Source organism: Mixophyes fleayi, chromosome 10 (genome assembly GCF_038048845.1).
Source record: "Mixophyes fleayi isolate aMixFle1 chromosome 10, aMixFle1.hap1, whole genome shotgun sequence".
Classification (NCBI taxonomy): domain Eukaryota; kingdom Metazoa; phylum Chordata; class Amphibia; order Anura; family Limnodynastidae; genus Mixophyes; species Mixophyes fleayi.
Window position 1 is genome coordinate 8069854 of NC_134411.1, and position 144179 is coordinate 8214032.

Genomic DNA, 144179 nt, shown 5'->3' on the forward strand with positions numbered 1-144179 from the left:
AACCGAGAAGATCCATTTGCAAATCGGTCACACATTGACAGTCAACTTGGACAGAGACAGAGGAAATCCAGTGCAATCTGGTCAGTCAGCTTTTGGTTTCATGGGAATGTCTGAAAAAGACTTTGTCAAATTGAATCTTTTGTGTCCATGTCGGTAATTCTGTCATGACGATGTGTTATTATTGCGTGTGTGTCCAGCATTACAGACCTGAGATAGGGATTTTCAATGTGCGGCTGCAAAGATAGCGATAGCGACCAAACTGAAATTGGAAAACCTGTCTGTCTCTGTACTGATGTTTCGTAAAATAAAAACGGGCCATTTGTGATAAAAGGTGGAATGAGGAGGTGAAATCCATAAGATCCATTGGGATATTCCATTTTCTAAACTGTCCTGGAAAAATGACCGAAACTCATTGCTTGCTTTGGGTAGCTATTTCCAGGATCTTTTTCTCAGTTCACAAGTTTCCATAAGTCTCCTCCAAAATGTCCACAAGTATTTCCTAAATGTCCCCAAATAGAAGACAGTAAAGAAATCGACATCGCAATAGATACTATTAAGCGGAAGAAATCCAGATACACAAGTGTACATGGAGTAGTACTCAATTTTAGAAAGCAGCAATACACTTATTCCTTTAAGATTGATGAAAAAATGCAATGCTAAGGACCGGCTCACAGATTTTGTTAGGGGGAAAATCCATTAATTATTTAACATTTATGTGTTTTGATTCTTTTGGAGGTGTTGTTTAGCGCTCAGGTAGAGAAGCGCTGGTCGAACTGCAATAGAAACCTTTATATAAAAAGAGACTAGCAGCACCTGAAAACATTCGCTGACTAGTAGCTAAGTGTTTTTCTCAACTCCTCTCTAGTTGCTCTCACGGTGACTCTGCCATTTTGGCAATCAGGCTGAAGGATTTATTCCCCATTGTTACATTGTGGTCTTTTTGCATTGCCATAATATTTATATGGTGGGGGGGTAGACAAAAGCAATGGAAACACTAGACAATAAAGGGATTGAAACTGTTTGTGTTGACTACACTGAAAGGACATTCACCATGCTGGTCTATTGTTGTTGTTTTTGCTTATGTTATGTAAATCTGGTGTCAATGCATTAGAGATTGCTGTGAGTAACAGTTCAGTACCGTAAAATGGAAAACCTGTCAGATTTTCAACAAAGGCAGATTTTTGGTGCGCATTTAACTGGGGCATCTCTGACAAATATTGTTTCTTTAGTTGGTTTCTCCAAAACTGAAGTAAAAGACATCACCGAACAGTGAATAGGATTGTGCCTAAAAATCATAGAACTACTGCAGCAAATGTGAGAGCAAAACTCAATATTTATCTTGAAGACCTTCTTTCTACAAAACCAGTCTGACGAGAGCTTCACCAATCCAACATCCATAGTTCAGCTGCCAACCTCTTATTACTGATATCAAGTCTAAAAGGTGAAGAAAATTGTTTCAGGATTACAAAAACCTGGATGTCTGATGCTTGGAAACATGTAATATGGTCCGATAATTCGTCCTTCACTCTATTCCCTATATTGGATCAGGTTTACTCATGGAATATTCCCAAGAAAGCTATAATTCTGATTGCTAGTTCCAACTGTAGAACATGGCGGTAGGTCTGGGCAGAGATATCTTGGTATTCTTCTGGTCCTACAATTACTCTCAAAGGCCAAAATAATACCAGTGACTATGTGGAAATTTTAGGCAACCAGGTGCATGCCATGGTCCAGACATCCTTTCCCGACAACAATGCAATTTTTCAAGATGACAATGTCCCCATATAAACAGCCAGAAGTGTTCAATCTTGGTTTAAGGAGCATGAAGATGAAAAACGGTATCTTCCCTGGCAAGCAGAATTGGCAGACTTAAATATCATTGAAACACTGTCTTCAGTTTTAGGGGCACGTTTATCATTCATCGGCAAAAATGAGAAATAGTTATCAATCCTTATCGCATGGATAAGGATTGAACTATTTCTCAAATTTATTAAAAACGGATCACAGAAACAGCAGTTCCGAAAAACTGCTGTTTCTGTGATAAAAAAAAATCACACTTACCCCCCTCTTCGGAAGCGCTGTCTCCGGATCTCCTCCAGGTGTTGTCTGTTCTTCTTCATCGTTCAATTGCGCATGTACAGCACAAAGATCCCGGCTCTGTCTCTGCAACTATCGTTGCAGAGAGCGAACGGTGAGTGACAGGGAGGGATCATGTGATCCCTCCACACATGCGCTGTCCAGCTCTGCTCTTCGGAGCAAAACTGACAGCATTGGATTTTTTCAATTTTGATAATGTACGCCAGCTGAAACATGACAAGTTTCCGAAAAAAATGCTTTTTCGGAACTTGTTAGATAGCGGCCAGGACCAGTCACCATACAGTTGAATGGTGACTGGTCCCAAAAACGAAGAGGAGTGCAAAGCAGCAGATTGCACCTTTATTAAATATGCGGAGGACACATCGGGACCTGATTTCCACGGTAAGTGCACGATAGTGCACTACTGTGCTTTCTTAAATATGCCCCTTAGAGTGGAGAGAGAGAAGCAAATTCCCTCCTCCACAGTGGCGGATCCAGGGGAGTGCGATCGGGGCGATCGTCCCCCCTAGCAGGGGCTTGCTGCCGACAGCTGCACACTGTGCAGGTCCGTTCAGCAGTGACAGTGTGCTGCCCGGCTGCTCTGATTGTGTTTTAAACACAATCAGAGCAGCGGGACAGCACACTGTCACTGTCGAGCGGACCTGCACATAGTGTGCAGCCGTCGGCAGCCTTAGAAATCAGAAAGAGGGCGGGGCCTAAATTGCCCCCCCTAAAATCGCCCCGGGTAAAGCAGTTGTCTAGATCCGCCCCTGCTCCTCCATCACCTTTCAAGCAATTTCATTTTCCTGAAGAGTGGTCTAACATTTCTCTAGATACTATACAGAACTTATATATTAAAGAACTGGGTGTCTTTCATAATTGTTTAAATTTTTTTGTCCATGTACTGTATGTTGAAATTCAATATTGTGGTCTTAGTTGTTATTTTTAAATATAGCGTAAACCAGCGTTGGAGAACTTGCAGCCTTCAGGCCGCAGGCAGCCTTTTGTTGCTTCAAATTTGCCCAACATGCCGGAAACCACTCTGTGTGCAGAAAACTGCCTAACAGCTCCCTGAGGAGACAGCGCTCCATATCAGGATCAGCAGGTGGTAATATACATAATATCATCATCACCAACATTTATTTATATAGCACCATAATTGACAGCAAACACAGTAAGAAACCAATATTAACACATACTTGCCGACTTTCTTCAGTCAGCATCCGGGATCTGCCTGGGGGAGGTGGGCTTTTTGGGGCGGGGCTATGCAAATCATGCCATTTTGGCCCCACCCCTGTGATGTAATGATGCAAACGTGTCATTTTACAGTGGGGGCGGGGCTAAAAGCTGCGATTCCCCGAGAATCGCTGCATTTTGGATCTAATACTGCCCACTTCAGCCCATTTCACTATGAAGTGGGCAGATGCGGGAGGCTGCCATACTCTACCTGGAGTCCGGGAGACCTATCTGGAATATTCTATTTTAATAGTTATATCCATGTGTACCCATTTGTGTGCTCCAACTTTTTATTCCGCATATGCAAGTACATATTTTTTTAGGCTTTTAATTCTTAACTAGTAAACTTCTAAACTAGTACAAACCTCTTGACGCCCACTGTTATTTATATTGGACAGGTATTGTGTTGCGCAGAAGTAAATGTACCATACTAGGAACTTGTTTTTGTCCACCACTGTTTCCTCTTAGTTGATATGTTTGTATTGTAAATCATAGTGTTAAACACTCAGCAAATTCCATTACACATGGTTTCCGAGAAAGTCACATTTCACAGTGCATTGCAATACCCATATCGTTGTGAAAGGGTTGATTTGTATTGCTATTTGAACTGGATAATAAGCATAAAATAAAAATATATCAATTTCGATATATAACCAAAGGAAATGGCTATCTGATCCAAACCTCCCAAAACAATGTGAAATGCACGAAAGTTTACAGAGTTGTTAAAGGATAATTTGTGCTTTAATTGATGAAGAGAAAACTGTTATAACATACAACTATAAAAGAATTAAAAAGCAGACAGGCCTGCTGCATTGACGTTATTAGCAGGATACTGTGCAGGAACTTCTAACAACCTGTGCTATTAGGAAACTGTGCCTGTTTCTACAAGGTGTGACCGCAGCATTCTCTCCAATGTCTGGAGTTTGGCCAATATGCAGGAAACTTCAAAGGCTTTTATGAAAAGTCTTTGAAGTGATGAACCAAGCAAACGAAATCGAGTCTTGAGAAAATGCTTTAAATGCGCTTAAAATATATGTTTAAAAGAATTCAGGAACATTCTAAATTGAAGCATTCAAAAGAAATGAATCCGTTTGAATAAAAACTTGCTACTTTAGAGATGTCAGCAGTGCTTTGGGTCTAACCTTTCCTATCAGCGAACGTGCCTACTGCTGCAAGTTGTGCCAGCAAATATTCTCGCTAATACTTTTGTTTAGTTGGACAATAATGCCACCTGCTGTACTAAGCAGCTTCAAGATACTGCATATCGTATAGAGCATTGCATATATTCTGCATAGTTATCTCAATGTTAGAAATGTCTCATGTTAAATCAATATACTAACCCACTATGTGAAACAGGTTCAGGATCTTTGAATGGGAAAATGAAAAATGGGGATGTAGCTCAGTGGTAGAGCGCACGCTTCGCATGTGTGAGGCCCCGGGTTCAATCCCCGGCATCTCCACAATTTTTTTGGGTAGGGGTGAGGCTTGATAGATGCTTCTTGTTAGCAGAACCTACAAATAATGCCCCTTTCACCCTATTTACCAAACTACAACTTAATTTACTACTGCAGTTAAGTGTGCTGAATTAATTAATGTTCTAAAAAATACTCTTCATATCAATAAACAATATAAATTGCAGGACCAGAACATTTTGTACAAAGTGAAAGAGGTTCTGTTGGAGGTTCTTTGTTAAATTAAAAGCTACCACTGTATGTAACAGTTTACAGTTTAGCATTGGTACATTTTACTAAACATAGTTTTGATACATTTCTTTGGATTCTTATATAGAGGTCTGATTGATTCAAACTGAAGTATAGAACTTAAAAATGCCTAAGTATCATATTTTGTATTCTGTTTTTATTTGGTTGATGTCTTTTTTTACTAGCCCAAACGTAGCCCACCTTGGTCTTTTTTGTGTCCATGGCAGATTTTAACTTAACTGGGAATGGGAGCATGTAATGAATGTGGACAAGAGGTGCAGATCTTGGGCAGATTGGAGAAATTGGGTTGGGAGATTTCTTGGGACAAGGTAAAATATGTAAGAAGGTGCTGTTTTGTGAATGCTTTTGTATGTTATTGTATATGTCTAGTGCAGGTTTGTATATGGATTTATTAGTATTTTGTATCTGATTTGGTAAATAAGAAGCAACCACTGTAGTGAATGGGTACAGAGCAGCAGTAAAATAATGTTTTGCACGGAAAATTAGTTATGCATAGGAAAAACATATTTGTGGCATTGAGGCCCCTCCCAGCTGAGGTATGTGGTCCCCATGTACAAAAACATGAGATAACCCCTAAATTAAATGGTATTGTAGTCAACACATTGTAGTCAATTTAAGTGAGAAAATCTGATCCAGATTTTGCAGCGCTGTATGACACTTGCTGAAGGCATGGATTACCTTCTAAGTAAATAACATCACATGTTGTGATGATCTATCATGACAGGGGTTGAATAATTCAATACCTGAGACAGTGAGCTCTGTCTTTAAAGCTGGTGATAGGAGTTACCTTGATTGTTAATCCTGTCTCTGCAGGACTGAAAATCTCAGGTTAAGAAGAGTGGATCTGATTTGCATTTCCAGTATAACAAGTCTCACTGTGCTCTATTCACTCAGGAAAAAATGATTGGCGTATCATGCTGCTTGTGTACAAAATATAGTCACAGGACTATTAGTGCTTTTTTGGCACGCAACTATACATCATATTTCTTTGTACACAAACAGCACTGCTACACTAATTGTTTTATAGGGTAGTAGTCTATAATAGATTTATTATTATTTTCTGATGACGACTTTCCACTTCGTGTAAATTTTACCATAAGGATTGCACACTACTTTGCATGAGAAAGTGGCTGTCTTTCTAAATTTGCATCGATAGTGTTCTAACACCAGATCAGAAGATTCAGCGTTCATATCACATTGGGGATATTCATTTTCTTACTTTTTAATTTTAATACTACGATATTGAATGCACTTACAATTAAGTAGCACTGGCTGTTTAATTAACTGTTAGTGCCCTGAAAACACATTTGATGAATGACATTTATTTAGTGTTTAGAGTTAGTTCCAATGCTCCCTGTCAGGATAAAGCATAAATCTGATATGCTGAAATAGAATATTGGATGTCAGGACCCAAATAAATGTTTGCATGAATACCTAAATTCACCTGATGTTCAATTCAGATAAAGGTGTGACTAAATGAGCCCAGGAACAGGTAATTGAGTTAGGTAAACCCTTTGTGCAGAGACCAGCTTTAGATATGCAGATCAGACATCCATTGTATTTGATCATGTATTTCCCTAGCTAATTTACTTCCCTTCAATAGGTAGTATAAACACAAACTAACCCCTAGGTGTAAATTAGAGAGCTTGCAGTTATTTACAAGGGATAATTCATAACTGCAGGGTAAATAGGTTGTATCAAATGAATCCATTGATAAGCTAGTGTAACAGTAAAAGACGCAGAGTCTGATGTAATGGTGTTTGGAGGTTTTTACATCCCAGTGTGAGGAGATAAGCCTGCCACTTTTAGCAGCTTCCAGGACATAGCACTGTTTGCTTGTGACACTTGAATAGACTTGTAGGTACCGCTCAGCATGTAGCCTGGCTCAATGAGGCCAGGGGATAACATAGCCTATATGTAATACTGTATAGACAGAAAGAATTCAGTTTTAAAATATGCCACTTAAAATCAATAAAAGCAGAGATCAACCACCTATTCCTCAATAGCATGAGGAAGGGCAGCTCATATGGTAAATTAAGAATTCTGACCCACAGAGAAATGGAGAAAAGGAGTGGAAGCTCTGCGAATGCCCTGTACTTAGGCATGTTTGATATGACAAGATGAACCAAGTCATAAGGGATTTGTTAATGATAAGATTGGATCGATGTAACGCTGTCCAGGACAAATATATCACATTGTAGAATTGGTTAATAAATCAGGCAACAGGTAAATTTGGTTTGAAAAGGTGTCCCAGGACACAACCCCGATTAGCATTAACCCTGCCCCTGTGAATGCCGCACCCATTTGAGGTTGCTTAAAAATCTGTGTTCTGAGGGAACAAATTGTCAGACTTTTGGGGATCAATCTAATTTGAAGGACTGTCCATCATTTCTGCCTGCCCCAGGCATACAGATTATTATATGTAAGTAATGCTCTGTACGTTATCTCTTTTATTTTAAACTGTTTTGCTTGTTATGTCAAATTTATTATTTGTTTATTCATTATTTTTCTTTATATCTGTATGCCCTGTACCTTTTGTATATTAAATCTAAAATTTAATAAGTTGCGTCCTTGATACTCTAAAGAATCCATAGCCTGTGTAGAAGAGAGATTGCTTATCCAGGTTACCCTGTGTGTGACTGGTTGATACATTTGATTAACAAGCTGTGTGTGCTTGTATGTACATTTGTGTAACAGTCTGGAGGTGTGAAGAGTTAACCCTGTGGGTGCTGGTGTGAGTCTTGCTAGTTTGTGGAACTAGGAGCCTGTGTGCCAGCGTGGGACAGTATATTGGGGTCCTATTGCCCATAACCAATAGGTGGTGGCTGTACCTGAAGTGTCTGGGGGGTGTGAGAGCGCTGTGTTTGGGGGCGATTCCGTAGGTCTAAGAACCTGTGTGATAGGTGAGAGAGACTGCGGGCTGAAATCGTGTGTGACCTCATACAGCAAACACCCCAACGTCACGGCAGCTGGGAGCGCGTTCGTGACACTCCCCATTCAAAATCTCAAGCTGAACTTTCATGACAGTAACATCTTCTTGTAACCTGACACCTTCTACTTGTAAAGAAAAGCCTGTCCAAAATGCTAAAGAGAATGGATAATAAATTGTTACCAGGGAACATCGTGTAAAACGTTTGTACAAAACCATCTGAGTAAAAACAGAAGAGCAGAAAGTAAAGGCGTGTTCTCTTCTTTAAATAACCCATTCTAAAGACCATTATATGTACAGCTAATTAAAATTAGGTTATTTAGGGTGATTATTCAACTGACATTTTAAGTTAGCTGAAAACAATCCATTTTATGTGGTTCCATGGTGTAATGGTTAGCACTCTGGACTTTGAATCCAGCGATCCGAGTTCAAATCTCGGTGGGACCTTAATTCTATTTTCCTTTGTTAATTTATTTAAAGAAAGCCACACACCCAATGCATTGTAAGCCTTAACAAATGTGTACTTAAAAGCATACTAGCCATATTATTTAAGGGATAACTCTACCTTTGTGGAGATTTATTTGTTAAATATGCAAAATGGCCTTAATGTAAGTCCTACCTACCATTTGATAGATACTCTCTCTACCACAGTGGCCCTGATTCATCAAGTCATGCGCGTATTTAGGCTTAGCACACGCCCAAATATATCAAGGCACCACTCTCAACATATGTGTGCTGTTGAAATTGGGTGTATGGATTATAAAAGCACAGAAGAAAAAAATATTGAAGGAATATGACCGGTAAATAATATAGACATTAATGATATAACAGTTATTAAAAAATTGTTTTTTTTTCCAGTTTATTTTCCCTATAAAATACATTAGGATGTTCTGAATGTCTATTGAGCATAAAATATTTGTTTACGGTTGCTCGTGATTGCAAACACATGTTATAGCATGCCTATGAGACTGTCATCACTACTGATCAGGACTTAGCCTAGCCTTGTAGCTGGAGCAAGAGAGCAAGTAACTTTGAGATAGACAGAGCTGTGATCGACCAGGGGTGGCTTCTATTTGCTAATACTTCCTCCAGCAGCGACATCCTTACGGGCATGCATATCTGAATCTATGATGTTATCTGCTTCGTGCTGTGTTGTGTAAAAGTACAACGTAAGAACATGGAAATACAGCAGTGGCGGATCCAGGGGGGGGGGGGGGGGGGCGATCGGGGCGATCGGGGCGATCGCCCCCCCCTAGCAGAGACTTGCTGCCGACAGCTGCACACTGTGCAGGTCCGTTCGGCAGTGACAATGTGCTGCCCGGCTGCTCTGATTGTGTTTTAAACACAATCAGCGCAGCCGGGCAGCACATTGTCACTGCCTAACGGACCTGCACATACTGTGCAGCCGCCGGCAGCCTTGGAAAGCAGAAAGGGGGCGGGGCCTAAAACGCCCCCCCTAAGATCGCCACGGGTAGGGCAAATGTCTAGATCCGCCCCTGAAATACAGTGATCTTTTCATAGCAAATCAATAATAAACGTTCTTTGCATGCTCTATATGTCATCTATTTGTTCCTGTATCCAAGACCATACAACATGAATTATAAACACACGTACACATACGAAGATTCAATTATTTACTGATGTGCTATGTGTAAGTTTCTGTAATGTTGTTTTATCTACCTGTATGTCTTGTTAATTTTCCAGGTATCTTTAGATTCTCAAAGGGGTTTGTGACCCAATCTGATATAGAGCAGCATTGTTTAGATGCTGTTTTAATTTGGTTCTGGCATAATATAAACATTTGCCACCTTCAATTTCCTTCTCTACCCTTCCCCTCTCCCTTCTTTTCTTAGTGCCCCTGACTTAGCCACCCTTTTCCCATCCAAGATTGACATGCACCTCTAGACACCAAACTTTGTGTTCTTTCCCCCTCATTTCAACGTATAAGGCCCATTCTCCCTTGTCGGCATCTTTCCCCTCTACTACTCGAGTGACTTGTCTAAAACTATCTCAAAAGATTCCTCTCCTCTCACTCTTCCCTTGACCCACAGCACTCTGGTTTCTGTTCCCTCCATTCCATAGATACTGTCCTCACTTAGTCATCAATGATCTTCTCTCTGCCAAGTGGAAGGCACAATTCTACCTGCTCATGCTTAGACCACTCTACCATTTTCAACACTGTATATCACAATTTCCCCCTACACACACTGCACTCCATTGGTCTTTGTTATAATGTCCTGTCATTATTCACTTCCTAACTTTTCAACTGTTCCTTCTCAGTTTCTACCTCTGACTCATCCTCCTCACCCCTCACTCTACCAGTAGGGGTCCCATAAAGGTCCATCCGTGGCCCTCTTCTCTTCTATTTGCACACATTCTCCCTTGGTGAACTAATCAACTCTTTCGGTCTCCAGTTACATCTCTATGCCAAATCTAACTTTCCTCCCCGGTTTCTCCCCTTCCCTCCTCTCTCTCACATCTCCAACTGTTTCAGTGCCATCTCAACATGGATGTCCCAAAGAGAACTAAAACTTATCATGTCTAAAACCATGCACCCAGTTAATATGTGATAATAATAATAATTGAAATCAGAGTTTTCTTGATATACCTGTAACTCAGTTTATTCTAACCATCACTTTTGAAGTTGCCAGGAAGTAAATCTCTGGGGGTGCCTGCTGTTCTCTGTGTGGGGACATTGAATGCACATTGAGCTGCTTAGTCCTTGTAGTGATGGTTGGCAGGGGCATTGAGTGTTGGAGTGGTTTGGGGTGGAAATTGTGTAGAAACCATGGCGTGGTATTTGCACTAAGCGCAAAGTTCTCCACAATACCCCTTCTGGGGCTCAGGCTCATCCCAGTTGATGTTGATTTAAAAGGCCTATTGGTTGACATTGCATAAAAACAGGTGTGAACTTCACAGGAAACACAAGATTTTCAGCAATGTTCTCCACTTGCCAAATGGTGGCAGGGATTACCTTCAAAGTTATTAACAACTCCTGTTGTATGAGTAGGGTCTGTCATGGCAAATTTGCTATCCATTTGCATATCATTTTATTTACAACTTAGTGCCAAATATTTTAATATCCAGTCTTGTGGATATTTGCATGAAGAATTAACTATTACCCTCACACTAGAGTGGATCAGCATCACTTCTGACTCCTGAGTGGTCAACAGTGTTGAATGCAGCAGAGAGATCCAGGAGAGTTAGAAGAGAGTAATCACCTTTAGTTTTAGCCGTGATCAAATCATTGACAACCTTGGTCAGCGCAGTCTCTGTGGAGTGTTGAGACTGAAAGCCTGATTGAAGAGGATCCAATAGGTTGTTTTCAGAAAGTAAATGTGTGAGGCGAGTGTAGACAAATCTCTCGAGATGTTTGGAGGGGCATGAGAGCTGAGAGATGGGGTGGTAATTTGAGAGAGAGTTTGAGTCAGAATTTAGATTTTTCAGAATATGACTAATCTGACTGCGTGTTTGAATATTGATGGAAAGATACCAGTACAGAGAGAAAGATTACAGATTTTAGTTAGAGGTGGAATGAGCACACAAGACAAGGACCTACCAATTTGTGAGGGCATGGGATCAAGAGGACAGGAGGTAGAGTAGGAAGATAAGAAGAGAGTAGAAACCTCCTTTTCATTTGTGGGATCAAAGAGAGGGTGTCAGAGGTTGCTGGGAATGAATTGAGCTGATTCCTAGTCAAACCATTTCAAGTCGGATCTTATCAATCTTGTCCTTGAAATAGGAAGCAAGATCCTGGGCACTGATGGTAGTCGGAGGGTTTGGGGAGGGAGTCTGTGAAGGCTGCACCACAGAGTCTTCTGCAACCAGCTCCACAAAACCAAGGTAAACCATCAACTGCTCCTAATTTGGCTGCTTCTATAGAAAATTTTCAGGAGGTCCAACAAAATGTATTGAAGCTTCATCAGAAAACAATGAGGGGAATGGAAAGGCAATTATCCAAAGGCACTAAAACGCTGCATCACATACATCCCACCCAATTTCAGATGTTTACTACTTTTGAAAGAATAGATGTAAGCCTTATACAAATGAAAACAGCACATGGTCCTGTCGCCAGTTCTGAGTTGCCATCCAGTCTCAGGGTGGCATCCGCTGCCTCCAGTTCTGAGGTGCCATCCTCTGCCTCCAGTTCTGAGGTGCCATCCTCTGCTTCTGGTCTCGAGTCTCCAGCCTCTGCCTCCAATTCCAAGCTGCCAGCCTCTGTCTCCAGTCCCGAGTTTCTGGCTTCTGTCTCCAGTCCTGAGTTGACGGATTATGTCTCAATTCCAGAGACATTATCTACTTATGAGAGGGCACTGCTCTTCCAGGGTGCTTCCGAGAGGGCGCTGCCCTACCAGCCTGCTTCCAAGAGGGCGCTTCCTCTATAGCCACTTCCAGAGTGGGTCCTGTCACCCCACTCCGCTTTAAAAACATTGATAACGGTTAAGACCGGATTGCCGCCTAGTCTGGTTCAGCCCATGTTGCCACTTAATTCGGTTCAGCCCGAGTTGCCACTTGATACGGTTCAGCCTGAGTTGACACCTAGTGCTCTCTGCTCTGAGGCTTCTCACAGTGCTCTAGGTAAATCCGAATGGTTAAATCCATTTATTGAGACGAATCAACCAATCCTATCGGACTTGCAATCCTTTACTGAGACAGTAATCAGCAAGTTTGCAACATTTCCCGCTATGCTATCTTGTGGGGCCTCTGTACATTCAGCAATACCACCTATCTCATCAGACCAAGAGATACCACTGTGCACCACCCAATTGGAACAGGCTGCTGTTCCGAGTAATTCTGGTAAGAAGAAAAGGCATAGGAAGAGAGCAGGGTCTGCGGTGCCTCAATTTCCCTCTGGCATGATCTTCGTATCGCCTTTCCACCCTTGGACAAGGACTTGCATGCCGGGCCCCATACAGTGTACTATGACTCAGACTGTTTTAATCACTTTTGGTAATATGAGCATCTGGAATCTGCCCTAAAGTGGGGAGGGTACTGTCAGGATCTGCCTGCAGCCCTCTGCATTGCATGCTGCTTGCATTGGCAGCTCCTGCCTCCTGGATTTTTATGTATTATCTGCAGTGCATCTGTGCACCAGAGGTGCTGCTATTGTGCCTTTCCTTTCATCACTAGGAGTTAACTTGTTGCACCAATTATCTCTTGCATCTGGGTGTCTCTCTACTTTTACCTGTCACTCCCAGTATACCTTGCTGGTCATTGTTGTTGTTGCTGTTGTATGTTGCTGTGCTGTTACCTGCTATGTCTCTGGTTCAACAGTTCCCTGGGATTTCTTCATATTACCTATTCACCTGCATCAGCCATATTCCTGTTATTTGCTTTCTGCATCTCCCTGCAATCCTCATTCTATATCTACACCATCCGGTTTGTACCATCCTGCAATAATTGTGTGTTTCACCATATTCTGGGCTCCTTAGCTGTGATTTCTGCATTGAAGTGTGACACATAGATTTTGTATAATGATTCCCTTGCTGATTCACTTTAAGTTTCCTTTATTATAAGATGCAGATAAATAGTATCCTCCAAACTTATCTATGTGCTCTTTAATAAACAGTGCTACTGTTGTGATCTGCTTCTGGGACTATTTTGGCTCTGTTGTTAAATTACGCTGCAGTACCTGTGGAACACAAGATGTGCTGCTGTTCTGTCTTTCCCACTATCAGGGATTAACTAGCACAGCAGTTATTTATATACATCTGAGTGTCTCATATATATGACTGCCTATCCCAGCTTTCCTTGCTGGTCATTAATGTTTCTGAGCCTGTTTATGTTTGTACCTTGGATTACTGTCCTGCCTTCTCTGTTCCTGTGAATATCCATACTTATCAAGTTCCTACTTCTTTATACAGCATTAATCAATCACCTGTATCTTCTCCTGGAGGTAACCTGACATCTGCATAACTCCTGCTACTCTGCTATATTGGAAAATCTTTTTAACTCTGACCCGGTCTGTGTTCATTGCATCACCTGGATTGTTGTTTTCTCTGCAATAAATAGTTCATTGTTTTCATCATATGTTTGGCTCCATGGCTATAATTGCAAGGCTTAGTTTGAAAAACAGTTTTTGTAACAGTTATGAGTAATATCTTCCTTGTTAGATTTATTATATTCCTTCTTTTTAGATTGGTTGATATACATGTGTGTTCAGATAGACTCATCAATAAACATTAGTAGGAATAGTATCTTCCTCATTGTTTGTTAAACTCCTTCCAGATTGATTCACATATATGTGTATTCAGATATGAGAGCGAGGGCACAATCAGGGTATCACAGTGGTCTGTCTGCATATGTCGGTATATAACTTTAGTCACACCAGGGTGATCCATTCCAGTGATCCATCTTATAGTAACTGTTCTGCTCCCTTCACAATCCTGTCCCTAGTCTTTGACTATTATCCCACAATCTAATATCTGCTGCAGTGAAGTAAATCTTGCCCTGTTCTCAGAGAAGCGGCTTCACAACGCTTGCCGGGTCCCTACTTCTGGGTCTGTGACATCAGGAGTAACACACAACCTGACGTAACGGCTTAGTCATGGATATTGCCCAAAGTGCATAACACTCTTAAATTCCAAAGATTGTCCATGCAACGTCCACTTCACACTACAATAAGGACTTGGTCGCCGAACTCACTTTTATCAAGAAAGGTTATAAATTATTGTGCTCTACCACAACTACTTAATACATGTAAAGAATTTATAACTGTGGTGTGACCACATTGTGTAAGCAAAAAAAAACAAAAGAAAAACAGTGGTTCACCTGCACTCACCAAAAATATGAGCTGATTCAAGCTGCTCTCATTAACAGGAAATGTTAGGTCCACATATTGCAGTACATATTGAGCTGACCAATTCATGCCAAAGTTTTCCCTTCCAGATCAGTACTAGACTCAATTTAAACATGAAGTCAATCTTCAATCTGAATTATAATATGATTATTGTTATTTTTGTTAACTGGGTTGAGGCTTACTTGCACATACAGTCACACACACATACACACACACACACACACACACACACACACACACATATACACACACGCTGTTTATAAAATTCTACAATAGAAACTAACAGGGTGCACTGTTAGTGGTATTCCATCTGCCCTTTGACCATATTCCCTCCCGCCTCTGCCGTTTTCATTTTTTACGTGACTGATGCTCCCAACAGTTCACAATCGTCTGGCTCCTTTCTCATTAACTGGGTTACAGATTCGTTCATTTTGCAAGTCAGCATGTTTGTTCCTGTCCTGGTCACGTGCCCTTTTCTTTCCTCCCCAGCCACTTTGCTCTCCTTGTTGCTGGGTGGCTTGAACTGTGTCCTGCATAGGTAGTTCTGTGGTTTGCTGTGGGTATAGGTCGTTAATCGTGTGATTGGTCTGATAATCGGGTGAAAAACTTGTAGTATGTACCCAGCCTAAACTAGTTGTAAATTAAATTAATTATATCACTTTTAAATACAGGGTACATTAATTATTCATTAACCCATGTGTTACTTAAAAGACTGAATAACAGTGCCTCCAGCTCCGTTTAACATTTTACAAAAAACGGCCATGTCAGCTCTGTCAATGATTCATATGCAACATTTGTGTATGTATAACCTCTTTCATGGAACAACACTGTTTCAACCTATCATGTATTGCATATATCATTTTATTAAAAACATTACGGCATTTAAATTGCATAAATGAATGTAAGGCACGCTTCTGGCTTCTGAGCATGTAAGCTAATCAGTAGCATACATATTGGATATTACTCTAAATGACTCTGGATCCAGCACTATTTAGTATATTGTACTATTAACTGTGTATATCACTTCTGAAAATACATCCCGATCAGTAGCAGATGCCAAATTAATTGATTTAAACGTATAGTTCAGCGGTTCCCAAACTGTGCACCGTGGCCCCCTGGTACCGCGGTGATCACCAGAGCCGTAACGAGGCAGGTGCGGGCTGTGCCGCCGCCCCGGGCGCAGTCCCAAGGGGGCGCAATGGCCGCCCGCACCGGCCTCTGTGTGAGGAGTGTAAAAAAAATAAATTAAACAGACCTCAGATTCAGACTGCCGGCCGCCCGGCGCATCCAAAATGGCGGCCGGCACCCGGCTCCACCCCCTTCTGAACTCTGCCCTCTGCCTCAGCGTCTGATGTTGCTAGGCAGCAGAGGAGCAGAGAAGCAGAGAGGAGCCAGGCAGCGACGGCTGGTAAGGAATAAAGAAGGTAAGCTTCAAAGCAGGGGAAGGGGGGTTTGTGTTGTTATTATGGAGGGAGGGAGGATGTAAGCTGCCATTATGGAAGGAGGGAGAGGGGGGATGTAAGCTGCCATTATGGAAGGAGGGAGGAGGAGGGGGGGGATGTAAGCTGCCATTATGGAAGGAGGGAGGAGGGGGTGGGATGTAAGCTGCCATTATGGAAGGAGGGAGGAGGGGGGGGGGGGAATGTAAGCTGCCATTATGGAAGGAGGGAGGGGGTTGGGATGTAAGCTGCCATTGAGGAAGGAGGGAGGGGGGGATGTAAGCTGCCATTATGGAAGTAGGGAGGGGGGGATGTAAGCTGCCATTATGGAAGTAGGGAGGGGGGGGATGTAAGCTGCCATTATGGAAGGAGGGAGGGAGGGATGTAAGCTGCCATTATGGAAGGAGGAAGGGAGGGGGGATGTAAGCTGCCATTATGGAAGGCGGGAGGGGATGTAAGCTGCCATTATGGAAGGAGGGAGGGAGGGGGGGGGGTGTAAGCTGCCATTATGGAAGGAGGGAGGGAGGGGGGGGGTGTAAGCTGCCATTATGGAAGGAGGGAGGGAGGGAGGGGGGGATGTAAGCTGCCATTATGGAAGGAGGGAGGGGGGGATGTAAGCTGCTATTATGGAGGGGGGGATGCTGCTATGCTTTATGAGGGAAGGGGGGTATGCTGCCATAATGTGTGAGGGAAGGGGGGATGTATTAATATAATGTGTGATATGAGGGTAGCGAGGTTGGGTGTCTTAGTACATGGGTGGGAGGTAGGCTATTAATTTAATGGTGACGTTTAGGTGGGGGCTAATTATTTAATGGGTACTTTTTTATTTGTGGGGTGCTGGTGGGTCAATTTAATTTATTGATGGGGCTTTTTAATTTAATAGTGGGGTCTATTAATTTCAGGTGAGGTATTTATCTGTATCCAAGTCACAAGAATGCTCTCTGTATTGTGTGGCGGTCATAGGAATGCTCTCTGTATAGTATGGAGTTCACAGGAATGCTCTCTGTATAGTATGGCGGTCACAGGAATGCTCTCTGTATAGTATGGAGGTCACAGGAATGCTCTCTGTATTGTATGGCAGTCACAGGAATGCTCTCTGTATAGTATGGAGGTCACAGGAATGCTCTCTGTATAGTATGGAGGTCACAGGAATGCTCTCTGTATTGTATGGTGATCACAGGAATGCTCTCTGTATAGTATGGCGGTCACAGGAATGCTCTCTGTATAGTCTGGAGGTCACAGGAATGCTCTCTGTATAGTATGGAGTTCACAGGAATTCTCTCTGTATAGTATGGCGGTCACAGGAATGCTCTCTCTATAGTATGGAGGTCACAGGAATGCTCTCTGTATAGTATGGCGGTCACAGGAATGCTCTCTGTATAGTATGGCGGTCACAGGAATGCTCTCTGTATAGTATGGCGGTCACAGGAATGCTCTCTGTATAGTATGGTGGTCACAGGAATGCTCTCTGTATAGTATGGCGGTCACAGGAATGCTCTCTGTATTGTATGGCAGACACTAGGAGGCTCTTTATATTGTGTGTGTGTGTGTATATATATATATATATATATATATATATATATATATATATATATATATATATATATATATATATATATATATATATATATATATATATATATATAAATAAAATATATAACTATTAATTTTGTGTGATGGTGATAAGGGTGCACAATGTGATAAAGATGGCTCCATGGCACGGTGTGATAAAGGAGAAACTGTGAAGGAGGGCACAGTGGGATGAAGGGGCAGTGTGATACAGATGGTACCGTTACATTTATGTTTTAATTTGTTTCAGTGAGTTTTATTTCAATAACCAATTCATTTTTTTATACAGCTAGCATGTGATAGCTGCATTTAAAGTACTTTGATTCTATGGAGGCTTATTACATAAAGATCCTTACAAAGCCAGACCGAGAAGAATGGGGAGGGAGGGGGTTTCAGTGCGGTCTAGAACTTGTAAAGCGCTAGCCACGCCCCCACAGTAGGTTGACCACGCCCACTTGCCAATTGACACTCCCACTTAGATGGGGGCGCCAGTTCCCTGTCTCGCCCAGGGCACTAAAATGGCTAGTTACGGCACTGGTGATCACACAGAGGTGCCGCAGCTAGGGCCGGCGGTGAGTGGGCACTCGGCACTCTGCTCCACTCGCACTGAATGCCGGAGGTGACATCATCATGTCCAACAGGAGCCAGAAGAAAAGAAAACCGAGGAGAACACAGAAGAAAACAGTAGAAAACAGAAAACAGAAGAAAGTAGGGCAAATAAAAGGTAAGATGGTGACATTGTGAAGGGGCACATTGTGAAATTATGAAGAGGCACAGTGTGATTGTGAAGGGGCACAGTGTGATTGTGAAGGGGCACATGTGATTATAAAGTATCACAGTGTTATCATGAAGGGGCCCAGTGTAATGGTGAAGGGGCCCAGTGTTATGATGAAGGGTCACAGTGTGGTGTTGAAGGGTCACAGTGTGATGGTGAATTCGTGCAGAGTGGTGAAGGGGCGCAATGTTATGATTTTTGTACATATGGTTGTTTTATATTGTTTGATCTTATTCCTGAGTGCTGTATATTGTTCTTTGACAGAAATAAAATTGAAAAAATATGTATTCTTTTTCCTGGGATTTTTTTTTATTTCTGTCCTGGCCTACAAACTTATTACGTTATTTTGACAAAACTGGATTGCTCAGTAATTATTGTGGATTAGGGGTGGCTTGAAAAAATTATGGAGAGTGTAAGGATGTCTCAAACTGAGAAAGTTTGGGAACCACTGGTATAGTTCAATCATTTACAGGCACACAGGCTTTACACATATGTGTATAGCATTTCCAATCTTCTAAGCGCTAATACTGTTTAGAAACAGGTATGTAGCCTTACTCTATCGTATATAATTCAAAATTGTATGATCTACCCTTCTAGTGCCCTCAAAATGCACCATCGTGACGATACCCTAATGTATGTTTCACTATAATTATATGCTTAATTATAGAGGTAACCCGTTTGTATCCCAGGTTGACTGTTTAAAGAAACAATGTCCAATCACCATTGTCAATCCAGATTGACATCTTCATTAGCCAATGATATTAACTTAGCTTTATTTAGTGATTGATGTTTATTTTATAAGGTGAAATTCAGGAATTGAACGAGAAAATATTGGAAAACAAATAAAATACCTTCCGTCAAGAGATAAAATACATTGAAAACCATTGCAGAAAACATGAAAGAACATAAATCAGCATAAATGAGATTTTGGATTAAGAATTAGTGTATATATTCTGAATCAATTATTATATTTAATGTTTTCTTATGTATATTTTATTAATATATTTCTATTATTATTTATCTTCATATCAGTATATTTTTAATATTATTTTTATTTCATATATTGCAGAATCACCAAGAAAACAAAATCACTACAAGGAGGGTACACTCACATCAAATGCCAAACCAGTCCCCCAAGGTAAGTGCATGGTGCGATAAAAGTGAAATAGAGGTAAAAATACAATTGAAAATAATTTAATTTGGTATAAATAACAATACCTTTTGTTGTGACAAATGTTTAAATCACATAATTTATTATTGAGATTGTAATGAGTTTCGATGTTATAATCATTAAGTGATATATATCTCTGTATTATATAGACAAACTGTGAATGAAGGTGAAGGGAAAAACGACACTAAAATCTGTGAAAAAGGAAAGAAAAGTGAACACTTTTTTGTTCCGCAGGACAAAAGCAGTTTTTTTTTCCCAACCTGGGATGAATACTTGGCAAGTTTTAAAATGATAATAAGTTCCATACACCAAAGAGCACATGTGAGAGAAAACAAGTTAGTCACAATCAGTTTAGCCACCGTTTTCAAATCCACGAGAACACTGTGCTCAGTTGCTAAAATGATTGATTCACTATTGACCTCTAGTGACTGACAGTGGAAGTGGCAAGCCACATAGCAACAAGACAACAGTAGTTAAATTGTTTAATAGAGAGAGTCGTAATAAATCCAAGGGAACTATGCTAAGAACAAAGAAACCAATACACATATCCATGGGTATGCTTCATCTGTCTGCAGACTGAAATTATGAACATTAGCAGACATTCTGGACATAAACTCATGAGTGAAGTCTTGTGCAGTCTGAAAGACCTGATAAATCTGTGATATTATTATCATTGTCATTATTGTAAGTGGTATCAGTGATCCACAGCACTGAACAGTGGGAAAAATAGAACATGCATTAAATATACAAGGTAGAGAACATCAATGCAGATGTGAAAGGCGAGGGTCTCGCTCATGAAAGAGCTTACAATCTGCAATCCAAAAAAAAACATAATATATGTGAGTCTCTGGTCCCCTTCCTCCAACTTGTATGTGCGTTTGCTTAAATTCAATATTGCTTGCGCAGTGAGTCTGAACAATATTGAATAATATGTGCTTAAACTGGGTGTGAAAATGCAAAATAATCAAAACAATGCCCTGGTGGTCTAGAGGGTATGTGTAATGCTGGCTTAGTTATGTCACCATGGGGTAAATGTATCAAGCTGAGAGTTTTCTGGCGGGTTTGAAAAACCAATCAGATTCTAGCTATCGTTTATTTAGTACATTCTACAAAATGATAGCAAGAATCTCATTGGTTGCTATAGGCAACTTCTCCACTTTTCAAACCCGCAGGAAAACTCTCAGCTTGATACAATTACCCCCATGTCCTCAGTTCCTGTTTGTGGAAACCAGAGCTTTATGCCACTGAAAGGTCAATGTTCCTAAATGGCCTTGTGGATAGGTCGTGGCATTGGATCTAAGATAACCCAGCAGTGGTTAGCTGCCTCATTGTAGTCCCAATTTGGACCATTTAGTATTTACAGGCCTTCCAGTAGCTCCGAACAGGGTTCATATGAACCCTGCAAAGCACTGGAGAATAACAGTCAGCTGTATTTTGCAGTAGGTTTCACTAATTATTATAGAGATTTATTAAATCCTTCTCTGCCATTATGACTCCCTTTATTGTCTTAACTAAGAAAGGAGCAAATCCTGCAGAATGGTCTTCTGAGGCCCTGTCAGCCTTTACTTCCCTGAAAATAGCTTTCAGTTCAAATATGGTTCTTCTAAATCCCAATATCAACTTACCTTTCATTGTTGAGGTCAAGGCATATAATGTTGGGGCTGGAGCAGCTATCTATTAATGGTGCTGATAATAAACACCATCTCTTTTTTTCTAAAATGTTTCCTGCAACTGAGATCAATTATGATGTGAGCAATTACTTTGTACACATTTTGCAGCTCTTGGCTACAAAGTGTGTCCTTGAGAAGTGGTTACAATGGTTAGAATGGGCTTTTCATCCCACTGTAGTATATGTGGATCATAAGAATATCTGCAACAAGGTTGGATCCTAGACAGGTCCGTTGAGCCTTTTTTATTCAAGATTTAATTCCACAAATTTATTGTGAATTCCATAGACGCAATTAGAAGGTCAACTATCAGTGGAAATAAGAGAGGAGTTAATAAATGCAAATTGTCGCCAGGGAAGAAACAGACTTCAATTTAGAAATACCAAAGCTGATACTTTGTTCTGAAGTTTTTACAAGAATTTCAAAATAACTGAGAAAATTTCTACGATCCTTTCTTCACACATTTGAGCAGCTATTACTCAAGATCTGTCGCGCTAGATTTTACAAGTTCATATGGACATATCCTCTCACTTTCTCCCAAATATGCTCTTTCAAGCAGTCTTGTCTGAAACTCAGAGTTGACATTCTGAGTTGACTGTTGGCCTTGTTTAATATATGATATTAGAGAGCTGAGTTAGAGTTAGAGTTGTTCTTTCTTGCCAAGGTTATGCCAGGAATAGCATTCCAAGGACTTGTCTTATAGACCAGTTGATGCTTTAACAATTCCCAGTAGACCTTGGACAAATCCATCCGTGGATTTACTTTGTTTTAGAATTATCCTCATGTACAGGCTGTAAACCCATTTGGATAGTCGTGGATATAATTTGCAAGATGAACCAGTTTGTGTCCCTCACAGTATCACCTTCTGTCAAAACTCTGGCTTCCCTGGGAAGAATTTGCGTGTAATAACTCCTCTACTATTTCCACTTGTAGTGGCGTCGTCTATGGAATTCACACCAAATCACATTACTTTACTGCACTGCAATCTTCTGATGTTCATGATGTCAGACAACTTTCTTCACTGTTGTAATCAATATGGAAGAATGCACAGTCATCATTGACACACACTGCTTCTCAGTCCAAACACTTTTCTGATTGCCATTGTAAGCATTTTAGATTTAAAGTTGGTCTTTCCTTTTGCAAAGAATATCAAGTTGAAGAAACGCTTGGATAAGTTAAGGCATAGATTTATTAGGAACCTTCAAAATTATTAAGAAAGTGAATCTGTTTTTTTTTCAGTTACAATTACCGTTACCTATGAGAATTCCCAGGACATTTCATTTCAGCGGTGCAGCAGATGCGGAGTGGGGACAGAGGAAGATCAGTCTTGCAGCAGCATTTAGGATGGATTGAAGTGTGGATATATGGGTGTCAGGAATACCAGATAACAGGAGGATGCAGTAGTCAAGATGGAAGATAAGGAGAAAATGCATAAGAGGTTTGGTAGCATGTTGAGTATGAAAAGGGCATAATCTGGCAATGGTTTTAAGTTGGACTCGACAGGACTGGGAGAGAGCCTGGATGTGAGGAATAAAGCACAATGCAGAGTTAAGTGTGATACCAAGGCAGCGGGCTTGGGAGACTAAGGAAATTGTGGTGTTATTGATAATGAATGAGATTTGAGAGCAGGTGGTGACTTTGGCAGGAGGGAAGTTGATAAGCTCTGTTTTAGCTTTAGGTAGCGTTGGGACATCCATGTGGAGATAGCAGAAAAACAGTTGGTTACGCAAGATAGCACAGAAAGAGAGAGGTCAGGGGAAGAGATATAGATTTGGGTGTCATCAGCATAGAGGTGGTATTGGAGGCCAAATGAGCAATTTAGTGCCCCAATAGAAGAGGTGTACATTGAAAAAGTAAAGGGCCAAGAAGAGAGCCTCGTGGGACCCCAACAGATAGTGGGAATGGAGGGGAGGCTGTGCCAGATGTAGAAACACTAAAGGATTTGTTCGATAGGTAGCAAGTGAACCAGGAAAGAACTGTGTCACAGATACGTAAAGACAGCAGAAAAACAGATAAAGGTCTGGCTCTTCATCTAACATTGTGAGAGTGTGCCGCCAGGTGTAGATTGATAACTATTTATGCTCAATTAAGTTTCCAAAATTGTCAGAAGCAAATAGAGACTCTCTAGAACAGCCTTTTACAACTCAAGAATTGAGCTGTAAAAGCTATCTCTTCTTCCTCTTCAGGTAAAAGTCCATGTCCCGATGGCTTTACCATAGCTTATTTTAAGATCTTCAAAACCCTAGTACTCTCTCAGAGGGCTGTCACCTGCGGGGCAGAGGCCACAAAATTGCGGGGGTCCCTGGTGAAGACAACCTGCCTCTTTAGACTCTGCGACTTTGGGCAAAATAATGTTTAGCTAGACAGATCCGGGGATTCTAATCTCAGTTGTGGTTTGTGACACTGGCAATCCACAGCTTTTGCCCCTATCCCCATTATCTAGTGTACCAGACCTGGCTAGACCAGATCTTGACTCCGCCTTCTGATTCTGTACCTTGCTACATCTAGAGGCAGACCAGAGGACCGCGACCTGTGAACTCCCTGCAGCAAAGCCCATCCTACCTTGCAGGAGTTCTTAGTGAACACCGGTGAGCTCGAAGGACTCCACACATCTTTCCCGCCAGTGTCAACCTAGGTTAGCACGAGTTTCCTGAAATCCATCCATTACAGTTTGCTCTGACCATGGATCCAGCGGATAATCCCTCTTCAAGGGATTTACTTCAACACCTAGTAGAAAGGGTAGAGAAACAAGAAGTCTACCTGGAGCATCTCCTGAAAATCCTTCAGCGTCCTACAGTCTGCCTGAACACCCTCCAGAATATGCTTGTGGTCCCAGGTCCATCAGCATCTTCTTCAGAATCTGCTCCTGCTCCAGCGACTGTCTCTCAAATTCGTATCCAAAATCCTCCTCAATCTGATGATTACACTAAATTATGCAGAGTGTTCTTAAATCAATGTGAGATTCAATTTGAGCTTCTTCGTGGGAATTTTCCCTTGTAGAAAGCTAAGTAGGTTTACATTATTTTGCTCCTTTCTGGGCAAGCCTTGACCTGGACATCTCCCCTATGGGAAAGGAACGAGCCTTTACTACATAATTGTTCCAATTTTTTGGCCACCTTCAAGAAGATATTTGATGAGCCTGGTAGGGTGTTTAATGCAGGCACGGGAATCCTATGCCAACAACAGGGCAATCAATGTGTGTGGCAATATGCCATTCACTTTAGAACCATGGCATCATAGCCTTGTTGGAATGATGAGACATTAAGACAAGCTAGCATCATATGAGCTGCCTGCTAACCTTGACGATTTGATCTCTTTATGCGTTTTAAGGAGCGCACTCTGGCATCTAATTTCCATACTCCTTTATCTCCCCCAGAGAAACCCATGCAGATAGGGATAAACCAACTCCGAAGAGAGGGAGAGGAGATTCAGGAATAAACTATGTTTGTACTGCAGAGATGGTGGCCATCTCCTAGGAGCCTGTCCCAAGCGTCAAGGAAATGACAAGGCCTAACAAGGGTTGGAGAGGTCTCATTAGGTTTCCCTTGTCTTATTCTCTCCTCTTCTTATACTAAGGATAGTCTTGTCACTCTTGTTCTCTTTTTCAATGGCTCTAACAATATTTCTCTTCTGGCCCTTCTGGATTCCGGGGCAGCAGGTAATTTTATCTCAGCTGCCACAGTCTCTCAGTTTTCTCTACCCACTCAACCACTGGAACAGCCTAACAGTCTCACCACCATTGATGAAAGCAAAATTATAGGAGGCCTCATCAAATTTCATTCCGTCTCCCTAAACCTCCAGAATGGGGTATTACATCAGGAGTCCATTTTTTCTTAGTGATTCACATGGCCATCAACCCCAGTCATACTAAGGATCCCTTGGCTCTGCCTCCATTAACCTTCTCTAGACTGGCAGACTGCTCAAATTGTGGGGTCCACACTTTCACTTGCATTGTTTGCAGAAGGTAATTCCTTCAGTCCCGGTATTTATCTCAGACTAGCTGCCACTTCATCTGCTTTCTACGGAATACCAGAGGTTTGCAGACATCTTTGCTTACAGAAGGCCACGGCACTTCCCCCTCATAGGATTTTGGATTGTGGCATTGATCTCCTCCCTATAAAACCCATTCCTAGAGGTCGTGTTTATCCTTTGTCCTGAATCCAATGCTATGGGTGAATATATTCAGGAAAACCTTAAGAAGGGCTTCATCTGCAAGTCCTCTTCTCCCATGGGAGTGGAGTTTTTCATCGTAATAGAAAAAAAGATGGTAGCCTCCGCCCCTGTATTGATTATCAGGGTCTTAATGCCATTACAATAAAGAACAGATACCTGCTTCCCTTGATCCCTGAACTCATTTCATTAGAAGTTATTCTTCCCTGATAGCCCCTATAACATCTCTGACCCGGAAGTCAGCCAATGCCAAAGTTTGGTCGTCTGAGGCCGTTGATGCCTTTAAGAAACTAAAATCTGCCTTTTCGTCAGCTCCCATCTTACAACAACCTGACTGCCATTGACCTTTCTTTCTGGAAGTGAATGCCTCATCTTTTGGTACAGGAGCTGTTTTGTCTCAAATGGATTTCTCTGGGAACCTTTACCCCACTGTTTTTTTCTCCCACCGTATCCCCGCCAAGCTTGGTGGTCACGCTGGCATTAGGAAAACCTGGGAGTTACTTTCTCTTAACTATTGGTGGCCCTGGCTGCACAATGATGTCAAGAGATTTGTCTCTGCCTGTTCAGACTGTGCTCAACACAAGGTTTCATGAAGAAAACCTTATGGTCCTATGATCCTCTGACAGGTTCCTGATTACCCATGGTCTCAACTTTCGATGGACTTATTCACTGATCTTCCTTTCTCTAGATATTCTACAGTCATTTGGGTCACCACCGATCATTTTTCCAGAGTCACCCATTTTGTACCTCTCAAAGGTCTATCTTTCTCCTCCACTTTTCATTAAGGAAGTCTTTTGACTCCATGGATGTCCTCTGCATATCGAATCTGACAGTGGTTCTCAATTTGTGTCTAGGTTCTGGACAGCCTTCTGTGGTAAAACTGGGATTAAACTCAACTTTTCATCAGCGTACCATCCTCAGTCTAATGGCTTAGCTGAAAGAACAAATCAAAAATTAGAGAAATTTCAAAGGTTGTACGTTTCTGCCAACCAAAATGATTGGGTGGACTTACTGCTGTGGGCAGAATTTGCCCACAATAATCATTATCACAAGGCTACACTCCCTTTTGGTTTTATACACCTTATCTCCACTTTCTTCCTCCGAGGTGCCAGCGGGGATTCTCTTTTTTACAAACTCTCAGATATATGGGAAGAAGTCAAAAGGAGTCTACAGAAATCTTCTAACCACTTCAAGGAAGTTTATGACAAGAAAAGAAGGGCAGTTCCAAAACTAGCTGCTGGAGATAGGGTGTGGTTTTCACTCCAACATTCAGCTGAAGGTTCCCAGTAGGAAATTAGCACCTAAATTCATTGGACCTTTTGAGCTTTCTGAAGTCATTACTAAAAGTAATAGCCTTTAGATTAAAACTTCCTTCCTCTTTGCACATTCCCAACTTCTTCCATGTCTGTCTTTTGAAACCTGTGGTCACTAACCAATTTTCGACTTCATTGAAACCTCCACCGCCAGTTGTAGTTCAAGATGAATTGGAGTACAAAGTTAAACAAATCTTGGACTCCCAAGTTTCCAGAAGTGTTTCACAATTCCTGGTTGACTGGAAGGGTTATGGGCCTGAGGAGCACTCCTGGGTTAAGGCTTCTGATCTTCATGCTCCCCATCTCCTCAGACAATTTCATAAGGAATTTACCAACAAACCTTTTTAGGGTGTTCGGAGTCCACAGAAATAGCAGTGGGTACTGTCAAGAAACTCACCTCTCCTGGCTCCTGCAACGTCTCTGCTTTCTCCGTCAGAGCTTAATTCCATCTTTATTCCATGCCTAAATTCATAGTCTTCAACATCTTATCCTCTATCCATAGGGTACATCATATTCTATCCTTCTATTGTTTGGGGGAGATTTCAATTGTCAGTGATGTGGCGCGCGGAAATTGTGCCAAACATGTTGCCGGCAGTTACAGTAGAAATCTCCACACATTTTCCTTCGCACCTCTATGGGGTGCGAGGAAAAATGAGTACAGACATCTGTCAAATCTCTGCCGCAAAGTGTCTAGCAGACATTCTGGAGATACTTTGCAGCTAATTGAATCTCCCTCTTGTGTGTTTTTACACTCTCGCTTTAATATGTGTCACTACTGGTGCCAGCGGGGTCTTCTGCCTGAGCATGCTAGCACTGGGACCATTTTATACTATTTAACTTATTAACTAAACCACCAAATGGTATAAGGGAGGTTGGGTAGAGCCCCAGTGATGATGATGACTGGCGTATCTACTATGTGGTGCCACACCAAGGTCTGTTTATACGGTTTTATTAGTATGTTGATGGAAATGCATTGTTATACAGAAAAGAAAATAATGGTCTTTCCACGGAATGGCAATTTAAACTTGAAACTCAAAAATTGTATCGCTAGAACTTTTCACTTCTGCAAAACAGCCTGTTCCACTGCAAAGTTTGAGTCACAAGAGATGTTGACTTGATTATACCAACCAAACTTAAATATTTTGTTTAAATATCACACCGAACTGTCCACAGGATTAAATGCCAGCAAATGGTGCAACTGGTATACCTGAAAAAAAGGTGCCCAATTGAATGAATAGTAACCAATAGTAAGGAAAGTCGGGGGAAGGAGGATTGTGGGAGATAGATCACCATGGCTGTAGAGAGCAAAAGGAACAAAATAGCAGGGTTTGTTTGTGTATCAGATTCATTAGAATAGTAGAAAGTAGCATTAATTTATCACACAAATCAGGTTTAGTGCAGAAGATTTTAAAACTACTCCATAAAAGTCCTTTATTGTGAAAGAGTCTCTATGTGTTCCACAGTAGAATGCAAAAACATCTGTATAGAAAATTAATTTGTTAGCAACTGGTGATAACTAACGCGTTTCAGCCTCAGTCATCAAAGTTAACAAAGCCTTCCTCAGTCCAGGACTACCATTCCAGTGTGAGTATTATTTCTTCCTCAAGTGACCAGTCAACTAGATATTGGGTAATACATGTATCCTTCATTTTTGGGGGATTGTGTTCAGGTAATATACTATTGGATAAAGTGGACAAACTCTTATAAACATCTCCCTATGCTATGTGGACAAGTTGAATCAAACCTTCTACATATTACTATATTTGAACTGTTGGATATTTCTTATATCTATTTATATTATCTAGACGCTGACAACTCTAAGGATTAAACTTTTGACACTATACAATTACTTTTTGAATGTACATTCAGCATTGAGAAAATTCACATACATGTTAGATGCAGCGCTGAATAGCACTTTATAACTTCTTCTCAACCCTGGGTCTGCGGGTGAAAATGTAGAAAAGGGGTTATTTCACATGCAAGTTTGAAACAGGAAGAAAGTTGACAATCAGGATTACATCAATTCATAGTATAGTTGGTATAATTATGGGCACCAGGTCATCTCTTTTATGCGTGTTCCCAGCCGCTAAAGTCCATTCTGCCTTGCGGCGGTTCTTGGTGAAGACCGGGGGATCCATTAGACTCCGCACTTGTGTTCGGCCAGCGCTAAACCAGGCTATCTGGTGTATCCATCAACCCAGGGCTCTCTGCATTCAGACAATGATACAATCGCCACAATATCAAATTCTTCTCTCTTGACTCAAATCCATCACTGGATTGACTGGAATTTCTTTTAATCTTTAGATTCGATGAATACCTCCCATTTTGCTCCCAAAAGGAGGTACTCCTAGTTAACCCCCTAATGGGCACTAGCCCAAGGGGCATTATATGTGAATCTAAATAAGTGTTTAAGATGGTGAGGTCTGCCATTCTCATAAAAATTGTAAGAGATCTGAAACTGTAACGAAGACTTGGTCTAGTACTTTCCTAAACAGTAATGTACTGCTCTACTTTTATTTAGTACCATATGAAGAGATAAGTTTTACACCCAGATACATTATATATATTTATGTCTATGTACAAAACTAAAATTTGAGGTAATCAGAATTTGATTTTGGGAGGGGTGTATTACAATTTTTTTTTTAATGAATGATCTTATGGTCAGATATGTTGCCAAGCCCCTCAAACAGCTAGATTAGGTACTGAAACTATGGGATTTGTTAAGGTTATTGATTTCTAGAGCAAAACAATCTTGTGAAAGGAAACAGCTCTATCTGGTACCTCTCCAGGGGGCCTAGTTATTAAACCTCAGTTCCATGCTAATTCTGTTTTTGGGGAATAGACCCCAATTAAAGTACTTCTCTAATCTATCAACAGTGCATCGCATCAGATTTCATAGATATCTGCTGCTTTGCATTTGTCTTCGTAATACATAGCAGTCCCCATAGATGTCTATGGGGACGGCTATGTACCGTAATTCAAGAATAAATTAAAATCCTTTTACACATACAGTAATGTACTCCCGCTCAGGCTGGCGTACATTACCGTTTCTGCTATTTTTATACACTGTTCAGCTCTGCTCTGAAGAGCAGATCTTTATAGCACATGTGTGGAGGGATCACACGATCCCTCCCTTTCACACTCCGCTCTCTGCATCACTAAAATGCAGAGAAGTTTTCAGACGGAGCATGTCCAGAAGGCTTCTTCGGACCGGACAGCAGCTTCGGGAACGAAGAGGCAGTGAAAAGGTTCCACAGAAACAGCAGTTTTTCGTGACTGCTGTTCCTGTGGAGATTTTTTAATAAATTTGATAAATAGTTCAATCCCTAGCAATGCGATAAGGATTAATAACTATTTTTCATTTTTGACAAATATTGATAAATGTGCCCCTATAGGTGTATAGTATCACGTCTGGAGCTTGACAATTTAAATAGGCCTTGGGATTTAGACCAACACATATTACAGAGAAAAGAGCACTTGAATGCCATAAGAGTTAGGATGGCATAAATATGATACCAAGAGAGGCTATCAAAGGTTGAGGCGGAATGTGAGGTGGTTACAGGCATTAGATTGAGAATTTAATGTTGTTGCTTCTCTATGAATTCGGATCCTTCACAGTTTGCGGAGTCTGGAAACTGTTATAAATGCAAAAAATTTTATATCTATATTTAGGTATATGGCTTTGTTATTTGTGATTAATGGTATTTCTACAGTTTAGAGATCACAGTTATATTAGTTTGTTTTCCAATGTAGAATCACTATATTACCAAACACTTCAAAATATGCAGAGAAGAGAACATATGGACTCAAATTGGTTAAATATAATTTGTTAATTGCTATATAGATTAACGCATCCTCAGTTTCCCATTGAAAAGCTTTTAGTTGTGCTGAATTTATCATTTATAGGGAGAGAGATACATAAGTGCATACTTGCCAACTCTCCCGGAATGTCCAGGAGACTCCCGAAATCCGGCTAGGTCTCCCAGTCTTCCAGGAGAGCAGACAAGTATCCCACATACTGCAATTTACTTGCAAAAATGATGCGATTTGCGTCATTTTGGCCCCGCCCCGTAACAAAATGACGTTTTTGACGCAGGGGTGGTGCCAAAATGACACGATTAACCTCGCCCTGCCCCCTCCCACCCTCCAACCACGCCCCCTGCCCGGGGTCTCCCGGAATTCATTATTCAAAGGTTAGCAAGTATTCATAAGGGTAGTAAAGGAATTTAGAGAGGCTACATTTGGATGGTACTAATATATATATTTTTCTGTCACCCCTCAAAAAAGTATGACATGCTTCAAGTACTATAAACCCTCCAAGCAATATTTGGCCTCTCCTTTTCACCTTGTGTCGTTGACAATATCTGCAATTTCACAGCTTTTTCCTCCACAGTAATCAATGATGCATTTTGTTGATATTCAGAGATGCAAAACAAAGTTTTGCTGCTTTTAAAGCGGCAGCGGCTGGACCCAGCGCCACCAAACCTTATAGAGGCGTGAGGTCCAGCCATTGCTGTTTTAAAAGTGGCAATGGCACTGTCATCAAGGGGACTGACGTGCTTAACACACGCCGACTTGTGTTGCCTCGCAATTCTCACATGCCAGCTACAACAGTTGTCGGAAATGGTGCAGATCTACATTAAGGTATGTAGTTATATACTCACCATCCGAATACTCATCATTGGTATCTTCATGTCGATGACATTCTTGCCGGTCTCACAAGCATCGCACATGCATACCACACTCGCTGGGGAAGGCAGTATTTTATAGACCAGGGACAGGTACTAAGCATCCTGGAGTAACGAGCATATCTCTGGCAGGTAGGAGAGCAGTCCAAGTACCACAGTGGCCCCTTTTGTGGAACAGTGGTACTGCAGGCTGGATACACATAATGGCAAAGTCCAACAAAGTTCATGGCAAACAGGAGCTGCAGGAGGCAAGCAGCATCCACAAGGGAGATGCTGCAGAGCAGCCAGAGGCAGATTGTGACACAGGGACAGGCCAAAGGTCAGGACTGGTTGCAAGCAAGGAAGATCCAAATAAATTAAGCCAAAGGTCAGAGGCAGAGTACAAGCAGGGTCCAGAAACAAGCCAGAGGTCACAACAGGTGTCAGACAGAATTTAGGCAGAGTATCCACAGGAACTCGAGCAGTGCAGCTAATACTATAACTGACAGGGAGGCTAAGCCCTCCCTGCCTTTTAAACAGATGAGGGCCAATCAAATGTGAGCATACTGGCCTATACCACACCTCCCTACAACCACCCACAGGAGGCAACTAATAAATTAATAAGATTTGCTGCAAATGGTCTTGAAGGTAAAGTATGCCTTTTTGCAGATGGTACAAAGATATGCCACAGGGTAGACACACAAGAAGGGGTAAAACAAATGATCTAGGTAGACTTGAGGAATTGTCAAGAGCGTGGCAACTACAGTTTAATGCCAAACATGCAAAATCATGCACTTGGGTATCAAAGACCCAAAAGCTAAATATATTTTTAATGGCACTTTAATGGTAACTACTACGGGTCACTATTTAAATGCAGGAAAACAATGTAGCAAAGACATGAAAAAGTAGGTCAGATGCTTTGTTGTATAGGGGGAGTAATCAGTAGCAGAAAGAAAGATGTAATAATGCCCCTTGTGAGGACACCGGGATTGGTACCAAAGCTCACTAGATACCCTGTCCTCTAGATTCACAGGTCACACAGGTAAGGAGACAGGAAAGAGATGATAATCCCTTTTATTAAACAAAGTGCACACACTTACTAAAATACAACAGTGCTCCCCAAGGAGAGTCTTGTTCCCTCACCAAATATAACAAGTGTCAGAAAATCACCAGTGCAAGTAAAAACTCCCCAACAAAGTCCCCAGCAGGTTACCTCCAAGCATAGTGTCCTAGCAGGCCCAAACTCCTGGTAATCAAATCCACAGCTGACAATTCAAGTGGGCCAGGGTTTCTGATCCGTAAGGTGGGTCGATGAATCTTGCTGATTCCAGCCGCTCGGCCAACTCTTCACCAGCTTGGTGGGACCCTGGGTATTAATCTCCCTACCAATGTAGGCTCACCAATTCCCCAGAATCTACGAGTGTCTCCCAATGGAGTGCTAACAGAATTAGTCCTAGAGGTACACTGTCCGATCTGTGTCAAGAAGCCCCTGCTTCAAGCATTCCTTTCTGGCCCTGAGAGAATACGATTATTCTCAATCAGTCCAAATCCTTGCTCTCTCAAGCTTCTCCACAACAACCTCCCCTCCCCCAGACATCTCCTTTTTGTCCCTTCTCACAAGACACCCGATCCTGGCCACCTCCCCGGGTCAGCACCCCGCTCATTGACCTCTTGTGATTGGTGGTGTGAAGAGTTTAAGTGGTAGCAGGGTTGGAAGTAGAGCATGAAATCAGTGTTTTCCCATCTGCGGTGATGGTGTCATCCAGACTGTATGGAAGAGTTGCTGGAACAATAGTTAGCAAACAGGGAAAGTCCAACTCCTGATTTTAGATAAGGTCCTGACCCTCCTCTTTTTAACCACTTCCACTATTTTTTGAAATCACAGGGTCCACAGCTGTTTCACAATTCCTCTGAGCTGACTCCCCCTCCCTCTCCGGACACCACAGCAATAACAGATCTGGTCACCTGGCAGCATTTAATAACAGAGTGGGCCACTGTTGTTCAATTGGCCTACTGAGGGCAGACCGGGTTGGCACAATATTCCCAATATAAGGCCCAGGTCTGTCACACCCCTGTATAGGTCATTGGTAAGGCCTCATCTAGAATACTGTGTTCAGTTCTGGAGGTCATATCTTCAGAAGGAAATAAATACATTAGAGACTGTACAAAGAAGGGCAACTAAAATACAGCATGGCCTACATCACAAAACTTACTCGAATAGACTAAAAGATCTTAATATGTATAGATTGGAGCAGAGAAGAGAAAGGGGGGACATGGTAGAAACTTTCAAAGATATCAAGGGTTTTAATATGGTACAGGAGGGAAACATTCTTCAAAGGAATAGAAGTATAAGAACATGAGGACATGCACTGAAACTGGAAGGAAGTAGTTTCAGAGGAAATTTGAGGACAAATTACTTCACGGTAAAGGTAGTGGATATGTGGAATAGACTCCAATCAGTTGTGGTAGCAGCTAATACAGTAGAGCAATTTACATACTTGGAATAGACATAAGGATATCCTTAAAAAGAAATAAGGATTAAATATGTTTGGAGGTTACCATAGGTTAAAAAGTGGGCAGACTAGATGGGCTAAGTGATTCTTGTCTGCCATTGAATTCTATGTTTCTATGTAAGACAGAAGAAAAGAAGACCACAGGAAAGCAAGTAAAGATTTGTTTCAAAAGGGGCAGCAGTGTAATAGTAGGGCACATTGTTTAGGAGGGCATTGTGTGAAATGGGCAGCAGTGTGATAGGAGGGCACATTGTTTAGGAGGGCATCATGTGAAAAGGGGCAGCAGTGTGAAAAGAGGGCCTAGTGTGATGAAGGGAGAGCAGTGTGATGAAGGGAGAACTATGTGATGAAGAGGGAACAGTGTGATGATGGGACAGACATGTCTGTTACTCATTGTTCATATTGTTGATATTTTATAGATATATAGTCTTTAACTTAAAATAAAGCAAAGAACAAAGCTGACCGACTTGTATCCTAAAATATATTAATTTGTGTGGTACAATGTTGTAGAGCACGAGTAGGGTCTGGAGAAGGGGGGGGGAGTCAGGCATCTAGATCTGCCCTTAGCTGGATACATGGTATGTGGAAGTCACTTTTTTTTAAAACTGCTTTGCTTTATTTGACCTAAAAGGAAGTATAGGTTGGTCACCATGGGTGAGCTGGTTTGTCTGTTCCAAAAATGCCAGCCAGATTCCTGCAGCGCCTATTGTCAGGAAATTTGATGTACATAGCTTAAGCACGCAAAGCTTAAATTTACATATTTTAAATTCCATTTTTTCATTACTGTTTTGCATAATCACTTTTGAATATTGTTGTATAAAAAGAAACTTGCATTTTAGTCTTTTAAATTGCAAGTGCTATTAAGATTTTACTCCCTTGCCTGAAGTAAGGCACATGACTATCTGCAGGTCTGCTGTGCAGTGAACATAGTTAAGTAGTATCAGGTGTGTGTTAATAAGAAGGGCAGGTTAAACTTGTTGATCTAGTACAGTGTGCCAGAAACTGTTCACATATGCCATATGCAGCTGAAATGAGAACATATTGCTGGCTGTTTATACAATAATACATGGAAAGGTACTGTTTTTGAATATTATATTATCCTTCTAATTGTAATGTTTGTTATGACTTTCTGTTTTTACTATGGCATTTTTAGGTCTAATAAATGACAGTATTTTTTATAGCAGTAATAATGCAGATTATGGTATAGTCATTGTGTGAATACATTGAACAAATTTGGATTAGTAGTTTGTGACTTTTTTGAGTGTCAAGATGAATGTATTAGAATGCAATACGTGTGAATATAAGCTTGAAATGCTGTTTTTTTAAAAAAAAATAGGATCTTTAGGTAATAACAATGTCAAAATATTGTGCTAAACTTGGTTCTGATATTTGGCAGCATGAGAAAAATCTACTTACATTTGTAATTTTAAGATGGCTTCATCTAAAATAATTCAGACAAGCTTGTGGTACTGTACTGTTATTATACAATTCATAGCTAAATGTCTTTGTTTAAATGTAAAGCTGGGGGTGGTCAAATAAACAAAAGTCATGTGACTTATTCAAAGACAGTTCACTTTGTTCTTCCTAGAACAATGTGAATTGTAGGATGTTTAAATAATATGGAACACGTTGGAAGCTAAATTTATTTTTATTTTTTTCTTGTTTTAAGATTAAGGAGAAGGCTGAACTTATGACTTTGTTCACATACTGCTTATTTGCTGACAATATTGTGGTTTTAGCCCTATATTGCCAATTGTGGAGCTAAAATGTGTATTCCTTATACAGAACCAGGTGCTATCATGCGGGTGGTTATTGGGCACCCCTGTCAATGTGAATGGAGGATAACCCTCTGCACACACTTCATTCTTTTGGCCTTTACGGCATCGTGTCTCCTAGTTTACAGCTTACTGTTTTGAATGCACCTTCAAGCACATCTCCCCTCTCGCTATCTGTTCGGGTCCCTCAAGGCTATGTTTTTGGTAAATTTATTCTTGATTTCTCTTGGTGAACTAATAAGCTTAAAATTTCCTGGGGCCTCTCTGTTACGTATTGTGAGTGATTTCTAGACACATGAAAATTATTCTTTCAAAAAGTAATATACATTTATGAAGTGTAGTGTTTTAAATTAGGAATAGACAGGGAATACAGCTGTAAATCCATCTGTTAGGGGTTAAAGAGGCGGACATGTAACTCCACTTTTACAATAGTCATATGTTTAAGAAAATACACAAACATTTTGTGTGTTTTTTAACATTGCAGGTGTAAGACACCCAACATTGCAGGACTGTTGCTAAATTTGCTACAAGTAAAAAAGATAAAAAAACATTTTCACTCCAAAACTAGTAAGATGACATGTTATTGTTTTAATACGGCAGCTGATACAAACAGACTTTAAATCCTGTCATGTGTACGCAGCCTAAGGAAGTCTGAGTGCTGAATATACATTATCAGGGGATAGACTTTTAATAGGGCAACCTGAGAACATTGCTTCCAGCAACAGAATTTCTGTGTGTAGCAATGGCCGTGTCATTGCAAAAAATTACTTGCGCTTTGCACTGGCTCAAACCTGGAGTTCTTTGGGCAACATCTTATACTTTTAATGGCTCACACTTTGCACTTGTGCAGAAAGAAAACATTTCTATGTGCACTCAAGGCAAAGTAATTAAAAATATTAACCTGGATCATGCTTCCCAAAATGATCCTGCATGCTCTTAGACTACCACAAGCTCTTAGATCCCACAAGTACTCCAAAACTCCTCCTTAACCACGTATGCCACTGAAACCTACCCACATGCCCCACTCACTGGCTAATCTAATGAATTCAAAGCTATTGAAGCTAAATGCTCTTTGGTCCACTGGTGGTCCTTGAATGACCTTTCTCCAATCACCGATATAGGCGCAGTGATGCAAAACCCAGGCCATTTGTGGTGTGCAGTAAGTGCACTTAGTAAATGACCTTCTGTATTTGGTACATAGCTGTCTGAGCACTTAAATGGTATTGCTTGATTTGTCCACTTTGTTTGCCTATTCGTTAAAGCCACCTAACGGCCACTAACCATACAACTTCTGCTCCACACAAATGTCAGTGATCGTCCTGGAATAAAAACTGGGCATTAAAAATTGCCAATTTCCTGGTTGAACTTTAAAAATAAAAAAAATAAAACTTTTGAGATTAAATTAAGCTGAATCACAAGAAACCAAATTTAAGCTGTTTCATACATCTTTTTATTATATGTGGACAGGGGAGGGTTGGCAAATTTCAGCCCGGGGGGGAAGACTAGACTGAGCAGCCTATTTTAAAGGAAAAAAAATGCAGGTGACCCAGCCCAAGATAACCCTCTATGGCACTGGCTCGGGAAGCAGACACCTCCCTGCCCCCAGCCCAACCAGCCCCTGCTTGTGGAAAACTTTACCCTACCAAAGGAAAAACAATCTGTATTTCTGATGCCTCCTTCTTTATTACTGGTATTTAGAGAAGTGAAAGCAGGGGAATATGCTCTTGTTGCTGAATACATCATTATTTTGTTTTATACTTAGAAAGTATATTCTCTTTTGTTCCTCCAAAGGCTGAATGGTGACAACACTGCTAATTATATAGTGCGTGGTATTTTTACTGCTTTTTCTTTTCTTCCAACACCCTTCAGTAGCTATAGGTAAGGAAGAAAATAATCTTTTCATTACAGATTTGTGTACTTGAGGGGTGTATTCCTTTTAAGATTAAGCCTTCTTAAATAAACATGACGCCTGGAGATAAAGTCCACAGAGCACATATGGTATGTGGCTCTGCACAATTCGAACATGATTTCCTGTACCTACACAGATCAGCCATAAATTTAAAACCACCTTCATAATATTGTGTATGGCTCCTTTTGTGCTGCCAAAACAGCTCTGACCCATCAAGGCATGGACCCCATAAGACCTCTAAAGGTGTCCTGTGGAATCTTCCGTTAGCAGCAGATCCTTTAAGTTCTGTATTTTGTGAAGTGGGGCTTCCAAGGCTTGGGCTTGTTTTTCCAGCACATTCCACAGATGCCCGGATTGAGATCTGAGGAATTTGGAGGTCAAGTTAACACCTTGAACTCTTTGTCATGTTCCTCAAACCATTACTGAACAATGCTTGCAGTGTGGCAGGGCACATTATCCTGCTGAAAGAGGCCACTGCCATCAGAGAATACTGTTACCATGAAGGGGTGCACTTGGTCTGCAACAATGTTTAGGTAGGTGGTACGTGTCAAAGTAACACCCACATGAATGCCAGGACCCAAGGTTTCCAAGCAGAACATTGCCTAGAGCAATGGCTTTTTATCATAGCCAGCATTAACTTTTTCAACAATTTGTGCTACAGTAGCTCTTCTGTGGGATTGGAGCAGACGGGCTAACCTTTTATCCCCACTGGTAGCAATGACCCTTGGGCTTCCATGACCCTGTCACCGGTTGTCCATCTTTGGACCACTTTTTGTGGGTACTAACCACTGCGTACCAGGAACACCCCACAAAACCTGCCGTTTTGGAGATGCTCGGATCTAGTCGTTTAGCCCTCACAATTTGGCTCTTGTCAAAGTCGCTCATATCCTTACGCTTGCCTATTTTTCTTACTTACAAAACATCAACTTCAATAAATGACTGTTCCCTTGCTGCCTAATATATCCCACCCCTTGATAGTTGCCATTGTAATGAGATAATGTTATTCACTTCATTTGTCACTGGTTTTATTGTTTTGGATGATCGGTGTCTCTTGCTTTAAGAGAATGACATTTACTTCAGTCAGGTTTGACAGGTATTGTGAGAGATTATATAATGCCTAAGGCACTGCTACCACAGTAGGGGTGCATAACTTGAACTGGGTCATTGCAACCTGCCAAAATTTTTACTAAAACCTCATTTTATCGATGTAGAAACTTTCCAAATGCTTCGGTTGAAACCTCCCACTAAATCTTATTTTATTATAGCCTCTTAAATGCTTGATCTATAAATCTAAGGAGATTATATGTGGAGTAATCGGTTTTACTTTTTATTTGTAACAGCAGAGAAATAGAACATGTCGCAAAACATAGTAAACAGTTTGTATAAAAAAAATACAATAACAAGGAATAAACAGAATATATAGTAACGTGAATGGTCCAAGCCCCACGGCCAGCCAATGAGGCTCGATTACAACATGCGACAATCTAATATAGCCTTAAGTAACATAACCAAATAATAAGAGGAAAATAATGCAAGTGACATAGAAACTAAGAATAAAAGATGCCAGATTATTTTTTTTTTATCATTTTCATTTTAATTCAGGGTGGGGAGGGATTAGAGCAGGAGGTGTAAGTTATGGGGGAATGGAGTGGAGAGGTGAAGAGAAGTTGACAGATATAACAACTCTGCGACAGCAAGAGGAACAAATCGCTACAGCACTATAAATATGAACATACAGGTAACAAGAAATTAACCATTTTACCATCTCTGGAAAACAAGGAGGAGCCAAAAGGTACCCAGGAGATTGCAGTTGTTAAAGTGATACCAGGGGCCCCAGACTCTGTTGATAGACTTACCCCCAGAGAGGTGCAGAGTCTAACGATAAAGAGGTATTCACCAGGGATCCCTGCAAGGGAATATAAACTTAGCTGCTTACTAGCCACAGGTCACGGTCCTCTAAGGGGGAATGGAGCAGGGTGAGATTGAACCATGGAGTGGAGAAGGACTGCTGGATAGTAGGCGCAGAGGTTCAGGAGAACGGTAGGTAAGTTTTGAGGATCCGAGAGGACCCGGCATTTGATGAGCATAAATACACAGCAGTGAACCGAAGTTCTGAGGTCCTTGAAAGCGAATAGCTGAGAACGGGACTGATTAGGAGGCGCAAGGTTCCTGCAATATTACCACAGGTCTTGATCGTGGAACAGGTAACACAGGATACCGACTGAGAAGTGGTGAACTGCAGAGAACTGATGTACTGAGATCCCTGGAAAGCGAATAGCTTGGAAACGGGACCGACGATCGGGCATGAGGTTCTTGCAAGAATACCACTGGTCTTGATCATGGGACAGGTAACACAGAATACCGGTGTGCAGATAGGAGTCGGAGAAAACAGCGCCCTCACAGGTAAGGAGGCACATGCTTTAGGAAGACAGGGCTGACAGGCAATTAGCCAATCAAGTGAATGCAGGGAGCCGGAAATCGGCGACTTTGCAGGGAAAATTTAAAGTTGCGATGCCTTGTAAAGGCAAGATTGCCATCGCCACTTTAAGTTTTCCCTGCAAATTTGCCGATTTCCAGCGACTTGCAGAAATCGCTCTTTCATACATTTACCCCCAGGTGTGCGAATGCTCAGTTCAGACTAGCAAGTGAATGCAGGGAGTCAGAATCAAGGAAAACAGGTTAAAACAATAACCAGAAAGATAGGTTAGCTGGTGCAGTTTGTGACAGCTAGTTATGAATTCCATTGAGGTTGTGTGCCAGATCCTATTACGGACTGATTTTCTGTCACTAGCAATTTAGTGTTTGTCTATATTGCAGATGTGGCATATCAGTTTGTCAGATGATTTAATAGCAGATTGGACAGGCTGGCAGAGTAAAATGGTCTTTGGGTAAGTGATTATAGGTGATCTGAGTAATCCGATCTCTTATGGCCATAATGGCTTGTGGAGTTCGCAATTGGTTTGCAAGTATACAGTCATGGCCAAAAGTTTTGATAATGACACAAATATTATTTTTCACAAAGTCTGCTGCTTCAGTTTTTATGATGGCAATTTGTATATACTCCAGAATGTCATGAAGTGATCAGATGAATTGCAATTAATTTCAAAGTTCCTCTTTGCCATGAACTTTATCCCAAAAACAACATTTCCACTGCATTTCAGCCCTACCACAAAAGGACCAGCTGACATAAGGTCAGTGATTCTCTCGTTAACAGAGGTGAGAGTGTTGATGAGGACAAGGCTGGAGATCACTCTGTCATGCTAATTGAGTTAGAATAACAGACTGAAAGCTTTAAAAGGAGGGTGGTGCTTGAAATCATTGTTCTTCCTCTGATAACCATGATTAACTGCAAGGAAGCATGTGCAATGATCATTGCTTTGCACAAAAAGGGTTTCACAGGCAAAGATGTTGCTGCTAGTAAGATTGTACCTAAATTAACCATTTATCGGATCATCAAGAACTTCAAGGTGAGAGGTTCAATAGTTGTGAAGAAGGCTTCAGCGTGCCCAAGAATGTCCAGCAAGTGCCAGGATTGTCTCCTAAAGATGATTCAGTTGCGGGATCTGGGCACCACCAGTGCAGAGCTTGTTCAGGAATAGCAGCAGGCAGGTGTGAGTGCATCTGCATGCACAGTGAGGCAAAGACTTTTGAAGGACGGCCTGTGGTCAAGAAGACAGAAAAGAAGCCACTTCTCTCTAGGAAAAACATCAGGGACAGACTGATATTCTGCAAAAGGTACAGGGATTGGACTGCTGGGGTAAAGTCATTTTCTCTGATGAATGCCTTTTCAGATTGTTTGGGGCATCTGGAAAAATGCTTGTCCAGAGAAGGAAAAGTGAGTGTTGCCATCAGTCCTGTGTCATGCCAACAGTAAAGCATCCTGAGACCATTCATGTGTGGGGTTGCTTCTAAGCCAATAACAATTTTGCCCAAGAACACAGCCATGAATAAAGAATGGTACCAAAATATCCACCAAGTCAACTTCTCCCAACCATCAAAGAACAGTTTGGTGACGAACAATGCCTTCTCTCCAGCATGATGGAGACGATTTCCTTAAGGCAAAATTCATAACTAAATGGCTCATGGATCAAAACATTGAAATTTTCAGTCCATGGCCAGGAAACTCACCAGACCTTAATCCCATTGAGAACTTGTGGTCAATCCTCAAGAGGCGGGTAGACAAACAAAAACTCACAAATTCTGTCAAACTCCAAGCATTGATTAGGCAAGAATGGGCGGCCATCAGTCCATATGTGGCCCAGAAGTTGATTGACAGCATGCCAGGCCGAATTGCAGAGGAGTTCAAAAAGAAGGGTCAACACTGCAAATATTGACTCTTTGCATAAACTTAATGTAATCTTCAATAAAAGCCTTTGACACTAATGAAATGCTTGCAATTTTACTTCAGTGTACCATAGCAACATCTGATAAAAAGGTCTAAACACTGAAGCAGCAAACTTTGAGAAAACCAATACTTGTTCTATTCTTAAAACTTTTGGCCATGACTGTAGTGGGAAGTAAGGGGTCAGGGGTTAAATTTAAATCAAATTATTCTCAGAGTTGTGAAGATATTTGGTCTCCGAATTGAGGGATCTTGAGCAAAGACTCATTTAGCCGCCAAGAAGGACAACTCCTGGTAATGTTCAAAAACTCGAATGTAGCTGAAACCACTGAATGGCCAAAGCAAAGATTAGGGAGTATGTCCATGTTTGTAAGTAATTGGATCGTCTTGCTACAGCCCATAAGCATATCGATTCTGGAGCAAGATTTGTGGATAAAAAGTGTATATTGAGAGTTGGGGTTGCAGACTCTCCATGAATCAAACCGACTAGCCCCAGCTATGTGTTTGAATATGTCACTCACCGGACTGTGAGTGCTTCTTCCCGGACATTTAGGAACCGTGGCCGTCCTCCATCCTGAGGGACTGCGCATGCGCAGCCCTTTCTATACCTCCAGTGTATGTTCCTTTAACTTAATTGGCAGATCAGGCAACCTCCCTATATTAAGCACCTGTGGTCAACACCACGTTGCCTGATCTTGGAGTCTCATTCCCCATGAGTCTCTGAAGGTGTTCCTGTGTTTCCTCGTTATTCAGCCCAGCTGATTCCTGTGGTTTCCAAACCACTTCTACCTCTGTGGTTTCCAAACCACTTCTACTACTGTGGTTCCCATACCACTTCTACCATCTACTGTATCATCGTGACTGTGAGCTGATTCCTATCCGCTGCCTCCGTGCACTACAGTCTTCTAATCACTTCAACTCTACCATGTATCATTGGGACTGTTAGCTGATGCCTATCCGCTGCCTCCGTGCACTACAGTCTTTTCATTCACATCCACTCACCTGTTCATGATTGTGACTGCCAGCTGATTCCTATCCGCTGCCTCCGTGCACTACAGGCTTCAACCTGCAACTCGTCTGTGTTTCATCATCGTGACTGCTAGCTGATTCCTATCCGCTGCCTCCGTGCACTACAGTCTTCAACCTGCAACCCGTCTGTGTTTCATCGTGACTGTTTAGCTGATTCCTATCCGCCGCCTCTGTGCGCTGCAGTCTTCAGCCCTTGTCAACTCTCCCGTGTTTCCTTGAGTCTGCTGCCACTATTGCTACCCGCTACTCTCCGTGATCAACTGTTCCAGTTCAACTCTGCTCTGGTGTCCCATCGTTACTGCACCTGCTGGTTGCTATTGGCTACCTCCGTGTTCCCGCAGAGACCCGCTGCTGTTACTTCTCAGCGCTACGCATCCATCTACTGCTGATCCGCTCTCCACGCCTTCCTGGGTTCCCTGCTGGTCTACCTACCTGTGCGCTGCACCTGCTAGACCACCGCTTCACCCATCCAGGGACTTTGCATCCTGCCGGCCTCCTGCCGTTCAGGTATCTCTGCACTTCTGTCTGACTGCCTTCTCCTGAACCACGGTATGCATACTTCCCATTGACTGTGCTGTGTATTGCATACCTTGCTGGACTGTGTTGGTTCTCCTCTGGAGTGTACTATCCGCTGAGTCTATTGCCATCATTGACTGTGTTATCTCATGCTGGATTACTTCAAGAGACTTTCTATATTGGCAGTGTTGTTCAGTCATTTATACATTTATATTGTGCATATTACTGTGGATCAAAGTCAAGGTGCCCGTGTATATATTGTGTTGCAGTCTCTCCCCGTGCACCTCCTCACATATATATTCAGTGGTACAACTTGCTAGTGGCAGACCACTGACCCCTGTTTCCAGTTTCACCTGCTCCAGTATCCTCTCACATAGCAGTGGTACAACTTGCTAACGCAGACCACTGACTCCCCGGATACCTCCACTTGGATTCCATTCCTTCACTCAGACAGCGGTACAACTTGCTATCCGCAGACCGCTGACTCTCATCACCTCCTCGTTTCTGTTGGACATTCCTCCTCACTATAGCAGTGGTACAACTTGCTACCGCAGACCACTGACTACCTTCACGTGTCCTTTGTCCATACAGTTCCTCGTGTATTACTACCTCCATATTGCCAGTGCTGTTAGTCATAGACTTTCCTGAGCATCTCATCATCTGCTATTTCCTGTTCCGTGATCACCCTGCTACCAGAGTACCATATTACCACCTATACTGCTCTGGTAAGCCTATCACCTGGTGATCCCTGGGTAAAGACTCCTAGTGCCCGTGACAGTAAGATCAGGCCATGACAGACCCAGATACGGAACCTACCGCTAAAGAGATGCTGCAGCATCTGGTCAGCCGTGTGGAGCAACAGGATGCTCGCCAACAGCTGTTACTTCAATGTTACCAATCATTAACCTCCCAAGGAACATCTGGACAGACTGTTACAGCTAATATTGAAGCTCCTGTGCTTTCCTCCGTTTCCCCAGTGCCATCCCAGGTGTCTACAGCTCCTACGCTTCACCTGCCTACTCCGTCAAAATATGACGGGGACCCCAAAACTTGTAGAGGTTTCCTTAACCAATGTTCAGTCCATTTTGAACTCCAACCTCAAAATTTTTCTACCCATCGTTCCAGAGTGGCCTATCTTATCTCATTGTTTTCGGGACAAGCCCTGGCTTGGGCCTCCCCCCTGTGGGAAAGAAACGATCCAATTCTACAAGATAGTGCCAAATTCATTTCCACGTTCCGAAGTGTGTTCGATGAACCAGGTCGTGTGACCTCCGCTGCTTCCAGCATTCTTCGTTTGCGACAAGGCTCCCATACAGTAGGACAGTATGTCATTCAATTTAGGATCTTAGCCTCTGAACTTCAGTGGAACACTGAAGCATTAGTTGCCGCCTTCTGGCAGGGGCTCTCCGATAAAATTAAAGATGCACTGACTACCCAAGAGCTTCCTTCGTCACTAGAAGATTTGATCTCTCTTTGCCATCGTGTAGATATGAGATTTCGTGAAAGAGAGTCTGAGAAAACAACAGCTGTCAAAGCACCTCTTCGTTTAAACCCTCAATTTCGTCCAGCTCCATCCTCTGTGATTCCCATGGAGATAGGACGTTCCAAATTATCTTCAGAGGAAAGGAAACGAAGAGTAAAGAATAGACTCTGTATCTATTGTGCTGATTCCACGCATATGCTCAGCTCTTGCCCTAAGAGATCGGGAAATGCCAGGCCCTAACTAGTTCTGGAGAGGTGAAGTTAGGGTCCCTGGAGTCCTCTCCATTGTCTATGAAATCTAAAGTCTGCGCTTTTGATGTTACGATTTCCTTTGCTACCAAATCCTTTGAGTCACAGGCATTGATTGATTCCGGAGCAGCAGGAAATTTCATTTCTAAATCACTAGTGAATCAATGGTCCCTACCAGTGATCACTTTAAAAACACCCATTACTGTGACGGCTATAGATGGATCACGCCTCATCAATGGTCTCATCACCCAGAGTACGTCTCCAGTAACCCTTCAGATTGGTGTACTACACCATGAAGAAATTTCGTTTTTAATTCTTCCAGTTACGACAAGTCCGATTGTCTTAGGCCTTCCATGGCTTCAGTGTCACTCTCCCCAGATTGACTGGCGCACCCCTCAAGTTACGTCTTGGGGGTCTGAATGTCACCATCGTTGTCTCTCTCAAGTTATTCCTCTTAAAGTACAGCGATCTTCCATCTCATCTTCCTCCCCGGGACTCCCTCCTCAGTATGCTTCATTTGCCGATGTGTTTGATAAAGCTCAGTCTGAACGTCTTCCTCCTCATCGTTCTTGGGATTGTCCGATCGACCTTCTACCTGGCAAGACTCCTCCCAGGGGTCGGGTCTATCCTCTCTCGTTACCTGAAACTCAAGCCACATCTGAGTACATACAGGAGAATCTCCAGCGTGGGTTCATTCGACCTTCCACCTCTCCCGCTGGTGCTGGGTTCTTCTTCGTCAAAAAGAAGGATGGATCATTACGCCCTTGTATAGATTTTCGTGGACTCAACGCCATTACTATCAAGAATCGGTATCCCATTCCGCTGATCACTGAGCTATTTGATCGCATCAAGGGAGCTCGGATATTTACTAAGTTGGATCTTCGTGGTGCCTACAATTTAATTAGAATCCGTTCCGGTGACGAATGGAAGACCGCGTTTAACACCAGAGATGGGCATTACGAATATTTAGTAATGCCCTTCGGGCTGTGTAATGCCCCCGCTGTTTTCCAGGGTTTCATCAATGAGATCTTTCGGGACTTATTATATGTATGTGTCGTTGTCTACCTAGACGACATATTGATCTTCTCACAGGACCTGCCTTCTCATCACCAACATGTGGCAGAGGTCCTCTCCAGACTACGGAAAAACTCGTTGTTCTGTAAATTGGAAAAATGTTCATTCGAGTTACCCCAGATTCCATTCTTGGGGTATATAGTTTCCGGAGTTGGCCTGAGGATGGATCCAGACAAAGTAAATGCTGTACTACATTGGCCTCAGCCAACTACTCTTCGTGCCATCCAGCGTTTTTTAGGTTTTGCCAATTACTATAGACGCTTCATTCAAGACTTTTCATCCATTGCATCTCCCATTGTGGCCCTAACTCGGAAAGGGGCTAATACTAAGCAATGGTCATCTGAGGCTCTCCAAGCCTTTCAAATCCTCAAAGAGGCCTTCTCGTCTGCTCCCATTCTGCGACAGCCTGATGTGACACTCCCCTTCTTCCTAGAAGTAGATGCCTCTAATGTGGGCTTAGGAGCTATTCTCTCCCAACGCTCGGAGCAACAAAAATTACATCCTTGTGCCTTCTACTCTCGGGGTCTTCTGCCCGCAGAGAAAAATTATACTATCGGGGACAAGGAGTTGCTGGCCATCAAAGCTGCATTAGAGGAATGGAGATACTTGTTGGAAGGAGCTCGCCATCCGGTGACGATCTTCACGGATCATAAGAACTTGTCATATTTGCAATCTGCTCAATGCTTGAACCCTCGTCAAGCAAGATGGTCTCTTTTCTTTTCCCGTTTTGAATTAATTATAACCTTCAAACCAGCCGCTAAGAACAAGAAAGCTGACGCTCTATCTCGAGCTTTTGTGACGTCCTCTGATGTAGAAGAGGTTCCCAACCATGCTATTCTAGACCCCAAATGTATTTCTCTGGCTGCTTCATCCACCAAAATGCTACCATTTGGGAAGACCCTTGTGCCTCCTACTCTGAGGAGGAAAATCCTTTCGTGGTTCCATGCCTCTCGTTTTTCTGGACACGCCGGTGAACACAAGACCTTTGAGATTCTCTCTCGTAGTTACTGGTGGCCTTCAATGAGGAGAGACGTCAAAGAGTTTATTGCTTCCTGTGATTTATGTTCTCAGTTCAAATCCTCCCGCAGAACTCCAGCAGGGTTGCTGCGACCACTACCCATTCCGTCCAAGCCTTGGACCCATATTAGTATGGATTTCGTTACTGATTTGCCACCAAGTAAGAATCACAATACTATTTGGGTAGTGGTAGACAGATTTTCGAAGATGGCCCATTTCGTCCCTCTGTCCGGTTTACCTTCCTCGTCTACTCTGGCTGAACATTTCATTAAAGAAATCTTCCGCATCCATGGATGTCCGTCTGAGATTGTGTCGGATAGAGGAGTACAATTCGTTTCCAGATTCTGGCGGGCCCTTTGTAAAACCTTGGGCATACGATTAGCACTCTCATCGTCTTACCATCCGCAATCTAACGGACAAACGGAACGAGTCAATCAAGATCTTGAGACTTTTATTAGGATGTTCTCTTCAGCCAACCAAGACAACTGGGTAGAATTGCTCCCTTGGGCTGAATTCGCCCATAACAACATGTACCATGAGTCATCATCCAAAACTCCATTCTTTGTGGTCTACGGTCACCATCCGTCTTTTCCGGAATTTCCTGCCCTCCCGCCCACCCAAGTTCCTGCTGTGGAGACTGCTTGTCAAACCTTCAAAAATATCTGGTCTCAGGTCAAAACCTGTTTAAAGAAGACATCTAATAAATATAAGTCTTTCGCAGATAAGAAGAGGCGGGCTATTCCACCACTAAAAATTGGAGATCGTGTCTGGTTATCTACCAAAAATATTCGTTTGAAGGTTCCATCTATGAAATTCGCCCCTCGTTTTATTGGTCCATATAGGATCATTCAAGTTATCAATCCAGTATGTGTTAAACTTCTTCTTCCTAAGAATCTTCGGATTTCCAATGCCTTCCATGTGTCCTTGCTCAAACCTCTCATCATCAACCGTTTCTCGACTCCTCCCTCAGCACCGCAGCCAGTTCAAGTTCATCAGGAGGAGGATTTCGAGATTACTGAGGTATTGGATGCAAAAATTTCGCGAGGAGTCCTCCGTTTCCTCGTTCATTGGAAGGGCTTTGGTCCTGAAGAGCGTTCATGGATCAAAGCTGAAGATCTTAATGCTCCTGCCCTTCTGAAGAAGTTTTATTCCAAAAATCCGGACAAGCCCGGTTCCAGGCGTTCTGTGCCCACCTTTAAAAGGGGGGGTACTGTCACTCACCGGACTGTGAGTGCTTCTTCCCGGACATTTAGGAACCGTGGCCGTCCTCCATCCTGAGGGACTGCGCATGCGCAGCCCTTTCTATACCTCCAGTGTATGTTCCTTTAACTTAATTGGCAGATCAGGCAACCTCCCTATATTAAGCACCTGTGGTCAACACCACGTTGCCTGATCTTGGAGTCTCATTCCCCATGAGTCTCTGAAGGTGTTCCTGTGTTTCCTCGTTATTCAGCCCAGCTGATTCCTGTGGTTTCCAAACCACTTCTACCTCTGTGGTTTCCAAACCACTTCTACTACTGTGGTTCCCATACCACTTCTACCATCTACTGTATCATCGTGACTGTGAGCTGATTCCTATCCGCTGCCTCCGTGCACTACAGTCTTCTAATCACTTCAACTCTACCATGTATCATTGGGACTGTTAGCTGATGCCTATCCGCTGCCTCCGTGCACTACAGTCTTTTCATTCACATCCACTCACCTGTTCATGATTGTGACTGCCAGCTGATTCCTATCCGCTGCCTCCGTGCACTACAGGCTTCAACCTGCAACTCGTCTGTGTTTCATCATCGTGACTGTTTGGCTGATTTCTATCCGCTGCCTCCGTGCACTACAGTCTTCAACCTGCAACTCGTCTGTGTTTCATCATCGTGACTGCTAGCTGATTCCTATCCGCTGCCTCCGTGCACTACAGTCTTCAACCTGCAACCCGTCTGTGTTTCATCGTGACTGTTTAGCTGATTCCTATCCGCCGCCTCTGTGCGCTGCAGTCTTCAGCCCTTGTCAACTCTCCCGTGTTTCCTTGAGTCTGCTGCCACTATTGCTACCCGCTACTCTCCGTGATCAACTGTTCCAGTTCAACTCTGCTCTGGTGTCCCATCGTTACTGCACCTGCTGGTTGCTATTGGCTACCTCCGTGTTCCCGCAGAGACCCGCTGCTGTTACTTCTCAGCGCTACGCATCCATCTACTGCTGATCCGCTCTCCACGCCTTCCTGGGTTCCCTGCTGGTCTACCTACCTGTGCGCTGCACCTGCTAGACCACCGCTTCACCCATCCAGGGACTTTGCATCCTGCCGGCCTCCTGCCGTTCAGGTATCTCTGCACTTCTGTCTGACTGCCTTCTCCTGAACCACGGTATGCATACTTCCCATTGACTGTGCTGTGTATTGCATACCTTGCTGGACTGTGTTGGTTCTCCTCTGGAGTGTACTATCCGCTGAGTCTATTGCCATCATTGACTGTGTTATCTCATGCTGGATTACTTCAAGAGACTTTCTATATTGGCAGTGTTGTTCAGTCATTTATACATTTATATTGTGCATATTACTGTGGATCAAAGTCAAGGTGCCCGTGTATATATTGTGTTGCAGTCTCTCCCCGTGCACCTCCTCACATATATATTCAGTGGTACAACTTGCTAGTGGCAGACCACTGACCCCTGTTTCCAGTTTCACCTGCTCCAGTATCCTCTCACATAGCAGTGGTACAACTTGCTAACGCAGACCACTGACTCCCCGGATACCTCCACTTGGATTCCATTCCTTCACTCAGACAGCGGTACAACTTGCTATCCGCAGACCGCTGACTCTCATCACCTCCTCGTTTCTGTTGGACATTCCTCCTCACTATAGCAGTGGTACAACTTGCTACCGCAGACCACTGACTACCTTCACGTGTCCTTTGTCCATACAGTTCCTCGTGTATTACTACCTCCATATTGCCAGTGCTGTTAGTCATAGACTTTCCTGAGCATCTCATCATCTGCTATTTCCTGTTCCGTGATCACCCTGCTACCAGAGTACCATATTACCACCTATACTGCTCTGGTAAGCCTATCACCTGGTGATCCCTGGGTAAAGACTCCTAGTGCCCGTGACAGAATAATGCTCTAGAGATGGCTCTAGGAGGCAAAACGTGCCGAGATCCTGATCAGTCTAAGTCGACAAAAAGTAGTATATTGTTGAAATTGCCGCCTATCAATAGGAGCCCTTTTGCGTATGTTTTGCAGTTCTATGAAGAAAAACAAATGTCAAAAAAGCTACTATAACCCGAGTTAGGAACATTGAGAATAGCCAAGGTAATGGTGTGGTGTCCTACCTGGCCAACCAATATAACAAGGCGACCCTTATGATCCAGGGAGGAGGCGGAAAGCTGAAACGGCACTGTTATGGTCATGATGGCAACCCCGCATTTTTTGACGTGCATGGAGAAATATTCCACTGTCTGAAATCTGTGGGTAGTCAGGTCATAGCGTTTAAAATGCATTTCTTGTAAGAAAAGTCAGCATTGTACCAATGGTCCTATGTAAGAATGATCCTTTCAGATGGGTGTTGAATCCTTTAGCATTTATGGAAACAAATTTGAGTGCCATTAGGCCCCTCATATTGCCTCAATGTGTTGGGAGAGAAAAAGGAGCAGAGAGGGGAAACAAAAAAAGAGAAATCAGATGGTGCCAATATGGAGGGAATTAGTATGTGTGTTGGTGGGGAAGGGGGATAGAAGGAAACCTGACAATTATAGAGGTTGAGCTCACAGAAAGAAGAGGGAACCAGTCCATTTTTAAGTATTACAGATCAATCGGCTCAAAGTGAGGGATGGCTAACTAGTGTAAGTGAAACTGTAAATATAAGGAGAGGTTAGAGACTATCCAGACTCTTCTCTCACAAATCCCAGTGTTTTGGGGGGTGATGGACTGGACAGACAAATAAAGAACCTGCCCAACCAGAAATATACAATAATGTGCAAAAGAAAAATCATGCGACAAACAGTACAAAAGAACAATAATTCAATATAACATGATATTAGCAATGTCAAATAGTTTCTTTCATAATAATTTTATTATTTTAAAACCTTTATAACCCCACCCCCACCGTCCAGGGGTGCGGGAACAGCCCTAATGCTGTCAGCATGGGACTGGGTACCCCTGGGAAGGGGGCCTGCATTTTTTTTGTGGACCCCCCAACTCTCTAGGGAATCCAGGCCTTTTGCTGACCAGCCTGGGGCTGGTTGGCATCATGGCAGAGGGGTCCCCTGCTGTGGGTTACCCTGCTATAGTGCCACCATCCCTGGCTGGCTAAGCCTGGGGCTGGTTGAAGGAGTGGTGGGGGACTCCATGCTGTTTGACCCCACCCCCCTGCTTTTCCTCCAGACAGCACTAGGATAAATATGACTGGTGGGGGCATGCTTTTTTAAAACACGTATTTATACTGCAGTAAACCGTCTTAAAAATAAATATGCATTGTTGATTTAATGTCTGCATTGTGACTGTCAGCAGTCACAATGTCTGTATTTATTTTATCAGTGTCAGGCAAACTGAAATATTAACATTTAGCCTGTCATTTTCATGTCTGCAGGATAAGTGTCGGTATTTCTTCCATTGGGATTTTGCACCCACACCAATCTGCCACCTTGGCCCAGAGCTGGATTAAGGCTCTGGGGGTCCTGGGGCACTTGACCATTTTACATTATAGGAGCACCCCTGTCTTATCATTTTAGACAAATGCACAGGCAAAATTGTGTGCGCTACAGTTAGGTGCGCACAGATCTGCCTTCATAGTCAGTACAGTGTAAAGCGGGACCTACCTCTCAACTGTCCTTGCAGTCAGACCAAATACTGACTAAGTGAGACAGTCACCCAAATTCGGGACTGCTCTCTAATGGGTGCTGTAGGGAAAAGGACAACACTACAGAAAGATCCCTTCCCTTCATCCAGGCATTAACCCAATCCTGAGGGACAACTATGGGAAAAACCGTACACACCTCACTAAGAGCCCCCTGATCCAAACTCATTGAACGGACCCCTCACCACTTCAGCCTAGGGAAGAAACCAGACTGATTACTGAAGGGTAGGAGTAACAGATAGAAGGAGAGTGGTTGTCCAAGGTGGCTGCAAGGAGTAGGGACACTTCACTCTATCCGGATTGCCGACGCGTTGTTTTGTTCTGGGCTTAGGTATGGGAATTTGGATATTCCGACCTTCCAGACTGGTGCTTAGGAGACACAACACAGCCCACCTACAGAGCTATCTACCATTTTTAAGATGTTCCTCCCACACTAGTGCTATCTACAGAAATAACTAAGCAGCGCCTTGATCCTAACAATTAAACTACGTGAACGGACGCTGGACAACTATTACACTACTCACACTTGGTGTGGTGTACTACCCTAGCTCGAATCCTACAGTAACACAGATGCCAATACAATTTGCAGACTGGGAAAGGGATACCAAAAGCCTACCTTTAATTGGGGCTTGACTTGTGCATCCTGGAAGGGAAAATACTTAATCAGTCCAATACATCTAAATACTGTGAAAATGACCACCATACAAATGGCCACTTAAACACACTACAAAGGGGGACAGACAGGCCCTGGTCTTGATATAACTGCCCCAGGCCTAAAGCCCGAACCTACTTGTGCCACAGGCCTAAAGCCTGACTTTGCATGCGGCACAGGCTTAAAGCCTGAATTAAATAATGCGCCCAAAAGGAGAAGAAACAAACTCCTAAATGAACTTAAATGCTTGGGACCTTTAGGGCTTCAGGGCTATGCCCACTGCTGCTGCATGGGCCTAGTGCTCATTTTGTGTCACAAGCCTTTTGCCCGACCTGTCTAGCAGGAGCCATACTTGCCTGCTTCGCGCAGCATACCTGACCTCCTTCCTGACGACTGTCTTTTCCAGACTCTCCAGCCCACAATGCCTCTTCTCTTGTTTGGCGTTCTAACTCCTCTTCTTCTTTCTATTTTCTTCTCATGTCCTCTTTTTTGAGTCACCGGCCTTGTCCCCTTGACTCTGGTCGTCCTACTAATGCTGCACCATGCGGGACGGCTATATAGTATCCAGCGCAGAGTGGTGACACAGCGAACCCTGATTGCCATGACGGTGGACCCTGCAAGCAAGAAGATCAACTTACCAGATCCTAGAACAGGTAAGTTACTACTTCTCTTTGAAAACTCTGAGGCACTCTTACAGCCCCACCAGATTAAGGACCGTTGCAGACTGTCCTACTTTCACCACCTGTGGCTGCTGGTGTCGTTAGATCAGTTGTCTGGATCCTGGAATGTTGGAGCCAATATTTGTAGCTTTTTAAATTTCGTGTGCCCATTTTTCTCCTCCAATCATCCCGGATGTTAAATTAATAGCACCCTTGTTTTTATCTTGCTTCTCAAGCTTGTACTTCACAAACGCTTAACACATCACTGAGCCAGCCGTCTCCTGCTGTGTCTGCTGCTCATCACGCTGCACTACACAGTGAGCATGGTATCATTAGAGTTTTCATAACCTATGAGCAGGTTTCATACAGTGTTGATGGTCACACAGCAGGGAGTGAAATCTCCTGCTGCTAACCTATAACACTGCTGGGCATGCACTCTACCACTGTTGCGAAAGTGGGGTTAATTTGAGAGGTGTGGAGAGAAGGATCAACCTAGGGCTGATCTGTGTGCCACATGTAATAAGGTGACTGGTTCCTGGGGAGGGGCCGGGCATTAGACCGATGCCAGTCCCAGACCCTAATAGGCCAAAATTTGCTCCACCTTGGACAGCAAGTGCTTAAGTAACTGCACTTTATTTAGCCGTAACCTCTGTATACATACATAGAAAAACATTTTATTTGGCTGAACCAATACTCATAAGACAGTCTATTCATTTTGCTGGAACCAGTAATATATGTCATTAATGGTCATAATGGATTTGTCTACTCTGAAAATTATGTGGTCATCTATATAAACTCTGCAATCATCAACTTTTAACCTTGTTAATAACACTGTATGATGCACACTTTTGTTTAAATTTGATAGGTATACAGGTAAAAGTGCAGAATGTTTAGTTTGTGTACAATTTTCTAATTTATCAGGATATAAGGAGAGTTTTAGCAGAATATAATGCCACCACTGCAAACTGTAATCGTGATGTCGGTGACCGGAGGGTCTTAGCTGATGATGGAGCGCTTGTAATTTTTTGGGAAGCACTTTCAGCTTTTCCCAACACTTTGCCATGAACTCTCGTCAAATGGCGTAATATAGACGAGGTTCCAAGATGGTTAAGGTCCCTCCTTCGACTGACTGTGGCTTGACATACACTACAAATGGCTATACAATTGTTGTCTGGATTGGGGTAGAAATTATTCCACACATAAGAAGTGGATTTTTTTGCTTTAGGGCCAGGCATGACAATGGCCTTTTTCTTGTCACGTGCCAGAACTGCTACCACTTGTGCAGGACTTACACAAACAACCTCATCAACATTCTCATTAGCGCCCTCGTCGCTTACACAAATCTCCCCCTCATCCTCTTCTATTTCCAAAGTGGCATCCTCAATTTGTGTATCACCGGCTACACTCGGGCTGTTCAGACACACAGCAGCAGGACTGCTGAAAGGGCCCCCCTTTATGGGTACACTAACAGAATGCTCACGATTAGACATACCACTGTTGGATGGACTCTTCACAGGGATTGGTGTCATTTCTGATTCAGAGAATACATTCTCCTCTAATGCCTTAGTGTTATCTTGCAGCTCGGCTTTGACGCGTAACAGTAGTTGTGCACCACTTGTAGACTCCAAATTACTTGGTCTTGCTTGGTCACGAGTGACCGTACAAGAAGAAGGCTCGGTAACATTTTTGGATCTGCCAATAATAGACAAAGGCAAAGGCCTCATTCTCTCTTTGCCACTGCGTGTGTAGAATGGCATGTTGGCAATTTTTTTTTTATCAGCACTTAACTTTTCCTCAGTTACACTCCTTTTTCGCTTCAACACGGTAAAAAAAATTTTGGTGTGTTTTTTTTTTTTTTTGCCTGATTTCAAAAGACTATGTAGTTTGACATCGCCTTTCCCAGATGACGTACTGGGAACAATACCATCAGGACTGGTGACAGAACCTGGTTGCTGATTCTGCTCATATGTGGACTGCTTTGAATCCATTATAATGAGGCCAAAGCACTTGTAATGCCAAAAATTGTTTTAGATACTGCTGACAAATGACTTTTGACAGCCAGAAAAATTACTGCAAAAGAATGGGGAATAAGGGACACCCCAAAAGCACTTGGAGTGCCAGAAGTTGAAAAAAAAACCCTCCCCTATCCTCCTCTTACTGCTGTAACAATTGGTATTAAGATTAGAATTGTATAGAATAGAAACAATAATGTGTCCAATTATTGCTCTGTCCCTGCGCTGATCTAGCCTGTGACCTAACCCTGCTCTCTCTCCCTCTGTCAAATGGCGATGGATTGCTGTGGAGGCTGGTATTTATGCTTTTCAAATCTCGCAAGAACCGAGCTCAGAAACACGAATACGTCACACTGACGTTTTGCCTCGATTTTGATTCCGAATGGGCGGGAGAGTACCGAGCCTGCTCGGCTCAGTACTCAGGCTAAATTCGGATCTCGGGGAACCAAGCCCGCCCATCTCTAACAAATACTTCTTCCATATTGATCTCTGCATCCACATAGTAAATACAATGACACAGCAAAGATACAAGTTGCTTTTTTTTATATACCCTTAGGAGTTCTTTGATCTACGCCTATATTCTATGCACAGCTTATGTTGTGTGTTCCCTATCCCCACAGGGTGCACCACAGTGTTGCTTGGCCATTTGCTAAAGATGGACTGCAACAACCAATATATCTGTAAGAAAGGAGTAATATCTAAAGCTGGGTACACACGGATGCAATTATTGTGCAGATCACACGATAAACCACCAATTGCAATTAGTCAGATAATGAATTATTGTGTGTGTGTTTGTGCGCTCCCACGATCATGTTTAATTGTCCCAAAACACATCTCATCTGTTTATTGGTTTTATAAACTTCCTAAAATTCACGATTAATGATGGAACAATGTCGGGCAAATGTGAAAGTGTAAGCACTCAAGACCAACCGTGTAGGCAGATCTCTATAGAGTGTACATAGTCACGGTCTTTTCAGCCAGGGCCCTCTTAAGAACATCTTGGGCCCCCGGGCACAGCAGTGCATCGGGGCCCCTATATATATACAAAAAAAAAAAAAGATTATATATATATATATATATATATATATATATATATATATATATATATATATATATATGGGCCCTGCAGCCCAGGGGGGCCCGTCGGAGGCAGGAAAAAAAAACAAAAACCTGAAAAAAGAGAAGAAAATACTTACCGTGCTGTCAGCTGGCGATCCGGCTCCCTCCCTGGTCTCCTCCTCCATCGCGCTCCACAATGGATGTCACGCCCGACATGCACTGCAAGCGCGACGGAGGAGGAGACCAGGGAGGGAGCCGGATCGCCAGCTGACAGCACGGTAAGTATTTTCTTCTCTTTTTTCAGGTTTTTGTTTTTTTTTTGCTTCCTCCGACGGGCCCCCCTGGGCTGCAGGGCCCCAGGGCACCTGCCCATTGTGCCCTATGGGAAAGACGGCCCTGTTTTCAGCAGATGCTTATGACGGATGAAGAGCACAGATCTTTTGGTAAATTGTGTAGGTGTGTACGCATGAATCAGTATGCGCATCATTGGTAAATTCGCTACAGAAACTGCATCTGCAGTAATTTTCTATAGTGTGTATCCAACTTATTTGTGTTTCTCACTGGCTGCACCGGTTACAGATTTAAACTGTCTGCAACGTGTGTGTCACGACTGTTAGTGGGTGTATGACTGGTAGAAGGTACCTGCTGTTGTTGGCGCAACTCAGAGGAAGGCGCGGAGTCTAACGTGCCCCTGGTATTCACCAGGAACCCCCGCAAGGAAGTATGGACTCCGCTGCAGGGACACGCAGGTCGCGGTCCTTCCTAGAGTCCACAGCGAGATACAAGGGGGTGTCAGACAGGCCGGTTCAGCAACGTTCAGGTAGAGGAGGTACAAAAGGGAAATCCAGAAGAATGGTGAGGCAAGCCGAGTCGGTAATCTTCAGGGAGCGCAGTACAAAGGCAGAATCCAGATAGGGGTGGTCAAACGGTCCGGGTCAAAAGGGTCACAGGCAGCACGAGGAAGGTCAGGAACAATATAGCAACTGGTACACAGAAACGCTGGAGGCAGGAAGACCTGATACTCTGGCACTGACTAGAGGACAGGAAGGGGTTTAAATAATGTGAGGATCCAATCAGCTTCAGCGCTGAGCGCTGTCATGCCTGCCGCCGGGAATACATAGCGTCCCGTTGCCTAGCAACGGGGCGCGTCATACTGCGGGGGAAATGGATGGCAGGGGGAATCCGGAAATGACGCGTCTGGTTGCCTAGCAACCAGACGCGCGATCACGCAGTCAGGCGGCCGTGCGGACGGCGCCTGACAGTATACCCTCCTCTTCCTCCTCCTGTTTGAAGGAACTTTTTAAGAATTCTAGGAGCGTGAAGGTCCTGCTTGTCCACCCATGATCTCTCCTCTGGGCCAAATCCTTTCCAATGGACCAGAAATTGCTGTTTGCCACGAAGAATGCGAGAGGCCAAGATCCGACTGACTTCGAATTCAGTTCCATAAGAGGTTTGTATTGGTGGGGGACGACCGGGAGGTCGATAGAATTTATTGAGTACCAGTGGTCGTAGTAATGAGACATGAAAAGTATTATGACATCTCAGAGAAGGAGGAAGTTTCAATTTGAAGCATACAGGATTAATGACTTGCATGATGGTGTACGGGCCAATAAATCGAGGAGCCATCTTCATAGAAGGAACCTTTAGTCTTAGGTCCCGGGTGGATAGCCATACCTGGTCTCCCACCTTTAAGAGAGGAGTGGCCCTCCGATGACGATCTGCAAAGATCTTGTGATGCTGAGTAGCCTTGAGTAAAGCCGTCTTAGTCTTAGCCCAAATGAGAGAAAATTCCCGATAAAGAGTATCTACGGCTGGAACCGGTGAAGAGGATACTGGAAAAGGATCCGGAAACACAGGGTGACTTCCGTATACAATAAAGAACGGAGAGAATCCGGTAGACTCATGAATGTGTTGATTATGGGAGAACTCCGCCCAAGGAAGGAATTGAGACCATTTATTCTGGTTGTCGGAGGTAAAACAGCGGAGGAATGTCTCGAGATCCTGATTGATTCGCTCCGTCTGTCCGTTGGTTTGCGGATGGTATCCCGAAGAGAATTTCAATTCTATGTTTACTCTTTTACAAAAGGTTCTCCAAAACTGGGATGTAAATTGGACTCCGCGGTCCGAAATGATCTCCTTCGGGCACCCATGTAGTCTGAATATCTCCTTGATAAAGATATCTGCCAGACGACTGGCCGTGGGCAGTCCAGTTAGAGGAATAAAATGTGCCATCTTCGAAAATCGATCAATAACCACCCAGATAGTGGTAAACCCTGCACTGAGGGGTAGGTCTGTGATAAAATCCATGGCCACACTTTCCCAAGGAGCATCGGGGATAGGAAGTGGACAAAGAAGGCCTGCCGGGACTCTTCTACAAGTTTTGTGTTGAGCACAAGTAGTGCAGGAAGCAATAAATCTCTCAATATCGGCACGTACATTAGGCCACCAGAAGCGTCGGCAAAGCAGCGATGTTGTCTTCTTTATTCCAGCATGGCCGGCAATGCGGGATGAATGAGCCCACTGCAGGGTCTTGAACCGGAGATGGGGTTCCACAAATGACCGGCCTGGAGGAGGAGAGGACGTTTTGGTCCTAGTAAGGGCTACGATATTAGAAGGATCAATAATATGCTGCGGAACCAATGGTCTTAAACGATCGGAATCGTCAAATGAGCGAGATAATGCATCGGCACGTCCATTCTTGGCTCCCGGGCAGAATGTGAGTTTCATGTCAAATCGAGCAAAGAAGGATGCCCAGCGGGCTTGCCGAGGATTAAGGCAACGAGCCTCTTGAATGAACACTAGATTCCGATGGTCGGTAAACACAGTAACAGGAAATATAGCCCCCTCCAACAGATGTCGCCACTCCTCCAGAGCCGCCTTGATGGCCAGTAATTCCTTGTCCCCTATTCCATAATTACATTCGCTTGGAAGAAATCGTCTGGAGAAAAACCCACACGGGTTGTGTGAGCCAGCCGGAGACTCTTGAAAAAGCACCGCCCCAATGCCTACTGAGGATGCATCTACCTCTAGGAAGAAAGGTCGTTCTTGATCTGGCTGGGACAGAACTGGGGCTGAAGAGAATGCTTTCTTTAACGTTATGAAGGCAGACATGGCCTCCGAAGACCAGACCCTAGGGTTGGCAGTCTTCCTGGTTAACGCTGTAATGGGGGCTATAATGGTGGAGAATCCCTGAATAAATTGGCGATAATAGTTTGCAAAGCCGATGAACCTTTGAATGGCTTTAAGGCCTTGTGGCTGAGGCCAGTCCAGAATAGCTGACACCTTGGTGGGATCCATACAAAGACCTTGACTCGACACGATGAAACCAAGAAAAGATACCTGACTAATCTCAAACACACATTTCTCCAGCTTGCAATAGAGGTGGTGTTTCCGAAGTCTACGTAAGACCTCCTTTACTTGTTCCCGATGAGTCTTCAGATCTTTAGAAAATATTAATATATCGTCTAGATATACTACCACAGAAGTGTATAACAGGTCATGAAAGATATCGTTAACGAAGGTTTGGAAGATGGCTGGGGCGTTGCAGAGGCCGAAGGGCATCACCAGGTACTCGAAATGTCCATCTCTGGTGTTAAAGGCCGTTTTCCATTCGTCTCCTTCCTTGATGCGAATTAAATTATAGGCCCCACGGAGATCTAATTTGGAAAAGATTTGAGATCCACTGAGTTTGTCAAAGAGGTCGGAGATGAGAGGTAGTGGATATCGATTTTTGACAGTGATGCGGTTGAGAGGACGATAATCAATACAAGGCCGAAGAGACCCATCCTTCTTCTTAACAAAAAAAAAACCTGCACCCGCTGGGGAAGTAGATTTGCGGATAAATCCCCGTTTCAGGTTTTCTGAAATATATTGAGACATGGCTGACGTCTCTGGACGAGATAAAGGGTAGGTCCGCCCTTTGGGGATGGGTTGGTCAGGAGATAAAACAATAGCGCAATCCCAGGGACGATGAGGAGGCAAGATCTCCGCTTCCACTTTACTGAATACATCCTGGAATTCCATATAGGCCTCAGGAAGGTGGGTTAGCTCGGACTGAGCCATTACTTGACATTTAGGAGGCAAGACTCTAGACAGACATTCAAAGCGACATCCTTCACCCCATGACATAACTTGAGCGTGGTCCCAATCCATCTGAGGAGAATGTCTTCTCAGCCATGGTAGCCCCAAGATGAGGGGATTAATGGACCTCGGCAACACCAAAAGTTGGATCATTTCGCTGTGAAGTACTCCTACCCTCAACCGAACAGGAGAAGTCACGGAGGAGATGGAGCCGTGAGTGACACGACTTCCGTCGACTGCCGTCAGAGATAACGGTTGGGGCAATGGGTTCAGAGGTATTTGGAGCTGCGAAGCTAGATCCGCCGAAATGAAGTTCCCGGAGGAGCCGGAGTCCACAAAGGCCGTGGTGGAAAAGGTACCCTTGGGGGTGCTCAGGATGACAGCCATCTGAAATTCTGGAGAATTTTCTTTAGCATAGGGAGCAACTGTGGATTCTCCTAAAACGGCCTCCCCGCCACCGTTTAGGAGGAAGAGTTTCCCGGTTTCTTGGGACAAACTCTTAGCAGGTGTCCCGGATCTCCACAATACAGACACAGGCGTTGTTTGAAGCGTCTCTCCCTCTCTTCAAGGGATAATTTAGAGCGTCCTACTTGCATTGGTTCATCCACTGGCAGGATGGGATTTTGGAACTGGGGTGCTAGCCGTGGTATGAACCGTTTGCCAGGAGAGCGTTCCTGCGTGCGCTCTTGGTAACGCAAATCCACCTTGATGCACATGGAGATGAGAGAATCTAACTCAGCCGGGAGTTCTCTGGAAATTAACTCATCCTTAATCCGGTCCACCAGACCTTGCCAAAAGGTTGCCACCAGTGCTTCGTTATTCCATTTTAACTCGGAAGCCAGGGTTCGGAATTGAACTGCGTATTGCCCCACGGACAGGTCACCTTGGCGGAGGTTTAACAAGCTGGTAGCTGCAGAAGCAACTCTTCCGGGATCATCGAAGACTTTCCTGAAAGCTTCAATGAAAGAGTTGGAGTTATGAAGAAGTGGACCCCCTTGTTCCCATAAAGGTGAGGCCCAGGCAAGGGCTTGACCACTGAGGAGGGAGATGAGAAAAGCTACTTTGGTGCGTTCTGAAGAAAAGGCCCCTGGGTTGCACTCAAATTGGATGGCACATTGGTTCAGAAAGCCCCTGCACTTCTTGGGATCACCGTCAAACTTTTCGGGTGTCGGGATGCGTACACCGGAGGCCGCTGTAGAGACCGTAACCACACTGGATGCTGTGGATGCCGCAGAGGTTATGGCTGGTGTAGCGGGTGCAGCATTCTGAAATGTATCGAAGCGGGTAGCAATCCCTTGGACACATTGTAGAAGATGCGCTTGGGCTGCTTCTTGTTGCTCCACTCGTTGGGCCAAATGCAGAAGTAGGTCACGAGCAGACGGTTCACCAGACCCCTCCGTTGTCATGGCCAGAGTATACTGTCACGACTGTTAGTGGGTGTATGACTGGTAGAAGGTACCTGCTGTTGTTGGCGCAACTCAGAGGAAGGCGCGGAGTCTAACGTGCCCCTGGTATTCACCAGGAACCCCCGCAAGGAAGTATGGACTCCGCTGCAGGGACACACAGGTCGCGGTCCTTCCTAGAGTCCACAGCGAGATACAAGGGGGTGTCAGACAGGCCGGTTCAGCAACGTTCAGGTAGAGGAGGTACAAAAGGGAAATCCAGAAGAATGGTGAGGCAAGCCGAGTCGGTAATCTTCAGGGAGCGCAGTACAAAGGCAGAATCCAGATAGGGGTGGTCAAACGGTCCGGGTCAAAAGGGTCACAGGCAGCACGAGGAAGGTCAGGAACAATATAGCAACTGGTACACAGAAACGCTGGAGGCAGGAAGACCTGATACTCTGGCACTGACTAGAGGACAGGAAGGGGTTTAAATAATGTGAGGATCCAATCAGCTTCAGCGCTGAGCGCTGTCATGCCTGCCGCCGGGAATACATAGCGTCCCGTTGCCTAGCAACGGGGCGCGTCATACTGCGGGGGAAATGGATGGCAGGGGGAATCCGGAAATGACGCGTCTGGTTGCCTAGCAACCAGACGCGCGATCACGCAGTCAGGCGGCCGTGCGGACGGCGCCTGACAGTGTGTGTGTGTGTGTGTGTTTGTGTGTGTGTGTGTGCGCGCGCTCATCTATCTCTGGTTGTCACTCAAGGCCTAAAGAGAAAAATATGAGAAAAATGTTCTGTAAATGGGAAGAATGAGCTTCAGGTGACTGCAGAGCTACAATCTGCAATAAGGAGCGCCAGGGCAAATACCACTGTAGAGTCCCTTGTAACAACAGTAGCCTGAATAAAGAGAATGGAAATATACCTTCTAAAAAATAAGTTGTGTATTTTATAAATGTGCATTATAAAAATATGTAAATGATGGTTAGAGCATTGTCGAGCCCTCCTCAACTGTAATTTATAGTGTTAGTGGCAAGAGATGGGATTACAGAGTGTGGTATCATTACACTTTGATCAGGTATAGATCTTTGGCCAGAGAATGGATCTTCCGGAAAGGAAAGCGAGCGGGCATAAAATCATGTAGGCCTAATTCTGGCTTATATATGTGCTGGGGCTAATTATGGACTCTTTGGTCACACTTCTCACCACTCATTGGGAACTGTACTCAAGCACCAGGAAGTTTTGCACTGTGCCTTAGCAGTGAACTGCCTCAAACCCTTACAATAAATTACTACAGCATCCATAAATAAAGCACCTGGAGGAGAAGTGAGAGCTAGAGACCACGGTTCTACTGTACCTTAGCATCAGCAGTTTACAGACATAAGGGCTCATTTACAGTTAAAAGTACCCCAACGTTTTTTGTGTAATAGACACATTTCTGTACTGTGTATGTGCACAAAAATGATATATACATATGTCTGTATCAAGATTTATTCATGTTGCTGACTTCCCCTTACCCCTGTAGAGGGGTAAATGGAGCTGGCAAGCGTAACAGTATACCAGGGCATGTCCATGTACTTGCAACATAAATGGTCATGGACTCCTATCCAGTGGTCAAAGTGGAAATTTAGAGGTGGCAGTATGAAAAATGTAATGGAAGTGATTGGAATGTGATGGTTTGACAATGAAAACAGGAGAAGTGGCGGTATGGCATTACCACCGTATATACCCCACTTTGACCACTGCTCCTATCCAGATACTCCTGTTTAGGAGGTGCATTTATTATAGGTACTAGAAGTTTGGTGTAATTAGTGCTGCTGGTAGTCCTCCTATCTAGCCGCTTATAAGTGGCTGCTTTTGCATTGACTGCTCCATCTGATGGTACTAGCTATATTAAGTACTATCATATAGTCTTAAATCATTAGCATCACAGCTATATTATATCAAGTTGTGCAATAAATTCACATTACTTATTTGTCATTATTTCCATTTGAACTACTGCACGAAAGAAGATTTCCATATGATTTTTGAAGTGGAAAAACACATTTGGAGCTGTTTGCATTTAACTACATTTGTATGAAAAATGCAACCTTCACTTTTACAAATAACCATTAAGACATATTTCTCTCTTGTATATGACTCTTCATTACATTATTATATTGTGTAAAATAGGGTAATGCAACTTTAGCATTTGTTACTAACACTGTCAAGCCTCACATAGTCTCACCCAAATATCACCTTTTTTTGAGCTGATGCATATTGGCTTGTGCCCTACAGTACATATTCAGAAGTACTTCTTATTCCATTAGTATTTTATGTATACTTGGTGTACCAATGTGTTGAAATCTAAATGAAACCCATTGGGAGTAAAAGTAGCACGGGAGAGAGTCTGTTGAAAGCATGATATTCATAGTTGAACTGATTATTCTTTGTAGTACACAGCCATGAGCAATATAAGATATAATTGTGTGTGTATATAAATAATATATATTACCTGTATATGTGTGTGTGTGTATGTGTGTGTGTGTGTATATATATATATATATATTGTGGAAAGAGCCCGCTACTGCAGAAGCACACGCGAACAACTTCTTCCTTTTATGTAGTTTTATTGTCAGGATGGTAAAAGTTTTGACACCGTATACTTTCACAGCAATCATGGAGACCCTAAACGCTAGCTATACATAGACCAGCTCTCTCTCAGGACCAGTCAGCTTTCCCAGCATTGGTCTCAGTGAAAAAATGGCACAAACAAGAAGCTTTTTTACATGATACTCCTCCCCCAACCTTAGCTTGATGGAAAGGTGACACACCCACCTTCTCTTTAAGAGAAAACACCTATCACTGGCTCTGTTTCAACTAACAGACACACCCTGTCTGTTTGCTGAGAGGAGGCAGCTTTTAAATCCTGTAAGTTAACCAACTTTAAACTACACATGAGTCTTTACTTGGTTTAACCTGAATCTAGGGGCATAACTGCGCCAATGTCTTACTCTACTTGTATGTTTTCTTTGCATATTGTCAGATAAATGCCTCCCTTTGTTACAATATATATATATATATATATATATATATATAAATTATAGTTGCGCCAATTGCGCCACACATAGTGCATCACAAGAGGAGTAATCTCCAAATGAAAAGACAAGCGAAATAGCCTCGTACCAAGAATAAGATAATTAGCAGTTTATCTGATGTTGTGACTCCAAGAGCAGCTGTATGATAAGGGTCCTCTTATGTATATTCTTTATGGCATCAGAAAATTAGAACTGGAAACTCAGAAGAAAGGGTATTATGGTGTAGTAAGCCTAAAAAAGGCTAATAGCAAACTGCTATAATACAGTGACTAGGATAAATTATCCAGATAAAGTCATAATCTCCACAATAAAAAATTTAATAACAATAATTAAAAATGCCCGTACAAGATAATAGACATAATGAGGCTTATCTGTAAAACTCCTAGATAACAACTGCAGATTCCACGATTCCACCTGGCCAGGGTAGTACAGGGTGATCCACGGAGAATAACAGAGAGCCTTCTCCCCCTCAACGCGTTTCGTCTTCCGACTTTATCATGAGGTCAGGAATGATGAATATAAATACATATAATTTACACAATAATCTCCTGCATTTCTGTAGTTTGTTTTAAAACCCCAGGGAGATTGTCTGTGTGGGGGGGGGGGAAAAGCTTCCTAAAAAGTGTGCTCGGATATAGGAAGAGCCAGTTTTACGGGTTTTTCAACCAGCTAGCAAGTTGCTAGTGATCAGGAGTTTCATCTGATGAGGTGCTGTTAAAAGGCTGCTAGGCAGTACATTAAATCTCTCAATACCTGGTGAAGACATCAAATGGCTCCTGAGAGATACTACATTTGGTGATTTGTAAGTTCTGTCTTGTATGTGTGTGGGATACTAGGTCTCCTAGAGAGAGTTTTCCCGTGTGTGAAGTTTGAAGCCGGACATGCTAGGACTTTTATTTCTGTTTGTTTTTATGCCTGGAGAATTAAATCAAACTGAGGCGAGTTGAACCAAAAAAGTCGACTGGTGTGATTTTTCTGGCTAAAGTGTGTGGAGTGCAGCCGTCTAACCCCAGGAGACGGTACCCCTTACCCAATCTTATGAAAATATATGTTTGTTATCATCTGAAAAAAAAAAAAACAACAACTTTGCATTATGTGACGTTTCTTGATATGTTACTGTCCTTACATTCTTGGTTTGTATTGGATTATATCCATTTTATAGTTGATGGTCGATCTGCTAGTTTCAGGTTTTTGCCGTATCTCTTTAAACTTTTGCCCTTTTTTTACATTTTATTTTTATTTGTATAGTCAATAAAATGATAACTTACTGATTTCGCTTTGGTTGTTTTTATCTCAGAATCTCTTCTCTAATGTTTGGATACTCCTCCATTGTTTGCACATATTTTTGCACATAACCCCTTTATTCATTTTGACACACCACCTCCAATTCTTTTGTCTGATGTTGCAAGCAGACCATATCCATTACCAAAATTATTATAAGTGGAGATGTTGCCTATAGCAACCAGATTCTTGCTTTCATTTATTTATTGCATTCTACAAAATGACAGCTAGAATCTGTTTGGTTGCTTTAGGCAATATCTCCACTTTTTCAAACCTGCAGTTTAGTAAATATACCCCTCAGACTCCTATGCTGGTATAGAGACTTTATGCAGATATTCAAGTTCAAAGAATAGCTATGGGTTCAAAGCCAGAGGGGGTGGTTGTTCAAAACTAAGGTGTCAAGATCTAGAATAATAGTCATACAGGCTAAAGGTCAAACACAGATAAGCAGGCCATGGAGTTTTCAAGAATTTTAGTTTCAGCTTCTTTGAACCAGATCAAAAACTGGTAATATGTGCTCACCTGAAGCTGTTTTATATATGCTTGAGGTTAAGGCTGGGTACATACTACAGGAAATTTCTCCCGATGTGGTATTCTTAATGATTTTACCAATGATTTAAAACAAAGCAAAAAAAAAATTGGCATGCCGAATCATGTGTACACACTAAACACATTATACACGATTTACCTTCAGATCTGTGCTCTTCATCTGTCATAACCATAGACTGAAAAGATTGTGGCTCTGCACATTCCATAAAGATCTATGGACATTGCTGGTCCTGAATGCATACACACTGCAGAACAAGATTTTTAATCTGGTTTAAAAATCAAATCAAATTATACAATTTGCTTTGAAACGATAATTATTCATTGTTGGAGCGTATCCACTAATGCAATATCGGACCGAATGGTTGTTTATCGTGTGATTGGCCCGATAATCGGCTGAAAACCCTGTCGTGTGCACCCAGCCTAAGATAGCAAGCATCAGGCGTTTACAGATCGTTGCCAGCAGCTGGTTGATAAGAGACTTTCAGATCGAGGTCTGCACTAGTATAACGTGAATAACAAGGCTATTGTTAGGAACCCCCCTAGCCCGTACAGCACAACCCGGAGTCTGCTCTGCCAGTCAGGTGTTCACTGGAGCCCCTAGTGGTGGGACAGACTTGGCCGCAGACTAGCAGAGGGTCGTGAAGTGCGTACCGATGAGGGAGAACCCAGGAAAGCGGAGTGAAGTCCAGGCAAAGGTCGAGGGCCGGCAGCAGACAGGGAATCCAATACACAAGCCGAGGTCAAGGGTCACAGGCACGGTAGCAAGGTCCAGATACAGGCAGGATGGTCAGGGTCACAAGAAACACAGGCAGGGTCCAAATCCAGGCAAGGGGTCATACACAGGCAATCAGTCCAACCGGTTTTCACCAATACAAACAGGAGCAGGAGCAGGTTAGGCTGACAGGCAACCTGGACGCTATAACCGGCAGGGAGGCTAAGCCCTCCCTGCCTTATATACAGACTTTGGCCAATCAGGGCTTAGCCCTGAAATGCATCACAGGCCACGTCACTGACATTAATTAGCCCGCAGGCTATCTTAGCGCATGCGCCCGGCTGCCTCACTCGCCAGGGCGCACCGCTTGCTACACTCGGCATCCGACCGTTGCCTTGGCAATGGTCGGGCCTGAGAAACCGGAAGTGATGCCCCGGTCGTCATGGAGATCACTTGAAACAGGAAGTGAGTCGCGGCGGTGCCCGAGGCCGCCGCGGCTCCTGATCGCTATAGCACATTGTAAATTGAGCTACAGGCTCAATTACAAACTTCTGCACTGATTGAAATCCAGAGTCCTGAATCTTTCAGTGGTGTCAGGTGGCATGGAACTCCCTGCGGTAGCTTTGCAGTGTGCCATGTCAGAACAGATGCTTTATTTCAGCTGGTGACTGGTGTGAACCAACGGTAAGGCCCTCACGCAGTCCACAACTCTCACGGCAGGGCAAGTCGGATTATACAAGCTCAGGACTTGACAGCCAGTCTTCCTTTCATTATGATTATGTAATACCCAACAATGCTCTCTCACACTATGAACCCAGCAGTAATCCCTTAGTAAAACAGAAATGACCCACTCGTATTATGCCAGCACATTGACCCTGTGCAAAATTGTACTCAATAAGGACACTGATCACATGAGTGAAAGACTATTCTTTAGTGGCTGGTATATAATACAGAGCCCACTTCTTGGTGGCTAGTGGGTAATACTGATGCTATTGCTTGATGGCTAAGGTACAAAGTTGAGCCCATTGCCTGATAAGCATAATATGGCCCAATCCATAGTGGCTAAGGGTCCAATATTGTCATAGTAGTCAAGTTCCTTATACGGTATAAAGTCCCTGCTGGCAAGAGTACTTGTCTACAAACCATTCTGGTCTGCTCCAAGTTCAGAGGACAGAAATGAGGAGGCAGCTGTCGCTCCTAATTGCTTAAAGCAGCTTAAAGGACTTGAGAAATAACTACTGTTTTAGGACGAATAGATAGAATGCTCATTGCTTGCAAACGTATCAATGGCTATAGTGGTAACCTGAGGTTTTACATTTCAGTCACAATTAGATGATTATCTGTAAATGGTAAATGAGACCATTTTAAAGGGAATTAGACTGTAAGTTCCAATAGGGCAGGGACTGTTGTGAATGAGTTCTCTGTACAGCGCTGCGAAATCAGTGGCGCTATATAAATAAATGGTAATGATGATGATAATAAAAATTGTGTTATATGTTGAGACTAACTATTTTGTGACTATTTTAAGGTGTATTTGACTAAGGTCTTAGCACCTTTTTATTGTATTAACACTTCATCTCCTGCTTGTCCTCGTGCATCCTGTTACTTTACTAATAGAAAACTAGGAATGTTAACGGCAGCAAGAGATGAGTGCTCTGATCTCAGGGCACTGTGACCTGTTCACTTGGGTGATTATGTTAGTAAGGACAGGGCTGCATGGGATAGGGACAGTGTCATGGTGTGAGGAGGGGAATGAGGACAAGTTAAATAGTGTAAGGAGCAGGCTGGAGTAGTGATGTGAGGCTCCTGCCAAAACTATGGCAGATTGTGGTCTCAAATCCATGTCTATATGAAACAAAGTTTAAAGCAGCCAACTTGTTCATAGAGCACAAGGAAGTCCTGAAAATATTATTTATGTCAACATAAGCAAATGCTGGATGGGATTTTGGGGTTCTGACCTATATCTTGTTTGGATCTCATTTAGAGTTGGATGCTTTTGCGCTCTAAACATGCAATAAATGTGAACTTGCCTGTGTATGTGGAGTTGGATGTATCTCAAGTTTCGCACAACTTAAAATTTGTAGTATTTGAACCAGAGTGTATGCTTCTGCCTCTCCAGTGATTGTAGTAAATACTAAAGTTGCATTATCCTATTTGTGCACAATATTATAATGCATTGAAGAGTCCTATACACAAGAGAGAATGTCTTCATAGCTATTAACAAATGCAAAAGCCACTTTTTCCATAAAAGTGTAATTAAATACAATCTGTTGATTTTACCCCTTTACAAATCAAATGCCAACTGTTGTTTCCTGCAGTAATTGAAGTGACAGAGAAGCACAATTCGGTGAAACCGTGGCAACTTGATGAGCAAGATATGCTAAGGAATTAAGTACGATCAGCTAGAGAGGTCAATACGCAGGCAGCCCATAAAAGAGGGTAGACAGTGCTGTGGATGGTCATCGTCACCTATCCAGCCCTCCAGTCCCCATAAGAGACTCCTCCTAAAAGGCACACTTAAGGATGGGTCCGCAGCTGTTTATGTTGCACATATGTGAACATGCCCATATTGTATTGCTTTTTATGCGTGCCCACCCCTGTCTGTTCTGCCTCTTCAGATGTAAAGGGTTCAAAGTCCATGATATACCAAAATCTACATACGAACACAATTTTAGTGTAAATGCCCAGTACAGAAATGTATATCGTATGCAAAAAACATTGTAATACGTTCTAAATGAAGACCTAAGCCTGAGCAAGCCACCAAATATAATTTTGTTTCTTTTTTTTATACATGAATGTAAACTACAGCCTTTTTTGTATGTAGTACTCACACTTTTTTACAGTGTGATTTAGAGTTGAGCTAGGGTGTGCCCTGCTTCCCACTTCAAATATTTTAAATATGTTCTCTCTCCCCCACACTGCAACACTGCTCTGCTACAGAGCAAAATTGTACCTTCTAGCTGGATTTACTCTGGATTCTAAAGCCTTTTGTCTCTATTAAATGTCACCTCATTGGAAAATAGTAAGGGTTTCCTTATGAAGTATATTTTTGTAAATGTTTTCTATTGACCTATTCAATAACATTTTAGATTTTTCTGAATATTAACATTGTGACAAGCTGCACTTCTTAGAAAGCCAACTGTGATGTGCTGATTTCAACAAAACTCTATTAAAGAAAGTGTTCTCCTTTCAATGCATCATGAAATAACAAATGTAGTTTAAAGTGTACAGAAAAAAAACAAGTCCCGTGGACCTTTGGACAATGGTAAGGTAACTGACGGTCATGGTAAGGCTGAATGCACATGCATTATAAGAATAATTAAAGGATTGTCCATAAAATTATTAGATTCTCCTTTATTTGATGACCGCCCAATTTATAGTCTCAAATGGGACATTTTAAGTCCAGAATGCTAATTCTTCTAAAGGCTCGTGAGGTAATAGTGGGGTAGGCTGCTATATCAGTGATGCACATGTCCTTAGATTGCACAGATGGGTATCCTAACCATCGCTCTTTTGGGCATTTCAGTTCCCCCAATTTGAGGGCTAAGCTGGGTCCAACTTAGTCTTACAACCATCCTGATCTGGAGGACAGACAGGTCCGGCGCTCCCATTAGGCAAGGTTAGGCACTTGCCTAGGGCGCCGGGCTCTGGAGGGCGCCTGGAGGGTAAATGACTTTAAAACTGTGCGGCGACCGCTGACCATACCTGTCACGGCTGCCGCACAGCATTCAGATGCACGGGAAGGGGGGGAAGAGGCTATTGCTCACCACCGCCGCCTCTCTGCTCCGTCTCCTCCCCTCCACTCACTAGTGTCAGTGAGTGGAGGGGAGGAGACGGAGCAGAGAGGCGGCGGTGGTGAGACAAGGTAAGGAAAGACGGAGGGAGGAGGGCGCTGATTTTTGCGGGGGGGGGGGAGGGGGGGTTCGGGGGTCGCCGATTTTGTAAAAATGCCTAGGGCGCCATGGACCCTAGCACCGGCCCTGATGACAGAGCATAATGTGCTTCACCTTGTCAGGACAATACTCCTCTCTCACTGCAGGTTATGAATATTTTTTTACTTTTACAGAATACAACATGATGTGCCAAACATGGACAATGCAGTAGTTATTCATCACTATGGCAAGAGGCCCGAATGGTATTCCAGCCTCACAGAACAGGCAAGTCAAAAGCTATTATTTACTAAGACTAGTCTCACGTGGGTTCTTTCTGTGCCAGTGTATTTTATTATACTTAAGAAGAGGGTTGAAAAAATGTCCTGTTCGTATACTGCAAGATGTATCAAAGGTCTCTTACCAGGATTATAACAGCCTTTTATTATGTAAAATGTTCTGACACCTGGCCAGCTATGTAATACTGGACTTTCATGCCTCTGTAAAATGATCTTCTGTGGATTAGAGTTTTCATGTACACCTTTCACAAGTAAACACTTTGCTTAATGCCGTTCTTTAAAAGCAAACCGATATGGGAAACACCTACGACCAACTCACAAATCTTTGTTAAAGACATTTGAGTATGTAGCAAAAAAAATGTTTTCCTCATGAACAGACTATGATTTTGTGTTCTACACCCTTTTTTATTGTTCTGAGATGCACCTGTTTCCTGGGTGCCATAAAGTACTGTATTGACATTTAATAATGAAATACCTGCTAATCTAAATACATTCCATTATATACTAATAGTCTGCTCAGTTTTTCTTTTTAAGTTTACTATGTTTTTATTAAAACCTCAACATTAAACAGGAAAAAATAAGTATGACATTATAGGCAAAATTCAATTGTCTACTTTGTTCAGCTGCTTATATCTCCAGGTACTACAGTACCCCAATATTGCGGATTTATCTGCACACCTCCAATGTGCTGTAAGAAGAAACTTGTGATGTTACATCGCCCTCCCAATGTAGTTGCAATATCAACAGTCACAATGTCTACACCAGTGGTTCCCAAACTTTTGCAGTTCGCTGCACCCTTAGAGTCTCCATAATTTTTTCAAGGCACCCCTCCAAAATAATTTCTGAGCAGTCCTGTTTTAGAAGTAGTTGGGTCAAAAAAATGTAATAAGTATTTAGGTCAGGACAGAAATACTTATTTAGTTGTATGCAAAAATGCCCCCTCTGCATCCAGACACACTGCCCGCTCTGCATCCAGTCACTCTGCCCTCTCTCACGCTGCCCCCTCTGCCCTCTCTCACGCTGCCCCCTCTCACGCTGCCCCCTCTCACGCTGCCCCCTCTCACGCTGCCCCCTCTCACACTCTCCCCCTCCTCTGGCCTCTGTCCCCCTCCTCTGGCCTCTGTCCCCCTCCTCTGCCATGCTGCCCCCTCCTCTGCCCTCTGTCACACTGTCCCCCTCCTCTGCCCTCTGTCACACTGTCCCCTCTTCTGGCCTCTGTCCCCCTCCTCTGCCCTCTGTCACGCTGTCCCCCTCTTCTGGCTTCTGTCCTCCTCTTCTGGCTTCTGTCCCCCTCTTCTGGCTTCTGTCCCCCTCTTCTGGCTTCTGTCCCCCTCTTCTGGCCTCTGTCCCCCTCTTCTGGCCTCTGTCCCCCTCTTCTGGCCTCTGTCCCCTCCTCTGCCCTCTGTCACGCTGTCCCCTCTTCTGGCCCCTGTCCCCCTCTTCTGGCCTCTGTCCCCCTCTTCTGGCCTCTGTCCCCCTCTTCTGGCCTCTGTCCCCCTCTTCTGGCCTCTGTCCCCCTCTTCTGGCCTCTGTCCCCCTCCTCTGGCCTCTGTCCCCCTGTCCCCCTCCTCTGGCCTCTGTCACGCTGTCCCCCTCCTCTGGCCTCTGTCACGCTGTCCCCCTCCTCTGGCCTCTGTCACGCTGTCCCCCTCCTCTGGCCTCTGTCACGCTGTCCCCCTCCTCTGGCCTCTGTCAGGCTGTCCCCCTCCTCTGGCCTCTGTCAGGCTGTCCCCCTCCTCTGGCCTCTGTCAGGCTGTCCCCCTCCTCTGGCCTCTGTCAGGCTGTCCCCCTCCTCTGCCCTCTGTCAGGCTGTCCCCCTCCTCTGCCCTCTGTCAGGCTGTCCCCCTCCTCTGCCCTCTGTCAGGCTGTCCCCCTCCTCTGCCCTCTGTCAGGCTGTCCCCCTCCTCTGCCCACTGTCAGGCTGTCCCCCTCCTCTGCCCACTGTCACGCTGTCCCCTCTCCTCTGCCCTCGGTCACACTATCCCCTCTCCTCTGGCCTCTGTCCCCCTCCTCTGTCCTCTGTCATGCTGTCCCACTCTTCTGCCCTCTGTCCTCCTCCTCTGACCTCTGTCATGCTATAGTGACAAACTGCGTGAGAGAGGAGTATGCTGGGTCCCGGCGCCGCGCGGATTGGTAAATTTGTTTTGTTTGGGTTTTATTCTGGCTTTCCCACGGCACCCCTGTGACAGCGCCGCAGCACACCTGGGAGCCGCGGCGCACACTTTGGGAACCGCTGCTCTACACCATAAAGTTGACAGTCATAATATTAATACAGTTAAAAGGTCAACAATCAGAATGTCTACATATTCATAAGGGTGACACCGTTAAAAGGTCAACATTAAAATGTAGACAACATTATATAGAGCGTAAAGCACTAGGTTTAAAATTGCAATACATGTTTAAAAAAAAAAAAACCTTGCCAGCCTAGATTGGTACTAGCACATTCGGGGAGACAAACAGAGTAGGGTCCCCCCAAATTTACGATTACCAGCACTAGGCTTTGCCAGCCATAATGGCAAACCAACCCCAGGCTGATCATCATGGGGCTAGCTTGCCTAGGGAGATCTGATCTGCAAAAAAAAAAAAAAAAAATACAGCCATCCCCTGTCCCCACTCTAAGCATACCCAGCCCACTAGGACTTTTCCCACACCCCTAGGCGGTGGGTGTGCGGTTGTTATGAGCGTTTTGTCGCTTTCCAATAACGTGTGTCAAATCTCGGTTTGTGTTTCCAACGCACAAATATTTATTCTCAAAAAGTAGCAGAATAATTCAAGCGAAATTATAAGAAGTACAGCCGTTACTTATCTCAGGCGCTCTGGATCCAGTGAACAGTCATTCAGTCCTGAAGTCTGTGGACTAGGTGACTGAACACTAGATGAGGAGCTTCTGCTTATATGCAAACAGAGATACAGTGAAACAATGCAAAGGTGTGGCTTGCTTCTATTGGTCCAGGCATCAGGAGGGTCCAGGGGGTTGCAGATCATAGGCTAGTTTTAAGCTCAGGAATCCAAAGGAGGGGGTTATCTCTCCAGGGGATGGGTTCTGATCTTCCCGCCAAGATTCCTAATCATAATAGTCCATAATTCCTTAACATTAATAACTTGAGTATGCACTCTGCGATCCCTTCGCAGAGTGAAATCGCAAATGTGAAGGGGATTAGTATGACACCACACATGATTCCTTCAACGTGTACCATATTTTTTTACTGATATGCATATAACTTATAATATTACACATAAATACTACTATATTTCGACATAACTGACTATGTGTTGCAACTACCATTAATGTGTACTATTTTACAAGTGTGCGTGTTTGTGCGAATGTATGTAAGAGACTAAATACTGTTGTTGCCACGTGTTGCAGCTGCGTACGCCCTTTCACGACGTAGCGTACCGTACGCATCTTTTCAAACAAAGACAACCAAGTTTGCTCGATTTTAATTGAAATGACTTTATCCAATTTGCTGACTTCGACACGTTAATAATAATTTTGTCGTAAAAAAACATTTTGTCCCTGATGTACTGCAGGTATGCTGGCACTTGGGGAACCTGTAGTACACCAAGGAAAATTTTAAATAAAACACTTCAGTGTAAAAAAATAAATTATATATATAAATTAACTACAGATCTGCACAGATCCCCATGTTTTGGTTCTAAAACCATCTTTGTGTTTTGGTTTTGGATCTGGATTTCATTAAAAATTATTAAACTGTAAAATGATGTAATTTTGGGCTGGTTTTTCTTTCTACTTTAGTATTAATATAATATTTATTGTCTATTTTGCAATGACCACCTCACAACTGTCAATATTTTCACCAAGATTGGAAAAAAAGCTGCAGTGAGCTGGCTAGCTAAAAATAGTGACACAGCAGCACAAAACATGGCGCATAATGAGATACAATCTCCGTGAAACATGGTGCCAGAGCACTGGCTGACAGCATGGTCATTTTAGAAAAGAAGATACACCAAGGTGGGCCTCACCCAGAAGTAAAATGGTGGGAGAAAAACCACAAATACAATATTTTCAATGTTAGACAGCAAACACATTGTAGAAAGGCAGTAATAAAAGCTCATTAGAGGGATAGCATTAGCATTAATAAACATTTTAGACATGTAGATAGACAAAGATGGGCTGCACCCAGAAGTTAAATGGTGTAGAAAAACCACCAACTTATTTCTAATTCTCAATGTTAATAGATATGGATTTTAACAATTTACTCATGAGCATTAGGGTAAGAGTGATCATTTTCTTCAATGTTTACAATGTCATCATCCTCATCATCACCACTGTCAATGTCATCACACATTATTACTTCATCCCTACTGGAATCTAATGTTATAGATTATGTTTGTAATTGGTATCAACATCCTTATTCCTCATACAATGTATAGTTCATTTTGATGAACACTAGTTTTTCAACATTTTGGGGAATTGGCCTCCAGCAATCGCTCATAATGTTCCTGACTGAGCCAAACACTCTTTCCTAGTACACACTGGGTGGTGGGCAGCTTTAGTACACCATAGCTAGTTTATACAAGGGGTTTCAATTTGCATTTCTTTCTCCTAGAATTCAAATGAACTGTCTGAGTTGCTAATTTAATGATAATGTTTAAAGCAATCCTCCACCATTCTACTATTACAATGTGTATCAGCTTGAGATGTGTTAGACATGTAAATATATTTGGACATTTCTTTTAAGTCTGACTTGATGTCATAATAATCTTTCACTTTGGTGCACTATGTTGACTCCTCATCAATGTTACTCTTAGAAAAGTTAAGTTTTTGTTTTTCTGTCAGTAGCATTTTTAGAAGCAGCTGAAGCAGGGGACATGTCATGTACGACCTGAGCCAATAGATTGCTCAAAAGGAGCCATTTGTTATGGCGAAGATTTGTGTCAGTTGGTGTTGGGCTAATGGCTTTCATCATAAACTTGCAAAACTAGTTGTAGACATCTTCGCCTTTATCAGACGCCTTTCCCGTAGAGCTTGATGCGCTCACAGGTACTTGGATGCCCCCAGATCTTGACTCTAATTTAGTGCAAGTTTATGAACAATACCACAGGGGAAGGTATGCGGAAGGAATCTGGATGATAGTGGGTAGTCAGGAAAAAGCTGGGGCCAGGGTGCTGTAGCAGACATGATGATCTGGGACAGGTAATAAGGTCAGGGCTAGCAGCAAACAGGAATATCCAACTAACAGATCCAGAAATCAGGGCAATCAGCAAATGAGCATGGGTCCAACTAACAAGCCAAGGGTCACAACGAAGGGTTAATCCAGAGTTCTACAGAATCCACAGAACAAAAGACAGAGCAGGACAGTAATTCCTCAAAGAGACGCTCTAACCAGTAGGGGAGCCAAGCCCTCCCTGCCTTAAGTTGCCAATCAGAGAAGAAGGGAGAGGGGCATTATAATAAGTGAATAAGTAATGAATAATTAATTGGCCCGCATGATTATTATGTACCTAATGCGCACTCGTCCGGCTGCCCGGCTGCTCAGTGTTGCTGTGACACTGCGCTGATTAAAAAGGCATAGACTGATCAGGATGGAAGTGACGTCCCGGTTGTTGCTATGATAGCCAGGACACAGCCAGAGGAAGCGAGCCATGGATTGCCACGGCTCATTACAGTTGGAAAGAATGACATGGCATATAACTTAAACCTAGGATCAAGGGCTGCAAACCCTTGGGTTTTAAGATGGCAAAGCGAATAAATAACTTGATCTGGATGGCTAACATACTTGGCAGAATCGCTTAATTTCATCTCCTCCTTTTCTAGCTGCTTTTCCAGTAGTTTCATTAGGGATATGACTTGACTCTGGCTGGCATTGTCTGAACTCGCTTAATTTGTTACAATTTCAAATGGTTTGAGTAGCTTGCTTAAAACTGAAGAGATTCTCCAGTGTCCTGAAGTAAGGAAACATATCTCCCCTATCCTTATCTCATGGTGTGATGTGTAGGTCTTGATGGCTTATTGCTGTTTCTCTAGTTTCTAAAGCATTTAAAGTGTGGAATTCCACCTTGTTACTACCTCTTGCTTCATTTGATGGCATTGCAGATATTTTTTGCAGCAGCTGAATACTAAAAATGCCCAGAAATTTCATGGGCCATAGACAGCATCTCCTTAGGTCAGACACCTTTTAAAGAAATTATGTATCGCCAAGCTTATTGAGTGTGCAAAGCATGCTTTAAATTATACCCAGTTATAATACACACACACAATATTTGCTCCATTAACAGCACTGAGGAATCCTGAGGAGAGTTTTAGCAGGGTGAGCCATTTCACTATTGCATTTCTGAGTTTTTCCAACTGATTGACAATGGTATGTTTCTTAGTGAAGCCAGCGATACAAAGAGTAGCTTGCCTGTGAATGACCTGACATTGTGTGCTAGCACTACTATGCAGAGAGGATGAAAATGATTATAATGCAGGTGCTGCTGCTTCTGGTGGCGATACACCTACCCAGTGAGCAGTCACGGTCTTGTAGTCTTTGTTTGACCAGTAGTGCTTGCCCACCTATCCATAGTTAAGTGGATAGTCAGTACAATGGCATTTTCAAAGGACTGAATGACTTTTTGTTTAACCTCCCAGTGTAGCCGAGGGTGAAATGGAATCGAGATGGAGTTTGGTAGCGTGGGTTCATGATCTCCACTAATCTTCTAAAAATCTAATACATTGATGGTGAAAATTGGGCGTACATCCAATGCTAACAGAGCTGTCATGGCTTTAGAAAGCCTCTGTGAAACAGGATGTAGGCTGTCATACCGTCCGTTTGCATTTAGAAATTGGATGCTGGACTATGTACTAATAAGGAGGATGATGATGAGGTGTTGCAGTGAAGATAGTATCTATCTATTCTGCTGCTAGCTGATGCTGGACTGCTTGTTGCTATACGTGATTTTCCACCGTTAGATAAACTACTTGAATTAACGCTGCAAATGATGTAACAGTGGGGGAGGGGGGGGAGGGTTGACTAGATGTTCAATAGCCCTACCCCTATTTATGATGGCATCCCCAAGGCTATACATGCTTCATTCATCATTTTCAGATGCACATTTATACCCCTCATCCTCTTGCACATTAGCAAGTTCCAAAGTAGCATCCTCAATTTCTATGTCTAAATCATCATCATCATCATTACTACTTATTCTCACATTTCCAAATGGTTTAGACAATTTGGAAGAAGGTTGTTCTATAATTATAGTGTCAGAACTTTAAATGTCAGACTAGCATATAGCACTCATGGACACCCTTAGACACTCCTCAGGATTCTGTAAGTGCACAAGTTGTTGTTCAGTCTCTGTGTTCTTTTCATGCTGATGGGGCTGTTTTGGATCCACACTCAGTGTGAGAAGGTGGTGCATGGGAAGTTATAGAAGATGCATGACCATGTTGGGCATACTCTTTTGCAATGGGCATTCTAGTACGTATAACAGTAGTAGCAGGACCACTACTAGCAAAAAGTGTCCATAGTCTCAGTCTTGTCACTGCAGGTGGTTGTCACTCACCGGACTGTGAGTGCCATTTCCCGTGTGTTCAGGAACCGTGGCCGTCCGCCATCCTGAGGGTCTGCGCATGTGCAGCCCTTATCAAGCCTTCAATACCTGTTGCTTTTAATTGATTGGATGATCAGGCAACCCTCCCTATTTAAACCACCTGTGATCATTACCTGGTTGCCTGATCTTGGAGTCTCATTCCCCATGAGCCTCTGAAGGTGTTCCTGTGTTCCTCGTGTATTCAGCTTCTGCTGATTCCTGTTTACTGCTATTGTGGTTGCCAGACCACTTCAACTCTCCTGTGTTCATCGTGCCTGCACTCAGCTGATTCCTATCCGCTGCCTCCAGGCCCGGTGCTCCCATTAGGCAAGGTTAGGCAGTCGCCTAGGGCGCCGGACTCTGCAGGGCGCCTCAAAATTAAAAAAACAATGACTATAATAGTTTAAAACTGTGCGTCGACCGCTGAGTATACCTTAAATGGCCACCGCACAGCTTGAGATCGATCCACAGGGAGGGGGAGGGGCTATGGATCAACACCACCGCCCTCCCCTCCAACAGCTGATGGGGCGCTCTGTCTCCTCCGCTCCACTCACTGACTGTTGGGCGTGACATCATCATCACGGCCCGACAGTGTCAGTGAGGGATGGGACCCGGCAGAGAGGAGCAGCGCCAAGGTAAGGAGAGACGGGGGGAGTTTTTTACATTGTGTGGGGGGGGCGGAGTTTTTCACATTGTTCCGGGGAAGGGTGGGGGGTGGATTTTGTTACATTGTGCCGGGGGGAGGGGGGGCGGATTTTTACATTGTGCCTAGGGCGCCGAGGACCCTGGCACCGGCCCTGGCTGCCTCCGTTACTACTACAGAGTGCCAGACCACTTCAACTCTCCTGTGTTCATCGTGCCTGCACTCAGCTGATTCCTATCCGCTGCTTCCGTTACTACTTCAGAGTTCCTGATTGTCTCAACTCTCCTGTGTTTATCGTGTCAGCTCTCCGCTGCCTCCGTTACCACTACTACTGGATACCAGACCGCCTCAACTCTCCCGTGTTCATCATGTTTCCAGTTTCACTTACTACTGCTTCCTGAGTATTGCTTCTTTGATTCTGGATTACCTGCCGTGCGCTGCGCCAACCTGATTACTGCTTCCACCCTCCAGTTGTCTCTCCTCCTGCCGGCCTTCAGCCTTCAGGTATCCCTGCACGTCGCTCTGACAGCCTGCTCTCCTGAACCGCGGTATGCATACTTTCCATTGACTTTGCTTTTGTATTGCATATCCATCTGGACTGAGTCGTGTTCTTCTCCGGAGACTCCTATCCACTGAAGCTATTGTTACCATTGACTTTGTTTTCTATTGCCTGGATTGCTATTGAGACTTTGTATACTTCTAGCAGCGCTGGTCAGTTATTGTTGTATTGTGGATATCATCGTGGGATCAAGTTCTGTGTGCCCCGTGTATACTCTGCTTTACATTCATCTCCTCGTGCCCCTCCTCACATATATATAGCAGTGGTACAACTTGCTGACGCAGACCACTGACTCCTGTTCCCTGTGACACCAGTTTCAAGTATCCTCTCACATAGCAGTGGTACAACTTGCTACACGCAGACCACTGACTTCCCCGTTACCTACCTTCACCTGGATTCCATTACTTCACTATAGACAGTGGTACAACTTGCTACACGCAGACCACTGACTTCCCCGTTACCTACCTTCACCTGGATTCCATTCCTTCACTATAGCAGTGGTACAACTTGCTATACGCAGACCACTGACTCTCCTCACGTTTCCTTGTCCATCTGGATCCTCGTGTACATTCATCTACTCATTACCAGTTGCTGCTAGTCATAGACTTTCCTTGAGCATTCTCTCACCATCTGCTGTTTCTCCTGTTCCGTTGTCACCCTGCTACCAGAGAACCATTATACCAGCTATATTACTCTGGTAAGTCTATCATCTGGTGATATCCTGGGCAAAGACTCCTAGTGCCCGTGACAGTGGTGTATGGAATGTTAGCTTTTTTTTCAGTTTTTTTAGCCATATCACCACATTTATCAGTAAGTATCTTTTTTTTCCATTTAATCCTTACATCAAGAACTGGTGGTTTCTTTGAGATTTACAAACCGTGTTTGTATTTGTAGCTTATTTTCTTATTATTTCTTCCCACGTGACCTTTTTTACTTGTAGAGGTTGAAAAATTACTACAGAGTACTAGTTTTGTAGACTATTCCTCTTGTTAATCATGGACCAAAGCCACTTCATCATTATCATCACATTTATTTATATAGTGCTCCTGATTCCGCAGCGCTGTACAGAGAACTCACTCACATCAGTCCCTGCCCCAATGGGGCTTACAGTCTAAATTCCCTAACACACATAGACTAGGGTCAATTTGTTAGCAGCCAATTAATCTACCAGTATGTTTTTGGAGTGTGGGAGGAAACCAGAGCACCCGGAGGAAACCCACGCAAGCACTGGGAGAACATACAAACTCCACACAGATAAGGTCATGGTCAGGAAGTTGGAGTTACTTGTAGGTGAATGCACAATGAGATGGGGAAAGGCATACAGTATAATATTAGTTATTTTGTCAGCTTAGTGCAAGGTCCAGTATTCCAGGTTCATAGAGATACATAATTTTGGTGATGAGTTGTTTCTCCTGCACGTTCTGGAATTTTTATCTAAGCATAACTCATACCATTAAATAATATCAAAGTTAATCAAAGTTAATTGTTTTATAAACCCATAATGAGGCTATTGCCAATTTTAAAAAGTTTATTTTCAAACTAAAGTTTTAATACCCAGTTTCAACCATAAACCGTTATGCTCCTTGGTAATAATAGCTACACATACCAATTTTACCAAGATTCTTTATCAACTGAACTAATAAATCTGGCAATGTAGTGAAATCAACCTTTTCAATGCTGATCTCAAGATAACTGGTTTGGAATATTCTTGCTGTGACTTGTTCTGTTTTCAGATATTGATGGCAAAATATAATGGCACTCATTCTATTATTGACACACTTGGTTGGATGCAATCTTTGTTAGTTAATTTATCCATCTTAATTTATAACCTTATTTGCATGTAACTGCACTTCCTTTTGTATTAGAAACAGTACATGAGTAGTAGCATACTACTGGTAAATACTAGCCAGTGTTCTGACAACTTGGTCACCTGTTACCCTGGCTCCTGCACCTACCTGCACACTTGGCTCCATGCTTCTCCTTAGCAGTAGGTCTGTCTAGTTGCAGTCTGTCTCTTCCTATCCTGGTGCTCCAGTTGCATGTGAATACACACTTTCTAGGTTCCTTGTGAGCTGCAATTAGGCAATCCAGATGAGCCTTAGCTGGTTTATTAACCCAATTTCAAAATAATAAACGTGTATAAAGAAATTACCTAAATTCATGTGCAATAATTATTTTCTTGACTCCAGTATTCTTTCTCTACAAGTATCTGATGCCCCTCTGCCATCCTAAAGTTCTTGTAGACTGAGGGTCGGAGAGATAGTTGACACTGACTCCAGCATTCAAAGTAAAACGCTTTCTTAGAGCGTAGCAATGATGCTGAGAAATTTTGAACACATCAAGTTTTGACTTGGAACAGGCATATCCACAGAGGGATGAAGTAATAGTGAAACATTCTGTGAGCTCTGCTACATGACTCTGTGAAATGCCATTCCACAATGTATTTGTAAATTTCCACTTGTCTATGAATAGAGCGGAGACAAGGAAAGTCCATTCGTGATACTGTACGGTGTACTTTGGGTAGGTCTGGGGATATTTAAGGCCACCAGAGAAGCGTGCAACATTTCATGACCAAATGTAGAACGAGGTGGATATTCACCAGGACAGTTGTTGTTGTTGTTTGGTGTTTTTTTTATTTGTTTTTTTTCATATCTACACTCTCCAATTTGCAGGTTCTGCCCTTCTTTTTATAGAATTTCTGTAATAGACCAAAGATTCAGCCCCTGGAAGACTATAGCCCCGTCCGAGTTAAGACTAGGCTATAAAATTTTAAAAGATTTGTTATTTTCGTTCTCTTATCATTAAGCCAAATTTGTATTATATTGTAATTTCAAATATTTGAAGCTTCTGATGTAGCTCTCATTATGATCATAAACACGTTAAGCGTTTATCCAGATTTTAAATGTATCAAATTTGGTTCTGTTGACACCATACAAAATGTTATAGGGCTTATTGTTTAAAATATCCTATTTTATTAAATATCTTCGTTCTTTGTCTGTAGGTGTAATTTGGGGTTGGTTGCGCGATCTCCGTCAGAACTGGACACCCTCTGTTAACGGTAATACTCATTTCCTTCCCCATGAATGTTGGAAAGCTCATTAAAAGATATAACAAATACTTGTTACACTATTCGGCATAACGTTAGTAAGCTCCCATGCAATATACATCTGCTGGTTTATTCTTTTTCCCCCAGACACAGCCCAACTTTTTTTTTTTTTTTTTTCCCCTCTCTCTCCAGCATTTCATTTGTTCTATTTCCTTTTGAACCTAAGGGAAGAGAGTACAAAATACAAGAATACTGTAAATTAATGTAAAACAAAAGAATTTAAACTTTTTTTTTTTTTTTAAATATTTTTATATAAGTACACTAGTAAGTCCTGACTCTAAACACCCTGTCACTAAGCATTTTATTAGGGTCAAATTCGAGAGACCAAGAAAAGGTAAAACATAATAGTGTAAACCGTTCAATAAATGTGAAATATAGTGACAAATCCTCTTAATGGGTGACGGAGGATTCTTAAAGGTGAATTACTGGTTTCTTCTCTTGTATTACAGCAGTGGTTCCCAAACTGTGCGCCTAGGCTCCCTGGGGTGCCTTGGAAATCTCACAAGGGTGCCTCAGCCAGGGCCATTGGTAAGCAAGGCGGGGGACTACTTGGTAATTATTTTGACTTAGGGGTGCCTTGAAAAATTTTTGGAGACCCCAGGGGTGCCTTGAACTGAAAAAGTTTGGAATCCACTGTGTTACACCAATACTTCTAAAATTCTCCACTGGCGCTCAAAAGGAAAAACAACAACATAGTGCTCAGTGTGTATAATAAATAACAATAAATATCAATGGCTATTTGACTCTTCTGTGGAGAATGAGAACAATCATAATTTCTATGGTTAATTGTGGTATTTTCAATGTAGAAATGACCATCACCCAAAGAGGGATACGAGCTCAAATGACATTTTGATTTTTGTAAAAACAAAAAGAAAACTAGCGTGCCAAAAAACACTTGCCTAATAATGTGATAGAATTCATAATTATTTCAGGGAAACCTCAAACCAGATATTATAGTATCTTTTTCTGTGCTGTTAAATGATCTTCTGCTGTCTTGTTGCATGATCGTACCAATACGATGCTTTGATGTTGGAAGTCACTTGGGAGCTTTTTGTTGATCCTGGGTAGTATTTGAGGATCTGCAATTAATTCTAATCCTACTGGAAAAGAAGAGTATTATAATTTTTGTGTAGGCTGTGACTTTTTTATTTTATTACACCAATAATAATGTATTCAGCTTGATTTAACTGCGGTCTAATCTTCATGATGGTAAAGATTCATGTTTAATCTTTTGGTCGTGCTAAATTCAAATAGCCTTGCCTAACTCTTGTATGTGTTGAGCCAATAGCAGAGGCATTACACAGCTGGTAGAGTCTATTAAAAAAGTGCCGAAACTCAGTAAAGCAGATGAGAGGATTTCAGAAAGGAGCTTATAGTAACATTAGCTATCATTGATTATCGTATAAATAAGAGATGATGATGATTGATTACAAGGCCTACAGTTGCCATCTATCTTTTTCTGAATGTGTTAGAAGAAAACATGCCTAACAAGGGCACTCTGTAATGATCATTTTATTTAAAATATACCTTTTATTTATGTAATCTAAAATATAGTGTTCCAGGAATAAGCCTAAATATAGTAGGCAGCGAAATATTAAAAAGAGAAAGTATTGAAAATTAAAGATTTAAAATAAAGATGTTAATAAGATGGCAGATTATGCCATGCCTGCTGTGTGTTTTATTATTTGAGGATATATTCCATTAATTAACAATTCTCACGTATTATCCAAGTCAGTCAGTATATAGATTGGGATTATTTATCATCAAGGTTTATATTCAACACCTTCGTCACTGTTTATAATATGTTGTTACATATATTCAAGATTTATTCATCAATAATTGCCATACACAATAATATTGACAATATAATTATATGTTTGTTTCAGAGGATTAGTTGATAAGAATCAATTGGGTTACTTAGTGCAGTAATTAGTAGATTGTCATTTATTTCATGACAATCATATTAGTCTGGTATCATTCATATAATGGAGCTGCTAGAGATTGTTATCATCAGTTGATACTATGTTCTCAGAAACGTTGTAGTCTGAGAGACTCCAATCCTCTTATTTCATATGTTGTTTAACCTATATAAGGTATTGTTGAATATGTAATCAGATTAATAGCATGGTGTGATCCAAGTTCCTTTAATGATAATCCCCTGACTAGTTGGATTCTCTGTCCAATACATCCCTGTTATAACGGGATTAATACCCCTTGATAATTGGACCTGTGCTGTCTCAAGGCATATGGCTCAATACATCCCCACTATAACGGGATTAGTGTCTCTCCGATAATTAGATTATTATAATTGTGAGGCATATAGTAGCTACGTGAGGCATCTAAACAACACAGCGAGGCGAACGCCGACGCGCGTTTCGCTACTCGCTTTAACTTAGGCAAAAAACCTTTTGCCTAAGTTAAAGCGAGTAGCGAAACGCGCGTCGGCGTTCGCCTCGCTGTGTTGTTTAGATGCCTCACGTAGCTACTATATGCCTCACAATTATAATAATCTAATTATCGGAGAGACACTAATCCCGTTATAGTGGGGATGTATTGAGCCATATGCCTTGAGACAGCACAGGTCCAATTATCAAGGGGTATTAATCCCGTTATAACAGGGATGTATTGGACAGAGAATCCAACTAGTCAGGGGATTATCATTAAAGGAACTTGGATCACACCATGCTATTAATCTGATTACATATTCAACAATACCTTATATAGGTTAAACAACATATGAAATAAGAGGATTGGAGTCTCTCAGACTACAACGTTTCTGAGAACATAGTATCAACTGATGATAACAATCTCTAGCAGCTCCATTATATGAATGATACCAGACTAATATGATTGTCATGAAATAAATGACAATCTACTAATTACTGCACTAAGTAACCCAATTGATTCTTATCAACTAATCCTCTGAAACAAACATATAATTATATTGTCAATATTATTGTGTATGGCAATTATTGATGAATAAATCTTGAATATATGTAACAACATATTATAAACAGTGACGAAGGTGTTGAATATAAACCTTGATGATAAATAATCCCAATCTATATACTGACTGACTTGGATAATACGTGAGAATTGTTAATTAATGGAATATATCCTCAAATAATAAAACACACAGCAGGCATGGCATAATCTGCCATCTTATTAACATCTTTATTTTAAATCTTTAATTTTCAATACTTTCTCTTTTTAATATTTCGCTGCCTACTATATTTAGGCTTATTCCTGGAACACTATATTTTAGATTACATAAATAAAAGGTATATTTTAAATAAAATGATCATTACAGAGTGCCCTTGTTAGGCATGTTTTCTTCTAACACATGCATCCTTAATCTCAATGTTTTACATGCAGAGGTGCACCAATCCAGCTATATATATTATTAAATCAGCAATTTAATATTAGTCTGGATATGTATATTAGCACTTAGTGCGGTGGTATATTTCTTTTTTTGTCTTTTTCTGAATGTGTCAAAGCAGAGGCACAGCAGGTCCCCCATAAAGTGTACAGTGCAGGCCTGGCCAACCTGTGACTCCAAGTGTTGTGAAACTACAAGCCCCAGCTGGCGGGCATGCTGGGACTTGTAGTTTCACAACACATGGAGAGACACAGGTTGGCCAGGCTTGGTATAAAAATAAAAGAGGTGAGCCTTATAAGGCTACATAGGCACCATGCAGAATGGGTACATGAAAGCTTATGTCACTCCTCAGATCAGTAGGGGATCTCTTTTCATGGTCCCAGCTGAGCTATGTAGAGGAATATTTACCTGAGGCAGTGTCCAGCAGAAGCCGTGACCATAGCATACATCACAGTAAAAACAAGGTTTACCCGTCCAAACAAACACGTCATTTATGTGATTTTAATAACACTGGAACTAGTATATGGGTTAACATTATGTAAGATGCATTTGTATTAAAAGCTATTTAGAAAAGTAATGATGGCTAAGTCAGTAAATTTAAAAATAAATATCCAGTACCGTGTGTGAAAGGATAATGATCTAGCGGAAGCATGCCTTGATCTCAAACAATCGCTTACAGATATCCACTAACATTAGAAAATACAGTGATAAATGCTGGGGTTTATGTACAAATCCCAATTATGAATAAAAAGTATTGAGGATCCATGGTCTATAACTTGTGAAGACCAATTGCTAAAACAAACAATACTTAATGCCATTATTAAACTGAGTGCTACATGAAAAAACAGACAGTATGTAACTTAAATGCAAAATAGAAAAACTAATTTGCAACCTTTGCATTGTAACATGGTTTTGTCCAGGAGACTATTTACTCAATTTTTTTACTTCACTTTCTTTAATGAATCGCGTCCAATGTGAAACTATTAACGCATTAAAGTTGATGCCACCAACTAACTTTTGATTAAACCCCAATAAATATGTCATATCAATGCACTTATTTAATTTAATAAAGAAATAAGATAGGATACATTTTGTTTCAAATAAATACAAAGGAGATGGTTGCGTCGCTTATAGAAACAAATCCGGTTTTAACCGTCACTTTATCAGCAGAACAAATTACCAACCAGTTCAGTGTTTCAATGAATATAAGCTTTGAATTAGAAGAGGTTAATTGTATTATATATTTACTGTAAAACCTCTGATCTAATTCTTCTTTTCTCTGTTTAGGAACAATGGTCTTGCCATTTGCAGCCTTCCAGATACTTCTGCCATTTTCGACAACTGTGAAATACAGTCTTTTGTTCTTTGCCTTAGCATTGTTCTTGATTGCACTGATTGTTTTGGCATGTAAAATGCACCAGTATTATAAGTATAAAGCATCCTCTATTGTGAAAAGTAAGTAGGAACTTCCCGTCAGTGAAAAATATCAGAATATTGAAATATGGTCTTTTAAAATTTGGATGCTCATACTGGAACTCTTTTCTTAACTGCAACCCATGCGCACTGCAAAATATGACAGGGGGTAGTAAGAGACAATAGGCATGGTGCAGAGGTCTGCAAGATAATGAGGCCATGATGTAATGAGTTGCCTTATAAATAAATGATGATGAGCATTGAAAGGGTTTCTTTACTGCAATGGTAGTTGGATCAAAACAGTTACATTTCAGGAAAGGTTAAACGTAATGGCTCACTGTGCTGCTTAGATCTGAGGTGTCAGGGGCGCACGGAGGATTGTCGACCCCAAAAAAACCCAAAAAATCCCAACCCGCACGAGAGCTACTGCGCAGCAGCTCCGTTTAGGCGGCACTGTCCTATACAGCAGCTGCGGCGCTGTCAAAGAAGCGTCCGCGGCGGTGGTGTATACACTACAGCACCGCCACGGACGCTTCTTTGTCAGCGCCGCGGCTGCTGTATAGGACAGTGCCGCTATAGTGGCCATTTAGTTAGCACAGGGGGGGTTTCTGGAGACTCAAAAACCCCCCCCTGCGTGCGCCACTGGGTGTAGTGTCTAATGGGAGGGACACCTGGTTTTTACCAGCAGACCACACGAGGGAGTAATTGGGTTCACTGCGAGGAACCCATAGGCTGCAGTGGCCAGAACGGACTTCCTTAGGCAGCTGCTGTCTAGATTGAGGGATGTGACAGACATTGTAAACAATATACAAGCCATGGTTTAGAAACGTATAAGAAGTTGGGATCAATGTCACAAGGAAACAATTGGAGTCAACAACAAGGCGGTTCAGTATCGGAAGGTCAGGCAGATTTCAGCTCAAGCACAACAAAAGCAATGCAATCGCTTGCTTAGGCAACAGTCTGTGTTTTAAATAGAGAGCACCTGAAGTCATAGGCATGTGCCGATTATTTGCCCACTACACTCAGGGAGTGCCTAAATGGAAGTGTTTATATAGCGCGCACCTATTTTGAGCCTATTATACGTGTATTATAGGAGCTAATGGCTGGGAGCTCTCACAAAGGTGGATAAACAATGAACAGGAATGTGGGGAAAGGTTCATTATACACATTTCATAACAAATTATCTACACTATATGCTTATCTGGTTAATTCTCTTTAGATACTAAATGGAAATGCTGATGCCATGGCCTTGGTTCTTTGGGTAACTGTTTGCTTGTTCATGCCTGAAAACAAGCAGGTGAATAAATTATTATAATGTAACTGTTGTAATTTGCAGACAAGAAGTTAATCAATGGTACGAATATTGAAAAGAAAACTGAAGGAAATATTCTGGTGAAAAGTTTATCTCCTGGCTTCTTAGAGACAGCAAGGGAGGAGCAGAACTCAAAGGCAAGTTAATCTTTGTTATTTCTACTACTTTAATCAATGTTGGTTAAGGCTAGGAGCAGACTGGAGATTTTCCATCTAATAATCCTGCCAATCACCTGACATACGACTTTTCAGTCAGGTGTTGATTAAATTTGTAGAATCACATGATCAAAAGCCGTCCCGATTGTCGGGTCATAAGATTGGTCGCACTGTTTAATAATCTTGTTCCAATCACCTTTCCGATCATGTAGTGTGTATGAATTCACGACAAATTCCATGACCAACTGACGATGGTTGCTCAAATTGTGACTCCTTTTGGAGGCATGTGTATGGAAATTTCTGATGTTTATAGCTTTCCCACATGGTGCGTTGTCTGCATGTCAGTCAATTGAGTGTTTGTAACGGAAAATCAATAGAAGCTGTCTGTTGCATATGTCTGCTTGCCTAATTATACACCAGTGTCTCCACAGTCTACAAGAAAAGCACATACCTATATTTTCTATAGCTGTGTATTGGATCTGTTTGCATAATTATACACCTGTGAAAAGTCGTTACCTGTCTTTTTTTTTTTTTTTTTTTTTTTTTTTTTTTTAAAACGTGTCTAATGTGTGCGCATGAATCGCCTGAGGTTTGGACTTTCAGTCATAGTTGTTACGAGCCGCAGTGGTGTTGAGCTGCCGCGACTCGCTCTAGACCCTCAGACACTTCCCCGACACCGTCATTATGACCGGGGCGTTCCTTCCAGTTTTTGTCCCGGCCGTCACCCTGGCAACAGCTGAGACGCTCTGCACATCACCGCAGCAGCATGGCCAGCTGGGCAGCCGGGCGCGTGTGCAACTACTGAGGAGCAATTAGTCTCCAGTTGGGGGCTGATTTTCCTGCTGTGACTCTCCAGTTTCAATTGGCCCTTCCATGCATATATATAGGCAAGGAGGGCTTAGCCTCCCTGCCGATTTATAGCGTTCAGTTCCTGACTGCTGACCTGTATTGTTGGATTGACTCTTCTGTGTATGACCTCTGACTTGTTTACTGGACCTTGTTTGAGTGCTCGTGACCCTGATCTTTGCCTGTCCTCGGGATATTCTATCTTTTTGCTGGCCCTGACCGCAGCCTGGACCCCACTCTGCTGCCTGCTTTTGCCCTTTGACCTTGGCCTGTTCTGGACTCTCACTAATCTCCTGCCATCAGGCCCCCACCTGCGCTACGGTAAATCCATAAGCTTGTACTACCAGTGTCGGACTGGGGCATGAAGGGCCCACCGGGGGACTGTAACACTAGGGGCCCACCAGAGGGGGTGTGGTCAGCCATTATAGAGGTGGGACCAGAAACTAGAGGGGGAGTGGTCAGTCCACGAAGGACAGCTAGCACCATAGTGTATTATATAAAGAATGCAGTGTGTGTATAAGGAGTACACAGTGTTGACCTGCCCCTTAGATTGGGCAGAACAGTCACCAAAAATCAGGATTGTCCCACTAGACCAGGCTTGGCTAACCTGTGAAACTACAAGCCCCAGCATGCTTTGCCAATATATAGCAGCTTATTGCTGGAAAGGTATGCTGGGTTTCACAACACCTAGAGTACCACAGGTTAGCCAAGCCTGCACTAAACTCAGATCATTTGACAGACTGTCCTACCTGTTCCTGTGACTTTTACCACCCGTGGCTGCTGGTTTCTTTAGTTGCGGCTTGTCTGGATCCTGGAATGTTGAGGGCCCTATTTGGATAAAATAATGGGTACATTTAGAAAATTCCAACCAGCCCCGGCATTAAATAAATAGGACCCACAATTAATACTTAGGCCTTCCTCCAGCCCCAACATTAAATAGTATTCCCATTTAATAAATAAACCTGATACCCTCCCTCCAAACACCGCCTGCAATAAATTAATAGCATTTACATTTAATACATCCATTTCCCACAACCATTCCCAGCATTAAATAATATTCACATTTAATAGATAGCCCTCCTCCCCACACTCAGCCCCACATTCAATTATAGACCCACAACACCTCAGCATTAAATTAAAGGTCCCCATCACAGCCAGTCATCTTTCAAATGCGATCGCAGCTGGGATCGCATTTGAGAAAGAAATATAAGGATTTGGTGAGCGCTCCCTAGTAGTTGAGATAAGGGGGGAAAAAAGGGGGGGGGAATGCTGCTTCGGGGGATTGGGATTTGTAAGGGTAGGTCCAACCCTTAAATAGGTAGGTTTAAGTATAGTGTCCCCTTAGCGCACACATAAGTAATATGTATAGAAAGAATGGTTTATTTGGTGACAAATTGTACAGTGATATCACATAAAATAAGATTGCAACCTCAATAACAGTAAACAGACATGTCACATATAAATTGACATAAACAATCATGACATAGACAAATAGTCGCCTTGGCTCAAACCTAGACAACTTGTAATATTCTTATAGAATTGGACAAGGAGGTCCTAAGGAAGCTGTATAGGTATAATGAGTCCCAAAAAAGTACATAAATGCAAGTTGTACTTAGAGTCACAGTCTCTGAATATATGACCAGGCAATGCCTCACACTGGGATAAATGGTAGCGTTATTGGGGGCAGTACTTGTAGTAATAGACTTACCCCTATGGGGTTGGTGCGCTGCTGTGTTCTCCCGAGATGACTGTCTTTTTAGGCGTGGAGTATAGCGAGATCCTAGATGTGCTGGTGCAGTCGCGGCCGTGGCTGACACCATAAATGCGCATGCACATGTGTTGGGAGTAGAGATAGGTAATAGCGCTATTCTTTAATCAGTTCTGGTCAAAAACGAAGTGGTGGAACAGCTACCTTGTCAACGCGCTTGAAGCAACGGTGACGCCGGGGAGGACAGCGGGCTGCCTAGTGCGGACAACGGGTCCCCACTTTTAAAAGGGGGTGTGGCTGTAAGGTATCCGGGCCTACCAGTGATTTTACCGGTAGCCCGCTGGGCCAGTCCGACGCTGTGTACTACTCTGAGTAGCAGACCTGGGGGCATCTAAATACATGTGAGCGTTTTCAGCTCTAATGGGAAAGGCAGCTGCTATATGTGAAGACCTCCTCTACCTTTTCTACAAGTTCATGACATTCACCATTGGCCGTAACAGTAGTACAATCGTTGTAGATAACATTTCGGTCAGAAAATTCTCCAGTGTGTACCTAGACTTGAGTGTTGGAAGGTAATTGGTTAGATTCATACTAACTTGTTATTGCATTAACAGTTGTGTTATTTTTAAAATAACTCAAACCTCTATACCCTGTTCCCTTCTCACCCCAATATTATGAAAATAAATGTCCTCTTGCTGAAGTGGGAATAGTTGTTTAAAAGTGACTGAAATCTTATTTGTAGTGTTGTGTTTTCTGCTGTTAGATCCAGCTCATGCAGAAGGAAATGGAGAAGCTGGAAGAGCATTTAACCCCTTCCCCTCCCAGTACAGAGAGTCTAGATGATGTGGGAAGTGATACTGAGCCTCATAGGTCCAGAGGGAAACTCAAGTTCGCACTTAATTATAATAAAAAGGCTACGACCTTACTGCTCAATGTCCTTGAAGCCACAGACCTTCCAGAACATAGCAGAGACCCATTTGTCAAGATAAGAGTTTTCACCAAAGTTGATGGCTCGCAATCTAAAGTCCAGTCTGTCCTTCATGAACGCGAAACCAGAGTGCTGAAAAACAATAGACACCCAATATTTGATGAAGACTTCTCAATGTCTCTAAAGGATTGCCAGTTGTCAAATTTAAGTCTTAAACTTGAGGTATGGGTTATGAAATCTTCTTACTTTGCCTTAATGGTTTATAAACATTTAATTAAAGATGTATTGTGTCAATTATGTGTCATGCTTTAGATGTTGAACATTAGGAGGTAAATGTATCTAGCTGAAAGTTTTACGGCGGGTTTGAAAAACCAATCAGATTCTAGCTATCATTTATTTAGTACATTCTACAAAATGACAGCTAAAATCTGATTGGTTGCTATAGGGAACATCTCCATTTTTCAAACCTGCCGGAAAATTCTCCGCTTGATACATTTAACCCTAGGTGTGAAATTGTAGGTGAAAATAGGATAGGGACAGGTAATGTAATGCAATATATAACTTCATTTCATACAAAGCTTTTTATCAGTCATTTATGTTTAATCTGACCAAGACAGCCATATATACCAGTTTCCTAGCATGTACATGAACATGGAATGGCTTTTTTTGCAACTGTGTGTTTCTGTAGTGTGGGAATTTATGTATACTGATTTTAAAGTGCTAGAGACAGTGATCGAATTGGGCCAGTATTCAACGATATTTCATTTCTTCCGGCTGCTCGGTCTTACTCACCACTTGCACTTGATGATCAATTGTCACAAGCAAATATGTCTATAATGCAGAAACCACCGTGACTAAGCTGTTTACATATGACCCTGTGCATTTTGGTCTCCAGAATAATGGCTGTCACTTGTCTCGCACCTTCAACAAAATTACCTGCTGCTCCTGTTCTTCCTGGTTGGTAAAGACAGGGATGCAGGAATGAAGACCGTAGTGGCAAAGAATTAAAACAGCTGTGCTAATCTGCCTAAGTTACTGATTGGAAAATCGGCACATGTTGTGCCACACCTGGCCCAAACCACATATATTTTGAACAAAGCCAAACATCATTTTAGCCTTGGCATTGCCCTTTCTAGAAGCAAACAATCAAGTTGCCTTGGGATTGTTTTCCTGGTACTGTATAACTATGGAAAAGTGAAATGGTTTGCCCAAAATAAATATATAAATAAATAACCTTGAAGTTAACACCGCTTCTAGATACAGAAGTTTTAAACCCATCAATATTAAAAATAAAATATTCAAATATAAGATATCCAGTGTCAATATAAAATAAACCATGTTACTTAGTTCAGTCACTTAAACACCCTCATTTAGTGTAGACATCTACAAAAAAATGTAACCCTATATTAAATCAACACCCAAAAAATTACTGTCACATATAATTATCATTGTATAGTTATGTAATAAACATCCATAAAACAACATTTTACCATATTGACCACACAGATTACTACTTTAAAAAAAAAAAGTGGGATTTCTGTGCCATGCGCTGTCCTATCTGTTCTCTACCCTGCTGCATGTATTTTGCCTCTTGTACTGACAGGCATGCCATTACATCTGCCTGTAATGCCCAATGATTAAACAAAGACAGAACTTATGCCTCAATAGTCTGTATTGTTTCTCTGAATAACTAACTAATGGTCAGTATGCCTCCTCTCTTCTCTATTACTGTATTACCTGTGTCTGACCCAGTTTGGAGGAAAAGCTAGGGCAGTCCTAATTACTAACTGATTAGTAGTGACTAAGTATCAATTGGGATTGGCAGAAAGTGCAGTCAACATTTAACTACACTAATTTTTACCCATATAGTCTAAACTAGGCATAGCTCAAATTGTCATCTTTTAATCTGGATAATGGTTAAGTGCCCCAAGGGTATACTTTGTTGGGATTTTTTTTTATAACATATTTTAAATTCTATATTAATTGCATAAAGACAACATTTTAATTGGGGGGGGGGGGATGTCAGAACCCATAGAACAGTGGTTCCCAAACTTTCTCAGTTTCAGGTACCCTTAGGGTCTTCATAATTTTTCAAGGCACCCCTAACTCAAAATAATTACCAAGCACATTTTTGGTACTCAGTTGTGGGTCAGAGTCCAAACATAGAGGAATGCTTTAGATCCTTTTTGTGCTTATTCACTTTAGTTTTTGAGTTATAATGTTTTCTAAATAGTTGAGTTAAAATAACGTAATATTTAGGCCCCTTTCACCATTGCACTGTGCCACTTTCTCTGTTTACCTTTTATTACACTGCCCACATTTCATCCCAGTGCTGCCCCTCTGTTCCTTTATTTACCTTTTAATTTGCCTTCTTTCTTTCTTTTGTTTTCCTTTTTGACTTTTATAAAAGGAACTTGGGGTGTGTCTGAAAATAATGTGCTGTAGAGGGGGTAAACTAGTATGTGTTGGCGTGTGAGGGGATATGTATGGAGGAAACTGTTAGACTTCAAACTATTTTTATAACATAATCCAATGACTTCATCTATTTCCTTAGGTGAAAGATTTTGACAAGTATTCTAGGCACACTCTCATTGGAGAAGCCAGGATTGCACTAAAAGATCTTAAAGTTTCAGAAACTTTGGAATTCTGTGAAGATTTGCAAGGAAAAACAAAGGTACGCAGATCTTATTTCAATGGGACATAAAGTATGCAATATTTACTCTTAAAGGACTACTAAATACAAATCCCAGTATAGTAAAATAAGTATGAAAATATCTTGTATTATATTTACAAATATAGCATATATGTAAAGGTTTGCATATGATGACTAGTTTAGATCAGTGATTCCCACCTAGTTGGCCAGGACACATTTTTGTGTCCTGATTCGCAATACCAGGTTTGATTTATCAAAAGAATTTATGGGAAAGAAACAAACTCTAAGATATGCAATGGGGCTTATATGTCCATGAAATGAAGTACTACTCATTTTGGTTTGGTTATTCATTTAAAAAAAAAAAATAATAAACCCATGTATCCTCTTCCACTAAAGATGACTCAAAAAGACTGGGTGCAGAGGGGCATTCTGTCAGGACTGCCCCCACGCAGCATTATGTTGCCACTTTATTTCCACAAAAGTAGATTAGAAAGACACAGTGGCAATAGCCACCAAACTAGGTTTTACAAATCTAATTAGATCCAATAAATGTGGCAGAAGGTGTTTGGGACGTTAAACCTATGCTGATAATTTAGACAATTGGTATAGCGACAAAACACAACCGATTGCAATAATCATGATATAGAAGAGATGCAGACTTACTATAAATATGAGAGACCACATGAGACACGTCTGCTCCACGGCTGCTATACATTCCGTTAGCATCAAATGCCGGTGGCTAAGTGGTTAGCACTTCTGCCTTACAGCAATGGGGTCATGAGCTCAATTCCCAACCATGGCCTTATCTGTGTGGAGTTTGTATGTTCTCCCTGTGTTTGCGTGGGTTTCCTCTGGGTGCTCCATTTTCCTCCCACACTCCAAAAACATACTACTAGGTTTATTGGCTGCCATCAAAATTGACCCTAGTCTGTCTCGCTGTCTCTCTCTGTCTCTGTCTCTGTTAGGTAATTTAGACTGTAAGCTCCAATGGGGCAGGGACTGATGTGAATGAGTTCTCTGTACAGCGCTGTGGAATCAGTGGCGCTATATAAATAAATGATGATGATGGAGTTGGAATTGATGTCACTTACAATGGAGACAGTGAGATTTGCTGTTCCAAAGCAGCAATGCCAGGAGTGTAACATGAACCCTAACCCTACTTCTAATCCTACCCATAACCCTTAGATTACTTTATCCAGGTGGCAGATTATGGCATTGCCGCTTTAAAACCAGAAATGTCACTTTCTGCATTGTAAATGATATCAATTGCAAATGTTGGCATTTGCTGCGTTCGGACTGTATAGCAGCTGTGAACCAGGTGTCCCTCATGTGGTCTGTCTTATTTATAGTAAGTCTGAATTTTCTCTATATCGTGATTATTGGAATTGGCTTTATTTTGTTGTTATACCGATTTGTCGGACTTATGAGCTTCAGTATAATGACTACCACCCGGCAGAAGCATAATGCAGGAAAGGTGGAGGTACGGTCCTGACAATACACATTACACAGCTACAGCCCTCCTTTGTGGATGTCTGACTACTTTACTGCTCACTGGCACAGAAGAAAAGGTTCACAGGGGAGAGGTCCTGATTGCACAAATAAATTAGCTTGGCATGGTTTTAAAATTCCCATGAATCGTCTTTCCTTTAATCAATATTTATCTTCGCATATCTGTTTGTGTATTTGTTACTTCTAGCCAGATCCTTTAAGAGGTTAATAAAGGACTCTGGAAACCAAATTGAGGCCACCCACCCCCCCCTTTTTTTTTTTTTTTTATAAAAATTTGTTTTTATTATTTTTATTTGATTTTAATGCTTGACTGTATTAAAATTGACAAATACTGATGTACTGAATTATTGAATATTTAAATTCTTTTTAGCTTTTTTTTTTCCTGCAAATACAGCCATCAATTTGGAAAAATCCAACTTTTAAGCCATGTCACAGTGAATAGTGAGCATGGCCTACCCAATTAATCACTCTTGCCCCATAGTTGAGCAATGAGAGTTTTTTACGTTCTTCAGCACAACAGAAGCACAAAGCAATTGTGATGTTTGGAAACACCCCAATGAGGACTAGTTCTAGGAATTCTGTAAGCAGCTCCTCTGGCGTGCTTTCTAACTTAACGTTTGTACTATAATTTGTTTCAGGAAAATGTGTTAGTCACTGAAATCTTGGGCAATATCTTTCTTGTCTTTTTGCTGAAAGTTTTCAGCTGAGTAGCAGAGGCCTTCATTACTCATTTTGTTGAACTCCCAAAGAAATTTGCAAATTACTTTCAATTAAGTAAATCGACGATGAAGACAGACAGACAGACAGAATGGAGTCTACGGCTACATAGAAAAACGTTGACCTGATGGTGCTTTTCGGCATAGAGGTGGTGACTGGTGGAGAACTCTGTTGGAATCACAATGTTTTTGCTACAATTTTGCACTCTGTGATCTCATTCCATTTATCGCACATCTGTTCAAAGTCCTTTGATAAGACATCTGGGGCATACTTACTAAACTGCGGGTGGAGATGTTGCCTATAGCAACCAATCAGATGCTAGCTTTCATTTATTTAATACATTCTACAAAATGACAGCTAGCATCTGATTGGTTTCAAACTCGCAGTTTAGTAAATATACCCCTTGATGTTGTCCATCTCAACTTCCAGTGTAGCATTGCGTGCTTCAATAAGGAGGGTAGTTTGTGGATAAAGCTACTTACAATAATCAACCAAAGATGACATTAGAACAAATTTAAATTTCGACACGTACTACTTAATGGACTAAATTTCTGATCACGTTTATGCCGTGAGATTGATCATTTCAATATTTGATAAAGTTGTTCCCAAAGAATGCTGTGAAACTGGTTTACCAGAATTGTGCAGACAATCAAGTTGTGGATGTCACTCACCGGACTGTGAGTGCCATTTCTCCTGTGTTCAGGAACCGTGGCCATCCGCCATCCTGAGGGTCTGCGCATGTGCAGCCCTTATTAAACCTTCAGTACCTGTTGCTTTTAATTGATTGGATGATCAGGCAACCCTCCCTATTTAAACCACCTGTGATCATTACCTGGTTGCCTGATCTTGGAGTCTCATTCCCCATGAGCCTCTGAAGGTGTTCCTGTGTTTCCTCGTGTATTCAGCTCCAGCTGATTCCCGTCTACTACGTTTGTGGTTTCCAGACCACTTCAACTCTCCTGTGTTCATCGTGCCTGCACTCAGCTGATTACTATCTGCTACTGCTGCCGGATTTCAGTCCGCCTCAACTCTCCTGTGTTCATCGTGCCTGCACTCAGCTGATTACTATCTGCTTCTACTACCGGATTCCGGATCGCCTCTACTCTCCCATGTTCAGCGTGTCTTGCCTCCGCTGCCTCCGCTACTACTGCCGGATACCAGACAGCCTCAACTCTCCCGTGTTCATCATGTTTCCAGTTTTACTTACTACTGCTTCCTGAGTATTGCTCCGTTGATACTGGTTATCTGCCGTGCGCTGCACCAACCTGATTACCGCTTCCATCCTCCAGTGGCTTCTCCTCTTGCCGGCGTTCAGCCGTTCAGGTATCCCTGCACGTCTCACATTCCTCCTCACTCTAGCAGTGGTACAACTTGCTATACGCAGACCACTGACTCTCACTACCTCCTCTCTACTCCTGGACATTCCTCCTCACTATAGCAGTGGTACAACTTGCTGTACGCAGACCACTGACTCTCCTCACGTTTACTTGTCCATCTGGTTCCTCGTGTACATTCATCTACTCATTACCAGTTGCTGCTAGTCATAGACTTTCTTTGAGCATTTTCTCCTGTTCCGTTGTCACCCTGCTACCAGAGAACCATAATACCAGCTATATTACTCTGGTAAGTACATCATCTGGTGATATCCTGGGCAAAGACTCCTAGTGCCCGTGACAGTGGATGTATTATGAAGTGAAGCAGGGAGATGCGATTTCAGAATTTTCCACATGTGTGGAGAGGAACTGAAGATATTGTACATTTGTTGCACAGTTTGAAAGTAATTGACTACTTACTCAGCACAGTCAACACTTACAAGGTTTAGTGTGTTGTTTTTACAACTGAAGAAAATACGATACGAGTCTAGTTCAGTTACACAATTATAAACCAACGTTTCACTTGCGAAGTTGCGAGTCACTCGCCCCAGCAAATCTCAAGTGACGTTGTCATGTGTTTGTGCATGATGCATCTATCCACACAGAGAGAGCTATAAGCGCATGTGCAGCTGTGCATTATGCCAATTTAATCAATTAACATGTTTAGGCGTTAGGTTTGAACTTTTATTACTTATAAACTGGCAAATTAGTAAATGGATTTAAAAAAAAAAAAAAAAAAAAGACAGAAAAGTCGGAACACAAATAATAAGTCGGAAAATGTTGAGGCCCCTTGTCAGTCAGAGGGCCAGGGAGATTTCTCCCCTATTTAAGACTCTGGTAGAGCCTGCTTTCAGCAAAATAGGAAATCTATTTAGGGTTTACACATTCCTACTCTTTGTGTTCCACAAGATGTTAATAAATAGCATTAATACTCTTCATCAAGGGGTTAAGCCTATACTTCTTCTGTTTTTACTTGTTCATTTCTTATCGTGAAGATAGGCAGGAAGAACATTGCACCATTGTTAGTCATCTACCTGTTAAGTTCCAAAGAACTTTTTAATCAGCTTGATCTTATTTAATTTTGTATGTTCCACTTAATAAACATTCTTTTGTTCATTTTGTATTTACTTGAGAGCTAAACGTTTTATGTGAGCCAGGATACTGCATGTGGCACTCTGGCTGTTGCATTATTGTTTGCCAGCAACAAATTTGCATTTTGGATTAAGCTATGAATACTTGTGGACTTTGACAATTTATATTTCCACTACTGTTTGTGTCCAGTTCAGATCATATGACAATTGAAATAAAAATATAATATTGTTATAATACTGAACTGATGCAAGTTCCTGTTCTTTTTGCATGAGGTTAGATGGACACCCTCTTTGGAAAAAAGAACTCTATTGTATTCAGTGTACACAGGATTAATATAACATAATTTCTCCTTCCGTGTTTGGATGCATTACAGACAAAACACAGGGTCATAGGTAACGCATATCTCACTCTGCCTAATAACCATTTTCTCTAACATGTTTGGAGCTCTATGCTGGCCAGCCTGGGGCTGGTTTGGCATTATGGCAGGGGGACCTGGCGCAGCGGGTTTGCCTGCAGTAGTGCCACCAGCCCAGGCTGGCAAAGCCTAGTTCTGGTAATGGTAAAATCAGGGAGACCCCACGCTTTTTGTCCCCCTGATTTTCCTAGTGCCAACCTAGACTGGCAGCACTAGGGTTGGTTAAGCTGTTTGGGGGTGGGAATGCAGCATTTATTGTTTTTTATTTAATGCTTTATTGTGTTTTTTGTAGTGTGTGTGTTTGTTTGTTTGTTTTTTTTTTTAACATGTAGTACTGTTTTAGGTCGGCATTTTGACTGTTGACTTACAACCCTATAGACGTCTACTTTCTGAACATGTAGGCATTATCCCTGCCTGTTAACCTTATAACTGTGTTGACCTTATGACAGTAGATCTTTGGATATACACATTTTCACTGTTGACATTGCAACTACATCTCATTTTGTGTTCCCAGAGTCTTCCTAGAGTCTTGCTTTTGTGCTTCATTAGTTATGCTCATGTGTATCTATGAAAGTTACAAAATATTTGTTTCTAACTAGGGTTTAAATCTCATTGGCCCACACACATCACTATGAATCCACTCTAAATGATGGCTTTCTCTGCTCTGAATTGTTTCAGGCAGCAGCACGACTATAGCTTTTAAATGGATCTCAAAAGTGTTTTACATGGTGATATAGATAAATAAAAAATCAGGTTTTTGTTTAGCAGGCTATTCCCTCTGGAGGCCTTTGTCTCGGACACATATGCCATTTGTGAATTTATTTCTGATGTAGGGACTGAGTGGCAACTTTAAGCTTTATTGTCTACAATTTTACGCTTTTCGTATAGGAGACCGACATCTCCTCAGATAGGAATGCTGAATCATGCAAGTTCTGTATTTAAACAATGCAGGATTCTCTGTTCTTTTCAAACATTTTACACATAGGAGGTTCCAGAACAAAGGGTACACCTTTCACAAGAATTTTGCATGTTTGTCTAGAATACATGACACAGCTAATGTAGAACTGACCAGTTCTTTATATAGCAACACTTCCTGCAATTTTAAAGAACACTTTTTAACATTTGTGTCATAATCAATTTGGGTTAAAAAAAAACCCAAAACAAAACTTGGTCCATATAACCTGTCACCCCATTAACACCAATTTGATGAGCAGATTTTTGAGTACTTTTAAAATCTTAATTTCGCTGACTATGTTGCTTGCAGGTTTACGTTCAATAGCTTTTTGCTCTGACACTTCTAGATTTGCTTTCACAAGCTTTTGCATTCCTGATTTGTTTTTCTAGTCTCATGCTTGCTTTTTCTAGTCTAATTTTTACTTTTCATATTAGGTACAGATTAATATTTAAATTGGCTATTCCTTCCGATATCTGCAGTGCTTTTACACTTGCCTTTTCTCCTCTGGTTTCTTCCTGATGTAAAAAATTGATCATTTTCTACTAGTAAGCTGAATACTGCTTTAACCTTCCTGTTTAATTTATCCCAGCTCTCAGGACTGCTGTCTGGTCTGTCTGAGCTGAGCAATTGATCATCTGATCATCTTTACATACTATATGCACAAAAGTATTCGGACGCAAGCCCATTGCACCAACACGGACTGTAATGAAATTGTATTCGAATCCATGTATTTTAATATGGAGTTGATTCCCCCTTTTGCATCGATAACAGCTTCCACTCTTCTTTGAAGGCTTTCCACAAAGAAAGTGAGTGTTTCTTTGGAAATGTGCCCATTCATTCTGTAGAGCATTTATGAGGTCAGGCACTGGTGAACAAGAAGGCCTGGCTCTCCGCTCCAGTTCATCCCAAAGGTGTTCGATGGGGTTGAGGTCAGGACTCTGTGCGGGCCAGTCAAGTTTTTTCACACCGAACTCCTCAAACCATGTATTTGTAGTCCTTGCTTTTTGCACTGGGGCACAGTCATGTTGGAATATAAAAAGTCCTTCCTCACACTGTTGCCACAAAGTTGGTAGCATAGCATTGTCCAAAATGACTTGGTATGCTGAAGCATTAAGATTGTCCTTCACTGGAGGTAACAGCCCCTTACCATTATCCCGCATCCACCAAACTTCACAGTTGGCATAATGCAGCCAGGTAGGTACCATTCTCCTGGCATCCGCCAAACCCAGACTCGCCCACCTGACTGCCAAACAGAGAAGCGTGATTCGTCACTCCACAGAACATGTTTCCACAGTCCAGTGTCTGTGTGCTGTACACCCCTCCATTTGATGCTTGGTATTGGTCTTAGTGATGTCAGGCTTGTATGCAGCTGCTCAGCCATGGAAACCCAATCATTAAGCTTCCCGTCACACAGTCTTTGGACTTACATTAATGGCAGTGGAAGTTCGGAACTCTTCAGCAATGGAATCAGCAGAGTGTTGGCGCCTTTTACGCACCATGCGCCTTAGCACTCATTGACCCCCACTCTGTGGTCTTCCTTTTCGTGGCTGAGTTGCTGTTGTTCTTAAACGCTTCCGCTATCTAATAATATCACTTACAGTTGACCGTGGAATATCCAGAAGGGATGAAATTTCACGAACCATCTTACTGATAAGGTAGCATCCTACGCTTGAACCATGCTTGAAGTCACTGAGCACTTCAGTGGATCCATTTTGTATGGCAAATGGAGACTGCATGGCTAGATGCTTGATTTTATGCACGTCTGGCAATGGGTCTGATTGAAACGCCTCAATTTAATAATTGATAGGTGTGGCCAAATACTTTTGTCCCTATAGTATATAATCATACATCCCAACTGTCCTGATATCTGTGCAATTTTGAATTCAGGGCTCTGTCCTGCACAGGGACATGTTTGTCCCACGGGTGGGAATGTTGGCATAAGGGAGAGAGTGCTAGGCAGCCCTCTGGGACATGGCCACGCCCCCATCCTGCTGTGACCACACCCCAATGCAGACATAGGCATGCCCCATGCCCTGCTGCGGGGGACTTGCATGTTGGGAGGTATGTAGAAGCATTCCCTTTTTCAACTAATTATTACTGGGGTTTTTGTCTAATCTTTTTCTAGACCTGATTTAAACGCCAGGATGTCAATTAGTTAATGAGTCATCTTAAATATTAATAAAAACCAATAATGTCATGACCTAAGCCCATAAAATGTTACAATATGGATCTGTAAATTCAGCTTCTTTTTAAATGAGAACAAATGAATGCTTTTTGGGAATAAGAACTCTACTATAATCAGTATATACAAGATAAACAGTTCCCCATTCACTTTCATTATGTACTAACTGAATGTATCATCGCTTTACAACACCACTGTTTCTTGTCAGAAACACATTGTGTTACAAAACTGATACTGTATCGTGTCTGCGTCAGGTCTTAGAAAATAAACACCAGTGATCAGACCATCGTGCTCTTCACCAATAGCAGTTTCCTTTTAAAGTGTATTGTATTTACTGTGTATTCAATTGTCCCAAGAGCTCATGCAATATAATATGGTTTCAAGAACTGGTTCACTCATTGGGGCAGATTCAATTGTCCACAAGGTGCCTAAAGACATCGCCTCGTGTTTGCTATATTCCATTGTTGTTTAATCATTTTAGTGCTTTTAGCATGCCCTCTGTTATTTTGACAGTGATATTTTTAATTACCGTATTTGCCGGCGTATAAAACGACCCCCAACATTTCCACTCAAAATATAGAGTTTGTTATATACTCGCCGTATAAGACTACCCCCTCTTCCGCACACCATACGGTACAGCTGCGGATGAAAAAAACAAACCTCGGTCAATTGAATACCCCCATATGTTCTAATAAAATGACAACAAGGGGATGTTGGGCAGGAGCGCGCTTCTCTCATTACAACGTGTAATGACGTCAATCTGTGGTAAGACAGGCTGGAGTGACATGTAATTCTGTGTTATGGAGACTGGAAAGCTGAGCATCTACTATATCAATAGACATGACTGTAATATGTTAGGCATCAGCTGTCATATTCACAAATGATTGAAAAGTTTTGTTAAAGCTATTAGTGTGATCACCAGTGTATGTACTAGGACCACCATCATTCAGCCACACAGTGCAGGGTGAGAACTGGTGCAGGCATCTCCATCTGAACCATGCAGCAGAGCGGAGTTGATCTGAGCCCTATTTAAGCTGCTGCTCCAGTCCTGCAGATACTGCTCCCCACCTCTGATCTGTACCTCTGGACAGCAATGGGGTGACATAACACACCCCCCCCCCCTGCACGCCGCGCCAGTGATACACGCCGCCCATTGTCTTCAGTCAGCTGTGTAACCCCGCAACTCTTCCCCCCAGGTACCTGTCCGTGCAGGAAGATGGTTTTGTCCCGTGCTGACTCTCAGGACAGTCTTGAGTCGGAACCCGGAGAGGGGATGTTGTGTCTCCACTGAGCTCTTCGCATCCCCGCTGTCGCCATTCTGTCGTCTTCCCGCTTCCTCTTATCACCGGTAGGAGCCATTGTTATTAGGAGCATGCGCGGTGTGGCCCGAATGCAGCGCCCTCTGCTGCACAGCTTTCTGTATCAAACCACTCCACTGCCTGCACCCGGCGTATAAGACGACCCCCCCACTTGGAGGCATGTTTTTCAGGGCTAAAAAGTCGTCTTATATACCGGCAAATACGGTTACATCTTTCAAAAAATTGCATATGTATTTCGGAGTTTACGTTTAGAGCATTATTCAGTTTTGGTTACAAATACACCCGATACAGATCAATTGATTCATTTATTTTGCCTGTTTTACTTATTAATGTATCAGCAGGACACACCTGTGTTTATCACAAGTCTACGTAAATCCATGTAGTGTTGTTTTTCCCAGTAAACCTTATTTAGCTAATGGTGCAATGGATAACTGTCTAGCTGGGTAATTTTGATGAACTGTAATATAGTAATCCTAATTGAAATTATTCCTATTACTACAGAGATATTCTTACCACACCTATATGTGTTTGCTGCTAGTTGTGGTTGTATAATTTTAAATGGGCCAATTGAATTGAAACATTAATTCTGATTTATTTATAGTATACTATAATCCGTGCAGATGTGTAGTGTGTGTATTTGTATCTGGTAACCAAATGTGTGGTTTAAATTTTAGCTTCACCTGTGCAACTATATGTCTTTGAAATGTAAAGTGAGACTCTTTATGTGTGAGCTGTATGTACAAATGATGGTCTGGCCCTCGCACTCATGAATGTGTTTTAAGATATTCATATTTGCAGGTTCGAATCCAGTCTGGCATATTTACTGTTTAGATGAACAAAGGCCATACCTGTGTTAAAGAAATTAATAAATTGGTTTTACTGGTAATTCAAATGGATATTATTTTTTTTACAATACAAGGCGTAACCTGTCACCCTTTCAGTTAAGGCACACTGTGTGGTCTTTCCACAAATCCTGGCGCTCTTTTGCTTTACATTGTAGTTAAAATCAAGGTCTATCGGATCGCTATAGAACTCTGATATAAAGGGATGTTTACACTTTTTAACTTTAGTTTCTGGCATGATCAGCCATATACTGATGTCAGCCTTTTCTACAGCTACAATAAAGACGAGTGAAATGATAATTCCAAATCAAAGTTGACAAGCCTATTTTACTCTCATTGTTTCATCTATTTCTGTGCAGCAACATTTGTAATCCCAATTAATCCAAAACACATTTGTATTTGTAGCCTTTTCCTCCATTATATTTTCAAATCGTATATAAATATAAATTTGTACATGAAAAAATGCTCATGATTTCTTAGTAATTAACTTTTTTTTAAAATATATTTTTTACTACAGGACATCATTGGAGAGGTCCTAATCTCGCTTAAATGTCTCCCTACTTCACAGAAGATAGAAGTCGGGATATTAAAGTTTAAAACAAGTTCGTTAAGCATCATTCAAGAAAGAGGTATGTATATAAATGGATGCTTAAATAATGGCATTAGTGAGAGTGTGTATGTATATGTGTGTATGTGTGTATATATGTATGTATGTGTGTGTGTGTGTGTGTGTGTGTGTATATATATATATATATATATATATATATATATATATATATATATATATATATTTCAGTTTAATTGTTTAAGGAGATTAGCTTAATTTGCTTTGTTTGTCATTATGCGTAGCTTAGTTATATGTGTTTTGGTATTATTCATGATCTATACAATTACAATTTTATTCAAGACCGATAAGCCTATGCATCATCCTGTTTGGATGTAATGTAGTCTAATCAGATATATATGTGTATATATATTTTTAATGTAGCATTCATGTGCAACATCAAAGATGGGACCAGGTTGTCTTTATCAATCTCTGTTCTCAACAAACTACTTGAATTGTTTCTGGGCAGCTAGCCACAATGAAGGAACTGCTGCCTTTAATCTGTAACTGAGTCATTCTCCAGTTGTCATTTCCTCCTTGCAAGGTTATTCAAATAGGGCATACATCAGGGATAGTGGAGACCAATTTAGGCGATGTTCCTGATAACCCGAGTTGACTATGTAGGGTTAACTACATCTTCCAAGAGTTGACACTAGGTTATGGTCAGTCCCCTGCAAGTAAAAACATGTATAGCAAAAAAACGTGACAGGACATACGAGGGACAGGAGACAGACGTGGGACAATAGGTAGAGAGGACCCTGCCCATGAGGGATTACATTCTAAAGGGAGGGATGGTGAGAGACAGTTGGACCAACTGAAATAAAAAAGAACTTTCTATGATAATGGTCTGATGTGAACTCTGTAATGGATTTGGGGGTATGCACATGTGCGCTCTTACAAGTAGAGCACTTGTTGCAGAAATAGAAGCCGCCAGTGTTATCATTAAGCCATGTGTTCTGAGATATGCGCTTTTCTAGTGGTATGGCGCTCTGGACTAGGCTGTTCAAAAGAGCACAAAATCTGCAGAAGGTTAGTTTGGGCTTATCGAAAATAAGGCCTGTAAGTTTTTCATCCTTCATAAATATTGGCCAATACTTGGACATTATTTTGCTAATCTTATTTGCATGGACACTGTAATGTGTGATAAATCTCAGACTGTCATCCTTCTGTTCTGTCCTTTTGGGCTTACATGTTGTTGCAAGTAGGAGATTTCTGTCTGTCTCCCTTGCGGCGTACAATCACATCTTTGATTTAAGGATGGATTGTACTCCTTTTCTTTGAACTTGACACTTAAGTTCTCTGCCTGGGTCTTGAAATCTAGGATGTTAGTGCAGTTTCTTCTCAACCTCTTGACTTGACCCCCAGGTATGCTTTAAAGCCACTGGGGGTGGTAGTTGCTGGTAGCCAGTATATAGTTACAGCAGTCCACTTCCTTTTATAAATGTTTTTGTTTTTATCTCACCACTTTGCACAAGAATTTCTAAATCTAACAATTCTACTCTCACTGCTGATGGAGGAGGTGAACTTAAGATTGTCTTCATTGGCATTAATGTGCCTACCAAAGGAAGTGAGGGAATCCATTTCTTCTTCCCATATGACTACCACATCATCTATATATCAATGCCAGACCATAATATGGTCTAGGAAAGGGTTGTTACTCAAGATGTTGAGGTTCTCCTAGTGTGCCACAAACAGGTTTGCGTAACTTGGTGCGAACTTCGTTCCCATTACGGTCCCGCAAACCTGTCTGTAGCACACCCCCTCAAACCAAAAATAATTATGGTTCAGAATATATATACATATAGACTGGTTCAGCATGAATCTGAATCTACAAGGAAGGCTTTTTGTTCTTGTTTAAGTGACGATTCTGAGAAGTGTTTCTATGTGGGAACATCCTTTATCGTGTTCAATGGCGGTGTATAATGAAGTTACATCTCATGTCACCTTAATACAACCTTCTTTCCATTTTATATTGTTGAGGAGATTAAGTACTTGTGCAGTATCTCTTAAGTAACTCCTTTGTTGCACTACTAATGGCTGAAGAAAGGTGTTGATGTATTCTGAAAGATTGAATGTGAGGGATCCTATACACGACACTATGGGTCTTCCGGGTTGATTTGTAAGTGATTTATGGATTTTTGGAAGAAAGTAAGACTCAGATTTTTTATGTATGTATATTCGTGTTCTTTCTTGGAGATGTTGCCATTGCTTACACCTGTGTTAAGTAAAATCAGTAATTCAGTATTGTAGAGATGAGTGGGGTCCTCCCGCAGGGGTTCGTATGTTGAATTCTTCTCCAGAAGTTTTAAAGCTTTTTATATTTCTCCATAGCCACTATACCTCCCCCTTTGTCGGCGTGCTATATTACAATGCTGGTGTTATTACTTACTACTTTTAAGGGCCTTTCTTTCTTCCTTATTAAGGTTAGGTGTTCAAGTATATGTCCTCTTGAAGTCTAATGTTTCAGTTTCGTCTTCTACCGTCCTCTGGAAAGCCTCTATATAGGGACCTTTTAAGATGGCTTGGGTAGAATGAACATTTAGGTTTCAGATTCGTGTGCTGGAATTGATCTTCCAATAGAGTTGTGTGTACCTGTGTCCGTGGAGTATTTAAGAAATATTTCTTAAGGGTCAATTTGCGTATGAACTTATGCAAATCCACGTATGTGTTGAATTTGTTGGCACCTGCGCTAGGGGCAAATTTTTGACCCTTGTTTAGCACCCTAGCCTGATGAGGGGTCAGCGTGCATGTATTCAGATTGTAAATCCCTTCCATATCTACTTCCTTGTTTTTGGCCTTATGCCTAGGCAGCTATATCTTGGATGTAGCCAAATTTATAAATTATTTTTACAAATTAAATCCATAAAAATCTTTTTCGTCTGCAAGTCGTACAGTCCAGTTAAGCCAGATAACAGTTTATGCAGTGTTTCTTTAGTTTGTGCATACACTAAACCAATTTTTGAGTGCTTTTTAATTTCTTCTCTTTCAGATGTGTATGCCAGAATAGATGTCTTTAGTAACCAACATAAGCAGAAGCATCAGAAATCCAGTCTACGGGCAAAGTCTAAAGTGACAGTGTTCAATGAGACTTTTCTTTTCAGCCTTCCTAATCCTGGGAAAACTCATTGCCTCATTCTCCTCTCACTATATGAAACTGTGGAAAATGGGAGAAAACTCATTGGCCAAACCTCACTGGGCAACCAGAAGACTAAAGCAGAAGATGGTCATTGGGATCTGATGATGCAGACACTACGTCAGCCTGTAGCTGACTGGCATCCACTGTACATTTAAAGGAATTTGACAAATGATGTCTTCTGTTCTTGAAAGAGTCCGTACAGTACAACTGGAACAGAGGTCATGAACTGTTGATGTAATAGCTTTGATCTCTTCCCAACTTGTATCGGAGTAGACTATTTTTCTTTTACTGTGCCACATTGGAACGTTAAATTTGAATATTGGATCTGAAGCAATGGACAGAGAAATAACTTTCCCTTACATGTAAATAATGAATATTTTAGGTCAGCAGCCAAGCAAAACAGTGAGTTGATGAAAAGCGGGCATAATGTGTACAAGGTGTTATGCCATTGCTGGAAGTACATTTGCACAAAAAATTGATACAGATTTCCATACAAATAAAGGTTGCAGTAATTTTGTTTGTTTAACCTCTGTTTACAAGGGTGAGTTGTGGTGTATCCTGTACAATTCTTATCCAGTATTACTTACCCTCTAGGCAGCCACTAGGCTGTAGCTCCGTCTCTCCTACTTCAGGATTCTGTAGGTCAAATCAGCAAACATGTGTTCTTGCACATGCTGCTATGAAAACAGGAAACAGATGTAATGCAGATTCAACAGGTGATATGGTGCTCAGAATAGCCATCAGATCATCTTTACTAAATGTCACTCAAAAATACCTTAACACAAACAACATTGTTCACCACATCATCATTTTTGCAGTATAAATCTTATGGCTCAAGAGATAACACCTATGTGGTGCAGGCCTGTTACTCCTACTCAGTTTTTATCCTACTGCACTGTGGCTTTAAGGCAATTAACTGTTGTTTCCATGAAGTACACTTGTTGATTCTGCTGGTTATGTCAGCTTGAATTCCTACCACGCTGAGGAACAATCTTCATGCCGGTGCACTCCCACGCATGGGATTCCGACTTACTCTTAACTCATGCTCAACTGTTACTCTTCCCATGGCATAAGCAGAATATTGTACATGAAATAACTGGAGTATTTACAACTAATTACTTATATATGTCCATCATGCTCGTTCACTACTCTGCAGAAGGTTGCCGTGTTAGAAGGGGATGAGCTTCAGTGAAGCTTCCTATGAAGCAGACTGAGACTGACAACATGGCAGGCTTGCTTTGGAGATATGCACAGTGTGGATTAGTTAACTCATACACAGAGTCAGGGCCAGTGATTTCACAGCAACTGACTCTGTTTTTTACCTTTATCAGATCCCACCTGGACACTGTGGTAAAAAAGCAGGAGGGGTTTTAGCTGTCTGTAATGGAATGGGAAAGTACTTTTACTGAAGCTGCAGAGGAGCCCCAGGTCGGTACTATTTTACCATAGCAAGACTACTGCTGATTTCTCTGTTCTGCATGGTTCCAGTACAATCAGCTGAGAACTTTGCTGGTCAGCAGCCAGGGGCAGGCTGGGCTGAGTCCCCCAGTGGGTTATTTTGGGCTGAGTCACTGGGCCACCTTAATTTTTTTCCTTTAAAATAGGCTGCTGAGTCAAGACTTGCCCCCTGGGCCAAAATTTGCCAGCCCTCCCCTGTCAGCAGCACTAGACATGTTCATGTACCACACTAGGGAGGGACATCCTTTACCTGCTTCATAAAATAGCTGGCTCTTGACTGGACGGCCACACACTCATCCGATGAGAAGCTTTTGAGAGAAAGAGAGAAACTTTCCCTCAAAAGACAGTTGCCAGGCATGCAGGTTATCCTGATAAGGAACATTAAATTTTATCCCACAGTTTCTAATATGTGCAGGACTTAACAACAACAAAGGAAAGTATTTTAAACTTGCAGTGTGGTATATGAGTGATACACTGTTTTGCCCTGTATATATGTAATATCCTGCAGTATGTATGTATGTATGTATATCACAAAAATATAGAGATTAAAGTTGACATCTTTAATAGTTTTTATCATGTAAGATGGCGTGGTTACTAGGATATAAGAGGAAGCATGGAGTAGATGAGTGGACTGAGAGAACCATCATCATGGACATACTGGACCTTATTCCAGAATCACTCTGTGACTTACTCTAGTACACAGTATAATAGGTAAAGACATTTTTTCTCTTGTGTAAGTCATATTTTTATAATATGTAATGGAATACAAACATACACACACACCAGAGCCGTTGTCTACAACTTTATAAATGCAATGGGAACTTCTTTCCCACAGTAGTCCAAATGGAAATGATAAATAGAAAATCATGACTACATAGTGCTACAGATGTCTTCATCTCATAGCTTTACACCAGACCTCTGATACCTGCACCTCCTAAGAAGTGTTTCTGGAGATATATCCAAGTCTCGTTAGGATGCATCTCAAGGGGGCAAGCTGCACTTACGTCCACACACTCTTCACGTACTCAGTTCTCACTTCACACCTCCATTCTGCCTTTCAAGGCTTAAGGAGCTACAAGTCTAAGATATGCTCAAATCTACATATGGATGCATTTTGGTGCACATGTGCAGTAAAGAAATTTATATTTTTATGCACCACAAATGGACTTTCATCTATCTCTAAATGAGCCCTGCTGTGTGTGAATAGAATTCAGCAAGTATTTCAGTGGGGTCTGTTTCCTTGTTTGTAGTGGTGCTCTGATTATGCTCTGTGGGCACCTTCACTTTCCAAGCATATATCCAAAATAATATTTTAACTTATCAGGTAACACATTTCATAGATGGCAGGTGCACATATAGGGGAAGGGGGGTCCAGTTGTGCGGAAGCTCCCCGCCCTCTGGCTGGAAAATTGGGTGATGTACTGATTTGCAGGCTGCACCATGCAGCAAGTGGCTGCAGATCTTACAGCGCCGTTCCGCTGCTCTCTTCTCCTCCAGACATCACATCACATATGGAGCCTAACAAACATGACGTCCTACGTATACAGGCAGGAATACAAACTCTGCAGCTTGTATTGGTCACACCACTCTTCAGAAGACTTGAAGACTCGTGTAGACAGGAAGTCACCACCAACCTCTTCAATGTCTACTTCTCGACCCAGTAACTAACAAGCGCCTGTGAGAGCCAGTGTGTGTTTAAAGTTTCCAAATGTACTGCCATTGCTTCATTAGAGCCTTCTGAATCCAATTTTTTCCAGTGTTTGAGAAGGTACCAGGTACTGTCTGTATTCATCAAGTTCTTTTTAATAAAAGTTGTTGTTAAAGGGAGACCTATTACCAGACTAATCTCCAAAAGGAAGATCTATTTTCACTGAAGTTGTGGCCCTTTACAATGCTGCTCCCATGACATACAGAAGAGTGCCTCTGAAAAGTACAATGTCCTATGGAAGAAGGTAAGTGTACGAGGACGGGTGCTCTTAATGTTATGTGGGTGGGGTGTGGGCTAATCATTTAACGGTGAGGGTGTGAACTAATTATTTAAGAATGGGCGAGAGGCATTTATTGGTATCTACAAATTTAAGGTGAGGTGTGGGACTATTTAATGTGGGGGTTGGGGGTTATTAATTGAATACGGGGAGAAGGGCTCTTCAAATTAAATGTGAATAGTAATTTAATTTTGGAGCAGGGTGGGGGTGATAGGTGTATTTACTACATATGAATAATTTAATGTCAGGGCATGTTGTGAAGAATAGGCCTATTTATTATTTGTAAATGCTAGTAGTTTAATTTCGGGGCTGGGTGGAGGGCTATGTCTAGGCGTGACATCATCACGCCAGCCTGACATCCATTGCGGAGCGCGACGGAGGAGGAGACCATGGAGGGAGCCGGATCGCCAGGTGACCGCAAGGTAAGTATTTTCTTCCTTTTTTTTCAGGTTTTTTTTTTTGCTGCCTCCGACGGGCCCCCCTGGGCTACAGGGCCCATATATATAATCATATTTTATTTTTTTCTGTATATATAGGGGCCCCGGTGCACTGCTGGGCCCGGGGGCCCAAGATGTTGTTAAGAGGGCCCTGGCGGAAACCCCTCTCTAAAAATCCTGCGTTTTTCCGCTGGATGATATTTATTTCAAAAAGGCTCATCAGAGCTGGCTTATTGTGAGATAAGGTGGATATCGTGACGCACAACATTTCAGGAGTAGTGAAAGACAGGAAGAGGTTGTGAATTACTAGACCCACCTGTGTTACAATAAAACAGCTCTAATGAGCTTTTGAAATATTTGCCTTCCCTTTTATGTCCTCATGCTTGTGGGTTCACAATGGGTTCTTCCTCTCATGGGACCCTGCTCTCAAACTTTCTTATTACTGACTGAGCTAGCCCCATAGACAGTTTACACAAATGTCCATCCCCAATAATACGTCAATTTGCAAGTGTGGACTTGGCTCGCCCCAATGAATCCAAGAACCTGCCAGGTGGAAAAAAAAACAAAAACAATTGTATACTGCCATCGGCCTCCAAGGATATTTCCCGGTAAGTTCAATGACCAATCCGCCCTTGCTTGCCTGTGAAGGTATCCCTGTTATTATTGTGAATATAAATGAAACTGCAAATACTGTAATACAATTATATCATTATATGTTGCATGAGTTGCTGAAATGTTAGATGCAAAGCAGGATATAACAACATATGCACTTATAGCTGTACTGGTAAGCACACATTAGACTTTTCAACCTATAGTTTTGATTGCAATGTCCTTTAAGGATTGACAAATGGAAAATGATTCACCTTAAAAGTATATTTAATTGCAGGAGGTTGAAAATATATTTTTTAATATGTTCTATATTTATTGTATAAGAGACTCAATTGTGTAAGCACGGAAAAACAGAAATTGCAACTCGGTCATATGTACTCTTGATCTGCAGATTCAAACAGTTTGATTTTCTCTGTCTGACAAGGTGTTGAGTACTTCAATAAACTTCTGCTCTTGCTTCAAAGTGAAAAGAGGAGCTGCAGACCCCTTTGCAAGTACATACAGCTGCTGCATCTTTGAACTACTTTTAATTTCACTCTGTATTCAGAAGTTTATTTGACCGTTAAAAAAAAAAATCCCTGACATTAGGGGTAACTTAAGATTTGCCAAATCACTTTGTGAAATCTTTATACAAAAACCCAAAATATTTATGTAATGCACATTATGAAAAATGGTTTAAAGATTTACAAGGGCATCACTGTTATTATATTAATTATAATCGTGAAGACAAATGTTGGACTTTGTCTGACTTGCATTGATGTCATACCATTAATTTTATGGAAGTATTTACAAAAAAAATGTTTTGGCCACTAGATGTCACACTTGACTACACTAGAATAGATAGCACTGGTACCACTTTAATATCTGGGGCCTGATTCATTAAGGATCTTAAATAAAGAGGATTCTTATTTCAGTCTCCTGGACAAAACCATGTTACGTTGCAAGGGGTGCAAATTAGCATTATGTTTTGCCCATAAGTTAAATACTGCCTGTTTTTTCATGTAGCACACAAATACTTGATAGCTTATTTGTACACTGAAATTTAACGTTGATATGTGTGTGCTACATGAAAAAACAGGCAGTATTTAACTTATGGGCAAAACATAATATTTCCTTTACATGTCTATTTGCTATCCTTGTGAGACATAAACACACAAAGTTGTTTTTATTTCGTAATGCATACCTCCCAACTGTCAAGGGGCGTAAGTTGGGTGTGGCTTACAAAAATGGGCACAGTTTCACTCCAAAGTGGGCCTTTCTGGTTGGGAAGTGGGCATTTCTGGGCTGAACTTATGCTGATACGGGCAATGTTTATTTTGTCCTAATTCCATGTTGGGAGGCATGATAATGAGGACCCATGTCTAGAACATGTCTCCTAGGAACAGCCCTTTCCTAATACCTTATCATCAAGACAATCAAATCCGTATTTGTAGGAGCTACTTGTAACCACAGTCATCAGTTGAGATTTAAGAAAAAGGTTCTCTGCATTGACAAGCATAATCAATTTAATGGTGACCTCATTTTGTGTCCCCACTAGGTCCAAGGTCCCCCAGATTTGGTGTATAAATAGGTCAATGTCCCCACAAGTATAACACATACAGACACTATTAAACCATATCATAGTCTCAGTAAGACACTCCATAAATGTATCATCAAGACCCACCGTTACAACTAACAATTACCAAAGGGTAACTGACAGCACAATTAACTGACGCCTGTGAAGCACTAAAAAAATCACCTGAGCTGAAATAAGCTCTGGGGGGTATGGGGCATTTAAGACAAGGAGATTATCATTTTAGATACATTTTAGACAAATACACAGGCAAAACTGTGTGTACTACTCTTAGTTGCACGCAGCTCTGCCTTCACAAGCAGTAGAGTGTGAAGCGGGACATACCTCCCAACTGTCCTTGTAGTCGGACCAAATCCTGACTAAGCGAGACAGTCACACCAATTCGGGGATGCCCCACCAGATTCAAGACAGTTGGCATACTGTCCTGCTCTCTCCAACCTTTCTTGTTACTTTCACCACCTGTGTTTGCTGGTGTCTTTAGATCAGTTACTGCTTGTCTGGATCCTGAAATGTTGGAGGCCCTATTTGGGAAAAAAACGGGTAAATGAAATTTAGAAAACTCCAACCAGCCCCGTCCATTAAATAAGTAACACCGACATTTGATAATTAGGCCTCCCTCCATTCCCAACATTAAAATAATAGGTTTATTTATTAAATGGGAATACTATTTCCCTCCCTCCAAACAGCCCCAGCAATCAATTAATAGCATTTATGTTTAATATAATCATTTCCCACAACCATCCCCCAGCATTAAATAATTAATATTCACATTTAATAAATAGCCCACCTCCCTAAACTTAGCCCCACATTCAATTAATAGCCCCAACCCACCCCAGCATTAAATTAAAGGTCCTTTCACCCATCTTCATATAATAGACCCCACCAATAAATTAAACTGCCCCACCTTTATCCCACAAATAAAATAGCACCCAATAAATAAATAGCCCCCACCTAAATTCCCTCATTATATCAATAGTCTACCTCCCACGGAAATGCTATATATTAAGACCCCCCCACTCCCTCACACATTATAGCAACATACAGCCCTTTTCCCACACACATTACAGCAGGCCCCCTTCCTATAGTTTGGTATAAGCAGCCCCTTCTCTATAGTTTTGTATGGCTGCCCCCCTATCCCTCCCTATAGTTTTGTATGACAGCCCCCCCCCCTCTCACTCCCAATAGTTTTGTATGACAGCCCCCCTCTCACTTCCCATAGTTTAGAATAGGCAGACCCTTCCCCCCCATACTTTAGAATAGGCAGCCTCTCCCCATAATTAAGAATAGGCAGCCCCACCATAGTTTAATATAGGCAGACCCCCTATAGTTTAGAATAGACAGCCCCCTCTCACTTACCTTCAGTTGCAATGGCCGGTATCATATTAGGCAGACAGGAAGTGATGTGAGACTTCCTGTCTGCCGCATAGTACTCTGGGACTTCATACAGCAACAGTCACCCTAGCAATTGGCTGCCTGTTAATGTCCCCTGACCACCAATATTTTTGATCGCCCCTGTGATCAAAATCTGCCCCAAAGAATCAGCCTAATTATATTACAACAATCAAAATCCGTGGAGGCATCAATCTTCCAAACATGCAGCGAGCAATGTATAAATGATTTCAGTTAGGAGTCAAAACTCTTCTTTAGATAGCGCATTATCTGTTACCACACATTGTTTTACATTTTTATTTCCTATTGGAAAGTTTGAGACAGCCGAGTGGTCACAGTAAGGAAAACTGACATCCAATCATTTTGACCCCTGCTGATGCAGTGTGATGTCACAATCACTCAGATGTTCTTATGCTTCTGGGCTTTGACATCATACATTTTCATTGGGTGTGGTAACTGTTCACTCAGTTCATTCAATTTTATCTGAGAGACACACTTAGGTTGCAGTGTTGATTGAAGATTATGATGGAGGAGGAAAGAGTTGACCTGTTCACTGGCATGTTAGATGAAGAGATGCTTGAAATAAGAAGGTTGGAAATTTGGGTCGATATCGATCATATTGGAGAAGATGGAGAGAAGCCTGATGTGGTAGGGGGACTGGACGAAGGAAGGTGTAGGAGACAAAGCCCGTGGCTGAATCCGTGCTGCATGGTAAGATTGGCTGCAAGAAGACTTGCACGGTTATTCGTCAGCTGCTTCAGCCCTATCAAGAGGTAAATTACTGATTTTATAGATCTTTTCTTGGAATGTGGTTTTTTTCACACTTTTTTTTAAATTCCTGCAAAATTTTAAGCCTGTAATTTTAAACTTAGACATGAAAACGAGATAAAAGTACAGTAATGAAATTCCTTTGCGTCCTGTACAGGGTCTCTTTTTGGACACAGCAGGATTCATGTTTGTTGTCCATACATTTAGTAATATGTTGGTATATAGCCCATGGGTTAATCGTGTCTGTAACCTGCTGTTTCCTTCATGTAGTTTTTGTGTGGGTAATAACATGGGATAGAACCTCCTAACATTTAGAATCACAAATTCAGGACAAAGTATGCCCCACACCCGCTCCGTCCAAACTCCACACCAAATTACATGCTTGTAAACGCCACCCACTTTTGGTTAAGCCACACCCATTTTGCTGCTCGCCAAACAGGACAGATGGGAGGCATGCTTCCAGTGAGAACAGATTCATAATCACACACAGGGCCGGATTAGTTTGTTTGTAATTAGTTTGGTCAATCAGAGTGATTAGTAAGAAAGTCCTACTATTGCCACAATTTAATAAGAAAATGTCATTGGGGCACGGGTGATACTCGTCTCCCCATCGATACAAATAAATAAAGCATTTATTTTATTCATTGGTCCCTGCAATCGCCATCCTGAGAAGGCAATATTGATAGGAGGATAGCGTTGGTAATTGTACCGTCACTGTCCATGGCAAATAGGTTTGTACAGAAAGTTTTGTGGTGGTGTCTTTGATGTATAGGGAGATGCCCAAAGATAGTGAAACTGTGTGTGAGAAAGGGATTTTCTCCCTATAATCAATATGGGCCCGTATGCTTCAAAGGTCCTTCTGGCTTCTCCTAGATAGATATATAGATAGATGGCTATACAGAGCCAGATTTAGACCTCATGGGGCCCTAGGCAAAATACTGGTTTGGGGGCCCCTCCCTGAAAAAATCCATAGCACTATAGTTTTTAGCATAACATATACCCCTATTCAGGGGCTGGCTGGCAGACTTTAGCCCAGGGGGCAAGCCCATAGCACTGGCCCATAAGTAGCGGCCCATTTTTAAAGATTGGTCTCACCGCCGGCCCTGGGAGGACCCTCTGGGGACCGCTGGGCCCTAGGCAATTGCCTAGGTTGCCTAGTGGTAAATCCGGCCCTGTGGCTATATATATATTTTGTGTTAAAGAATGACATTCACTGAATGGAGTCTCACACAGTGTGGCTGAACCATTTTACTGTTTATTGGCAGTTGTCAGGATGGCTTAAACAGTTTCAGTGATGGTTACAGCAGACACATCCAGTAAAAGCATCACATTTTTCCCACAACCCTATGTCTGGCTAAACAGTAGTTCCCTCACTACTAGCCGGCCACTAACTGGCATCGATGACTGCGTCCACAAGTACAAAAAGTATTTTTATCCTCCACTCAAGCATTATAAACAAATCACAGCAAACAACATACCAATCAGACACACGTGGAACACCTATGTGTATATGTGCCGAAAGAGGAGCCCAGGGAAAATTTAACCCAGTCTGCAGACTGGTCCTGCAGACTGCCTGGGTGTCTACATCTTTCCCTATAGAAGAGGTGTGCCAAATACGCCTCTCTGCCACAATATAATATATATAATGAAATTCCTTTGTGTCCTGTACAGGGTCTCTTTTTGGACACAGCAGGATTCATGTTTGTTTAGCATACATTTAGTAATATGTTGGTATGTAGTCCATGGGATAATCGTGTCTGTAATCTGCTGTTTCCTTCATGCAGTTTTTGTGTGGCTAATAACATGGGATAGAACCTCCTATCATTTAGAATCACAAAATCGTGACAAAGTATGCCCCACACCCGTTCCGTCCAAATCCTCACCAAATTACATTTTTGCAAGCGCCTCCCACTTTTGGTTAAGCCACACCCATTTTGCTTCTTGCCAAATGGGACATATGGGAGGCATGCTTCAAGTGAGAACAGATTCATAATCACACATAGATGCAAAGTAACCTAAAAACATATAACGTACTGTAACTCTGAATACATAAATAATATGATGTTTACTGGAAGTGGTGGGGGCTGCTATATGCAATTGTACTCCTATAATAGTGTGAGACTATTTAGTGATACTAATATATAATGTTTTATTACATATCTCCCGTCATTTGGGAAGGAAGCCTCAGATGGGGGCGTGGTTACGGCATGATGGGGGCATGGACACATCACTAGCGCTAACAAAGTTGTGATAACGCCCCCCCATCGCTATGTGGCCAAGCCCCCATGTTGTCATGGCGACACTGCATGCAGGATCTGATAATGCGTTACACGTCTTTACAATCTGTGACTGTCACTGACAATTAGCGACAGAGGCAACTATGTCATTGTAGCAGCTTAGGGGGACACAGCACATAGACCTCCCACCATGCACATTCTGGGACTCATACATAATACATTTTTGCTTCATTATAATAATGGAGCAGAAATGTATTACGTCTGGAGTTCTAATTCTGCTCTTATTGGAAAAGGAGCATTAACGATTATTTACTATTACTGTACAATGGAGACGACAGTGATAAGAGCCACCAAGCCACCTCTCTCTGCTCCTACGCCTTGAAATGTACTTATTGTGGGTTTTTTTTCACTAGAAGTCATCTTGTTCAATGTCCCCTCTCTCTACACGACGGACCGCTGGTTTTCGGTTCTTCTCCTGTAGGCTTGAAGGAGCGATGTACCCCTTTAAAATAGGATGCTGTTTTACTTTGTTCTTCACTAATTTTCTGTGTTCTTATTGTGTTACTTTTTTACTGTTTTAGAAATTGGTTTTACTACTGCCCTATCACTTACTGTTTGACCGTATTTCCAGATCTAAGAAGTAGTTAACTCTCACCCCTCACAACAGTCCCTCTCCACCTGGCTTTCTTCTTAGCTCCTTTGACCTTGGCGTGGTTGTAGTGTGTTCGTCCAGCTCTTGTAATTGGGACCACAGGACCTTTATCTCTATCCCTGACCACACCCCCGTAATGGGGTAACTGCCCTTAACCGACCTTTCCCCGCTATTGGCACACCCCCTTACTTTTCCTGGCCGGCATCATGGATCAGATGTGCCCCCACATACTGGTCCTGTCCACCTCCCTACCCTCCTTTTTTCCTTGTCCTTCCCTTTCCTTTCTTCCTATCCTCAGGCACTTTTTGATTCTATTTGTACTTATTCCTACAATGCTAATATTGTTTTCCCTGTTTGTTCTCTTTCTCTTCCAGCACATCTGACCCTCGCTGGGGGACTAGGGTGGCTCATTCTTCTCTTTTTGATGACATTTAGGATTTTCTCCTTGAACGTCAAAGGTTTGCATAGCCCACAAAAACGTGCAACACTTAAACAACACAGGGCCGATGTAGTTTTTGTTCAGGAAACACACTTTACTCGTCACTCCCACCCTGAATTGAAATCTAGATTGTATCCTTTTACATGCTTGCGATTCTAGACAGAAAAAACGGGGGATGGCAACCCTCTTTTCATGTAACGTTTCAGATGTTGATGTTCCACTCCGACCCGGACAGTCGCTTCCTGATCCTAGTGGGAAAACTCAACAATACCTTGTGTACTTTCATAAACATATACACTCCGAACCAAAACCAGCGCTCATTTTTTTGCTTCCCTACACTCCTTGCTCTCTCATGTCCACTAGGGAGAAGTGATTATGGCCAGGGAGTTTAATACTGTAGTGGACGACGCTGTTGATAGATCTTCTACTGTGGCTCCCCCCACCAGCAGCTTGGATAATTGGGGACTACTGGACTGGAGAATTAGGGAACCCTCCTCTTGAGATTATATGTTCTATTCCCCGTTCCATTGATCTTATTCGCAAATTGACATGGTTTTCCTCAGCCACGATTTGTCCCTGAAGCTTCGGGCAGCTCATATCCACCCGATGGTGTGGTCTGATCACTCCCCTGTATCTGCTGACTTAGCTAATATAGTCTCCCGTCCCCGTCCCGCTACGTGGCGCCTCAATGACACCATCTTACATGATCCGCAAAATACCCTTGACTTAAGCTTCCAGACATGCCCCCGCGACCCTCTAGGAAGCCCATACGGCAGTGATACAGGATTACCTGATTAATATGGCTTTGCGCCGTAAGTAGCTATCCATTTTTAAACGCAGTTCGCTAGCCATCTAACTTCAGACCCTGGAATGACAACATAAATTTTCCCCAGATGAAGGTACTTTGAGCAATCGTATGGTCTAATTTGAATCTCCTCCTCTCGGAGTCCACAGCCGAGGCCCTGAAACGGCCGAAGCAGACGTTTTAAGAGAGGGGAGACAAATAACGTTATGGCCCTGAAATCTGCCTCAGGCTCCCCCATCTACAGCCCTGACCAAGAAGAACAAGAGTTTCATAAGTTTTTTTCCACTTTGTATAATTTAGATATCTCAAACCCTGGAAGTAACCCCCCAGCTGAAACCATAAAGGCGTTTCTGAAACAAGCAAACCTCCCCACTCTCTCCTGTGATTTGGTCCAACAACTAAATGAGGAAATCTCGTCAGAGGAAATACTGACTGTTATCAAAGCACAAAAGGCTTCTAAGGCCCCGGACCCTGACGGCTTCACCCCAGCCTACTACAAGAGATTTTCTCAGACCATGGTCCCCCACCTCTGCAGACTGTTCAATGCTGTTTTGCAAGAAGTTCCATTCCCTAAATCGATGTTGGAAGCACGCATGGTAGTTATATGCAAGGAGTGTAAGGACCCTAGTGACTGTGCGAGCTACCGCCCTATCTCCCTCCTTAATGTTGATGTTAAGATTTATGCAAAAATTCTAGCCACTAGTTTGAATGGTGTCCTTCCGGGTCTGATCCATTATGATCAGGTGGGATTTATTCCAGGTCGCCAAGCCAGAGACAATATCCGAAGCGCAATAGATTTAGTTAAAATAATTAACCAGAGGTGTCTCCCAGCTATGTTGCTCTCTGTGGATTTTGAGAAGGCATTCGATCGTATCTCGTATGCTTTATGCTTGAAAACGTATGGCTTCTCGGTTGAATTCCTGACGGGGGTATCTGCTCTTTACAACTCTCCCACCACTAGGGTATTGATCAATGACTCATTATCTGATCCCTTTTCCCTTTCCAATGGGACGAGACAGGGATGCCCCCTATCACCTCTAATTTTTGTATTGTTTTTAGAGCCTTTGGCGGCAATGATTAGGCAGTCGGCTATGATAATGGGTGTGGAGGTGGGACCCCGGAAATTCAAGGTCTCCCTTTTTGCAGACAGCATACTTCTTTCTCTCACGAACTCTCGAGATTCTCTATCCGCTCTATACAGGCTCATAGATGAGTATGGGCTTCTCTCAAGCTATTAAAATTAATTTTACTAAATCTGTGGCCCTGCTCCTACACGCGCCCCCTCCCCTCCGTGCCAGCCTACAGGCTAATTTTGCCTTGCATAGAGGACCAAGAGAAAAGAGAGTATATGTAGAGGCACTCCGGGGTATAGGATTAAAATAACATTTTATTAGTATGCATTAAGAGTATTTTCTTCATACAACTAGCGAAAATATATATAAAAACATGTGCAAAGTGAAAATAAAATGCAGACCTAGCTGCAAATTGCTATGTTCTCACGCTGTTATATTGTGATGGGTATTGAGATTCTTATTTTATTTATATTCTTATTAAGTTATTATTCTGCTGATTTGTATATAAATGTTAGATCACTCACTTAACCATAATATAAGTATAATTGTTCTATATTGTACATATGTGTAGAATAGAACAGGGTAGTGAGTTAAAATACCTGTGTAAGTAATATAGTGGGCAGCGTCGCTAGCATAATTATTAAAGCGGCGATTCAGCTGTCTATAGCTGATATCTGTCAGACGCCGGTAACGGACGTCTGCCTCCGCTGTCAGCTGCCGTGGACCTACTTCCGGGTAGTGGGCGCATGCGCCCTGTTCTCAGTCCCGTTGCTAGGCAACGGGACGCCGCTTCTCTCTCCAGGGGCGCCTCCCTCTCTCCGCCAATCACCGCAGCCAGGGTCCTATTTAAACCTGCCTCTGGCGCCATTAGGGTGCCAGAGTAACAGGTTCACCACCAGTGTTCCTGGCTTCCTTAGTATCCATACTCCTGAGTATCCTGCTTCCTGTTGTGACCCGGCTTGGCGACCATTCTACTCTTCTGTGTGACCCATTCTGTACTGTGACTTCGGCTTGGCGACTATTCCTTTGGATTTCACTTGGAGACAGGAAGGTTTAATTTAAAACATGTTGCTAGATTTCCTGTGACTAAGCCAAAGATGCAGGACATCACAGCCATTTTTAGGGGCATAATCAATTGTCCGCGGTTTCCACCGCGGAAAAACTATTACCGTTATTACGGTAATTCTAAGCTGGATTTCAGCTCGCAGCTCCCTGAGCCGCGAGCTGAAATCCAGTGAGAAAACTACCGTAATAATGGTATTTATGCGCACTATTACCGTAATGACAGTAAAAGTGCGTGGGGCGCGTTACTTTTGGCTGTAACGCCAACAATTAAATATGCCCTCTAGAATTTCACAGATAAGCGCTACGGAATATGTTGGCGCTATATAAATAAATGATGATGATGATAAGTGTAAATATTAGCTTTGCAATGCATGTAAATCTACGTTTTGGTAAACAGGTTACGTCCTGATTCTAAAAATAGCCTGTGTCCAAATCTGTATAAAAAGCACTGTCCTGTACTCTGAATTGTATCATTATGATGTTCCATCTGACCTGACCACTGATCTTTAATCAGTTAAACTGTCCTTGTCAGGACACTTGAGCAATAAAAATCACTCTGCTTCAAAGACCTGCTTGACAACTTCTTCAATATTGCTGTAATCCTGTGACCAGCAGATTAGACCCTAAATCTAATCCGTTCACCAGCTGTCTGAGGTTTGGACACAAAGCTTTTCCAGTACCACTGCTCTGCCTGCTACCCATGCTGCTCTGGTCAGTGTGATAGGGAAGGGGGGATCCATCCACAGCAACCCTGATCCATAGTAAGAGGTCCGGAGTTACCAACCCAAGTGTACCAGCACAGGAGTACACTAGCAGTGACAGTTACCCAGAAGGAACGTGATTCTGAGTGCTATAAAGGAGCTCAGTGGTGGCAGCATTGTAAGCCCCTCCTACTGTGGCAAGAGGGCGCATTTGGGATAACGTAAGGGAGCGGTGGCAAAGTAAGCCCAGCTGGTTTCCAGCAACAACAGACAGGGTGGCATAGGCAGTCCATCCTGTCACAGCCTCATTTTCAGTTCCAAGGATCGAATGAAAGTACCGATCTGGCTCGGCTCGTACTTGAATCTGCTAAGTTTTCAGAATCCTGAGCCCGAGCATTTCTACCATACAACAACAGCAGCCTACCGATTGGCTGCCTGTTGCTGTCTACTGACCACCAATGTTTTTAATCGCTATCCCCCCTCCCACCCCCGCCTTGGCACCAATGCCCCCTTCCCCCACTGCTTCCTGCGCTGACTCCCCTCGCGCCCGGTAAAAAATTTTTTTTTTTTTAAAAAAATGATATATTAGGCAACCACCAGGCAGCCTCATTAGGACACCGGTCTATTGGGAAGCTTCCCGGTATGGCTCAATCTGCTCCTGGACATGCACATAGTTTACCAAACAAAGCACTTCAGTGACAGCAGGGGCGGATTGAGAACTTAAAGTGACCCTGGAAAAAAGTCTGAAACTGGTCTCATATAAGCGGGGCCAAATAGATGGTAGGCAGGGCCCAGTATGTGTGTGTGCCCAATTTGTCTGTCCCTGTATTTGCCCAATGTGTCTGGCCCTGTATATGTGTGTGTGTGACCAAGTGTGCCCGTGTGTGTGTGTGTGTGTGTGTGTGTGTATGTTCGTGCGACCCAGTGTGTCTGAGGATGCTGATGTGGTTATCTTAAATGAGGCACCAGGGGGGTAAACAGTTGTTGTCCATGGGATGAAAAAGCCCATCGTCATGCCTGGTCAGAAGACCAAAAAATCCACCTCTTCGGTCTGGAGTTATTTTTATCCCAATCCGGACAACAAATGTATGGCCATATGTAGCTTATGTAAAACTCAAATAAGCAGGGGTAAGGATCTTGGCCACCTAGGGACATCCTCCCTTGTACGTCAGCTGAATAACCTTCATAGTTCAGTGTTTAGTTCAGGAACTGGGGCTAGGACCGTCAGCAGTCCAGGGACACCTAAATCCCTTGGTCCTGTTGGATACACACCACCAACACCCTCCTCGTCAACTTCCTCCACGATCTCCATCAGATATAGTCCTGCAGGCCATGTCACCAGCCAGACTGAGTCCTCTTCAATCCGGGATTCATCCGAGGAATCCTGCAGCGGTACGCCTACTACTGCCGCTGCTGCTGTTGCTGCTGGTAGTCTGTCATCTTCCCAGAGGAGAAGTCGCAAGAACGCTAAGTCTTTCACCAAACAGTTGACTGTCCAACAGTCGTTTGCCATGAGCACAAAGTACGACAGTAGTCACCCTATTGCAAAGTTGATAACTGCGGCTGTAACCCATTCTTTATAGTACATTTCATAAGCAGCCAGGATAAAAGCTTTTTCAGCATCTATAAACACCATCAGAACTGCAGTTATTTTTTGATTGGCTGAATATATCCGGTATACTGCTTTCCTTGTAACACATGCAGCTTGGCGCCCTAGGATGAACCCCCACCTGATACTGAAATAAATTAGACTAAACTATTGGCTAGTGTTTTAATGAATAATTTAAGGTCGACATTTAGAAGCAATAAAGTCTCTAATTAGCGCATGAATTGGGAACACGTCCCTCTTTAAGGATGACAATGATATCTTCTGTTGTGGTGTCTCTTTCAAATTTCTTTCCCGCAGTATTACATTAACAGGGATTGGAGCATAGGTATCATGGCTTTCACAAACCTCTTATATTATACAGCTGTGAGCCTATTGGGGCCCGAGGCTGTTGCATTCTTAAGTGTTTTTATTGTCTGCAAGATCCCCTCCACTAATGGCTGGCAGCGAATTGTTTCTTAATCGCTGTCCACAGCGCTGAGACCTGAGAGACAAGAAGACTTAGCTGCCTCCTGCCTCTTAGGTAAATCCCCTGCTGGGCACCTCCTCACAGATCAATGAGGATGACCAGTCCTTGTTCAGGAGTCTTGATCTTGTGTACTCTGTGCACATATAGCACTAAGAGATGGAAAGGGAAGAAAACTTTGTGGTCTTGAAGCATTTTCATGATGTGTGTGAGATCTCTCCATTTCTGTGATGTTGAGGGAGCCAAGTAGTGAAAAATCTGCAGATCAGCTTCCTCATGTGACTCATGAATTTCTAACTGCAAACAGGAATTGTTGTTTGTACTAATGAAAATGAACAAATACATCTCCTATGGAATATTGGGAGGTGATTTTGGATAAATTGCTGTATGCACTCTAATTAATTGGAGGTCTGCTGACAAGGCTTCTGGTAGAAATTGGTGGTAGAAATTTGGAAATAGGTTTTCCAAATATTTAGGGAGCGCCTCATTTTCTACTTCTCAGAAATAATCTGTTTTCAGCCATTGCTACAGCGCAACTTATTTTTAATGTCTTCTATGTTTTCCTTAAATGTATCCATTTCTGTGTGGACGATGGTGTGTTCTAATTCCATTAACTCCTGAAAGCAGCATATATTGTCAACTTTTCGCTTCACTGCAGCTGTACTAGATCCTAGCTCTACTAGTTCTTGTTTAAATTATGCTGTTAGTGCCTTAATATCTTCTTGTATACCAGTCCTAACTTTGGATTGTTTAATGGATTTAATGATGATTCTTAATTCTGATGATATGCTGAGTGGGTCAGGATTGCTAATATGGTCCTCCTAGTCTGAATTTAAAGATAAAGTAGGGCTAGTAGGGATGAGTTAGTGGTTAGACTTTTTTTTTTTTTTTGCGATGAAGGGAGCTGTTTCAAGCTGGTGGTGAGACTGGTGTTCATCATATTTCCAACGGCAAATCTGTTGACACTTAAATGATGACAGGGTAAATATTGACAGATTCATTCTGTCCACATGTTTATAATGTAGACATTGTGACAGGCTATTGGTAAGACCGGTGGTGGATGATTAATGGAAAAATGACCGCCGCCAGGTGTATTTATAACCTGACTATATGACTTTTCCACGCTGTCGGAGCCAAGTTATGGGAAAGTCCCAGGCCATAAATAGACCAAGCAGCTGTAATTTTTTTTTATGCAACGAGAGTTCCAACAATCAGGAGCTAGCATGCGTCGTCTGAATTGGATTTTTATGCTCCAGTGGATTATTTAGGTTATTGAAACTGGAAGAATAGAAGATATTGTTTGCCAACCTGGAATTAATTTTATTAGCTGTTTTTTCTTTTTTTTTTATGGACAACAATGGACCATTGGGATTACTTATATTAGGTATTTTTTTAAAGCTTACAAGATTGGAATTCTTACAGATGAAAAACCTGGTGGTAAGTGACGATTACGGGATTTATTTTTTTTTTAAATAAATTTAGTGGCAAACAAGGTGTGTGGTTTATTTAATTTTTGTGTTGGGGAACTACAGGTCGCAGTGGGCCCTGGGTAGCAGGACATGCAGGTACTTGTAGTTCCCCAAGTGCCAGCATGCACTGGCAGCAATGGATATGCTGGCGTTTGTAATACTGCAAGCGCCAGCATATCCAAACTTTTAATGGCAGCCTGAACTTAAAAATGGTATTTTTAATATCAAAATATATTTTATTACCCCACACCCACCGCCCAGGGGTGTGAAAAAAGCCCTAGTGCTTTCAGCATGTGGCTGGGTACCCCTAGTAGGGACCACATTTGTTTTGTCAGAGCCAATCTCCCTAGGGAATCCAGCCGATCACACTGTGGGTTCCACTGATATAGTCCCACCAGCAACGGCTGGCACAAACAATTCTTGTTGTAGTAAAATCGGGGGGACCCCACGATTTTTATCTCGCCACCCTCTGGTTTTGCTAGTGCAGCACTAAATTGCCAGCGCTAGTGTTAATCTGCTTAGGAGAAGAGGGGCATACTACATTTACCCTGTTACCAGGATAAGTGTCGGCAGATTCACCGTCGGAAAATCGTACCCAACCCGGTGAGACATGAAGACCTTAGTAGTTGGAAAACTTGTTACCTTGATTTGATGATTGTCACAGAAAGAGAGAGAGAAAAACAAGACACAATTTTAAGTTTAATTTTGAGAGGAATTACTGGAATTAGTGGAAATGGGCAGGGCCGCCATCAGGGGGGTACAGGGGGCTGTTGTACCGGGCTCTCCAGGGGGCCCGGTACAACAGCTGAACACAAACTTACCTGGGGGCCCGCTGTCTTGCAGTCCGCTGGTCTCCGCTACTCTGTGCTGATGTCTTCAGCCTGGTTGTCACCATGACAGCCAGGCACCAGAATGCGATCGCAGGGGTGGAGGAATCATTCCCCTGCGATCATGTGATCTGCCTGTGACAGCCAGGCAGCTGCCAATCATGATCGCAGGGGAATCATTGCTCCGCCCCTGCGATCATGTGATCCTCCCTTGCCACTGATGGTGTGACCACTGTTCCCGCCGCCGCAGAGGAGGAAGAAGAAGCAGAAGAACAAGAAGCAGCAGCAGAAGAAGAAGGAGAAGGAGCAGCAGCTGCAACACCTCTAACTGTAAGTATATTTTAAATATTTTATTTTTCAGGTTTCTGTTTGGGGGGGGGGGGGCGTACTGTACTGGGCCCTGGTAATGGAACCTGGAATCCCTTTGATTCACTTTACCTTATTTTGTAATTTCAAGGTATAACAGGATGTAATCTGAACCAGAAGGTGGTAGTGTTGTTTGATAATATTTTTTCAGTGCAACACAGATATGTCTATGTCAGTTAAATCAATTAAAAAATGACTGCAGATCTTCCAGGATCTTAAAAAATAAGTTGGTGCTGGTTAGAGAAATCCCTTATGGTTTAATGGATTTGCTGGAACTCAATGGGTTCTATTCAATCTAGCTGCCTGGCCTCGCTCCCTGTAAGGAGTGTGATTTTCATGTGAATACTGCCAGAGAAAGAGAATGCCAGTAGAGATTTAGGTAGTGCTGTATTATCTTTATTGTTATAGATTTCAGCAGCTGTGTGAAACAGGGTAACTGAGTAAAGATAGAGGCACTGCTACCTTCTGAACAATGTTTCTTCTTATTCTTAGAACTCTCAGTTCTCTCTATTTACTGGGTGGAATGTAGTTGTCTGGGTAAATGAATGTGAGTAATCATAATCAACCACTGTACATCAGCTAGGAGGTTTCAATACCTGAGCCGCAGCCCGAAGTGTCGTTGCCCGCAGGGCCGAAACTAGGGCTGTGCAACAAGGGTGACGGCACAGGCACAAGGTTGAAGGTGGTGCAATTTTTAACATTTTAGGTTAATTTGATTAAAATTGAGGGCAAGGGTGGCGCCAGTTTTCCTTTTCGCCCCAAACGCTAGCATTTTAAGTTACAGCTCTGGTTGCCCATTTCAGCGGGATCACTCACGGATTAGAGGATGTCATGTGAGAGACCCAGTAATAGAGGCAGTGGATGTCGGCTATTTGCTAGAAGGTGCAGATTTCCAGCCTGGATCAGGGTGAATGTGATGGTAGTGAGCTATGCCACGACAGCATGGGCATGTTCGGGCAGCAGTCATTCTTTGGGGATCACACTGCTTTTCTGGTAGATTGGCAGGGGATGGCGGTGACAGTGAGCGTCGCATAGAATGTCCACCTGCGCCAACTACCATGAAGGCTTTACAGGGTAGTATCTAAGCTGCAGCTCCTGAGTGATTTTCTGTTTGTTAAAAGCACAAACTGCCCCTCAAGTCATTGATAAGATGGGTATCTGGAGTGTTTTGGTGACTGGGTATCCCTGATATTGTGCAATCACTTTCTTGTTTAATAATTGTGTCTCCACAGTATGGATGCCAAAATTTCTACTCCAAGTAATACATGAAGACCAACTTTGTTTTGTCAAAGGTAGGTCTGGTACAAAAGACATAAGAAGACAAATCACCCAAAAAACTGTAATTGCACTGTGGATAATTAAAATAAATTTATTAAAATAAATTAAAACCAATATATGCTTAGAAAATGTGATATCACCACTCAATATGCAATTGATAGAGATCTCTGATGAAATTGCCCACTGGCAACGAAACGCGTAAGAGTGGCAATATATGTCCTTTCCTGATCGGATACTCAATATGCTGGTATAAGTGTATGGATACTTTAAGAATTGTCACAGTCAGACTAACATTCACTCGAGGTCTCAGACTGAGTATATCGCTACATTAGTAGCTAATCAAAAATCCCTGACAAGTGCTGCAGAGTGATATCAACGGAGCTTGAAGCCAACATCGTATATGGTGACCTCCCACATGATTTTCGGCAAGCGCTACGGTGCTCTGTAACGGAACCCGTGGAGCAATAGGAACTTTAATTCAGGTCAGGAGGAATTCCTTTAGGCAACACTGACCAGTAAGAACTTAAAGAGAAATTGTGCAAGCACAGATCGGATGATCTATAACTCCAGGAATCTGGTAAGAGAGTGCTCTCAACCTTTATTTTGTGGATAGCCATCCCTCCATATTCGGCTATTGCCCGCTCCAGTGATATACAGCCCAGAGCCAGATTTAGACCTCATGGGGCCCTAGGCAAAATACTGGTTTGGGGGCCCCTCCCTGAAAAAATCCATAGCACTATAGTTTTTTTTTTTTTTTTTTATGAAATAAGTTTTTATTGGGTTTAGAAAACATAGACAGGTTATAAATGCAAATCAAACACAATGGCATGGTAGGCTATTGACAATGAAAGACTGACATCATGGCGCCAGGCCACAACATGCTTGAAGACCCTGAAAAGGGATGCGCCAAACCATACATATATAGGTGTTGAGCACCTCCAGACATGAAGCACGCATACAAAGACAAAGGGAAAAAGGGGGAAAGGGTAATCATTGGGGGGGGGGGGGGGGCAGCAAAAATCCTCATTAAAGACCTAAGTTTAAGGTTCCTTTAACCCAGCAGAATGCAAATCAGCCCGACCCAACACATACCTGTTTGTCCCGCCCTACCAGGCAAGTGTTTGGATGTCAAATAGGACCCGCACCAATCAGTTTGTCAAATCTAAGATCGGGGACTCTGGAGAATCTAGGAGATCTAACCATGGGCACCAAATGGCATAATATGTTTTGAAAGAATCTGTGGATGAAAGGTGCATCTCATCCATGATCCTGTAGAGTTCCAATCTATTTGACCAATCCCGAATACTCGGAGGCGTAGTTGCTCTCCATTTCACTGGGATTACTGCCTTAGCCGCTGAGATTAAATATTTTAAGAGAGATTTTTTAAAGCGTGATATAGGCATGTCAACTTTATTTAATAGCCAGAACACTGGAGTGTTGGGTATATTTTGACCTAGCAGCTTCCGCGTGATGTTCACCACCTGAGACCAGAATGTTTGTAGCGTCGGGCAATCCCACCAAATATGCAAAAGAGAACCAGGTCCCTGGTTACATCTCCAACATGTGTCGGGCACCCCGTGAAAAACTCTCGCCAAGTAGGCCGGGCATCTATACCACCTGGTAAGTACCTTATAGTGGGTCTCCAGAATTGAAACACTAGGAGAGCATGCATGAGCTGCTTGGCAGATTTTGGACCAGTCAGTATCTTGTAACTTTACTCCTAGATCTCTCTCCCATTCTATCATGAATTTCGGAGGGGACACAAATAGATGTTCCACCAAAAGCTTATATATAATTGAGAGGGAATGCGGAGGACAAGTTAACCTGCAGCACAGGGATTCAAAAACCGTTAAGTTCCTAGAAGTGTGTTGTCTTGGAAGCCCCAACGATAGGAGATGTTTAATCTGCAGGTATCTCCAGATCTCTATATTAGGCAGATTCCATTTGGATTGAATCTCTGCAAATGGTAGGACGCCCTCAGCACCCACCAACTGGCCGACACGATGTATCCCCGCTTGAGCCCATTGTTTGAAAGCTGTCGGAGCAGTTCCAGGGGGGAACTTTGGATTATTGAATAATGGGGTTAGTGGGGAGATTGGGGAGGAAATACATGTGAGGATTCTAAGCTTAGACCATTTCACTAATGTGGGGCCTATAGTAGGATGGGCAATCTTAGGAACACTGGAGAGCCAGAGCAGTGTGGCAGCAGGGGAATCCAGAGAGAATGACTCAATTTCAACCCACTGTTTCAGCTCAGCCCTACTAGACATCTCCATTATTCTGACCAGTATCGCTGCGTTGTAGTAAGAGGAGAAGTGCGGAAGTTGTAGGCCTCCTAGATGTCTGCGTCTAAATAATATCTCATGCTTAAATCTGGGACGTCTCCCACACCATACAAAGTCACGCACCATTCGCTGAATACCCTGGAACCATGAGTCTGGGACGTGGATCGGTAAAGTCTGAATGAGATATAGGAGACGGGGAAGGACATTCATTTTGATTATGTTGACCCGACCCATCCAAGTAAAGTTCTTACTCTGCCACTCCCTCATATCTGCCCTGAGCCTGCCCAGAAGTGGCTTAAAATTGAGGTCATAAAGGCATGAGAGGTCACTAGCAAGTATCACCCCTAGATATTTTAATTGGGAGGGGTGCCAAATGAAAGGGAAGGCCAGTTTTAGTCCCTCCACCACTGAGGCCGGGGTCTTGATATTCAAAGCTACGGATTTACTATAGTTAATTTTAAAATTAGATAGGACGCCAAACTTTTGAAATTCTTTGACCAGATTAGGTAAGGAGACAATTGGATTGGTAATAATGGCTAAGAGATCATCTGCAAATAACGCAAGTTTGTGTTCCTTCTCACCAACCTGCAGACCTGAGATATTTGGGTTGGCCCTGATAGCTCTCGCCAAAGCCTCCATGCACAACACAAAAATAAGTGGTGAGAGAGGGCACCCCTGCCTAGTGCCATTACTCATTACCACTGACTCTGACAAGTCTCCATTAATCTTGATCCGAGCCGTAGGGCGTCGGTAGAGTGCCAGAATTCTGTGCAGACCCATTGGGCCCAGGCCCAGGTGTTCAAAGACCCCTCTCATAAAAGGCCAACTCACGCGATCAAAAGCCTTCTCTGCATCAGTGGACAAAAGCATTGACGCTGTTGCTGAACGGGAAGCCAGATGAATCAGATCTATCACCTTGGTGGTGTTGTCCCGTGCCTCCCGACCCGGGACAAAACCCACCTGATCCGAATGAACTATCTTAGGGAGTAACACTTTTAGTCTATTTGCAATCAGTTTTGCATATAACTTAATATCTACGTTAAGCAGAGAAATTGGCCTATAGCTCGCGCATTGAGAGGGGTCCTTCCCCTCCTTAGGAATCACCGTTATGTGAGCTTCCAAGCTCTGAGGGGAGAAAGGAATCTCCCTGGAGATTGCGTTGAAGGCCGACACCATCAGGGGTATCAACTTGTCTTTGAATGTCTTATAGTAAGCGATGGTGAAGCCATCAGGGCCCGGACTCTTACCCGAAGGTGTAGATTTAATTGCCTCCCTCAACTCCCCCTCAGTAAAGGGCTGTTCTAGCATATCTCTGTCCAAGTTTGAGAGAGTGGGAAAACCCACCTCCTTCAAATATGCCGAGATCTGAGCTGAATGATTGTCATCAGAGCTATTAACCTGAGTCTCAAGGTTATACAGTTTGGTATAATAAGTGTGAAAAGCATCAGCTATTTCCGAGGTTAACTTACAATCTCGTTCTCTACCATCCTTGATCAGGGCGATATAAGCCTTAGCTCGTTGTTTACGCAAGGCCCTCGCTAGCATGGTACCCGGCCTATTACCCCACATAAAGAAGCGGTGACGGCACCTACGGAAATCTAATTTAACTTTATCATATAACAACTTATTTAGCGCTGCCCGTGTCTCAGTCAGCTTATTCAGCAGGTCACTAGTTGCATTGGATTTATGTGTTGTCTCCAGGTCTTTAATCTGCTGTAATAATTGATCCCGCCGAGCTATGTTCTCTTTCTTAACGCGGGATCCTAGCTCGATAAGTTTCCCTCTCATGACACACTTATGTGCCTCCCAAATGGTAGTTTTGGAGACATCAGGGGTATCATTGTCCGTAAAATACTCGTCTAGTGCTACCGCCAATTGGTCTCTATATGAGGTAGTTTGCAGGAGAAGCTCGTTAAGGCGCCAGGTGCATTTTTTGGAAATGTGTTGTGAAAGTCGGATAGTTAATGATATGGGTGCATGGTCAGACCAAGTTATTTGGCCAATGGATGTTGTAATGAGATAGGGGAGAGACCTGTGTGAAAGGAACAGGTAGTCAATTCGTGAGTAAACATTATGTGGGTGGGAGAAGAAAGAATAGTCTCTCTCCCCAGGGTGCTGAAGGCGCCATGTGTCGACCAGTTGGTGTTCGTGAAGTGTACGTCTGACCTTACAATGTTGGGCTCTACGTATTGTCGACCGGCCACTAGAGGTGTCAAGTTCTGGTTGCAGTGTCCAATTAAGATCCCCTCCTACAATCAGAGTTCCCTCTGCGAGCTCCGCAGCCTTTTCGAGAACCTGTGATATAAACAGTGGTTGACCTTGATTAGGCATATATATATTGACAAAGGTATACATTGCTTCAAATAGGCGACATTTAATCAGGAGTGCTCTCCCTTCAACAAGGCGGAATTTGTGAATATCTGTGAAAGGGAGCTTTTTAGAAAACAAAATAGCAACACCCAGTGTCTTACCCCCACTATTATTACTAAAGTATGAGCTAGTATAGAAGCTATCTGAAAACCGGGGAGCCAATCCTTGCTTAAAATGTGTTTCTTGGATGAAGACTACGTCGGCTCCCAGGTTTCTCATTTCCCTTAGTGCCCGCGATCTTTTCTCAGGGAGGTTAAGCCCCTTGGCGTTTATTGAGACCACTTTAAGCTGAGCTGTCATGACGGATATGGAAAGATCGAAAGGTCACCTCTGATATCATATAGACAAATTAATTGTATCGTCAGTTGTAGGGATGCTAAGTTCTTAAGCTTAGTGGGTAATGAAAGGATTGTATAGATTGATACTGGTGGGATATCTGGGGAAGGAAAGCTACATGAGGGAAAGGACACAAAAAACACATACAAATCACAGGACAAACACAGACATAACAAGTAGCAAACAATTAAACCGCTCCAGAGAAACGAGAGAGGAAAAGCCAATCCCATCTCTCAGGCTTTTTGTGCGGTGTGGGGAGAAAAGGGGGGGTTAGCAACAGTGACTAACAGAAACATCTTATAAGTATGGCAAACGTTATAAAAGCATACAATACAGTATCCGTAACAATAGTAATAATAGTAACTAGAGCACAACAAGTCTTGTTGTTAATATTAGAGCCTCTACTAGGAATATAACAAGAACTCTGGCACGCCAACAGCAATGCTTGGGAAACAAAGATTTTTCTCTTAATACAGATCCTGGCGTGCATCTAACAATAGCTATTTAAATGTTCATCTTCAGGCAGAGGAAAATAACAGGGAGAGATACGGCAATTATGGAGGACTATTACTCCATCCTCTCAGTTACCCTCAGGAAACCAGGGAAGGTACATCAGAGTAGAAAAGACCGATGAAGAAAGCTAGTTAAGTTAAAGCAGCTCATGCCATGGCCAGATGGGAGAACTAGCTGGGACCAAGGTTTCCTGATTACAAAGGACACAGGTGAATAAACGACTCAGCTCAGGGCACCAGATTATGAGACCAAGGCCTCTGGAAGGTCTCGCCGTCTTCTCCTAGCGCTTCCATGACCCTCCACCGTTTGCCAAGAATCTGTACTCGTCGGATGCAGTCGGGCAAAATGCTGTTGCCAATCCGGAAGCGGCATCACCTGTATACCCAGTTGCGAGCAGAATGGGTTAATATCTTGAGGCGATCTCAGAAACTCAGTCTTTCCATTGACAGACACTTGCAGATTAAAGGGGAATCCCCATCGGTATTTAATGTTCTTGGCGCGTAATGCATCAGTTAAAGGTTTGATCATACGACGCATCTGGAGAGTGCTCCATGAGAGATCTTGAAAGATTTGAAGCCTGTTACCATCATATTCTATGCCGTCTAGTTTTCTTGACTTTTGAAGAATTGCCTCCTTCTGCGTATAATAGTGTAGGCGGCAAATTACATCTCTTGGCCGCTCAGTTGGGGAGCCCCTTGGTCTCAAGGCCCTATGAGCCCTATCAAATTGGATATTTGTGGTGAGATCCTGTTCCAGAATCCCATTGAAAACTTTAGTGAGGAAGGCCATGAGATCTTGCGTAGCTATGTCCTCAGGGATTCCACGGATACGCAGATTGTTCCTGCGACCCCTATTATCCAAATCATCAACTCTACTCTGTAGTAGTAAAAAATCTTGGGCCTGCTGAGAAACCGTGTCGCGGAGACTATCGTGCCGTGCAACAGATTCTTCTTTGAAATCTTCTAACGCAGAGATTCTAGATGTAAGACGGGTTAGTTCAGCTTGTAAAGTGGCGACCTCCTTCTTGACCACGTCTTTAAGGCTGGATTCCAATAACTCAAAGTCTCGCTTAGAAGGAAGCTCAGCCTTTGTTGGTAGTGACTTGATTAATTGTAGGATCACCCCAATTTCCTGGTTGGTACTCCCAGGGCACTCGGCAGAGGAGGCTTCAGTGGAAGTGGCCATTTCTGCAGCCTTAGAGCCTTCAGGAGAAGAGGGAGGACTACTATCTTGTTCCAATGGAGCAGCTGCAGAGTGTAAATATTGTCGTAGATCTTGACGCCTTGGAGTATCTGCAGGTTTCCCGTGTATCCGCTTGGACTGGGCTTTCTTATCTTTGCCCATTAGATGGTCGCACCACAGACACCAAGTAGAAAACGGAGTTAGAAAAGTTAAACGTATACTTGCTGTAATTCGATGTTCTGCTTTGTCACATGTCACTTCCCCCCAGTGGATGGATTACTTAGCCATCTAGCTAAGCCGCAATACAGTATAGATGCCCTTTGTAGATAGGTGGAGCACTGTCATCAGGTACATGGTTGTGCCCCAGCTTCATCAAACCACGCTGTTATGTGTAATTTTTCAACGCGTTATGTACAATCAGGTGGGCCACGCTGTACTTTCAAATCTGTCAGCCTGAGATGTTATATAACCTGTTTGAAGCAATACGGCTGTGGGGAGAGTTTGTGAGATTTTGTGAGGTACAATCACACTGCCTGTACTCTATTTTTTTTTTTTTATATTTTTTTTTATTTTTTTTAAGATTCACCACTGGGTGGCAGCAGAGATAAGCTTGTATGTATCAGTTCCACAACACTGAAAAGACTGCTTTCGATCACAGTCAGCAACCAACCCAAATAGGTTGCAGCTTATTAAAACTGCAGAGTGGGAGGGACATATATTTGCTTAGCCCTTATCACATAGATGCCAATTTCTGCGCTAAGTATGGCAAGATAAGTTAGGGGATACGAGTTACCGGGTCAACGCTGCACTTCAGGAACAGGCGCCCCCCAGCGGCAGAACAGCCTGAAGGGCCTCACCGGACCAGGGCTCCCGGGCAGCTTTGGAATACCAGGGGACTCCGGCCGGAAGTGCCGGAGGAAGGTAACTTCCGGTTTCACCGCCGGAGAAATTCACCTCTGAGAAGGCTTCCACTAGACGCTCCAGCCTGACCCGCCGTGCAGAGAGGACCCACCGCTTCAGACGCATGTGAGTCTCGGGAATCAGTGGCACGGGGAAGTCGGTAGCTCCGTCCCTCTTCCTTTCTTTCTTTCTTTCGGGGGGCAGTTCCCCACGGATCCACTGGTCCTCTCAGCCGCCGTTCCAGCCAATACCGCCCACAGTGATCTCTTTTAAGCCCGCCGCGTTCACCACCAGCAATTCGGCAATTCGGGGCCTCGGGCAGCTCCGATGCCCTGACCTAGTAGGCCCCAATCCGCCAACTACGCTGAGCGGTCTCCTCAGGCACCATACAATAACTGCAGGGCAACAGGACGGGCCCCTCGATGTATGCGTAGCTCGGGGAGCATGTAAGGGGCACAAGCCCACCGATGAGGGCAGATTTATTACTCTTTGGTGAGGAGCACACAGAGGATGCGACCAGCTAGAATGGCTGCCAAGCCACGCCCCGCACTATAGTTTTTAGCATAACATATACCCCTATTCAGGGGCTGGCTGGCAGACTTTAGCCCAGGGGGGCAAGCCCATAGCACTGGCCCATAAGTAGCGGCCCATTTTTAAAGATTGGTCTCACCGCCGGCCCTGGGAGGACCCTCTGGGGACCGCTGGGCCCTAGGCAATTGCCTAGGTTGCCTAGTGGTAAATCCGGCCCTGATACAGCCTTGACAGTTTAGGATCAATATATATTTTCTGCCTCACTATTTCACACTATATTGATTGAGACCATTTTTTACATGAATTGTTTACCCAAGACATTTTAATATACCGTCGGATTTCTTTGAGGAACTGGACTAAGTATAAATGATACAACATAGGTGCACCTATATATTTATATATTGTGTGGTTTCTCTATATCTAGATGTTATTTATCTGTATTGTGAATATATTGCATATTGAGTGGTGATATCACATTTTCTAAGCATATATTGGTTTTAATTTATTTTAATAAATTTATTTTATTTATCCACAGTGCAATTACAGTTTTTTAGTGACTTTAGGAACCATTGCAATATTTTTTGATACTTTTTCTTGTGTTTTCGCAGACCTTGTGCATTGGTCTTCACGTTCATTGCCATATCTAGCGCCAAAAGAATTTCTTTGTTGTTTTTTATATAAGAAGACAATAGCTTTAATAACTTGTGCAAAGATGCTTTTAGTATTATCTATTCTTGTGAACAAACCATTTGGTACTGTTAATTGGAATTGCCTTAAAATATCATTGAATTATTTTTGTCATTCAAGGTAATTTTATAAACCTAATAAATGCCATATTCAAAATACCTCAGGCAAAAAATATTATAGCTAACAATGGCTGGACATGTTTAATTTGGGTAAGGGAGCACATCAGGAATGTTCCCTATTGTCTGTTTTAGTTAACTTAGCCATTGGCACAATTCATTATACTCCTCAATTTAGGCTATGTTGACCACAAACTATCAATGTTTGTGGAATATATAGACATCATGTTTATTGAGCTTAACATTCTTGTATAACTTTTTTTAATTAAATTCTTGTATAGAGCCAGCTCTCTGGGTATAATATTTATTGACAGAGTAAAAAATAATTGCAGGACGAACTTCTAAATGAAATATAGACTCTTTGGGAGGGTCCTTATTTACTAAACTCTGAGTTATTTGGACAAATCAAAGGATCTACAGCAATTTTGTAACTATATCATATATAAGCAATGATGTTCAACCTTCAATGCAGGACACCTCTCTGTTATACCAAAACTTCTATACCCCTTATGATATCTTCATTTCTTAATAAAACATATGGACTGCACATTACTAAGATCAAGAAAGTTTTAAATTTCATCTGGGCGAACATAATAAATAGAATTTTGTATGTATGTGTATGTGTGTGTGTGTATATATATATATATATATATATATATATATATATATATATATATATATATATATATATATATATATATATATACACAAGTTAACCCGTGCATGATACTCATGCATTCTAGTCAAATCAAGCTACTTAAGGTCTTAAAAAGGTTCTTGTCATACATTTGGGCCTAGCCCAGGCCTCCTCAGGGGAAGAGCGTTACTTCCCGACGCAAGCGCCCTTTTTAATGTGTGTTCATGAGGTAAAATTACCTCACGAAAATGAGTTTGAGCCCTCAACTCGTAAATTTAGCCTTTACTACCCCTCCCACGGGGGGAAGGGGGGATGATGGAAGTTAACTGACTTCACTATTCTAATTTTTTTGTCAAATAATGTCAATATACCAAATTTCAGGTCAATTGGATGAGCCCTTTCTGAAGAATTTAGTAGGTCAGTGTATAACTCCGCCCAGCAGGTGGCGCTGCAGCTTGTTTGTTTTTTTTTCCACACACAGACTAACACATGCCACTAGGCTTTTATAATATATATATATATATATATATATATATATGTATATATTTAGGATTTTTTTAGAATGTTTAAAAACCTAATTGCTTTATCGAAGCTAAAAGATGGTTGGATCTGTTGCCCTACAGTGAGAATTGCTTGCCGGTGATTTCACAATATATCTCCTTTATGTCTTTGCCTAAGTATCTATGTGATAAATGAGAAATTGTTTGGGGTTTTTTTTGTGTTTTTATTCATCTTTTTTTTCCCATATTTTCCTTTCAAATTACTTTATTTAAATTTTATATATATATATATATATATATATATATATATATACACACACCGATCAGCCACAACATTAAAAACACCTGCCTTATATTGTGTTGGTCCCCCATGTGCCACCAACACAGCTTTGACCTGTCGACTCCACAAGACCTGTGAAGGTGTCCTGTGGTCTCTGGCACCAAGACGTTAGCAGCAGATCTGTTAAGTCCTGTAAGACGTGAGGTGGGGCCTTCATGGCTTGGACTTGTTTTTCCAGCACATCCCACAGTTGCTCAATCAGTATTGAAATTTGGCAAATTTTTAGGCCAAGTCAATACCTTGAACTCTTTGTCATGTGCCTCAAACCATTCCGGAACAATTTTTGCAGTGTGGCAGGGCCCATTAAACAGACCACTGCCAATAGGTAATACTATTGCTATGAAGGGGTGTACTTGGTCTGCAACAATGTTTAGGTAGGTGGTATGTGTCAAAGTAACATCCACATGGATGCCAGGACTGGTGCCATCTCTTTCCGAGGTAGCACCATAATGTAAAAGAAAACGTGATTCATCAGGCCAGGGCACAAATCTGTGCTACAGTAACTCTTAAATGGGATTGGACCAGATGGGCTAACCTTCGCTCTCCATATGTATCAATGAGCCTTGGGTGTCTATAACCCTGTCGCCGGTTCAACGCTTGTCCTTCCTTGGACCACTTTGAGTGGGTACCAACAACTGCATAACGAGAACACCCCACAAGACCTGCCGTTTTGAGGTGCTCTGTCCAGGTTGTCTAGCTATCACAATTTAGCTCTTATCAAAGTCACTCAGATCCTTACTCTTGTCCATTTTTCCTGTTTCAAACAAATCAACTTCAAGAACTAACTGTTCACTCGCTGCCTAATATATCCCACCCCCTTGACAGGTGCCATTGTAGCCAGATAATAAATGTTATTCACTTCACTTGTCAGTAGTTTTAATGTGGTGACTGATTGTTGTACATTTACATAACCATTATGTTAAACTTTTTGTTTAGCTGTTTAATGTTGTAATGTAATTTATAATGTCTAATAAAGATATTTGTATGCAGGTTGGCAGGTGGTTAATTATAAAATGACAATGAAGACATTACAGTATCCGGCAAACATAGAGTACTTCTTAGAACAACAACAAATGTGTAGAACACACTTTCATAGTATGTTCCTGAGGAAAACATCTTTGCTCCATACTCAGTTAATCATAAAGGATTTGTGTCAGTCATGAAAGTATCCTATATCTGTTTGCTTTTAAAATAATGGCATTAAGCAAAGTGTTTCCTTGTAAATTGTGTATATGAAAAGTCTAATCCCTGTAATTACTGATGCATGATTGTCCAGTATTACATAGTTGGCAAGGTGACAGAACAATTTACATTGTAATAGTCTTTTATAATCCTGTAAAGTACCTGTACCTCTTCTCACGCACTTACCTCTTCTCACGCACGTATCCAAGACTTCTCCCGCGCCGTCCCCCTTCATTGGAACATGCTCCCTCACTCCATCAGACCATCCCCTAATCTATCCTGTTTCAAATGAACATTAAAAACCCACCTTTTCTTAAAAGCCTTCCATTCACCTGCCTAACCACCCACCTGTCAGCTACCTCTTCCTCTCTTCCCTTCTTCCCTTCTCCCCCCCTCCTCTACTCCATCTCTGTTTCACCCGTTTCTCCGTCTCACCCTAGTGTCTCTGTCTGTCTTCCCCTCCCTTTAGATTGTATGCTTCTTTGAGCAGGGCTTTCCTGCCTCCTGTTTCCACCACTTTTTACTTCGCTCTCCAGCTACCCAGCCCACCTCCTCTCGGACCTTCTGCCCTCTGACTCCTCTCGCTTCTCTGTGTTCCTCTCTGTGGCTCTTAACCTGTCATCCGCACCCACCCTTTTGGGCTCAATTTACCAGCATGTACTGACTATCCCTCACCCTTTCTCTCTAGCTGTGCTTTGAACTCCCAGAGTTATAGTGCTTACTGTTACTTGTACTGTGCTGTTTTACCTTGTACTGTGCCATTGCTTGTCCTTGTACGGCGATACGGATACTTTGAGGCGCCCTATAAATAAAAATTAATAATTACTAAAGAGACCGTCGATATATTCTGCCGTAAAAAAACATGACAGTTTCTCAACCTTCTTCTTAAGTATCCATAGCATAATAGGATATGACATGAGATTACTTTCTGGGGGCGATGTAAGATAATTACTAAACAGTAATGATATCATACTTGCCTACTCTCCCGGAATTTCAAGGAGGCTCCCGAATTCCGGGGAGGCCTCCCGGACTCCCGAAAGAGTAGGAAAACCTCCCAGATTCGCCAAAATTCACAGCATTGAATGGCGGGGCAGGTCTTAATTG

At 42.4% G+C, this 144179-nt stretch overlaps 1 protein-coding gene and 2 non-coding genes across 3 annotated transcripts; all 3 read left to right on the forward strand.

The window, feature by feature from the left end:
• Window positions 1–4700: 4700 nt before the first annotated feature.
• TRNAA-CGC (transfer RNA alanine (anticodon CGC)) lies at window positions 4701–4772 on the forward strand. Its single transcript has one exon. It is a non-coding gene; the product is annotated as a tRNA-Ala (tRNA).
• A 3565-nt stretch (window positions 4773–8337) lies between these two features.
• Window positions 8338–8409, forward strand: TRNAQ-UUG (transfer RNA glutamine (anticodon UUG)). Its single transcript has one exon. It is a non-coding gene; the product is annotated as a tRNA-Gln (tRNA).
• A 26635-nt stretch (window positions 8410–35044) lies between these two features.
• LOC142103401 (synaptotagmin-2-like) lies at window positions 35045–110808 on the forward strand. The gene is made up of 9 exons (XM_075187464.1): window positions 35045–35119; window positions 71810–71900; window positions 83651–83707; window positions 88422–88589; window positions 89884–89996; window positions 93332–93718; window positions 96051–96170; window positions 107071–107182; window positions 110147–110808. Exons 2-9 carry the CDS (start codon window positions 71876–71878, stop codon window positions 110446–110448), a joined length of 1284 nt encoding a protein of 427 aa, XP_075043565.1. The 5' UTR covers window positions 35045–35119; window positions 71810–71875; the 3' UTR covers window positions 110449–110808.
• Window positions 110809–144179: the final 33371 nt, after the last annotated feature.

What these genes read in the sequence shown, in the direction of transcription:
- LOC142103401 (XM_075187464.1), top strand. Translation starts at nt 71,876, where the DNA reads ATGGTATTCCAGCCTCACAGAACAG. An exon ending in GGGAGGAGCAGAACTCAAAG is followed by an intron (nt 89,997 to 93,331) that starts GCAAGTTAATCT and finishes TTCTGCTGTTAG; the next exon opens with ATCCAGCTCATGCAGAAGGA. An exon ending in AAGCATCATTCAAGAAAGAG is followed by an intron (nt 107,183 to 110,146) that starts GTATGTATATAA and finishes CTTCTCTTTCAG; the next exon opens with ATGTGTATGCCAGAATAGAT.